The sequence below is a fragment of the Semicossyphus pulcher genome, unplaced genomic scaffold (assembly GCF_022749685.1).
Source record: "Semicossyphus pulcher isolate SPU_LCO1_2020_fin unplaced genomic scaffold, fSemPul1.0.p SCAF_2, whole genome shotgun sequence".
In the NCBI taxonomy this organism is placed as follows: domain Eukaryota; kingdom Metazoa; phylum Chordata; class Actinopteri; order Labriformes; family Labridae; genus Semicossyphus; species Semicossyphus pulcher.
Genome location: NW_027211693.1, coordinates 24,598,319 through 24,717,968, shown reverse-complemented (window position 1 = coordinate 24,717,968; position 119,650 = coordinate 24,598,319). Strand labels below are relative to the sequence as shown.

The 119,650-nt window shown below is 41.8% G+C and overlaps 3 protein-coding genes across 4 annotated transcripts; 1 reads left to right on the top strand and 2 right to left on the bottom strand.

Annotated features, from left to right (window-relative positions):
* Positions 1-35,428: 35,428 nt before the first annotated feature.
* On the top strand, positions 35,429-39,108 carry mchr2b (melanin concentrating hormone receptor 2b). Its single transcript, XM_069670563.1, has 2 exons — positions 35,429-35,832; positions 38,469-39,108. The coding sequence occupies exons 1-2, from the start codon at positions 35,429-35,431 to the stop codon at positions 39,106-39,108; spliced, it is 1,044 nt and encodes a 347-aa protein (XP_069526664.1).
* Positions 39,109-66,326: 27,218 nt separating this feature from the next.
* tspan17 (tetraspanin 17) lies at positions 66,327-85,799 on the bottom strand. The gene is made up of 8 exons (XM_069670030.1): positions 85,366-85,799; positions 76,599-76,649; positions 74,805-74,951; positions 73,915-74,085; positions 73,280-73,405; positions 72,862-72,909; positions 71,093-71,209; positions 66,327-70,875 (listed from the first exon to the last, which is right to left on the bottom strand). Exons 1-8 carry the CDS (start codon positions 85,450-85,452, stop codon positions 70,810-70,812), a joined length of 813 nt encoding a protein of 270 aa, XP_069526131.1. The 5' UTR covers positions 85,453-85,799; the 3' UTR covers positions 66,327-70,809.
* Positions 85,800-88,054: 2,255 nt separating this feature from the next.
* On the bottom strand, positions 88,055-104,740 carry LOC138598260 (synaptopodin). Of its 2 annotated transcripts, none has more exons than XM_069670007.1 (4): positions 104,676-104,740; positions 99,728-101,070; positions 93,410-95,463; positions 88,055-91,436 (listed from the first exon to the last, which is right to left on the bottom strand). In XM_069670007.1, exons 2-4 carry the CDS (start codon positions 99,894-99,896, stop codon positions 90,054-90,056), a joined length of 3,606 nt encoding a protein of 1,201 aa, XP_069526108.1. In that variant the 5' UTR covers positions 99,897-101,070; positions 104,676-104,740; the 3' UTR covers positions 88,055-90,053. The 2 variants fall into 2 exon arrangements, with proteins under 2 accessions (XP_069526108.1, XP_069526107.1); XM_069670006.1 differs by lacking the exon at positions 104,676-104,740 and adding an exon at positions 104,542-104,629.
* Between the last annotated feature and the right edge of the window lie 14,910 nt (positions 104,741-119,650).

The window sequence follows — 119,650 nt, the reverse complement described above, 5'->3', positions numbered from 1 at the left end:
GTCAGACGAGGCGATTAACTTCATGCTGCCAAATCAGCCTTTTTGCATTATTTTCCATGGCAAAGATTTACAGAGTGATATGTTTGAATGTTGAAGAAGCAGGATGAGATTTTTTGTTAAAAACACTTAATCTCTATTTACAGATTCGACATAGAAATAAAGCACCTGTAGGCAGGGACGTGGATTTTCGAGATGGCAAATGTTTTGCTTTCCGTTTGAACTAAGCTTGTAGTCCGAGTCATATTGACCAATCAAATATCAGCAGGCTGCAGCATATGCAGGAAAAAGGAGAACAAAAGCAGGTGGAACGTAATGCGTCATCATGACATCCCGGCTTCCATCAGTGGCTATCTGACAACGGTTTAGCTTCTTATTAATCTCTATAAACAGACATCTGCAGCCAGTCAGCTAACAATCTGTTCTAGATCTAAAATTCAACTTGAGATAAATTCCCTTGACGCGGTGTCAAGAAACCTGTTCAGCGCTAAGATTTCCTGATTTCCTCAAATGCATCAGAAATGATAGATTGACCTCCGAAAAGTAGTTTTCTTCTCCTCTTGAGGACAGACCTGACAAAGCTTCATTTTTCACTTTTTACTAATCTGCATCATGGTGTTGAAATTTCGGCAAAAGGAAGACCCGTTAATTAAAGTAAATCACAAAAAAAACTGTTTCTTTTTCTTGACTGGAAGTTGTTTATCACCGCTGTCTACACGCTGGCATGTTCACCATTGTCCCCAGAGGCTATATCGTCGTCAGACTAGAGCCAATGGGATCTGAGATTGCAACATGCTAAATGAAAGCATGATCATAAGACATAATGCAGGAAATGTAAAAGTAAATAGTTTAATCTCTATAATATGTGTGCCATTTTGGATAAACAAAGACTCTTCTTTAGTTTTTCTTCATTTAAAAATAAAAAAATCCTTTCTCCTCTTAGACTTTATTGGTCAGTCTTCAAACCCATTCAGTCCTCCGAAAATGTAGATGCTACATCGTGCTGCTCCTCGGGCCTTCATCAGAAACCATAAAAAATGAAGTCAGCTAATTTCTTATGTAACAGTTAGGTAGTTTTTTAATCAGATAAATAGTACGCCTGACTCGCGCAGTCTTGTGAGCAAATTGGAAACTGAGCCCAGCACGTGATCGACACGACTTCCAGGCAGGGGGAAAATGACCTTTCAATATTAATGGTGCTGAGAGCCGTGACATCACCGGGACCTGTTTGGGTCCACGTGATCTTTTGGGAAATGAATAGATGTGACTGTAGGAGAACACCAGCTCACCCATCGCTTCATATATGCCATATTTACTTTAATAAAAATGTATCAAACCAACTACCACGCTCTAAGCTTGACTCACTCTCTACTGAATGCAGCACAAGTGTAGTAATTCAATGAGCACATCCTCCCACTCTGCACACAGCTGATGATGGCTTGTTCAAACGCACTCTCCTTTTTTTCCCCCTCTTTTTTCTCTCTCGCTCAAGCAGAATTGATACCCCAAATTTTGTTTGTGTACTGGCCTGCGTAGAGAGAAGCTAACACACTATGATAAAATCAAAATTGCTCCAAAAAACAACAAATTTAATCATTTCTTCTTCAGGCAACAAAAGAGCTGAAAGACGGGAGAAGTGCTGTTGTTCTTTCTGTGTACTCGGCCATGCTCCCTTTTTTGATACGGTGCAAAGCATGGGTCATTGAAAGCATGAAATCCTTACACATCAGAGAAAATGTAGCGAGAGAAAACGATGCTCCTTCAGTCTGACATTGATTCTTTCCGATGTAAGGGCTCCTGGTGGGGAGGATGTCACCAGTATTCTCGTTTATTTGTGGTTTCCATCTTGAGCTCTTGTCAGTCACTCATACCTGATGTGCTGCTGTGATTTGAATGGATAATGAGGCGTAGGAGGGAGTGAAAAGTTTTTTTTTGTTGCAGCACCTGATTGCAGCAAAAGGCATCTTCTACCCTTCAGGGCTTTAAAATTCAAGAGGCATTTCTTGCAAAAATAGCTGTGTTTTGAATAATGAATACAACATTGAAGAAAAGCTGATCCACTGATATGCAAAAAGCTCGTACGGGATAAAAAATACACAAACTACAAGTGCTACTGAAGTGATAATCCATTTCCCATTACCCACATGGTAAACAGCAGGTTTTTCCCCTTTAAGAGTACTTACAAACCTAAAGGGAATTCAAGAAACTGTTGATCAAAGTGCGATGGATAATTACCCGTTAATCATCCACAGCGACATTCCTCTCTCTCCGTACCTGCAAGTGAAAACACGAGTGTGAAAACCGGTAATGCTTCCTTTGGAAGTGTGTGTGTGTTTTGTGCTGTGAAGCTGCTGGCTGATGGCTCTGAGGAGTGAGATACAACGTTGAAATACTGCAGGACCAGACAGCAATAAACGCCCAGTCGTTGCCAGGGTCCACCACAGTAAACAATCGCCGGGGATCTGTCAGCTGGATGTCCAATCAATCATGGGGATGTGTCCACTTTAATGCGCTGTCAAGAGAGGTTTATGGATTTCTATTTTGACACGTCAATGTTGCCAATAACAGGGAATCCCATGCGTCTATTATCAAAATTTCACAATATTTCATAAGAGGGGGTATATTCTGTTGCAGCACAAAATCGATGGGCTGATTTCTTGAGCCGGACATTTTTAATTGACTGATTTTGAACAGCAGATTGCTTATAAGGTTTGTTACTTAAGTAAAGTTAGTTTCTTTTTGCTCCTATCAGTGTGTACAACCAGCTGCAATCATCATTTTTTTGCATAAAAGATAAATAATCTCATTAAGCCTTTGGTTTATGCAGCAAAAAGGCAAAACATGCCCATAAAAGTCCTCAGAGCCTACAGTGATGTCTTAAATCTTTATGACGTCTTAAATCTTCTTAAGGATTTAAAGTAGTTTAAATCCTAAATGTCTTGTTTTGCACAACCACATTGCAAACCCTGCAGCCATTCAGTTTTATCATCTTCTTAGACGACTTAACAAATAAGCACCATCATTTTTCTACAAAAAAACGACTAAATTATTAATCAAATATCAAAGGTTAAGAGCGACTAATTGATCCATCTCAACTGTAGTCACAGCGATGGAGCAACAAAAGCTGAGTAAACATTTAATAAGACACTTTAAATCGGCTTCAGTCACCAACTTAACTTAAAGTGATGAGTCTGTAGAGAATATTCACCTGAAGCATACAGCTCTCGTCACCATTATAGAGCTTTGTGACCAGTTTCAGCTCATGGTTTAGCTCCATGGGTCATGGGTTGTTGTTTTTTTGGTTAAAGCAGGTTGCTTTTCAAAGCTCCTTACAATACCTGTTTAGGATTCAAAGGGCAGCTGGACATACTTAGCCAATAGCTGGTGAATGTAGCGGTGCATTCAGCAGCTAAAGAGGCAGATATTTCCCTCAGGAGATGGGAGGTACAGCTTTAAGAGTGTGGAAATTGGACTTTATAAGGTCAGAAACAGGACTTCAAATGAATGTAAATGTAAGCTCCATGCAAGATGAGTAAATAAGAGACTGACAGAGTCCTCTTTATCATCTTAAATGTGCTGACGTGTCAGTGCTTTGTTTACAGCTTGTATTTGGATTCACTCCAGATGAGGAGGAACCTGTAAGGCACATAAAGGCACATAACACCATACTTGATAATATACCAAAAAATTGTCTGATTGTGAAAATGATGGTCGCCGTCTGCATCTTTGATATTGTAGTCTGTTTTTAAATTTGAACACAATAGTCTGCTGTAGGTTAAGGTTGATAACACTAAGGTCCTGTGTCCACTTACAACCTTTTTTCCTCTGGCAGCACCCACGACCTCAGTTTTAGCAACGGCGCTTACTGTTGCTAGGTTACAACAGTTGTCTGGCAGCACTTCCGCTTCCCTTGGTAGTGACATTCAGTCTGTTTTAAATTGCTCTGTATGCTAAAGATTTGCTTTCATTCAGGGAAATTTCACAAAGACAATATCGTCCCTGAAAAAATGAAAGCATTCTCCTCCGCCATTGTTGTTGACATAGGCGCGTGTGTCCACATAACGTGTCTTTCTGAGTGCCCGCATCTTTTGTCAGTTGTTCCCAATGAGGACAGGGCTTACGCGGCCGCCAAGAGAAAAAGCTTCTTTTTTTCAGAGCGTTCCCCCTTTTTGTGTGTGGCCGCTCTGAGCGCTTCGAGTTGAAACTCTTCTGCTGTCGTCAACGCCGCTTTTTTCAGGTGACCAATCACCCTGGTTACCACCAAACATGGACGAGCAACTTGTTTTGGCCTTTTCTGTCTACCCGGAGCTATACGAAAAACAAACAGGATCCGGAAAAAGACCGAAAAGCCCATTTGTGGACGCAGATCGGACGGACACTAATGAAGTCCCGCCTCTTCTTGATTTTGATTTCTCTGTGAGGAAGAAGTGACATTGACGAGCGTGGCGGTGTTCCAAAAGTTGAACTAGAGCGTGGTAAATGCAGCGTCAAAAAACAGCTGACGCTTTGGACGCTGAGCGCTGAAAACACTGACCTGCATTGGTTTTGTATAGAAAGTAGGCGCTGTTAGCCCCTCGGCCTAATGTACTGTTCTAATCTGTACAGTAAGAGGGGCTGTTGCAAAATGACATTTCATTGAGGGATCTTTTATTGAGTCGTGCTCTAATTACACTCGGATGTGTACAAACGGCCTCAACTGAAAGACAGGGATTTATGTCCAGAAAAAAAGTGATCACACCCTGTCAGTTTACGTTTAGTGTGACAGACGTGACATCCACTCTGTCGCAGCACATCCTCAGCAGGATGAAGTACATGGCAGAGAAAACTAATCCCAGGGTTAAACTACAGTCGACTAAGGCTCTGACATGTCTTTGAAGAGTGACATAGACGAGACAAAGTAATAAAAGACATCACAGCAGTTTGAGATGGGAAAGAACTATTGTTGCTTCATTTTACATGCAAGGTTATCTAGAGGCAGGTGAAAATACAACCAGCCTGTGACAAATATGATGCAGCTTATCCAAAAATGTGTCTTCTCTTAAGTGTAATGAAACCATTAATCATGAAGCACAGAAAGATGAGAGGAAAAAGAGGAACGAGAAGAATGACCCAGCAGTGTTTTTTACAGCATCAGGGGGAGGAAATGGGTTCGGAGGTGCAGAATAAAAGGAAAAACACAAAGTGAGAAATGGACCTGGTTAAGAAGCGGCAGTGATCAAAGCACAGGAATATGTGAGCCAGCATGGGTGTTGCAGCATCAGGTCCCCCATTGCATGTGTGTCAAAGAGCTTCGGTCGGCTCTTTTCTCACATGTAAGACCACAGTGAGCACCTTCCACTCGTTTCTCGCTCATTGCTCAGCTTCATTTCACTGATTATGGTAAATTTTTTATACACTATTGGAGTGGGTGTGCCCACAAGACGGCTTCCTTATGAAACATTTATCCCGACAGATGTCTAGGTCTGCCTCCCCTGCCACGTAACGCACATCGAAGCCAACAGGGAATCGATTAGAAAGCTACCTATCTGTTGCAATAGAGTTGCATGTGTAGAATAAAACACTGACTCTCACCATAATCATTGCTGGCTTAATTTCATGTTATTAGTATTAAAATATGCAGCCCTGAAGTTGTAAATTGGCCTCCAATAAAGCATATATGACAGTTTTGATTTCATTTAGGAATTAAGATTTTTTTTAATTTCCCTAACCTGAATAAATCAAGCACAAGCTGCAACTGTTACGCCTCGCCTTTAATGTAAAATGCACCGAGGCCGAATGGTAAAGCGAAGTCGTCCCTGAGCCTGCATATGAAGTAAAAAAAACAGAGGCGTAACAGAGGCGAAAGAGTGTAAATGGCGGAGCTGGCAGGGCAGAACAGCGCCATATGTCTGTATGTGAAGCTTGCGCTGTTTGTTTACACTTTGCATCTCTTTTGCTTCCGTAACGCAACGTAAAACACACACTGGGGCGGCTTTATGCCAGCATTGCTTGGTTCAATGTAAAACAGCAAAGTCGGCTTAGCTGTGTGCATCATTACGGCGCTCTGGTGGAATCACAATGTAAAAAGGATGACTGTTAAGGTTGAGAATAAGCCAGGGTCATAAAAGACAGAGAAAGAACACCTCATTGTTTTTTAGGAGTAGTTAGTACCCAAAACTACGGAAGCCCGAAGTGGACATGCATCTTTACACTTTATTTAATTTCCGGTTGTTTTCTTGAGATCTGGACTTATTGATCATATGATAATCATAAATTGTATCCCCAGAGAAAACAGGCTTAACTTACCTCATTAGTGTGGGCAATGGCAGCATGACATGTCCTGGTCTGTAATATCACAGTGACCAGCCGGTTTTCTAGATCCCCAGAAAATGATCACGTTATCACACCAAACAAGCTTTGTTATCACGAGATTACGAGAAAAATAAGTTCAGGTCTAGAGAAAAAAAAATGAAATTAAAGTATTAATTAAAATAAGATTTTCATTTAAATAAATATCTGTTAAGTCACTATCTATCGCCAAATGAGGTAACACAATGGCGATTGAGCCTATGGCCCACTGATGAAAGCCTTTGCATTTGCAGTATTACAGACTGGGTATCTGTGGCGACTTTCGCTGAAAAAATCCCAAGCAGCGCCCAGTTAGTGACGTGTTTTCCATCACCCAGCAGTGGTTGGTCTGTCAGAGAGGGTAGGCGGAGCTAAGCGGCTGCTTTCCCAGTCTCTGCAAGTGTTGCGAGTAAACAGTAATCTACTATGGCTGAACAAACAAAGAAAAGATCGATGACTACAGATACAACTTCAACAATAAGTGAAAATCCAAAGAAAAAGAAACAAATCCGACGCTCAGACGAAGGCAAACAGTCTAAAAAGGAAAGCGACCGTCAGCGAGGAAAGTCAAGAGTTACAACTGGAGCGAACCGGAACCAACTGTGGAGGTCTGGAAATGTAATAAGTGTGCTCCCGTAAATACCGTTTATCGCAAGAAGGTGCACCAAAGAGAATGAAACTGAAATCTTAGAGATTGTATCTTTAAGTTCTTATCACTGGAAAAGGGAGTAAATAAAATGTGTGGATGCATGTCTGCTTAGGGCCTCCGTTCACAAACAGAGATTTAAGGAGAGTAAATACTGGACAAAAATGCATCAATTATGCAGAAAAAAGTCCTCAACTTAGGTTTTTCTGACTGCTTTATGTGTTCGTATCAATTGTTGTTTTTAAAGCATGTCAGCCTTTACATTTTTTAAAGCAACATATTAGTGAATGTGATGCTGTTTCTAGTTTTTGCCCCTACTGGCAAAATCCTCCATGAATGCAGCCTGAATGGATGTAATATGTCACTGTAGCATTGTTGTTCTGTCAGTTTAATTTGTTGGTTGCAGACATTCTGTAAGCAGCATGTGTGCAAAATACTGACATTGCTCACTTTTTGTTTCACAAATCTGACCGGCTTCAGTGACAATGCCAGTAGTATGTGTGCGTGCGTGCGTGTGAGTGTGTGTGTGAGTGGGTGGGATGGTGTGGGTGTTCTTTGAGCTGGTGGTTTGAGTCAACACATTTTTCATAATAAGTGCCCTTCACTCTTCAGCAGATGCCATTCTATACAGAAAGATGAGCTGTTTCCTAATCTCCTAATGAAAAAAGTGGAAGGACACTTTATACTCTTGACAGATTTCAGTGTTATTTAATTATTTCAGCGTTTTTGTCCTTCAATACCGTCTAAACTTTTGATCTTAACATAAAACATTGGAAGAGCTCCAAAAGATGCTGGTATGTCAGTTTTATCATTTTCACAAAGTCAGGAGATGTTGGCGATACAAAATCAACCTCAACTGTTGCACATTTCTGTAGTTATCGGCATATATATTAAAGGATTACTGCTTCCGAATATTTATTCATCTTGGATCACTAAAACAAAAGGCCTATCCACAAAAGCCATCCATATTTTGACGACAGCCCACGCTTTAAACGCGTGACGACAAGTCTCTTCAAAAAGGCTTAAGAGCACAGCGACATTTCCAAAGTGTTGTAGTTCTGAAAAGAGAGGAATGATTCATTGACTGCAAAGAGTACAAATAAGTATGAAATTAAAACACATTAAACCTCTGGTCTACGGGCTGTGTGATCTTAACAAGAAGCTTTAGAAACATCGTAAAGAGAGCAGTTTTAAAGTGATAATCTCGAAGATCTCAGTTTCGTTCTCTTTGGCGGCACCTGTGGCGATAAATGGTAATTGCGGGAGCACACTTCCCAGATATCCAGACAGTGTTGCATGTGTGACGTCCACGGTTGGCTCCGGTTGTAACTCTTGATTTTCCTCGCTGACGGTCGCTTTCCTTTATAGACTGTTTGTCTTCATCTGAGCGTCGAGTTTGTTTCTTTTTCTTTGGATTTTCACTTATTTTTGAAGTTGTATCTGTAGTCATCCATCTTTTCTTTGCTTGTTCAGCCATAGTAGATTACTGTTTACTCGCAACGCAGAGACCAGACAAGCAGCCGCTTAGCTCCGCTTACCCTCTCTGGCAGACCAACCACTGCTGGCTGATGGAAAACACGTCACTAACTGGGCGCCGCTTGGGATTTTTTTCAGCGAAAGTCGCCACAGACACCCAGTCTGTAATAATACTTTAAACTGCAAATGCAAAGGCTTTCATCAGTGGGCCACAGGCTCAATCACCATTGTGTTACCTCATTCGGCGATAGATACAGAAATCTTCAAGTTTAGCACTTTAAGCATTCCCCAAAGAAGACAAAAGACTGCACATGCCCAGGTACATAGGCTGTAAAGCCCTGACTATGAAGGCAGAACAGCCCCTGGATGCTGACGTAGTTCATTAATACCTGATGGATAGAGGTATTTCAGGAGATGCTGGTGGCGCGATGGTTATGAGTGCTTAACTTAAATGCAGCTTTTGTGGGATGGGAAGCCGCTCCGGTCTACACAATATTTCTTTTGTTGGTGACTGTGATGCGCTGCTCACTTATACAGTCATTTTAGCTGCTATGTGACTTTAAAATTGTCGCCAATTTGTCGTCTTTTCAATGGAAAAATGCTCACTTTGAGAGATAATTTGTAAAATTGGTTTGAATTTTGTTACACCTCTATGCGGATGACTCAACTTAATATGCACATGTATCAGAATAATGTCTCTGCAGCTCCTTATCTAAGAGATAAAAGAAGATGAAGACTATGACTGATCTGTGAAGGCTCTGCCCCCTGTCAGAACACTACATACATTGTCCCATCTGTGTCGCTTCTCTTCAAGATGCTTTGCCCCCTCCACAGTTCAAAGAGAGAAAGGTTATATTGAGGTGACACTGGCGACTAGTCCAGGGGTCTTATGTACAATGCCTGCTGGGAGATGACATTCAGATGCAGCCAGGATGTGACATATTTGGATTAACATCATCCTGCGCATCAGATCTCGTCTGTATAAAAGGCTAAGCCAGGTTATTGCCATCAGCCAATGCTAACAGGTTCGTCCTTGCATGGTCCCTCTGTAGAGACAGGCTAGACAAGCTCTTTAGACCTCCTTAAGCCAGGGTAAAAATGGTGTTTATTCTCACTCTAATGTGGTCGGCCTCAGCCCCACACTGCTACTGCAGATGTCTCAGTAGCTCATAGTTAGCATAAGGTCAGGTTCCTGCTGATTGGAATCGATTTTGCTTTTGCTCTTTTCCACTTCTGTGTGTTTGTGTTGATTAAAATTTATGCAAGTGTTTTAGTGTGAATGAAAGTAAAGCACCAGGCCGTCTACAAACTCATCATGTATTCATTATGTTGCAGTGCTATTAACTTGGCCAGTGTTGTTGGAAACAGCGCATTATTAAAAATACATGTTGTAATGATTGAGTAAACGGAGGTACTACGCGCTCGGGCTTGCAGTCAGCCTCGGAACATTACATTTAAAGTGTAATGTGTATAAATAGACTTGCTACTTGGACTTTTGAACTCGGGGCTGCATCTAAGAACTGTTATCTGACTATTAAATTAACACTTTTACAGGATTAAATCCTATAAATTTCACACTTTAAATTTTTGCTCATGCAAACCCGAGTGAAATTCAGTATAATTAAAAGACTGATAAGCATAAGTCGCTGCTGGTTCGCTCACTGATAGGCTTGCAGTATGTTCTTGCTCTGACCTTCCTACCTTCGCTGCAAAGTTGTCGCAGGCAGAGTGGTCAGGAATGTTGAGCAGCCGTGGACTAGAGTTCAATTACAGATACAATAGCCAGAGGTATGAGTGGGAGAAAGCAATAGGACTGTCTGTGCTTGTTAGTTATTAGTGTTAGGACAACAAGTGTTTCTGCTAAAGGACTGAAATAATCTGTTGGTTATAAAATGCCAAGGAGGGAGTCTGCATGAGCTGATAGGTACATTTGCTACCGTCAAAAAAAAGAAAAACGTTATGACAGGAGTATTTTTTAATAATGAAATCCATCATGTTATGCAAGTGTTACATAAATGTGAAAATATTGCCGGGTTTTCAGTCAGCAGTCAGTGATGGGTTGGGAAATCTGTCTGGAGCCTGGTGTGAAAGTGCTATATTAAACCTGCTGTACCAGTGTGTCCGGAGAAAGTGCTGCAGATCTGATGTGTTTGTGTTTGTGTGCGTAAAAGAGAGGACATGCATATCTTACAGCTCTTTCACCACATGCTCAGAGCAGTTATATTACTTTAAATCGATTAAATCTGAAGCGATGATGTGAATTTCCTTTTTTCCAATCTAAAAAATAATTCAAAACTTTTCACAGCTGAAAATAAATTCCTCCTCGGTGTTTACAAGGCACAGCCTTTGTGCAGCGATGCATCAGTGGCAGATCAAATACAACCTAAAAAAGGGAACTAAATCATGTAAAGTGACACGTGGCTGCTCTCAGTGCACTGCTGATGTGTACTTTTTCATGTTAGCCGCCTCCCAACACTGTCAAACCTGCAGCATGAAATGCATCGGAGCAAATCTGTCATCAAAAGGTATTTTGATGGCGAATCATCCATCATGCTGGTACGCAAGGCTATTGTGCTGCAATCATGAATGTGTTTACCGTGCTCCATTGACAGTGGTAGTGAGTTAATGTCAATTGTATATCATGTGCTGTACCTAGAGGTTGTAAATGCATAGGCAATGGGCTGTGCTCGTTCTGCCAGTACCACAGGACATCATGGCTGGACTCAGCCGTGCCATTTACAGTAATGTGCCTGGTTATTATGAATAAATGACTGGCCTTAGGTGTGTGAAACCATTTGGACACAAAGACAAAGAGCACAGGTAATACAGCACAGAAGCAATCAGCACAATAAGTGGAGCATTTTCTTCCATTTTCCTTCTCTTGTTGCCGAACAAACAAACCCCAGCGTTTGAAAGCAATGTTCTGGCTCAACAAAGTTTAGATTGGGATTTATTTCCTTTCCCATTATCTGCCTCTTGATAACAGCAAGGTAAATTATTTGGTGATTATGGCGGATGGGGGAAGCAGTGAGTCAATCAGTTTCTAAATGGAAACTGGGTGGAAATAAACACAAATTGAATATGGAGGATTTGTCTGCAGGGACGCAGCAGACAGACAGATGCCCGGCCAGATTCTCAGCACGCCAAACAACTTTTAAATGGCTCTTATTCTCCGCAACCTGCTTAATGCATGGCACAGCCAAATCAGCTGACAGTCTAACCAGCCAAGGTTAAAGCCATACTGAGACCCTGTGAACCAAAATAGCCGGGGAGAATTCTCATTAAAAAGCAAGAGAAAGCTAACCGCTTTGCATGGACCCTGGCTATAGTCGTGGTTGAAATTCCCCCACAAAGCTTTCATCACAATGCTCCACTGACTTTGATAAATTTCATTCCTCATAGCTTCCACCCAGTGATGCCCCAGCAACACACATACACACACACACACACACACACACACACACACACACACACACACACATAAGAGTGTAGCATGCACGATAAACACTAAACAGAGAGGAGAAATAAGGGAAGTGAGTGAATTCAGAGGCTTTAGGAAGGTAAAGAAGAAGGACTCCATTCTTTCTTCCTCTCTCTCTTTCCTGTGGCTTTCTACTGTCACCCCCAGGGACCAGTGTTCCCCTGTGCTCCATCCTCCTGTCTGTCCTATATTACAGCGATTTCATATCGGCTAAGTATCTGGGAGGACTGCACAGAGATGTGATAAGTTTTCACAATTAGCGTTTTCTTGGATGAAATCCTCTCTTTCATCTATTTTTCCCCGTAAACCCTCCTGAAAAGCTCGCATGCCATAACTCACACAGGCACCCATGCTTTACAGCCGAGCCCAGCAGCTTCCTACGAGGAGATTAAAGAAGCAAATTCTGAACGCATGGAGGAACAATCGCTACTCCGAACACTCGTCTTCACTGTCAAAGGAAAACACATGCACAATGAAACATCAAGGTGGAGGAAATTGTTCACATGCACACAGATTCTAACTATGCAAATATAGTGCTTTCTGCTGTAGTCATCCCTGATGTTGCAAACTGCTGCTTTTTCAGACAAAATGTAACACAAAACTCTCGACATGATTCTGCTCCATCCACTCCTCCGTTATGAATCTACTTCTCCCCCATCAGCTATCACTGTGGAGACTCGGGCCTGCTAAATTAAATCGAGCCAGTTGAGAATAAAGCTATTTTTACCAGCATCATGAGACTGAGAGTCAATCCACGCTGGAGCTGCCTATAAAAAGGAGAGGCAATCTTGGTTCTGAATGGGTCTGAACGCTCAATCAGCAATACACCGCACTCCAAAGGAAATAAGGAAACCACTTCAATCCTGACATTGATTTCTTTCTCTTCCCTCTCAAACATTGTCTGCATGATCACAGACGGTCACATAACTCCACATTATGCTCGTGGAAATGAGTGCCTGTGATGTTCTGCGCGGATGAAACGTGCGTCCCGGCGCATGCACGTGCATCTTTATGACAAATTGCGGATTCTGAAGTGTTTCTCAAGCCCCGATATGATTATCAAACCTCTAATGAGCACGCACAGTTAAGAAGATGCATCTGCACACCAATGTAATAATGCATCAAACCACAAGAGGGGGAGGCACCACCTATTTTATTCCCAATAGCTGAACATGAGAGCAGGTTTAGACGACAGGCCTGATGTGGAAAGCACAACGGAAAGGCATGCTATGTCATGCTTTTTTGAGAGGAAATTGGCAGCATGGATCAAGAGACACACCGACTGAATTACACGCAGGAATACCTGAGAACAGAGACACAAATCAACACAGGCCCGGACCAGCCTGTTTGATAACAGCTATAAACCCCAGAGGCTGCCAGTGATCTGCTCCACTGACTGCAATCTATTATATAAATATGCTGAGATTTTACATGCATGTCTAGTATCTGCCCAAATCTCTATTATACGGCAGTAATTTAGATTTGTATCATAAACTGAGAAAATGAAAAAGGGGATGCGGATGATGTGCAGTGTTAGCACTTGACCAGTAGGTGGAAATACATGCATATTAAGTGGCTGAGTCAGTGCCAGACAGCTTTTACTGCAGTGCTGGGAGCAGGAGGGAGAACCTGTAGAGTTTAAAGGCAAAAGGATGCTTTTGTTTACAACACATACTCATACTGAAACCAGGCACTGGCTTTAAAATCATACAATATATATGTACTTTTACAATATATATGATACTGTATATCCACTGTGCTACATAAAAACACCGTGGAGGGATGTTAGGGATTCATTTGGTAAGTAGTAGTCTTATTATCCTATAAATCATGGAGCATTTGATGGTCACGTGATCCTCCTCACCAGAAGACTAGTTTTTTTCTCTCACCATGATGTAAGCACCTGTAAAGTCCGTCCATCAGTTGTGACGTACAAAGCGAGCCTGCCCTTGGTAACAGCAATTACAAAACAATCTCACTTGCTTCGAATAGCCCTCTTAACATTATTTACTGCCCTGTTATGTTAGCTGTGAATATCTAGCTTAATTATATCTATCTATATTGTGCATGAGAATGTGTGTCTGTGCCTGCATGTTGAATTAACCGACATGGGGAGTACATTGCCTGTGCTCTATATCAAATTAAAGCAAAAGTATGTTTTTGGGATATAAATATAAATATCTACCCGATGCAGAAACTTCAAAGCACAGAGAACAACACAGGAATACTTGAATGTCAGCCCTGAACAGAAGACCTTCACTCAGAATGATAAAACACAACCCCAAATCCGATGGAGTTTTGATCCCCGGCACCCTGCTGTAATCATCAGATCCTGCAGACTTTATTCCAGAGAAGATCTCGTTTGTTCCTGTCTGTCGCTGCGCCTCAAATTACTCAAACTTGTCCGGAGTCACATTTGGAGTTTAATGAATGAATATCTAACAGAAGATTGTCATTTGTCAGATATAAACTCTTCCCCTCTGCTGTAAAAAATCTATTATTGATTCCCTCTGCTCCCTGGGCTTAACGCTAGATAGTGTCTCCACGGTGGAATCACTGTAGTCCACAGAGGATTACGTCGGCTGCAGGTCGATCTGCTTGTGACCATTTGCACCTAGGTAGTCTCGACTTCTGTGAAGACGTGGCGTCTTGTATCACATGTTGTTTGACATGTTCATTTCTCATCTTAAGAGCTCACAGGTAAGATTTAAACCTTCGTTCATAAGAGTCAAATCCTGTAGCAGCAAATCAGATAAACCGCACTTGACCAGCAGCTCCGTCTGCATCAGCATCTATTCAAATTATTCATTAAATTTTATGGCTAGCGGGGAAAATTTTTTCACAGTCCCTGGTTGATTGGAACGACTGTGTTGGAGCTTGTGTATTGCTCATAAATATAGCAATAAAGTATAGATCAACAAATGGGCAGGGTGGGTAGGAGGGTGGGTGGGAGGGCGGGTGTATGCCATAGAGTTATTTGCAGACCTGCAGGCGTGCGTGCTGCATACAGATAATGCTGAAAGCCCTCAGACACTGTGTGAATCCTCAGATGCTACAGAGAGGTGAGAGCGCTGGCTGTGGCGATGGCGAAGCACTAATTCATAAAGCCCACCAGGCTCAGCAAGATCAATACAGCATACAGGCTTCTTTTTTTTTAACATCTTGAAGGTGAAAGTGAGCTGTTCTGTTTATTTCTGGAAAGCTGAGTGATGTGCACTTACACTCTTTACACAACCATGAAAAGACCAAAAGATAAGCAGCATGAAAGGATTTTATATGTGTGGATAAAAACACTTTTATGGCTGTCAGGGAAACCCGCTCATGCCTTCGCTGCAGCTGGAATAAAAAGGGTAATTATAGCTTTAAAATCTCAAAATTGACAGCGCTAGAAATTTGTCAATTCGACAATGCTGCATTCGGCACTCTGCGTGCTGGAACGGCAAGAGGGCACGACGATACAAAGTGTGATTTTGTACTTTGATTGCAGTCGCAAGAATAATCTATTATGAAGATTTGGCAAACTTATTAAACAAGAATAGTTTGGGGAAATAAATAAAGGTAATCGGTCGCTGTTTGGAGCACGAGTGTGTAGTCAGCAGCCAGACGTTATTAACAGCCCAGACAGGAGACAATAAAGGGATGGAAGAGGATTGCTCAGAAGCTGTGATTAAAGAAGAATAGATCAGATGTCTCCATCAGGAGCCTGGCTGACACCGCTGTCATTACAGCGAGTCAGAAAAGAGATCCATAGTGTTATTACGGTGATTATCCTCCTTCAACACGGGTTTGGCTGTTTCACTTCATATCGCCTGTTTTTACTGGAAGGACTCCAACTGTAGAGGCAGTTACTGTTTATATTGTCACCCCACACACATGCACCAGTGCCTCTATATATAAATATATACACTTATTATAATCTAATTATGGATAACTATGTTTACTGTGGCATTAACTGTGCTTAATAGGATAAACAATTAAAGGGGTCCTCTGTTGTGCACGTAGCCAAATGCACTCTCAGCTTTTTCCCTCTTTCCATGTGTCGTATTTTTTCCCCCAGCAGCAGCGGGACAGCTATTGTTGCAGTCAAACTCTGTATGTGTACTCATCAGTTTAATGTGTAAACTGTCATTTGAAACTGTTCTCTAAAGAAAAATGAGCGCGAGTCACCAGAATATTGTCTAAAACAACATGAGTAACATCAATCCATCCGTACCGCTTATCCTGTTCAGGGTCTTGCAGGGACCTGGAGCCGATCCCAGCTGTCATTTGGCGAGAGGTGGACTGATCGTTGGCCAATCACAGGGCTGACGCATAGACACAGACAACTATTCATGCTTACATTACACCTACGGGCAATGTTAGAGTCACCGATGAACCTAACGAGCATGTCTTTGGACTGTGGGAGGAAGTTGGAGTATCCCGAGGGAACCCACGCAAGCACGGGGAGAACATGCAAACTACACACAGAAAGGCCCGCTACGTCTGAACCAGGAACCGTCTAGCTGTGAAGCGACACAGCACCACCGTGCTGCCCATTTAAAAATCAATGTTAATGATGTACCATTACAATGAAGCTTATTGCAGTCATTTTAGCCCAAACCAGCTTTTCAAACAGGGTCCAGGAACCCAAAAACACCTCAAGCGTAGAACATTAATTTGTAATGGATTTGAAGCACAGAGAAGTGAAACGTTTCTATGATGTAACCTTTCTCTGGGAGGGGAATCAATGCTAGAAACTCCTGGGTTTAGCATCTAAGATATGAATATCTGAGGTTCTCTAAAATATATTTGACCTAAGATCTTACAGAAATAACATGTATACATTTATAAAGGACTTCTCTGGTACAGTCCACCATGACCCGAACCTACCACATACAGACACGTGAAATATATCCTCCTCCTGTGACCACACTGGTTCAGTGATCAGTTCTGTCTTTGTTTCCTCTTCAATCATTCCTCAGTGCTTTGAGCCTTTAAGGTTATTATTTATATATGAGTCTTGAGTTTATTTGCTTTGATCATCAGTTAAGGTCTGTCATAGATCCAACAACACAAGGCTTTGCTGTGTGCGCAGTGACCTGAGAGGAACCAACCGCCTGCCTTACATTAAATGCATGTAATCTTCTCAGTTGACTGCATTTCATTTGTGAGGTTTGCAACACATTGGCTTTCTGCTTAAACCAGGTCAACAGTACAGTACAACATACCATATGTGCAGCAAGGCATAATACCAGGAATCCACACTATATAGATACACCGATCAGTCATAACATTATGACCACTGATGGATTGCGTGAATAACTACCTCGTTACAATGACACCTGTCAGTGGGTATGTCAGGTAGCAAGTAAACATTATCTCCTCGAAGCTGATGTGTTGGAAGCAGAAAAAATGGGCAAAGATGTGAGTGACTTTGACAAGGGCCAACTCGTGATGGCTAGACGACTGGGTCAGAGCATCTCCAAAACTGCAGCTCTTGTGGGGTGTTCCCGGTCTGCAGTGATCAGGACCTACCAAAACCGACAACAGGGTCATGGGCGGTCACGGCTCACTGATGCAGATGGGGACTGAAGGCTGGCCCTTGTGGTCAGATCCAACAGAAGAGCTACTGTAGCTCACACTGCTGAAAAAGTGAATGCTGGTTCTGATAGAAAGGTGTCAGAACACACAGAGCATCGCAGTTTGTTGCGTATGGGGCTGCAAAGCCACAGACCGGTCAGGATGCCCATGCAGACCCCTGTCCACCACAGAAAGCCACAATGGGCACAAGAGCATCCGATCTGGACCATGGAGCAATGGAGGAAGGCGGCCTGGTCTGATGAATCACTTTTTCTTTTACATTAAGTGGATGGGCAGGTGTGTGCATGTTGCTTACCTGGGGGAGACATGGCACCAGGATGCACTATGGGAAAAAGGCAAGCCAGCAGAGGCAGTGTGATAGTTTGGACAATGTTCTGCTGGGGAACCTTGGGTCCTGCCATTCATTTGGATGTTACTTTGACACGTACCACCCACCTAAACATTGTTGCAGACCAAGTTCACCCCTTCATGGAAACAGTATTCCCTAATGGCAGTGGCCTCTTTCAGCAGGATAATGCGCCCTGCCACACTGCAAACATGGTTCAGGATTGGTTGAGGAACATGAGTTGAAGGTGTTGACTTGGCCTGCAAATTCCCCAGATCTCATTCCAATCGAGCATCTGTGGGATGTGCTGGACAAACAAGTCCGATCCATGGAGGCCCCACCTCACAACTTACAGGACTTAAAGGATCTGCTGCTAACGTCTTGGTGCCAGATACCTCAGCACACCTTCAGAGGTTTATATCTATTATATCTAATGTAGCATATCTGCAAAATAGCATACAAAGGCCTTCCTTTCTGATGTGAACTATAAACATGGAGGGTATATGCTCTGGTTTGAGTGACACACACTTTCAAAGTGTGATTATGCATGCAGGTCCACTCCCCCTCCTTTATTAAATCTTGAGCACCAAACATAAGACCACACAATTTTTCTCTGCACATTAAACTAGTTGGTTATGACTCAGTAGGTTATCTTCATGGTTTTCCAGCTTATGCAGTGGGAAGCTGGAAAAAAAGGAATGTTGTGGATAATAAAGAGCAGCATTATGAAGATGAGTCAGTTCATGCTAATGTGTAAAGGCTTAACATGATTCTTGTTTCCGTCCTATTCTCCAACCACATCCTATAGCGCTTCATGAGCCTGAGGTGTTCTTGATTATAATCCCTTCAGTGTGTTCGGAGACTGCCAAAGGTCTTCTTCTAGTTTGGTGTCCAAATTGTGTTTTCCAAGGTTCATCCAGGGGTCATCCCAGTCTTACACAACTGGAACAAATGAACAGTGGTCCTCCTCTGACCTCCTCACATGCTGTATATCTCAGCTCCTCAGACTCCCAATAAAACTCTCAACAAAACACTCTGTTACATCATGTTTCTGCAGGCTCTTCATCAAGTTGCCTGTCAACGTCATGCTGCATCTTGTGAGAAAAAAACAGGAGTCGCTTGCCCCCGGTGACTAAGGCCTCGTTTACACCTGGTATTAACATGCGTCCTCACTGATCTGATCCAGGTGCACATCTTTGGGTACAACTCTGCATCCCAAGTCTCTTATCTGATATTTCCTCGCTCCTTGATCCTCGCTCGAACCAGAACTAGTTCCAGACCTGTGGGGCGGCTGTGGCTCAGTGGTAGAGTTGGCCTCTCTCAATCCGCCCGACTGCTACAGTTGCATGTCGAAGTGTCCTTGGGCAAGACACTGAACCCCTAATTGCTCCTGGTGGCATAGCCATCGGGTATGAATGGGCACAGTTCTGATTGGAGATCGGCACTTAGGCCCTTGCCATCAGTGTGTGAATGGGTGAATGTGACATGTAGCTTTGAGTGGTCAGAAGCGCGATACAAGTACAGTCCATTTAACATTTACCTGCCATATTGAGGACCGTCCCAAAGCTCTTATTACTGTTCGGAGGAGTGATGAGCGAGGAAACACGAGAGCAGCCTCCACAGAAGTCTTGTACTGGCTGACATGCCCCCTTATTGGATATCAGTTATTGATTGGACGCTGCATCTGATCGGATTGATGTGAAACTTCACAACAACACCGGAGACAGGAAGAAGCGGGCCTTAAAACAGACTCCAAAGGGCGCCTTGAAACCAACTTCAAACACCGTCAGTGTTAAAGCATCGGTATTTGACTCATATTTATAACGAAAATTTAGCAAAACCTCTCATAAAATAAACAAAACAGAGTGTAGAACTGCGGATTTGGTTTGTTTTGAGTCATCATCTAACCAAAAAATCTGTTAATTGCTGTTCTGAACATCAAAAGTAGCAAAAACAAATCCAGTCCTATTAAATTTAATTGAAAAAAGATCTGTAGTGATGATCAGTTATTTCCCCGGCTAACTTTTAGTATGAATAAATGAATACATTCAAAGAGAGCAGCAGAGTCTCGCTGTCAGCAAGTAACACTTTTTTACTGTCATTTATAATATAATAATAATAAATACTTTTCACAGCTCATGAAAAAATCATGACAGTGTTTGGGTTTATTAAATGATGAATCAGATTCTAAGTAATTGTAAATGCAAATAATGAATAAGTAATATCAACACATTGTGCCTGTAAGAAAGGTCTGAATGGTTCTAAGCAGCACACAGTATTAACGGAGTTCATCGTGCAGGTGTTCGTTAAACAGGTACAGAGAAAAGCTTACTCTGTTCCTTTTATTAGAATGGATACATTGCACATATGTGCAGACACAAACAGGTGTTCAAGCCGACTGGCAGCTGATCCAGCTGTGATCAGCTGCCGCCGCTTCACATGACGCTTCAGAGGAAAGAACATCTCATGTCTCTTAAATCCTATTTCCTCGTCTTGTCTCTCCTCGCCTGGTTTCTTCGCATCTCTTCACACATCCCGAGTGGGAGGGACGAGACACAAGTGAGGGATGCATGGATGCAATTTAAGAGACTTGGGATCCAGCCCAAGTGTTCCCAGGCGGACTGAGGACGCTTTGAGATCTGATCACCAAGGCCACATTCGGAGGTGTCTTGGACACATTCGTCCACATTCGTTTGGCAGTGCGTACGCAATTTGTCTTCTTTTGGTTGCTTGTTTTAATATCTTCTGTTCAATCCAAATTAGAAACAACAAATGGTCATTGTTGGACTGCTTGAATAACAAGCTATTGTTATTTGTTACACTCTGAAATAAGGGTTCCCTAAGGGGTTCATCCTGAAGGGGTGAGGGTCTCCTGAGAAACACGTTCTAATTTTAAAATGACAAAGGATTCCATTACCAGTACTAAAAGAGGAGAGTTCTTCTAGGGTTGTTGAAAGCATGGGTGAAGTGGGTGTTTTCACATGTTTTAAATGGTAGTCTTAAACTCATCTCACTTGTGTTTAGCTTGGTTGATACAGAGAAGCAAATTGTAGAGTGCATATACGTAATGTAGAAAATGTGCTCCTAAGAGGTCAGATCATGATCTTGAACCCTCAACCCTCTGGTAAGCACTGCTGTGCTTTTATTGAGGATGCAAAAATGCACAACTATATTGAACAGATTTGGGTCCATACCTGATTCAGACAGCATCAGTGGAGGACATTTGAGGTGATCTTTGATTGACAACAGACCTAACAAATCACATCACTAATGGTTCAAATGTTCAAATGGTCTGGGGCTGGTTGGTTGGTTCAAACTATAAACCAGCTTAAAAAGGGCAATTACCAACATAAATCAGCAGTTCAAAGAGAAACATTACAAACGTACAAAGTGTAAGCATTGCATTTGAAACATAAAACTGAAGGGCCTGTATTCACAAACATTCTGAGAATACTCTCAGAGAGATCCTAACTTTACTTAAAAACTTCTAGCAAGGAGTCCTAGCTTAGGAGTGATTTAGGAACACTCTCAGAGCAACTCTGAGCGAGGAAGGGACAGAAACTTTTATCTTAGTGAGGAGGCGTGGTTGGCCCCGTTGCTAGGTATGACACATTCTTTCAGAAGCTGTGATTGGTTGAAAAAAAAGTTCTCTTAGTGACGATGGGCAGAGAAGGACAGTGAAATCTATCAGCCTAAGCATAGAATTTACTCAGACATTGTGTAATTATGAACACCATTTTATGTACCGAACATCTCTGTTGAATAAATTGTGAGCCACACTTTAAAGTATAAAGCCTACAGAATGTTTGAAACACATGCTCATCTTCTCATGCAGTTATATTTACTTGATCACTTTTATTTACCATGCTGCTAATTTAAGTACTTGATCTTATTGATATTAACGAGGGAAAATGGCTCATCTTCACAATTTCTGGGAATACTGGCCAGCCAATATACAGCTTATAAGAATTATTTATAATGTAGTTGTAATGTATCTCAAGTAGTTGATGAACAAAAAAACATAATAAATTCAGCCCCGGTTTTACAGCTCAAACCAAGAGGCAGGCATGGGAAGATGTAGCGCAGCAGATAAATGCATCTTTCCCTCTGGTTGTGCGCACTAGTAAAGAGTGCGAAAAGTAGTTTTAGGCTCTGTGTTAAAGTCTAACGTGAGAGGGGAGACTGCAGCACCCAAACCGGAATCTGCAAGTACAGGTGAGATAGTTTACCTCTTACTTGTAACTGCTGTCAAAGTTAACTTAAATGCAGAATTAAAATATGCCCACGCAATATAGCGGATGTGCGTCGCATACCCAAGCCCGTTATTCCCATGCCTATTTCCTTTAATTGTGATCACTCTGATGATTGACGGTTGCGACAGACCCAAGTCATCACTGCTGCACTTTGCATTTTTCCAGTTGCCAAATATTTTAATGTTAATTCACTTTCATTTCTGGCAATATCGCGTTGTTGCATACCACAAACATGATCCCTGCACGGTCCACTCTGTAGGCTATTGTTCAATTAGCTCACTGTTATTCATTGAGAACTTTTCTCCTATCGCTCCGTCTTTCAGCCATTTTCTTCTCTGCTTAAGAAACTCTTAAAAGTCCTCCTCACTACTCCTAACAGATTCTCACTTTACGAGCTCTCTTAAGGGCTGGGATGCTTTCTGAATAACTTTTATCTTTACCAGGATCTAGTCTTGACTTTAAGGGGAAATTCTTAGAAAACGATTCTAAGAATTTTGTTACTAGGAGCAACTCTTTTTACTAGGAAGCTTTATGAATACGGGCCCAGATCTTTACGAGGCATAATGGGAATTGAGGGCAGTTGCTTCCTACTGAATGGTTGGGCTTTGGTGAGTGGTCTGGAAGCTGGCTGTCCTGTGGAGCTGAAGTGTTAAGTGTGATAGTCTGTACATGAAGAACTTGTGTTGAAGTTACAGAAGTAAGCTAACTAAGCTAACTTTGAGTCTAACCAAGGACTTCATGGTGGTTGAAGTATTTAATGCTATTTTTGCTGAAGCTTTCCTTTCCTTATTGTATAAATGAACAATAAATCCTGAACAGAAACAAGTACGTGTGGAGGCTCTTTGTACAAGAGTTGAAGGACGGGCTTATTCAACCTTTTCACATTTGTGCTGCTCTCAATGGACCGTGTGTTCCTTTGTTTTCTGCAGGAGGATTATAATTCATTTGGTGTAGTAAATGGACCTTGCCTTGACATGATGCTACTATCTCTTCTCTCTCCACGATGTCACTTTTAATGGAGATAACATGAATTCACCCACAGAGGACAGGATGTCCCTGGCTTTTGTCCTTACCCTGTTGCTGATTCCACTCGTCCTCACTTTGACCTGTTTCCTGAGATCTACACAGCCACTCCTGTTAGCTGATACTCAGGTAATCTCCTCAATTATCCATCACTGTTCCAAGAATTTAAAAGAAAGTTTTTACTCATAAATTGTTTGAATGTTTTCTCAATTTAAACATCATCAATTGTGACTTAGATGATTAAAACAACGGATGTCCAGAACAAAGATTAAACGGGATTCAACGATTTTGTGTCTCATCCACAGGCCACAAGATGGTTCTAGAAACCAGACATATTTACATAGAACCCATTGAGACTCAGACATGTTCTTTTATGACCAGCCAACATTTCTACTTTGGAAAAGTACTACTTAGAGAAGCTTAAGCTGGGGACATGGGTATGTACTGAGTAAAGGTTAATGTAGTTTAATGTTCTTTACTGAAAAACAGGACTGAGCAACTGATTTGGCACAGAGCTCAGAATTGAAATCGTAAACATCTCCATGTGGTGTTTCTCATGTGCTCCAAGACATATCAGGGACAGCACAAGCGGTCATCTTCATGGCTGGGCCTGTTAAACTGCAGTGTACCAAGGTTAAAGATAATTTGTTTCGAGGCCCCTTTCGTTATTTAACATTTGTATTGCTTGCTATTCGGTTGAGTTGAAACCGAAAACTTTTACATTTGTAAGTGAATTCCTCGGCTGCTTGAGAGTCCGCCATCTTGTTTGAATTGCCACACAATGAATCTCGGGATACGTTAGGCCACGAAGGATGCACCCGATGGATCCGGCATCTGTCGGCCGCATCTGAAGGACCTTGTTGTCTCTCTCTTGCTGTTTGTCTCTGGGCGTGGCCACCCTCAGGGCTTCCACCTCCTGACTGCTTCAGCCTGCTCACCTGTTCCTCATGAAGTCCTCAGCCTGCAGTGTATATATACCCTGGCTCTTCAGTCATTCACCACATCGTTCATTGTACCAATGCGGATCCACCTCTGTCACCAGTCTGCCATCTTCAGCTCTCAAGACAGCGGGTCATCCACTCATCCACTGCCCACCTCTCATCCCCCACTCAACCTCCATCTCAGAATTGCCAGTCTGGAACTTAAACTTCATACAAACCTTTTCAAGTGTGTTCTGCACTCAGATAAAGCAACGAGTAATGTCACACAAAGGCTGCATATATAATAGCGGACTAAAAAGAAACCACATTATACAAGCCTGGTGACAGAACATGAACATTTATGGAGACACAGTAGATAGGCTGAACCTCTCATAAACTACGGTAGATCTGATTCTGTGACACTAAGAAAACAAGTGTAAATAGTAAAGTTAAAGAAGGCTGAGTTCCATTTAGCTGCTTCAGTCTTCCAACAACAGCCCCTTTTGTTTGCAGTAATGGTAATCGAAGCATGTCAATAGTAACAGACTTTTTAGAATGCGGATCAAAACGCTCCTGCTCTGAGGGTGAGATTCAGGGCCGCTCCATAAATAGCTGCAGCCGGCACTGATAGGAAAACGTTCACCCTTGCGCTCCGAGGTTGCAGAACATGCATTTTCCTGTCGGTGCTTAAAACTGTGGTCAAGCAAAAACACAAACTCATCTGATAAAGACTCTTAAAGCAAATCAAGACAACTCGTAAATCATCTGATAAGATTCAAAACCGCACGGACGGGGGGGAGGTTTATTTGGTGATTTCATTACAGGCTTATTTGTTCCAATGTAAACTGTTGTATGCTGCAGCTGAACCACAGAGCCTCATCTCTGACTGAACAGAGTTTGCAGCTGTAAAGTTTCTTTATTTCCTGTAGAGTAAAATGCATCGCTTTCCCTTCAAGTGTCCTTGTGGCGATGAAAGCACCGCGCTGACGTCAACGGTGTTCTGTCAAGGCTTTTACAAGTGAGGGCACATGTTTTGTCATGAAGAACATGAGGTGTTGTCTTTGCAATATCTTCGCCCAGAACCACCAGCGTCACCAGTGTGTTTATTGTATCATAAACATGTCAAATACGGTCTGTCTGCGTATTTATTTTTTATAAAAGAGATGAGCACTGGGATAGATTTTTTTTGATTGGGTAAATATAATAAATTCCAGTTTTATATCTGATCTGATTATGTAGGCGTCATGGAGAGAACTTTTCTCTCATCTTCCCAAACCACATATCAAACAAACTTAGCATCAGCCAGCCGTCAAATCTGAGCACTTTGAGGTTGAGCAGAGCCAAGAACAAACCATGCTTTCCTCGATTAATGCGCCTATTGACGTTGAAGATTTACGAGGACGAAGAATTACAAATGAAAATACTTTGAGGAGCAGCCCACGCATGCAATCACACAAATACATGCAAACAAATACTCACGTATGGATATAATTAACATAAAATAATCTTAATGTTATGTTAATGCTTAAATCACTGTTTGCACTGTAAAAGTATGTGGGCAATTTAATTTTTTTGAAACTTTAAATTGAATACTTCAGCAGCAATCACCAATACGGACTTCTGTGTCGCCTGTAGGAGGTGATAATGTTGTGATGATGGTTTATTCTCAGAAAGTGACTCACTTGTGTAGAGAGGTATTTGTAACATTGGAGGAGATGTTGGGTTACTTTATAAAGGACTGTGTTCGCCACACTATTTGAATCTGTCTTGCTCGATCCCCCCCCCGGAGGAGCAGCAGAGGGAGATCATATGATTGTCCAAAGATCCTCCACAAGATCTGTGGCATCCAGCAGCCAGGAGAACAAAACAGGCATGTCAGGGCAAACGCTACGGCCGGGCTCGGCTCGGGGGAGGGCCCGTCAAAGCTTGTTTGGTTTCTGATTGAAATAAACAGAAAGTGATTGAAGTTGAGCTGCATTACTCTCCAATCCCATAATAGACAGGATTGGATAAAGAGGTTTTCTGACATGCTGCCAGTTCATACTGAATTAGAAGAACTGTGTCGCTGCGGGTGAGTCATAATCTGATCGACGACGCAATCAGGTAGAATTGTTGGACATTATAAAGACATCTTACGTGGGAAGGCACACACAGAGGTGATATTCTATATGTCATGGTTGAGGAAAACAACCTCAGTCGTATAGGACTGAGATTTGCACTATTACCGTTAAATCTGGTATAAGAGGCAGTCTGTTTTCCTCTGTTATCCCAGAAGGATTTTTATAGCTATAAAAACGTGTATAAGTTATTTTAACACTATTTCAATTTATTTTCATTTAAAACACATTAAACACACACAAATTACTGCCTACCATCTGTTCTCGCCATGTCGAGTTTGCAATCCTGCTAGCTAGCTGTATCTAGCTGTAGCTGGCAGCATACGGTAACGTTGATTGTTGTGAGGGTGGCTGCTGCAATGGCTATCATGACGGGGCATTGACAAGCGTTAGCAAGAATCAAGCTTAAAACAGCGAGGGAAACACAAAACAGCACTGCAGCATATTGTAAATAGGAGACGTTGTAGCGCCATAACGCAGAGGTGTGACGTCACCACTTAGCAACCGACAACTTTAGCTAGATTATAGGGCAAAATACTGTCACACAATACCATACCTCTCTCTGGATTTTATACTGGTATATAGGACGCAGCCCACTTTTAGGTGAAATTTTTTTTATGAAAAATGTGTCTTATACACTGAATTTTATGGTTTATTTTATTCTTCTTTACATGTTTTCTCATCTGGGAGGCATCCTTGTCCTCACAGCCAGGAGTGTAACTGATTAGACAGAGCATGTACATGTGAAGGGCCAAACAGGGTTTCTTTTAACCAAATGACAGAAATACACTCCAGACTGACATCCACGGCTGATGGACAAATTTATATGATGCTGTAAACTAATGTGAATCCCCTCTTAAACAGGAAAACGCTGCAGGAATAGACCGTGACATTGAACCCCGCTGAATCCACCTTTACCTTTCTTATCTTGTCCTCTAAGCGTTAACCCTCTGAACACTATTTCTCACTGTCTTTTGTAGCGGTAAATATAAACTGACTGGAGCATGCAATTAACATTTGCCAAGGCCTGCAGCATTTATCAAGATGTTTGTCTAATCCTAACTAAAAAATCATATGACATAAGGCATGTGATAGTATTAACTGTGAGGCAGCCCACTGTTTTGTTGCTTCATGTTTTCTCTCTGGATTCGAGCTCGGCTTCAACAACAGATGCTTTCATTCGGGCTTGGATCAACATGCAGCTAATGTAGATCTACGACCCTTTCAATGAGCATGTCTGCACAGTAAATTACAAAATGTCTGACATCTATTGGAAATCAGACAATAATCATTATATACTATTTTTTTTAAGGTCACATCCTTTAATGCATACAGACACTGAGGCAACGGTGGCATTTCATACCACATTTTCATAATTTAATTACGTCCATGAGGCAAACCAGCATCTATTCAATTAATGAAAAAGTCCGTTAAGCACCGTTATGACCTCGCTTTATGACTCATTTGCAAGGCGGCACTTGTCACTCTCTCTTTTTTGAGTTTCACGTCTGCAGAGTGTATTTATGGACGCAGAGCACAGGATGTTCCCAGGTCTCAGTTTCTTGATGTGGTGGAAAATGATTCGCTGTGGCAGCATCGGTGTCTGTCTTTAACAAGGGATGATGAGATTGTTAAATCACCCCAATAAGGGAAATTAAACACCACATATTTGTACTGTATTTATGTGTTTGTGTCTGTAATATTTTTGCATTCTTTTACTGTGGTTTTCTGTATGCACACAATCGTGCTTTTTTCTGTCTGTCTGCGGAAAGCATTTACTGCAGTGTAGTGCATTGAAAAAACAGCATGTGATTCTAACAGTGAATCAAATTTAAAGCTCTCACGCAGACCACTGATGTTATATAGGTTCAGGTTGTCTTGTTCACACGCATCTTTGATGCACACTGACAGAGCTTTCTCTTTACCATGAACACTACATGCTCCCTCCAGAGATATAACCAGTGCATCTATAATGCATGAAACACCTCCAGGCTACCTGCTCGCAGCACCGCTCATTCTCTCACAATGAAAGGAATGATGATCTCCCTACAAATCAGCGCAAACTCTTTAATGTCGAATAACTTCACAGGCAATTATACCCTTCACGATAACAAGCGCTCATCAGGACTGAGAGGAGAAAAATCAAGAAGAGCAGGATGTTCAGTGAGTAAGACAAGCGTTCTGACCTGTGGAGCAGAGTCAGTGCCGCCTCTGCAGAGATCATCTGTTCCTACTTTTTCTGACATTCATGCTTCATTGAATCAACACTGGGTGACTCTGGAAAGCAGCCTGTGGGGCCTGTGGGTATGTTTGATTTGACAATGTAAAGGAATAGTTTGACATTTTGGGAAATAAAGTCACTCACAAACTCACTTTGTTGCTGAGAAACAGATGAAGAGACTGCTAACACTCTTAAGGCCTGTAGGATATACAGCTCGAACCAGCGGCCAGCGATCTTAGCTTAGCTTAGCATAAAGACAGGAAACTGGGGTGAAACAGCCTGGTTCTGTCTAAAGGTAGCAAAATCCTCCTCTAGCATCTCTTCAGCTCAATAATAAACACCATATATCTTGTTTATTTACTTCATATATAATTCAAAGCATGTGAACAAGAGTTTGTTTGCAGTTTGAGTTTGCTACCAGCACCAGTCACTACCAGGATTTATTTCCTGCAACTGCCCCTGTAAAACTACTATTTTAAGTGTTACTAATTTAACCTTTATGCTAAGCTAAGCTTACTGGCTACTAGCTCCAGCTGAATATTTACAGTAAGAAACATGTAAGTGGTATTGATCTCCTCATTTATCACCCTACAAGAGATTTAATAAGCTTATTTCCCAAAATAGACAGTTTTACTGCTTTAATCGAAGTATGCAGCACTTAAATGCAACGGAAATGAGCCCCCAAAATCACATTAGAATCTGTCATGTGCAAATCAATTATAAATAATGTGGGTCGCACGGTGGTGCAGGGGTCAGCGCGGTTGCCTCACAGCTAGGAGGTTCCCGGTTCCGACGCATAAGGTGTATTTCTGTGTGGGATTGCATGTTCCCCCCATGCATGTGTGGGTTCCCTCCGGGTACTCTTGCTTTATCTCACAGTCCAAACACATGCTTGTTAGGTTCATTGGTGCCTCTAAAATTGCTCGTTGGTGTGAGCGTGAAAGGTTGTCTGTCTCTATAGCCCCTTTCCCACTGGTCAAAAAACCCGCTAACACCCGGCTTTTTTGCCTAATGGGAAAAGTTACAATCGGCATTCAGACCCGGGTCAAATGACTCTGCAGTAGACCTTGGTAATTATCGCCTCGGCTCTGATCGGCAATGATGGGAACATAAAACCTGTGTTGACATGCTAACCTCCGCCCCCTTTCCGTCGCGACGCTATGCTCTTTCGGTAACTTCTGCGACTCCACAGCTACAAATTACATCAGTCTCTGTCCAAGCAGGGCTCGAACATCATTCCAAATTGTTTTGCGTCGAGTTTGATAAACAGACTGAATGAGTAATGGATTCAATAATGGCCTAACCACCATCACATCTTCACTGTTTACTAACCCTGTTTCTGGAACGTTTGTGTCGTCAGACGGTGACTCAGCAGAAAAGAGACAGAAAGGAGTATACTGCACTGCCAAAGGGAAAAGAGACAATCAGCATCTATAATGAGGTCTTCCCGGGTCTGAAAAACCTGCGTCAACACGCTAATTATGGTGGGAAGGGGGTATATGTGTCAGCTCTGTGATTGACAGGCGATCAGTCCAGGGTGTACCCCGCCTCTCGCCCAGTGACAGCTGGGATTGGCTCCAGCACCCCCATGACCCTGAACAGGATAAGCAGTAAAGATAGGATCTGATTATCTATAATCTAAGCAAGATGAGATAAAGTACAGATCTCCTTCAACTCCAATATGTGATGTAGTTAAATCCTTAAAATGCATTAGCAACAGTGAGTGGACTTTTTTGGACTAATAAATCTAGTTGTGAGTGGCCAGGCTCTCTCAGACCTTGTTAGATTGTTGTTAGATTGTTGTTAGATTGTTAGATTCACACTAGCCTGGAATAAACTGTGCTGACTTTCTGAATGAAAGGACGAGTTCAACTTCCGAAGAGGCAGGTTTAACTTTCACATGGACGGCACATGGATTGCTGTCATTATATAAGGCAGGCACGCTGTTATTGACAGGAAAATCACACAGTAATTTCTCTGAAATCATATTCCAGCTCTATTTTCACATGCAGGTATAAAATGCAGCGGACATCGATTGTTACAAAAAATGAAACGCCAATTGTACCTCTCCACATGCTGATCAATTCAGACGGCTTTATGTTTGAAGCTTCTTTTGCTTCTGTTTTCACTCCTGTGATGTCGCCATATTGTGGGCTTTACAGGATTTGTTCCAGCTTTTATGAGTCACCTCAGGCCAGCATGGTGTTCCCATTATCTCATTAATGAATACTAACATATTGTAGGCGGTCACAATTAAGCAGCCTAGGACTTGGCTGTTAAGAAGTAACTAATCCACAAAGGCTGTTATTGAATGTGTCCTGCTTTACCAAGCTTTTTTCAGCAATGCGCCGCTTCACGTTCGCACAGGTGCACATCCTCACACCTTCACAGCTCCACACTAAGGACCTGACCGGAGCAAGCGTCGTCCTCCGCTGTCGGCCCCCCGAGCAGATGGGAGGTACGACCCTACTCACCCCGTCTTGCACCAGCACTCACAGAGGCAGTTGTTGCAGGAAAAGAAAAGGATGCACTGCTCAGGTTTGCGCATTTGAAGCAGCTGCAAGCCTGGTTATTGAAGCTTTATGACTGCAGCCCTCTACAGTTAATAATAATACCACCAGGACTGTCTAGTGAGGTCATGGGCTACACATAAATCAACAAACTTTTCCATTTACTGTATAGCTGATGCATTAGTGTCATCTAAGAAACGATGAACAGATCTGGAGCTCTGGATTTCTCTGAACAAGAAGAAAATAAAATGTAAAAAAGTGATCACGTTAGCGGGAGGATTGGGGGCAAACAGATCCTTGTAAGCTAATTATTAAAGTAAGTTAGAAAGACATTTTTATTGTGAAGAAAATGTTTGAGTTTATGAGCTGAATCTTGACTTTTGCATCCGACTAAAATTATTCCACATTTTCCAGGAAACTGGCCCCTCAGGATCTAAGCTTCTGATAAGTGTAAGTGTGACAGTCTGAATGGAACGTGCACCAGAGGAGGTTTAATCTGCTGTCAATAGAATTTAACATTTGACTCCTCTGGCAGCCGCTGGAGTCCCTTTAGGGTTTTGCATCATTATTCCATCACTTTCTTCTCTATACTTCAGTGAGAAATCTGCATGAACGCTTCCCGGACATGACTGGATGAACACAACACACGCTGGGCTGTCATTTGTCCTGACTTTCAAACTGACAAAACATGGTGGCTCTGGAGAAGTATTCTGCTGCCGCCTCCATCTATTCATCAAAGTCAGTTTTTCCACAGCATTTAAACCAGGCTCACAATAGCACCGGTTTAAAGCAGCAGTTGACAAATTGTTTGTAACAAATAAAAGCTGCACCTCACTGAACGGCCCCGAAGCCTTGTGCAGCCAAGGTGTCATTACTTGAAACTAAAGTGTCAACACAGCTCTGAATTTTCTGACACTCCATTAAGAAGTGAAATGCGTTATTGTGCTGTTTGTGAAGTGTGGACCACACAGGCAGGGGCGCATCCAGACTCTTTTGACTGGGGTGGTCCAACTGGGGCACCGACTTATGACTCTTTCTCTCTCCACTAACCTTTCTACTTTGACTACAAACATTAAAGTACTTAGAAGATGTTTCCTGTGTAGATATATATATTTTTTAACTTTAAAAATTAACACAACAGAGTGGCAACATGTTAACTTTCTAAGCTTAATTATTTAACAACTCAAAAACAAGACGTAGCTATGTCCAGAGTAACAAATTAAAGTACTAACACAAGGAAATGTACCACATTGAAATACAGCCTGTTGCAAACCAACCCAAAATAGTTGATTTTAACATAAGTCCCGCCTCTCACGAGGCAAATAGCCAATCATAGTTTGGGATTTTGGGATGGCACCTGGGGTGGCCAATCAGATTTCAGGGGAGATCCTAGGCCACCTGTCTGGATCCGCCCCTGCACACAAGAGGTTGTCTCAGATGGCTTACTTCCTCCTAGCAGTAACAGGTGCTATGACTTTGATCAAACATTGGCATGTGGATGTTTTCAGGCCCAGGCTTTCGCTTGAGTTACATCATCTTTTCATTGGTCCGCTGGCACTTCCACGCTGTTGGACGCAAAGCCAAACCTTTGACCAACCCTCTAAAAAATAATGACTGACTTCTTGCTCGGCTTGGGCCATTGGCACCAAGAGATTTTTTTTAACTCATGTGCCATGAACTTTGTACATCTAGTTGTAATGTACTGCAGCGGCTGCTTCATTTAAACACTTTAAGGGGCACAATCCTGACACCCCAATCAGGTTTTAGTTTTCTGCACTTTTGATGTGTGTGCCAATTTTCATGACATTTCAAGCATCCCTTGCTCCTGTACAACATCTTCCTCTTTTATGGCGAGATCTTGAAGTTCACCGCACCTCCAGGGATACACCCTACAGTGAAAACTCAGTCTTTAAAAGAAAAGCTTCATGACTCTCTTAACGCTTTCTGACCACATTTAAGGTGAGTCTGGTCAACCAGCTAGGGGAAATGCATCAAAGGTGGGGCTGTGACTATTACTGTTATTGGCATGTGGATTTGTTCAGGGCTGGGCTGATCATACATGTGAAATTTGGGTCAGATTGAACACTATACAAGAGAGATACAATAACTTCCTGTTTCATGACTCAGTGTTGAGAACTGGCGTACTGCCAGGGCCACGCCCTTTGAAAAAAGTATGACCCTTGTAAATGACAGAGTCCCTACCTGATTGAAAAAAGTAAATTGGCCAACTTCCTGTTTGGTTGTGGGTATCGCTGTAAGAGGCTTTTTTGTAGATGTTGACATGATACATGTGCCGACCAAATTTTATACATCTAGGTGAAACATAGTGCAGGGGCTCCTTTGTTAAAAATTTCCCACGGGCCACACCCATGTGCAAGACCCATATCAAATGAACATTATTACCACCTCTGACATGTGTGCAATGTCTTGGAGCACCTTTAACCCTTCACAAAGGAGACTTACTTTGGAGACAGAGAGTAATTCCTTCAGTTTCAATAATGCCCTTCCCCAATTTGGTGCTCTGGCCCTAATGATGCCACGTACTGCTAGGCTTTGACCCAAGCTCACTCTCACTCTCTGGTTGCGAGAACACGCCCACCCTGTCGAGCTAACACAGACAGCATCATGGTTACCTTTGCGCTAGCATGCTAACCGACGGTTAGCTTGTCCTACCCAGTTTGAGGCACCTAACTCTCCACCAGAAAGAAGGCCAACTCTGCATCACTCTTTTGCCATGTTTGCCGGTCTGAATGGGGCCCAGTTGCTAATTTGAACTCCCACTCTCACCTATATGCTATGAATAGCTCAGGGAACCACAACAGCGCCCCTCCTTAAAAGGGTCTCACATGTATAGAAGCCCATAAGTGATGAATCCTACTTATTATACCTTTAAACTAAAGGCTAACATGCTCACATGACACTTCGAACATGGTGATGTTTATCGGGTAAAAAATGTGAGACCAAGCGTAGCCTACATTAAGCTGAGTCAAATGTGAATATCTCTAATTTTGCAAGCATTTACAGTCATTATTCAAAGTATCACTTGTCCTTATCAGAAAACTCTGACCTGCAACAAGAAATGTTTGATTTACCCATCGGGGTTTTTCAGAGTTGTTTGCTGATGCAATTGTTGTTGAGAATCTTGGGACCCTTGATAAAGCCACAGAAATAAAAAGAATTAGCTCTGGGGCTCAAGGTTTTGCCGAAAAACACTTGAACAAAGCCGATGTCTTCTGTCATGTGGGACTGAATGCAAGTCATCAAGTGAAAGCATGGTCCCTTCATTGCTCTCTCGTCCTTGATTCCACTGTTTCTTACAATGATAAGTGGGCGAAAACGAGGCGTATGTTTTGGTCTTGCAGATGTTTGGCCATGCAATGTGTTTCTTTTCTGTCAGTCAAGGACAGAGCTGGTTTCGCAGAGCTCTTTGAAGCCAGCCTGCTGTGTGTCTTGAGATATTGGCACAAAGTCCCACTGTGTGTTCTATATGAAGGCTAGTGTGAAGATAATGATATTTTTGTCCACTTTGAAGAGAAAGGACGCAATGAACAAACGGTTCCTGAGGCCAGCAGGAGGAAAGCTCACATATCTTCCTGCTGACCCGTGGTCAGATCCCGGCTGAGTACTGTCTGCTGTGCTTTTTCAGACCACAGATCAGACGCTGTCCTGAAAAGATGATTCCCAAAGATGTCAGAAGAAAGCTCTGTGGAAAATCACAACTCTGATGCGCAGGTTCCACTGCAGCCTTTAGGGCACACGCACAATTAAAAAACGTAATTGCTTGTGAAAACTTGAGTCTGATTAATTTCTGAACGCTGAACTAATCAGAACACAAATGGGGGGTGTTGCAAAAAGGAACATTATGTTTTGTGTGTAACATAAATTGAACCGCGTGGCTTATTTGTGCAGGTTTATTCTGTTGTAAAAGTTCCACAGATTTCTATAGAGCCTTTAAACTTAAACTAGAAGCCTTCAATCTATCATGTTATCTTCAGTCTTTTTTTATATTTGCTTATTAAAATTAAATCCTGAACGCCTCCTCTGTTTATTTAATGAACATTGCACTTCACACAGAATAAACATTATAAAAGAGTCAATTTATGTGGCTTCCCTTATTTTTTGTTAGGACGAAAAACATTCCAAAATGTCTGCTATTTATGATCACTTTAAAGTGTTTTCTTTACATCTGCTTGTCCTCCTACATGTCAGATCGAATGGTCTTTAAAGGGAGGGAACTAGTGTCCCCCGAGGCGTTCACTGCATTTAGTAAAGCGCACAGCGGATGCGCACGGTAAATAGTCAGATCAGTTTGCTTCCAGAGATAAACATGTTGCAAGGAGCAACAATGCACATGTAGACATAGACTATATTGGATTCTACCTTTTCCTGTTTTAAATAATACAGTATTTTTCATCGGAATCCACGCGAGGAAGAAGGAGAGTTTACGCGCATTTGGAGAGCGTAAAGTTTGGAGACCTGACGCCGGCTGGAGAGCGCCCTTTACGCGCTTTACTTTCAACCACACCGAGGCGATTATTCAGAGGATCCGAAGATGAATGACACAGCCATATTTTGCAAAAACAACCTAACAGACAACTCCTCCGACCCGTCATGTCTGAGCTCGATCCCCTCACCTTACAGCCACATCGATATCACCACCTTCATGCACATTTTCCCCACGATTTACGGCATCCTTTGTTTAGTTGGAGTTATCGCCAACGCGCTGGTCATCTACGCGGTGAAAGCATGCAAGAAGAAGATGGTTTCAGACATCTACGTGTTGAACTTGGCGATAGCAGACATGCTGTTCCTGCTCGTGATGCCCTTCAACATTCACCAGCTGGTCAGAGACAGGCAGTGGGTCTTCGGAAACTTTATGTGTAAGGCGGTGGTGGTGGTGGATGTGAGCAACCAGTTCACCACGGTGGGGATTGTTACTGTGCTGTGCATTGATCGGTGAGTGTTAAATCATTATCACAGATTTCATGCCAATTCTGATCAATGTGTTGCTGAAGGTGTTTAAAGCAGCACAGTCTTACCACACTTTGAAAAAAAATACAAAATGTATAGTTTCTATAATAATGATTCTAGTAATTAATTTCCTACAGGTGTCTTCATTATAAAGCTAGAAATACACTCCATTGGTGAATTTCAGCCAAACAGTTCAAATACACTAATGAGTTGGATAACCATCTGCGTGCCACAGCCCATAAAGACACAATGTTCCCTGCATACATCATGTATATGTCATGTTTATGATCTGAACACACTGATGACATTTTAAAAGCCCTTTAAGCAAATTGTGAGACCGTTAAACATCTCCATCTGAAGATAATCACAGCTTTAATGTGGCTCATGCTCAGTATAATACACATAATGAGTTCTGTAGGGCCACTAGAGCAGCTAATTGTGTGCTGATGAGCAGAAACACCTGTACTGAATAAATGTCCTTCGCTGAATAGACGTACTTATCATTTTAATAATTTTACAATGTTTGAGGTAGCCTTGACCCTTGATTCTACTCTCCTCCTATCAGGTTAGTTTGATGTATTAATTAAAAGTTTAATGTAGCAAATACTGATTTAAAAAATCCGCTCTTTGGAAGAACTAAAAGCCAACAACATCCAAACAAGCAATGATGGGCTGTAATCCAAAAAGAGGCCAACTTAATGATAACCCATTACAAACAAGCCCACAGTAAAGCTGGGCTGTGTGCTATCTCCACAGGTTTCAAACGGTTCACAGGCCTGATTAAACTCTCCATTTGCCGCCCTAATTCAACGAAAAGTTGTGATTAGAGTCCTATTTAAAAGCTCCTAGATCCTCCCTCTGCCGCCTGTCAGCGGTAATCAATGTCACATCTCCTGTTTGGTTGTTTGTCAGGAGCAAAGTGTAATCACAGAGTAAAAGTTAGCTTCTAAAATCAATATAATAGAGTAATATCTGAAAAAAGCACATCAGCAACACTCAAGCCTCTATGCCAGCTATTAGTCACATTATACACATTATACTCTTTGTATACTTGTAGAGACAACAAAGACGGGGTTGTTTAATCAACACAGATAAAAGACATTTCTGCTTGCTCCACTTTACACCAGAGAGCTGTTATTTTATTTCATGGCAGTTTTGTGGACTATAACGAGACCCTGTGTCCAAATCCCCTAACACCAAACATATGTTATCAATTACTGTTACTGTTTTATAATCGAAAGGGCTACACTGAGTCATGAGAAATATTTAAACATCTTAAATAGACACTCTCAGTGTGGATGCGGCACAAAGAAACCTTTATTGACCTGACTGTCTGCTCTCATGTTTTTGCTCACCCTAGAGCGAGATCTAAGTGTACACACACATGCTGGGTACAATAAATGCAACTGATTCTTGTACGACTACAAAGCACAACATTTGTAGTGTACTGGAGCTTCTGTAGATAATATCTAACTTGGCTGATCTAGGGCAAAACATCAGCGTGAGTCGGGGTATTCATCTGCACTCATTGGATCAACAATCACACGAAACATACAGGTTTTTTAACTTTGACAGTGGACACCAAATGTCTGGTTGAAGATCACTGCAAATAAGCAGGCTGCCGTGAAAACACCCAAGAATGTCTGGATCTTAATAGTTTAACTGCCTGTCAATTGTAAGTGGACAGGACATGCAGAACCAAAGATTAACATTTAGACAGAAACTGGAAATATTCAATTTGCTCCTCTAAAAGGACACTTTGTGACTCATGTCAAAGTGGTCATTTTCTTCCTGGACGTGTCCTAAAGACAGAGGTCAGTTTGAACTGAACTAGCTGCTCTTCAAATCGAAACAAAATTACAGGCTGAATGTAAATGTGCTCAATTTCTCTGAAATTATACCGATATGTCACTGCATTTATTAAAACATCGAGCGTATGTGACAGGGTGCTTGGTATCCTTTTTGCCTGATTTGATTATCTGAGCTTGAGTCATGGATGGAAATGTTCTTTTAAAGCAAAGCTAATGTTCTTTACGTGCATGTCAGCAGAGACACATATCAGCCACTGCAGGAAGTTGTGATGTCAGGATTGCGCGAATTCAACCGTTCCTTGGACGCAAATTTGATCTCTTCTTGTGATTATTTATCCATGTTTCCACGCTGAAAACTGTTAGACGTCCACTTAGCCTCTTCTGGATGGCTTGTGTTGAGTCTATCAAATAATCAGAGGCTGTATCCCCTAACTTTCCACCAGCCAGAGGCTCTGTTACTAATGTGAGTCACTTCTGATCTCAAAGTCATTGTACAGTTAGAGACTAACCCACATGTCTCTTATCAATGCTTTTAAACTAGCCCAGCAAACTGTCCCTGCAAATGAGCATTTCATTGCAATTTACTAGAGTTTCATTCGTGTCAGTAGACACACATCTCGCTCAGCCAATAGATGGCTTTATTTGAGCGTTTGTTCCAGTTGCTCACAGATGTATCCTCTGTTACACACACACAAAAAAGGGTTCAAAAACTTTTTTAAAAAGCTGCAGCAAAATCAGATTTTTTGGCCGCGAATCATTTATGTTTTCGACCAACAATCCTGCTTTAATAAACTTGTTTCTACCGCTTAGGTACATCGCTATCGTCCACCCCACCTCAGAGCGGAGGACCATCCAGTGGACCGTCATCATCAACCTGCTGGTGTGGCTGGGCAGCTTCCTCCTCACCGTCCCCGTCATGATGTACGCCAAGGTGGTCAAAAGGCAGCACTTGGAGGTGTGCATGATGTTCCTGGACGGGCCGGAGGACATGTACTGGTACACTCTCTACCAGTCCATCCTGGGCTTCATCATCCCTCTCATCATCATCAGCACCTTCTACACGCTCACCCTATACCACGTCTTCAGCTCAATCCGCCGCGTCAAGCGGAAGCAGTCCGTTTGGGCCAAAAGAGCCACAAAGATGGTTCTGATGGTCATCGCTTTGTTCCTGATCTGCTGGTCGCCCTACCACGTCATCCAGGTGATCAACCTGACCAACAACACGCCCACCATCGCCTTCATCTACGCCTACAACATCAGCATCTGCCTCAGCTACTCCCACAGCTGCATCAACCCGCTGATGCTGCTCATCTTTGCGCAGAATTACCGCGAGCGGTTGTGCCACAAAAACGTGCTGCACAGCTCCCAGCAGTCGTCCAAGATCACCGTGGTCAAAGCGGACGGTTCCAGTACGACCAACGACCCCAACTACCGCTGTACTGCCGTCTAATCACAGAGAAGTCGATCCTGTTGTATATACACATGTACATAATCTGCTGATCTCCCAAAAAGGAAGTCGCTTGATGAATGGACTTTTCTCCAGCTTTTTCAAACAAATACGCTGGAAATCGACACCTTAAAAAAATGAGGATGAAGCTTGAGCAGCAAAATCAAACATGACTGAAAGCAAACAGGAAATGTCACAGGATTTCAAAATAAAAGCTGCACTCTGTGCTGGTGAAGCTTTTTACACGCATCAAACTCTCTGCAGCTTTCCTCTCAAAGCTGACACACACACAAACACACAAACACACACCGCATAATGACCTGCACATACTTGCAAATCTACACTCATTACGATGATGTTAATCACATATTATTCCATGTTGCTCATGGGAGCATTATTTTTACTGTTATTATTAATTTATGTCCCGAAAGCTTTTCCCTTCTTTTGTTATTGTTCCTATTTGGTTGTTATTATGGTTATTCTCATCAGCTGCGATGGGATGAAAATGATTGTAGTTATGATGTATTCATTTGTTTTTCAATGATTTTTTTTCTCCTCTTACAGCTTAGGCTAAGTCAATCACACATGCACATGCATATACTTCACTATTTCATCTGATCTTTCACGAACTTACATCATTTTCTTCTTTTTGCCCTTTTTTTATATTTTCATTCCAATTTCTCCTGTCTGCAATTATTTACAAAATTGTCTCCTGTTGCCGTTCTGATTATTATATCTCTTTATTGAATCATTTATTTTCCCCGCAGACTCGGTTATGATTAAAGAAGTTTCACATATAGGGAAACTTGGCAGCACGCACCGCTCACGATCATAAACGTGGTTTGATTTGTGAGCACGATAATGGCAAGGATCAAAACAAACAAACTCCGGCAATCAGTGATAAATACTTTTCTTATTTATTATGGCCAAAAAGGAACATGTTTTAGACTGAATTCATTATCAGTGTAATCAAAACAGCAGACACCAAAAATATATATACAGGTGATGTTTAAACAGGAAGGAGAATATGTAATTGCACGATAGGATCAGGCCATGAATAAATCCTGCCTGACCTATAGTGAGGGAGGCGTGTCCGCAATGATCAGAAGTAAAATAACAGTGCACAAGCTGAATATATAAAACTGAAAGCCCAAGAGGTGATAAATAAAGAGCTGAACCATCCAGATGAATAAATAAAGATGCACAGAAATTTAACAACATGCAGAAAAAGATTGTATAACTTCATGTGTATTTATATTGTGTACAACCTGTACTGAGGAAAGATAAAATGTCGATGCTTTAATCACCACTCATTTCTACTTATGAAGAGTATATGTGAAAAGAGGATATGTGTATAATGGGGAAAAATAGCACAACATGAAATAAACAAACCCCCTCCTGCGGGTCTAGGCGCGTCCCTAAGCAGATTAGCCGTATGAGATTGCATAACTTGCAGGCCCAAATCAGCTGACCTCTGCCTTAGCCGCAGTGCCATGGTTGGTGCCCAGAGGTGCCAATTACAGTGTTGCTAACATTTAGTCAGGGTAGAGTAGTTTTTATTTAATTGAGTTTTAGTTAGAAATAACACTCATCCTGATGTGTGCCCTGCATAGCAACCACAACTGGCTTGCATGTATCATAATTAGCGTTGTCCTTCGTGTTTTTCTAGGTGTTTAATGTCTCTACCTCTGGTCATGTTTATGTGATGTCCCTGTAGCAACATTTCGTTAACAGAATATACAGAGAAAAAGAAACAGACCTTCTGCTTAGAAGAAGGTGAGCTGATTGGTGTAACTGTGCAAAGACAAGCGGGAATACCGGCACTGGCTTTCAAAGACGAACAGTTGAGAGAGCAACTCATTAACCTTTATCTACCACAGGCTTTGTCCACTGCCATGCTGGTCAGTGACAACCCTGAGGTGCAGCTTGTGAGTTCTGTCTCTGGAAAACATGCAACTGTATTATTATGAGCCTCCTGAGGGCTTATAATGAAATGTTATTCACAGCCTGGAGCTGTTTGATGGAAAATGTTAGCTCCACACATTGTGAGGTCTTAAGTCAGATATCTTTCCACCAAGGAATCCATTAAAGGGGGGTATTATGCTAATTTCAAACTTCATAATTCACTCTGTGATACCTGTGGAGTACCTTTGCATAATTTACTGTTAAAAAAAACTCATACAGCCCTCGTACAGCCTCTGCCTGAAATGACTCTGTCAGCTCTGTCTCCTTAAGAAACCCCGCCTCTACAAGCCCGCTTTCTTCTGATTGGCCAGCTCTCTGAAGCCTGCCGAGGGGCAGAACTCAGTGTTTCAGGCATGTCTCCTACCCTGTGGCCGTGTTACAGAGTTGTCAGCAAAGAGTAAACTTCCCTTTTTCGATTTGAAACAAATGTCTGGTGCTCTTGTCCTTTGGAAAAGCAAACACTGATGTCTTTCCTTCACAGCCAAAGAAACACTTTCTCCAAGACATTTTTAACCAACTTGACGAGCAGAGCCGTCGAGCAGAGTGCTGGAGTGAAAAAAAATTCTGAGGCAGACTGAGCTGCTGGGTGGGCATGTCCTTGAACTGTGCCGGGTGCAAAAAGTTCTGCTGTGTCTCGGGCAGATGCCCAAGTGTAGAGTTTGTCCACTTTGTGACATCACAAAGTGTAGCTTCTGGAGAAGTCTGTCTGAAAGCAAGCGTTCACAGCAGCCTGCAGACTGAGACTTCTTTAACTGGGAATTACTCCAACATACTTTAACCTACAGATTTAAAACTTCACCCACGTTTAGTCTGGACATCCAACATTGTGACATTGTATATATGTCTTAACATGTGAAACAGCATAATACCCCCTCTTTAAGATGTAACAAATGGCTTTATTAATGGTTAATAAATGATGCTTTACTTCTGTATAGACCAGTTATTAAACATTATTGGGACAAAGCGGGGATTTCAGTTTGTAAAAATATTGTTGGCTGCTTTTGCTTTTCATTTTGTAATAATGCTGTTATAAATGAAGGAAATCCATTAACAAAGGTTGAGGGTTTCTCACTTTCTAATTATCCAACAAGTCTGCAGTCATTAATGATAATAAATTGTTATTGAAGGGTTTTAATATTAAAGTCTACATTTGTAAATATCACAATTTATTAAGTGCACTTTGGTTTAGATTGTGTGCAAAACTGGCAACCATGCAACCCCAAAAATGTGTTCTCATAAATGTCTCATAACTGATTTATAAAACATTTATTAACCATTAATAACCTAAGGTGTCCTCTTGTTCGTGATGTTATGTAAAGTGTCCTTCACATTGTGGCTGTTGTGGCTTCTTTATTTTCAGTGTAAGATTAATCTGTATTCAGACAAACTGCTGAAGAGCCGCTTCAGTGTTCAGGATTTGACCTGTACATTTTGTGAGTGTTTTTATAATGGACTCCGACAGTAAAGACAGCATGAAGGACAGGTAATGTTCTGGCATCGACATCAAGTCATTTGCCCAGTTTGACATTCGCATAATGAGAAGTGTGATTCAATGTACAGGAAAATTATGTATGCATTATGTTTTGTCATCAGAGATGTTTACACTGACGCTGGAGCACTAAATGTGATATAATGTGTCCTGTGGAAAAATCACTCACTGTATGTTCTAGCAGAGGAGCATCACACTGTCAGAGATGCTTCTTCTCTGTGCTGTGTGCACAGAATGTACGCAGTGAATTACTCTGGTGCACTCTGTAGAAATGGGTTTATATGTGTAAATATGTATGACCTCTAATGCACAATATAAACTGAACTTTTACAGGCCTTAAAGTGGCTCACACATTTGTACCTGATTTTGAGGCCTTGTATTCGAAATGTTGCCTGTGTCAAGATTTAGTTTTAATATATTGCCTCTCCATCTTCTCTCATTGTACAAAATTGAAGCCAAAATCCCCCCTGTGACGGGCGCTGACATCTTGTGCTGGTGACATCATTTGGAGCCAGAGCTGCGAGATCGGCAAGTGGAGCCGCTGTAGCCACTTCCGCTAACCAAAACACACACTTGTATACGGGTTTTCAAAACATAGCTTTTTCTCTGTGTTTTGCCCTTTCGTCCACACACAAATGCCGTTTTAGGTCACTGAAAACAGATCTTTTGTAAAACTGTAAAGACTTTTAGAAACTCCATTTCCACGGAGACGTGTAGACGGGGTAAACGGCGTTTGTGTGTGACATCAGGCTGTGCACCGTTATCTCCTTTGTGAGGCGTCACAAATGAGGCGACATTCCTCGCAAAATGAAGGACGTGACAAAAACAGTGATGCTTCTAACCTTGCTAACAGGATTTTTTACATGTTTACACACATTTGTACAGTTAATCATCCACTATATTGAGATCGTCCCCCTTCCTCGATGCCTCACTGGAGCCATGTAGTCTTCCAGCAATAGATTTTTTCAGACTTTTGATTGGCCACAATTTTCTTTTTCTTCTTTGCATGACCGGGTTATATCGCCGCCTGTTGGTGTGGCATTCTCATAACAGCGTTTTGTTTTTGCATTTTTGTTTGGACAGGGATTGTTTTTATAACCGTGCTTAAGTGAACAGGGCTTTTTGGAAATGAAGGAGGGAAAAACTCTGAAAAATGGCCTTAACTTACCGAACCAACCACTTTGGCTTCACTTTTAGGGAGCTGTCATGTCGTTCATCTTTTTATACAGTCTATGATATAGACTCATAAGAGACAAAAGACAAGTGAATGGTCAAGAAGCAACACACATATGCTGCTCTTATTTCTTTGGCCAAGCTCAAACAGGCCTTCAATTCCCATAATGTGTCTCAAAGAGAGCAGCAGCATTTTATGAGACTCTCCATGCCTGGTAACAAAATTATCATTGCATTTGGCTAGAAAAACCTCAACCCTAAAACCAAGATTAATCCTCAGGGAGAGCTCACGCAAAATTCTAACTCTAAAGAGAGATTCCTTTTATATTTTTCCATAAACTCGAATTTTCATGGTTAAACTTTGATTTTTGTTCATTTGCGCATTAGTGCTGGCACAACTGTAACTGTGACTAAGTTAAATCCCTCCCTGGAGATAATTGCCTCATAAATGCAAAAAAAATGTCAATTTGATCATCATAACTTTTTACTGGGAAATATGTAGGACTGAATAGTGCACAAACATGTTGACATTTAGACGGGCCTATGTCAAACAACAAAAATAGTTCTGATATCTGTAGTTGCCGGAACATGCGTACGAGGCGGACAATTTCTATGTACATAAGCAAAAGACAAGTAAAACAAAAAAAGTCTCCTAACTTGATAGTCAGGAGCTAATGTGTGTACCGCAAAACTTCTCCCATCTGAATGAAATACATTGTTTTTGGGAGTCCCATAAAAGCCTACATTTCCACACCTCCAGCTCAACCCCAAAGCAAGAAAACCCTGATTATATGAATCATCAGTGGTTTTCAGTGAATTGACAAAGCTCCTCCAGTGGACATTCACAACAGAAACACTGTGTACATTCTATGGATGGGTGTAATCAGATTATCACAGACTACGTTGGGGGCAGGAGGGTTGGTAACACGGTTTATTTTGCCTCGCAGTGGGTCAATGTGGTTCTGACTTCGACAGTGTTTGTCAGTGTTTTGGTGATGTGGCGTGCAACCCTTCATCCGGTGGTTACTGTACCCACCGATGAAAGCTTCGTGTGATTGTTGTGTGGGAAAAAATATATGCCATAACTTATAATTGACCTGTAAATGAGCTATAACTGAATGTAAATATCGTTTGTAAAGGTTCAGACTGATATTGTGTGCTACTTTTATACATTGTGTGAAATGTTGTCATTGGAGAAACTGCAGTCTGTACTTTGATATTCACAGATTTAAGATGTGCCACACAAACTGTTGTCCAGAGACTACTTTCATTTTAGGCATCAGTGCTCTTATTTCTTTCCTTTTTTAACAACCATAAGAAAATGCGGATGAGATTTGGGCTTTTAATCAGTGATTGGTGCAGTGGTTATATTTAAGATTTATTGATGATTGCCCACGCACAAATCCAACAAAAACACTTCTGCTTTTTACAGTGTTTTTCATAAGCTCTTAAGTTATTTACGGCTGCAGCAGGCTGCTCGAGGATGCCAAGTGAAACAGTGCAAGAAAATAAGACGTGCTGTCTTTTATGGTGTTGTTGAAGTCTGTTTACGCCAGCCTGGTGTTGTGGGTCAATGTGACCTTCTCACAGTAAAAGTCAGGGACATAAGCTATCATCCATTTAAGTGACCCTATGTGGGACCCCAAACTTGGCCTTGGTTCTTATTGGTACTCATGTTAGAGTCAGACTGCAGAGGATTTAATAAACTGTATTCAAATTCCTCTTAAGTAACACAGACGTTTTATGAATGATAGAAGTTTTATTTCCTGTCATGAAGCCAAACGCCTGTGAATTATGGACCCTCTGTGTAATTGTATTTAAAGGTTTTGGACACAGTTGGGCAAATTGATTACGGTAGCCCACATTGTAGCTTTGCAAAAGTTTTTGTTGCAGTTTTATGAGAATTGCCTTCAGTAGACCTTTTAGCGTTTATACTTTTAAGACTGCAGGAGGCTGTCTCGACCAATCTGTGGTGCCTTTTGAGGAAAACAAAACACCTGTGCTGGAAAGTAAATAATTTGACAAATAAGGTAGTTTTAAGATTATAGACAAGGTGTGACTTAGAGGGATATAACGCCCATGAGTGTCCGGTAAATGTGAAACTAGGCCCAGTAGTTGCTTAGCTTAGGTTAGCATAAAGACATAAGAGAAACAGATGACCCGGCTCTGTCCAACGTTTGAAAATAGTACACCTTCTAGCACCTCTGAAGCTTAATAATTTACGTTTAGTTTTCTGTTTGTTGAATTTCTCAATGAGCTTACCAGAGAAGAAGCAGGGAGTCTAGGAAGTTGCTAACCTATGCTAATGTTTTATGCTAGTAGGCTAGGTACAGCATGTACATGGAAACCAAAGGTAGTGTATCGATTTATTTTCGTTCTGTTTCATTAGACAAACAACATATAATGTGTTCATGTTAACAGACATATTTTTGTTATATTTTGGGGGCACTGTTCCTTCCTTTTATGGAGAGCTAAACTAACTGTCCACAGGCTAGCTGCACAAACATGATGTCAAACTTTGCCAAAACATAATTTCTGATGTAAATGGAAAATGTCATTAACTTAGCAGGACAAGGTCAGCTAAGATCACCTGTCTCAAAAGAGTGTGTTTGTGTGTTCACACACGGGTCTAATAAGATGGAAGGCAGGAAAGTCCATTCACTGTATTGTTACAGTCCTGAGACAAATTAGCTCTTTAATTTTGAATGTAAAAAATAAAGGTCTTCTCCTGTGCGTTGGACTTGTGTGTTCATTATGTAACAGTTCATTATGTAACAGTTCATTATTAATCGTTAACATGTCATCTCTTCTTCACATTCACGGGTACAAGCAGCACCTGTTCTGCACAAAAAACACATTCCTGCCCTGACTCAATAAACGGTCAGACAGCAGTCTCTTTATAATCCAGGGAGACACATAAATCACATGATTTTCTCTCCACCTTCTCTTTGCACTGACTTCCCTTTCCTATCTCACTGAAGCAGATCCCTCCGAGTTCGACTGGAGACAACATAAATCAAATTATGGATTCTTTACACTCATGTCTGGGCCCTGGAGAAAAGAAGCTAAACTTTTTTTTCCTGCACTACAAGCGCAGCTATCATCATGAGATTATAAAAAGATGCACATGTGACAAATTCTCCGCTCTGCTGATGAAATATTAAAAAAGATCATTGCATGTAAAGTAAGTGGGCTGGTTTTACAGCACGTCTCAGGTGCTCAGGTGGAGAGTTATGGCTGGTGAACCAACGCTGGCTATAAAAACTTCACTTGTTAACAATAAAATGCTGCGGCAGCACAGTGCTGTCACTATAACACTGATAGGAGACCTGAAAATATTGCCTTGTGAAAAGAGGGTGGCCTATACTGCTGCTCTTCCACCGTCCACACCCAAATTTAACTAAATATCACACAGTCTCCCACACAACACTGCTATTTGCATGATGTCAAACTGTGCTGCCAGTCACCACGCTGTGATAACCATGAAGTGATGAGTTTTCTTCTTCAACATATCCCTTAAGACTAAAACAGACTTTGTAGGTCAGTACGCAGCATGATTTGTCCGTTTATTACAAAAACATGGAAATTGTAGTAGTTTTGCATCAATACATCCACTCCTCTGCTGTTGAAGCCAATTATGTATATATGTATATAAAGGATGGATGGATGACGTGTCTCCATCTGCTCTCATTGTACAAAATTAAAGCCAAAATAGCCCCTGTGATAGGCGCTGCCATCATTTGATGGTGACGTCATTTGGAGCCAGAGCTGCGCAGTAGCAATCAGCGGCTGGAGCTGCCGTATCCACTTCTGCTGACCAAAACACACACTTATATTACTGAAAAAAAACATTAAAAGATCCCGCACGTCGGCGTGTTTAACAGCAGAATAGCTTCTTGTGTTGGTCTAAAGCAGACGTTCACAGGTATGGAAACTTCAATGACTGCAGTGATTGTTTTAGTTATGTCTCCTCTCTCTGTTCCTCCTCTACTCTGCTAATCCAAAATAGATTGGCTGTAGGAGCCGTATTTGTCAACAGAGCTGTCAATCAACATTTTTACAGCATCAAATAACTAATTATAGTGTCAGAACTTGTCAGAAAACACTTGGGCGTAAGTCAGCATGATAAGAACTAACTATAATGACAGAAACCATGTTTGAGAAAAATGTTTTGATTTTATAGTTTGACTCATGTCCCATCTGTTAACATGGAAGAGGCGAGCTCTATGACCTATACTGCAGCCAGTCAGCAGGGGGCGATAGAGATGTTTTGGCTTCACTTCTAGGGAGCTGTAGTGTAATCCATATTTTTATACAGTCTATGGTTGGAGTTCATTATAGCAGGAAATGTATATCAATCCGCCGATAAAAGTAGTTCCTCAAGTATCATTTGCCAAACACCAAAGAGCCCATCTGTTTTAGGACATTTTAAGGCCTTTTTAAAGTTTTTTGTCAATTTAAAAGACTAAAATTGTCAGCAGTCCTTACCATCACCAAAGACAGGGAAATACTAAGATTATAATAATATTTGTTTACCATTAAAAATAATATGGATATCCACCTGCCTTGTCCTTTAAGCAAACCCATGTGATGATCTTATGTCTAACTTGATATAGTGGTGGTCTTCTCTCCCTATGCCCTCTTGTAGATAGTCAGAAAGCCTAGAGGTGCATTGCTTGAAGACAGCTTTTCATCAAAATTTACTCCAAAAACATTTCAAGCATAATGGAAATGTTAATGTTCGGCTTTGACCTCCGAGGGGGCTCAGAGCCTACAGGTGGACGCTGTAGTTGAGGTAAGGCTTACAAAATGCTAACGACAGCCGCCAGTGTTATCATCGCTTTCAGGCAAGCTGGTGGCCACAGGTATGGCAGGAAAAGATTAAGCAGAACACTGTACATCCACATGATGAACCAACACATTTGTGTATGCTGCAGAGGTGAATGCCATCTACATGTAGCAGCTCATAGGCATCCCTTTATGTCTGGTGTGTGACTATAAACCAGACCTGTTGTATTTGTTGCCGCAGTTGGAAAGCAGAATTTCTTGGAGGTGACAGTGGGTGGCTGCTCCTGTGTGACTGACGCAGATCTTCAACAACAATTTCCACTCATGTGCGAATAAAACACGAGGGCTCTCAGAGGCTTCAGGAGCATGGACCTTATGCCCCTCAGCATCGCACACGGCGATAAATAATGAACCAACAGACTTATAATACACGAAAAAGCTTCGACCGAGGTGCTTCTAGGGATTGAAGTACTGAAAGAAAATCAAAGCTGGTATCATCAAGGCCAGAATGGTGGTTATGTTTATTCATACTCACACAAGGAAGCAGACTACCTTATGAAACAAAGCTTAGAAACTTGGGTAAAGCATTTATATGCACTGCACTTATCTGCTTACTCTGGAAATGCTTCCTAAATCTCACTCATCATCGTGTTACTTAAAAGATTTCACTCAATATTTAGAAGGAAAAAAAGGAAATGTTTTAACATCTCCTGCTTCATCCTCTTTCAGCTAGCAAACAACCAAACTGTTTATTCCAGTGCCATCATCCAGTAAGGAGGGGGTCTGATCAATAGGCAATTTTGACAAACATGTCTTTTCTCAGCAGGTTTAAAGTTCTTTCTGTCACCTCCAACGCTCTTCTTTTGCTTATTTTTGTGTTCAGTAGACAGCTTTACGTATTTGTTGCTGGACAGCTGCAGAACTTTAAAGTCTTGAACTTGTAAGATTATAATGCTTCCTAACCAAGGCCAACAGCGCTACCTGAGCTGCTGCACTGAAGTCCTCAGTGAAAACACTGCTTTACTGAAGCCATCTTGAAGACACAATATGTCAACAAAGAGAGCTTTACAATGCGGCTAAACAAAAGTATCAACGATGTCTTTATATCTACCCTGTTCTGACTATCTTCAGTCCTCTGTATCTTCCTGCCTCTGTCTTTTTCAGAGCTCACACTGACACGTCATCTGCATCTCAATCCTCACATTCCAGCTCTCTTTTAGAGCATCCCAAAGACGGTCTTGTGATGGTTGAATATTTTTTTCTTCCCAAACACAGGCGTAGAAGTTCAAGGAGGCTGAGATCTTGTGACTGCTGTTGGAATGCCAGGCGTGTAAACACTTGTTGCTATTCCTTGGACTTTAAATAGGCCCGGCAGAGAGCTCTGTAATATGTTTACTCTTCCTGCAATACAAATCCTCTGCAACACTAGTGTCAGTCAGTAGCGACACTAATGCATGCTTCTGATAGACAGAGCTGCACTTCTGTTCGGTGTGTGTGGAGATGATCCTTGGCAAGTCACCAACTCTAAATATGCTTAACATCCTTTTACCGTTGAAAATCCCCCTCACGTTGCTTGATCTACAGTCAAACACAGGCAAACACCGCTGCATTAACCTCGGGGTCAGACTGCTTCAGTGATTTCTTTGAACCATCAAGCTTTTCCTGTGACCTCCTCAAGGAAGTTATACTGTTAGCTAGCACTTCTTATAGTAGATACAATCAATCTGGCTTTATCTACAGGCCATTTATCCCGGCCCTCTAAAGTAGCTGTATAACACCTCTTTTTAAAATGCCTAATCTTAAATCAGACACCTAAGCCAACAAGACCTATATCTTACCTTCCCTTTCTCCCTTAGCTCCTAGAGAAATCAGTTGCCAATCTGCTTTTTAATTTTTAACTTAAGAATACTTTAAGTGAACATTTTAAGTCAGGATTTACAGTCCACGATAGCACCGAGATAGCGATGGTCAAAGTTACAAATGATCTCCTTATCCCGTCGGACAGAGGACTCCTCTTCTTAGTGCTGCATTTGACATCATGACATTAATAACCTAATACAGAGACATGGATCACTTAATCTGCAATAAATTAACTTCATCAAGCTGTCTTAAGTCAGATTAATCACATTGATCTCAGTTTGTACTTACTAGCAATGAATCCTCCATGAACACTAGAGTTAGTCACGGAGTTCCACAAGGTTCTGTACTCGGGCCAATACTATTCACTTTCTATATGCTTTCTTGAGGGAATATTTTTAAACCCTTCATTCATTTTCATTGTTATGTTGATTATATCCATTCATACAGCCAGGTGAATTCAAGTTACCTAAACTTCAAGAATCTATTAAGGAAATATACCTGGATGACCAGAAACGTTCTGCTACAAAAATCAGACAGAACAGACAAAAAAGTTATTGAGCTTGGCCATAAACCCCTTCGGAACACATTGTATATTATTTGATCAGGATTTAACTCCCAATTGCCTCCCTGTATAACACTGAGAAAATCAGGCACATCCTGCCTCAAAAGGTTGCATAAAAAATAGGCACCTTCTTTGTTATTTTTGGGTGGGATCATTTCCTTATTGTCAGGCTGCTCTAACAAGTCCATCAAGACAGCTGGTCCAAAATGATGCTGCACATGTACTGACATGAATTAGGCAAAAAAAAAAAAAAATATATATATATATATATATACATTTCTCTATATTTCTTCACTGCAAAATCTTGAATATAAATAAATCCTTCTTACCTTACCTTATCCTTCTGATTAAACCTTTCCTACAAAGCTCTGAATGGTCAGGCACCATCATATCTTATAGAGCTCATAGTGCCTTATTACCCCTCTACAACATTGCACTTGAATAATTCAGACGTATTTCTGGTACTTAGACTCTCCAGAAATAATATTGGAGACATAGCATGTTGTCCTTCTCTTAGGGAACCATCTCCCAGTTTGCATCCTGGAGCCAGACTATACATATATATAAAGCTTATAGTTATAGCTTTTTCAGGCTTGCATTGGATTGGCTCCTAGTTATGCTACTATGAGCATAAACTGCCGGGGGACTTGATGCACCGAGCTCTCTCTCCTCCTCTCCCTCTCCATCTGTATGCATTAAGGTCACATTCATGCATGTAACTAAGTTTTTTAAGTGGTTCTTGTGCTTGCTTTTCTGGCAGCATTTATGTGGATAGTTATTGTTGACCACCTGCTGCCCTGGACCTGCTCTCCCCCTCTTTCAGTCTCTCTTAAGTAAACATATCAAGGCAGACGTCCTTCCAACTAGAGTCTGGTTTTGCCTGTTTGATGGATTTAGATAATAATTGTGAAACGGACTACAACTCTTCTATATGTAAAGGGTCATGAGATAACTTTTGTTGCGATGTATGGCTATATAAATAAATAAAATGCTGATTGACATTTGCATTTAAAAAGGCAAACTTTCCTTTCTTGGTCCATCTGCTCTGTTTGGTTTTGTTGTCATTACTTTGTCACTTTAATCTTCCTTTTAATCCTGTCATGTCGCACTGAAAGGAGCGTGCCTCTTTGTCAGCTGGCAAATGTTTGAAAAGAAAATCCTTTTAATGTCATGTTCTTAACAATTTGGAATTTAACACTAATATGATATTTGGCAACAACTCGGCTCCAAAGCTAATTCTACTTCAAAATGTTACAAACAACCGTATAATAACAAGGATCAAGGTTGATAACAACTGATGTGCCTTCCTCTCATTCCTACTTTCAAGCATTGGACTCTTTAATTTGCATGTATAGAATCATCCTTTTCAAAAAACAGAGTTCAACAATATTAATCAATCACTTTATGCGTCCACAACGTGCAGTAAAACTGACCAGCTCAGAAGAATAGGATGTAATTCCCAGTTACATTAGAGCTGAATCTTTCAACCCTGATCTGATCAGTCTGTCAGACAAAGCAGTGATATTTCTCAGTGCACTTAGTGATGAAAAGTGATAAATACCTCTTTCACAGTGTGTGCTAAATAGAAAGCGCTTTCAGAGGAAATGTGTGACTCCTCCTACGTAGTTTACTGAAAACATATTGGGGAAAGAAATGAAAGTGACAAAGCTGCTGGTATGGTTAATTGTGTGCTCCAATGAGCCACACTGAAAGCAGTCTGTGCACTGAACTTGGTGCATAAACTTAAAAGCATATATCAGGCCCTCCATTCATTCGGACATGATGACTGGCCTTGTAGCGATAAACATTTTCCTCCGGGCTTTGCCAAATATGAATCTGCTGTTACGTACTAAAGCCTTCAGTCTTCACGCACTCTAAAACAAAAGAATAATATAGAGGTCTGTGTTGAAAGACATTTTTCTGTAATTCCCACAGGAATTAATGATCAATACGGTTGACTGATGTATCAAGAACACTTTTATGAAAAGTAGTGAAAGTCCCCACTCGCTGCTTGTCACAGAGCACACACGGAGGAGTCGGTCAAAGTCACAGCAAACTGCTCCGCTGTGTTGCCAGCAAAGGTCGGGTAAACAAGGTTACTACATACATCATGGCTGAAGAGTATAAACATACTATAAATGTAATATGGGGGTGTTTTGTTTGTCTATAGGAGACTGAACTGAATTTTATCAGCTTTTGGAATTTAATCTGTGACCCTGAATGCAGCACGACTTCCTGTGCTCGGTTGATTTACTGCAGCATTTGTAAAAATATCCATACATTGTGTGTGTGTGTGTGTGTGTGTGTGTGTGTGTGTGTGTCTGTGTGTAATCCTGCCATGGAAAAAGTAAGGATTGATAGCAGAGAAGTGGAAAATGTTGGACGAGTGGTGTGACAAGTTTAATACCTTTTTCTGCCATGCAAACTTTTTACTATTGGAATCCATTTAATCTGAAGATAATCCAAGCTGCTGTTCCTCCTAGCCCTGATCCAGATCTGATAGTATCTGTTACCATCCTGCAAGGTTTTTTCATAAAGAGGCCCAGGTGGCTCAACCCTTTCCATTAGAACTAATTAAACTTGAATCACAGATACAGGCAATGAGATGCGATTGAGAGCTCCACACCAAGATGGCAAGTGAACATTACAATAAGAAAACTTGGTCGACCCATGAATTTTGTAAGTGCCTCTCATATTGGTCTTTTTCTTTAGTTGCCCACCTTTGTGTTTTTGGTTCCTACCTCTTATCACTAAGGTGGAACTAATTAGCGCCGATTGTGTGTTCCGCATGTCACAATTAATCAACGCACTGTAAGTGTAGCACCAGAGAAGATGAGCCGTCAGGCTAAGTAAGACAATAAATTATATACACATACTGCTGCGGATCAATGCACAGGCTTGCCTGGGCTGAAGCCCTCTCACAGGGGCACCAAATTTTCCTCCGCAAACAGTTTATACACCTAGTAAATTAAAACTTTAAATGACATAAAAATGGGGGCCCCCTTTGTCTGTTTCCCCCCTTATTAAGTATTCCCATTTAATTTTATTTAACTGGGCAGGCCCCCCCTCCCCCTTCAAACTTTCAGAATGAAAATACGTCAAATGTATCCTGATCATTTGTTGGTTGTTGTTGGTGCAACCAAATTCAGTGGACGCACTGGTCACAGTTATGAAAGTGGAGCACAAAAAAGAAAATCACAAAAGCAAAAAGAAAAAATACTGAATAAGATGCCTAAACTCACTGGATATTTCAAGCCTGCTGATGCCAAATGCTAGCGTCACACCGGTTTCGGTCCCTGATGATGCTAATGCTGCCGCTAGAATGTGTGTGGAAAAAATGTAGCCCAGGGGCCTATGGCCACTTTAATCCACCCCTGTACACACACTATTAACAACAAGGAAGAGCGAACAAGAATTAGCCCCTCTCAAGTAAAAAGCAGCCTATAAGTTATGTTTAACTGCAAGTATATCAATATATGGTGACAGTCTGTGCTAAGTAGCCTAGCCACAGGTTACTTAGCACGGAGGATCATATTCATATGCAAATTGACACATGATAGTCACGTTATTGATGTGTTTTTTATGCTATCTCTCAAGAGCATAAATTATACAATTTGTATGTGAAGTGTGTTATTAAGTCTTATATGTATAAAGGATGCTCCCGCTTGGATTGTGCTGTGTTTGTTAGCATTATTCTGTACTGTTGGTGGCTTAAGATGCTATATTGTATGGCTAAAGGGGCTTATATTGTAAAGACTAGACAAACATATGATTTCATTTTCTTTATTGTATTATTTATTTTGTTATTATTATTAGATTATTTTCTCTCTCTCCACCCAGTTCTCTCGGGTTGGCCTGAAGCTGGAATTAAACCCTGTTTTTTAATCATGACTCTGTGCCTCGTGTCTATTACCTGAGGAAGGTACAAATTTATTCAACTTCTTTAAACGCCCCTATCCGGTTTTAAAAATTTCAAGTCATTCTGCGCCGAAAATCTGTCCTCTGAACATCTAAAAAACATGTTAGTCGACCTTAACTTAGCTTCAAATTTTGTAGGTTTTCCAAGGATTCTTTTTGTTTCTAAAAATCAAAACAAGGAAACTCCTTTCAAACTATTTCACCCCTAAGAAGTTGTCCTCAACTGTTCTCTGGTATAAAGCCGGTGTATGTGTCTTTTCTCCATCCTTGATTTAAGTTATCCACAAAAACAGCTAAAAGCCGTCTGATATATTACACAACTACCCCATAAACACACACTGGCACAACTACTGAAAATGATTTGCCTCGTATCCCGGAGGTGCTGGAAGAGTCCTCGTCAATTTGTCATCCCGCATCAAAGGCTCACAAGAATATCTCCACCTGCTTTAAACACATTAGCTAACATGCACTTATTGACGCCACTGAATCTAGTTACTCTCTCTGATTAAGTGATTCTCAGTCTCGATGAGCAGCGGTGGGCCTTCCAGTCATCGAGCAGCCCTGTGTGGGATGGAAATGTGGGGTGAAATAAGTGAGATTGAATATTGATTAGGTGCCTGTGTACAGCCCTGAGGCACCTCAATATAATCACTTCCACACTTGTTCTGTCTCCTTCTGAGCGTGGCTGATGGAGTGATGACAGCGGATGCAACAGCACTGTGCGAGGTGTGATTTGTCATAATTCAGTGGACACAAACACACACACACACGCAGTCGCTCTCAGATATGAGAGCGAGATCAGGTTACACTCAAGTGCTGATCCAGACGCATCATAACTTAATAGTTTTGATCGTGTGTTTTAAAGAAAGTGTGAGACGTAGATTAAACTGGAAGAAAGGAAAAGCTTGAGTGAAATTTAAATGAGTTAGACCAAGTTTCATCAACTAAATCCAGCGGGTTTTTTTCTGCAGTAGAATTTTAATTGAACTGTGTCAGCAGTGTTGAAAGAAGTGGTGCTCAGGCTGAAAAAGTGTGTGTCTGAGGGGCATATTGATCAGCCGCTCTTGGAGGAAAGGATCCTCCTCATCACACTTCCTTGCAACACCTCCCACCGGGCATCCATCTTAATGTGATATGACAACTTTCAGCCATATCAAAACTAAATCTGGACATCGATTTCGACGTTCAATTCCAGCGCTGAGAAACACTTTTCCGCTTTCATACGCACAGCGAGGCGCTGAGGTGTTTGTTTTGCTGAGAGGGACTCCTGCTGAGGCCTTACACAGCTGCGCGTTAGAGGCCAAGGCCTTTACCAGCAATAAATGTATGTTTCTCAAAGTTTCTGTTGTTTGTATGCTATTTTTCTATTAAACTGCAGCCAACACAGAAAGTCATGAATAGATTTGAATGCAGAAGCAACAGTGAAGAGGTCAAATACAGTTTGTCCTCAAAAGCATCTGAGGATATGTGATTAGCATTTTTCACATCTAATTTTAACAACGTTTACTTTAGACGGCATGTTAATCTGCATGAAGGAGCCTCGAGATGTCTCGGTGCTGTAAGGTTAGAGTATGTGTTTGGCTCAGAGCTCAGGAGGTCATAAAGCGCCAGAAGACGAGAGTTTTGGCAGCAAAAACCAAGAAACCAGTTTAGAAGGTGCACACACACAAATCTGCCCTGAAGTTTAAAGGATAAATACATCCAAAAGTAATGACACGACCAGGGCTGGTGGGCTCATATGGAGTACAGTTCATCATTTTGTATACAGATTGTTAACCGCACATCATTCAAACAGTCCTGATGGCAGGTGTGTGTTGGTTCGGCTGCTTTGAATGAATGCTGCAGTTAATGTCAGTAGATGCATTTCTCTCATGAATGTCTGAGCGACTGAGGGGATTTATGGTTGAACTTTATACAAATGTGAAGTCAACTTTTTGGACATTTATCAGATGCTTTGTTTCGAGTGTGGCTGGTGTATTTTTTGAGGTTATTGATTGGATTATAACAAGATTCAGCCAGCCAGAGTGCGTGATGTCAAAATGCAGAAACTGCCAAAACTTTAGAGTTGTTGAAAGGCGGGGTAAAATGTTCAGGACTATTTGAGAACAATGTATTGTATTGCATGAGTACGGTCGAGACCTGCTCTATTTCCACAGTGTCCTGAGATAGCTTCTGCTATGATTTGGCGCTATAAAAACAATTGATTGATTTTTGACAGTCCTCGTGTCTCTCATTTAATTCCTCGCTGAGAGGAGCGAAGAGAAAACAACGCCTGGATTCGAACCTGCGATCAGTGTGTCGAGGACATTGGGCTCCTGCTCTACCAACTGAGTTAAAGCAGCGCCCCAGTAAGAGATAGTAAAAATGTACACTGTAGATAGACCCTTTCTGTCATTGCAGTGCACAAGTACAATACAACGAAATTGGATTCACCGAAAAAGAGAGCCGTAAGCCGCTGCATCTCTGCGCACCGCCTTCTTGCCCAGTCCTGCCATGTACAAAAGTCTCTCCCAATTGTAATGTAAACTTTATACTACAACATATACTCAAACTAACTTCATGACGGATTTGTTCACGTATGCTGTTTGGGACAGCATGTAAGAAAAAAAAAATCAACCACAGGTCCATCTAGTAGCTGTTCTGAGCGTTCTATCGCATCACATGATCTTCATCAGCAGATGCAGTTTGCCCAGTAGGTATTGAAGATGTTAAAATTGTTAAAAGAACTTCTTATCCATTTTTGTTAAAAAAGCCATGACCCTTATGGTGACGTCGTTTACTCATGAGCAAATTAGGAAGAGGGGACTTCTGGTGACGTTTCTCCAGCGTCCTACAAAGTGGAGAGCAGGACTGTTGTATGAAAGAGCATCAGTGTCTTTGTGCAGCACTACATGTGCTTTTTCCATCCCCCTCTCTCGTTCCTCACAACTACAAAGGTCCCTTTCAACAAGGTAGCCACAGTGTTAGGGTGTCTGTCCAACACAAAGAAAGAGTGATTCAGCCTGTGTGGCTCTCAGCTCCAGAAGCTATCAGTCCACGACTTCAATAAAAGCAAGCTGAAAGAAATGTGACATATAATATATATGTTGGGAGATAAACACATCTGCAGCTCTATAGAAGATGAGGAAAAGTCGGTGGAACTGGGGAGTCTGTTTCTAATATGATTAAGCAGGACTTTTTTGGCAGCACAAGCTTGCCTTGATGATATGTAGAGAAATGATGTGACTGTGAGCATAAGGCTGCATATAGGGTTCCATATTTCATGCTAAATAAAGCTTAAACTCTTTGGTACATGAAGTGCGTAAGAAACTCTTATTACACCTCACTTTGAGCTGTTTGCAGAGAGCCATTAGCTGATTCCTTCATGGTGGTTTATAAGATGATTAATATTCTAGAAAGGCAGCCATTGGCTTGTTAATTAACACGACTCAAGGCCTTTAAAAAGGTTTACTTTATTCTTTGATTCCTCTGTGTTTCTGAGGAGGGATGAGACTTCTTGTGGGCTCAAAGGGAACATCTTCATTTCTGTGGGGAATGAGGGCAAACTTCCTCTCAGGGACGTTCAGTGAGCGAAGGAGCATGTGTTTGTAGTGAGGTAGAACGTCTAAACACTACCTCAAAGACACACATTGGGTTAATTGATTTGTAGGGTTGCTTTTTCTCTCTTGATATCTTCAGTGACTCAATAGTAATGTAAAAAGCAAGCAACTGTGGCTACTACTGTGGTTCAAACAATTAGGTCAAGGACCTGAGAACTGAAAGACTGGGATTGATAAAGAATGTGGAACAAAACTGGCTGACTTCTGACCTCCTTACAAAGTGAGTATCTTTTGTTACGTTTAAAGGAATAGTTTCTCTTCTCGGGAAATGGCTTTCCTTGTGATGAAAGCCAGTAAGACGAGAGGATCAACACTGTTCACATGTCTGTACAGCAGATATGAAGGCAGAGCCAGTATATGGCTAGCTTTGCTTAGCATTAAGGCTGGATACAGAGGGAAACAGCTAGCTTGGCTCTGCCCAAAGTTTAAACTATTATTAACAATGCTGGCATGCCATGCGTCCTGCCATGCTTGTGTCAAACTGAGGTGCTGCACAGTCTTTCTGCTGAATGCTAACTGCTATGCTAACATGAATAGAAGAAATGATGTTTAACATTTTCACCGTCATGGTTTAGTTTGCTAGCATGCTAACAGTTTATATTTAGCACCAAACAACAAACACAAAGCGTAAAACTATCTGAAACCAACAGTCAGGATATAAAACAATTGCAATCATTTAAAACGGATGCCTCTATGTGACCTACAAAAATAAAACAAACCAACAACAATATGGAATATTTCTACAGACAATACCACTGTACTCAGGTCCGACTATGAAGAAGCACACAATGGCAAACAGACTAAGGAGCCTTATTTACATGATCACACTAAAGGTTAAGCAGTGAGTAGTACTTCATTAGTCAAATGAAGCAGGAGGAGGTTTTTTTTTCTTTCGAGAATACGAGGTATGCATTTACAGTTTAGAAACAGCAAAGAGATAAAATGAACAGAATAGACTGAAGGTATGGACAGTGACAGAGCATGGCAAAAACACAAGTCAAATCTGGTCTGAAACAAATCGTGAATCTGCCCTCTTCTTCCTCGACAGATATGTAATGTGTCTGTTTTATTTATGAAATACATTGAGAGGCGCGGCTGTGTGCCGTCCATTAAGTTCACCTTGAGCATAACTGTAAAAAAACTGGCATTCATATTGCCTCTTTACCAAGCTGTACCTTGCTGTTAGCTGATGGCTAAACTGGATGTACAAACGGTTTACAGTTCACATATTACAATTATTAATCTTACATTGCCACAAACGGCAGCTAAATTGAGATCTTCCAACACGAGGTGTTTTGTTTTTTTCCACAGGGGCGACCAAAATCAGCGCAAATGGAAATCCCTCAAAGCTGCTTCAACAAAATATCAATATAAATATATATGTAAATATCTAAAATATACTTTTACACAAGTTCAAGAAAGTTTTGGTAATTTATCCTAAGCGGAACACCAGATGATGCATAAAAATGTGCATTGTGGTGTGTCTGAGTACTGATTGCAGTGACCCCTCTGATCCAGCAGTTATTGAGATATATTCGACTGGACCAAAGTGGTGGAAATCCCCCTACAAAACCTCTAAAGCTCACAGATCAACATGATATCTGTAATTTGTTTTAATCCATACAAAAACAAACTGTAAAACTGACACGTTTTGTGATTTTATTGGGAGTCACAAATCTGCTGGTTCCAGGAATTCATCAGACTCCAACCATGAAAGAGATCATCTAACATGCCAAACTTTTCTTTTAAGGATTAGACTAGAGGCTAACCCTTAACCACAATTAATGCATGTCCAACTTTTACAATTCCCTCAGCCTTAAATATAGCCTTAATGTGAACAGGAAGCAGTTTACATGAGAATAAATGTTAGGGTAGTAAAACCAATTTGGAAACAACCCCTTTAACTGCTTTAAAAGACAAAATGTGTCCTGTTCAGAAGCACACACACTCCCGGCTCTTCTTGTCGAGCCGGAAAGCACTATAAATATATATAGCGCAGATAAATATTCCAGCTAAAAATGGGTGACATGCAATTAGCTCTCATGTGATTCTGTCTTTAAAGCAGAGCCACTAGGGTGAATTATGGTTGGCTGGAGGAGCTCTCGACCCCGAGGCACGCTCCTGTGACAGAGGTGCCAGCAGATTAAAAGCCGTGCCGTGAGTTTTGTGCTTTGGCCGTAATCCTTCTTGCCATTAATTAAATTGGGCTCTGATTCGATCTCTGTTTTTCAGGTAATTACAGAAAGTCATTCAATTACATCATCAACCAATGAGGTCTGTTAGACCACGACAAATGGCGCACAGCTCAGACGTGACATCATTTCATGTCTGCATATTAGTCTTCTAAGTGGAGGCCATCGCCTGCTAATATGGTGTTGTTGATCACGTGGTGAACGCTCGAGGATAACAGATAAAAATCACATAATTTTCAGTGTTTAACCTAGATATGATAATACGTTAGATGTGGGAGACCACTTCAAAGATGAAGCGTTTTCATGTTTTTCCAGATACGCAAAGATTTATCTTTCCAGGGAGGTTTGAAATGTCAATAACTCCCTCGTACCCCTCCATCTCTGCTGCAAAAGAGCGCTTTTAAACACACCACATGAAAAGCAGACGAGCCGAGTACTGTCATGTGATGTCTGTTTCTCCAACTTAGCTGACGCAGATGTGACGTCATTCGCTGCTCAATGGGTGCCTTTGAAGGCGGTTTGCTACCAAGAACACATCAACAAAATCAATTGCTGCCCAGGCCAGCGGGCCTTATCTGGAGGCTGACATGGTCCATTCCCTCGTGAAGAACCACAGGAAAAGTTTTCCCACTGTCTCTCAATAAGTCAGTGTTCCCGGATGACTGATGCATGTTCAAATCAATCAGGAAAAATGTTATGCGTTTTTATTTCAGTGTCAACCACAGGAGATAATTTCTCAGCTTGCTGCGACCAAAGTTGTGTTATGATTTATTGTTTTAATTTATGTCATGCTTACAAACAGAAGGGGAGGGGCTTAGATGTTGCAGATAAGAGCTCCAGTTTAAATTACATTAATATTGCATGAAATAATCTTCATGCTAACTAAATCTGCTGCATCCTTAAAGAGATAGTCGCTTCATCCATCTGACTCTTCCCACTTAAATTCAGTGAATCCGGGTTGAGCTCAGAGCGACACACTGTTAGGAAAAAGAAGCTTCTCCTCTCCGAATGTCAAATGGAGGCCAGTCAGCTCCTTTAAGATGGCAAACGGTGACCTGCCCGTGCTCTTTAATTGGTTAATTACAAACTGTGTGGATCTGACTCAGCTGCTCAGTCAAGGATTAAAACAATTTGGTGAAATCCTGAACACCAATGTTCAGCCTCCTGGGCTCTGGACTGAGTCACTGCAGGCCTGCGAGGATGTAACCAGGGCCAATCCCCTGCTGTCACTGGCATGGTCATATCTGCAGAGCAATGAAGTGTGGAAATCTGACTAATAATTTCTGCAGAGTAAAAAACTCAGACTTTAAAAATGTCTAAAGGGAACGAGGCTTGAGCCCTCTTTGGCAAGTCAGAATCTGCAGGTAGGTAAAAACTCAATAAGTTTACCATCAGCAGTTAAAGAAAGCTTCATAGTTCTACTGGACAGGGTACAAAGTCAGCTTCCATTATGCCTACTGGTGTCCTTTAATGTTCATTATAATCAGATTTATATAACTGACTGTCAGTTGCCAGTATTTTATATTAAATCAGAAGCAAAAGGATATTGACATCTTAAAGGTTTAAGGGGACGGATTAGTTCATTCACAATACCCAACCATGTTGCACCACCATTTTTCTACATTAGCCCAGAAAGGACAAACTTAACACCAGCTCTTGAGAGAGCCTTTTGCATTTTTAGCCAGTTTTGCAGCCGTTGAAGGTTCTCCCAAACCGTTTGATGCAACTAAATCATAGGCTGTGTTCAAAATGCCGTACTACATACTGCATACTTTATATTACATGCTATATACTACGTTGGACGGTAGTATGTAGTATGGAGGAGCACTTTAAATTCATTTTGCAGTATACTACGCAAAGCAGAAGTGAACAATAACCGCCGCTTCAGCAGGCTGAAGATTCTCCTGGTTGTGAGCAAACGCAGTCGTCTCATACCTGCACGAGTAGACAAATTCATTTTACCATTTAGAGGGAAAAGCAGTTAAATACAATGCTTTGTGGTTCTTTGCGCCACCTTCAGGCAATGAATGTTACAGTTTGTCTTTTTCATAGCTGCTATTTTTGTGTTTGTCTGCAGTTACACAACCTGTTCGCTGGACAAAACACCAAACGTTATAGTATATTTCAGTATGAACCCAGATTAAGACTGAGGTTGTATTAAGTCATAACTGCCAGGAACGATAATTATGAGGTAACTATTCCAAGAATACAATTATTCTGTGTATTTCTTTACTGAATCCAACACAAGTTTCAACAGAAGATCCAGAAGTGCAGGTGAAAGTTGTGGCATTACTGCTTTACAATGGGATGGAATTGTCTTGGACTGATTTGAATTTCATTGCATTGTATAAAAGAGTTGGTACGTTCTTGTTTCGAACATAAGGATTAAGAATGATTCACTTCATGGCTCACAGTTTATCAAATTGATCACACCCACTAACACAAAACAAAGTGCGATTCGCAATCCTTCCACTAAATAGAGATACTGTAATCATGATCATTGCCTGAGGAGATCAGCCAGACACTGTCACGATGTTTAGAGGCTGTATGACAAGAATACTTAGACTATATATACACTGCTTCATGGTTACATTTCATTCACTATTTAAATACTCAGACAGACATCTTTGTCTAACAGTGTATCATATAAACATCATCTTACCAAGAGATAAGACTGTCTGACTCAAAGGTGCAGATCAGGCAGAGGGAAATATCAGAGCAGTTCTGATAAACAGCTTTGAAGGAGGCGACTGCTTTCTACTTAACATGAAAGAAACATAAAGATAAGAAACTGAAGCTATTCGGATTGTTAACTTATGTAGGCGTATGTGTCGTGCAGTTAATGAATAATGCGACGTGTTTGTTTGCTTTTCACTTACTTTCATTTGATGTTTGTTTAATTAAGTTTAGTACTTAGAATGTTTTATAAATTCATACAATAGTCTCATCTTATTTTTTATTTTACAAACTGGATCTTCTGTTAATTTATTGACTCTATTGCAGGAAGTTATAACAATTCATGTTTTATAAAGTGTATCTATTTGAGCAGCTGGGTTGAGGTTTCATGTGGTGTGGGTGGCATCAGATGGAAGTGCATAAGAGTAGCACTATTTCATGTAATATTGATACTTTTTTGTGTTGAATTGTCTTGAGAAAAGAAGGTATAAAAATTTAAAATAAGGAAAAAGGACAATTACCAACCAAAATTGCACACAGACACATGTATGACGTCACCACAACCTCACAGATCTACAACCCACCAGCACAAGGATTCAGGCTTTAATTCTCTTTAATTATGGCTTTTGCCACCTTTAAGGCAGCATTAAATGGTTAAAGTGTAACGTGTGGAACAGCATCAACTGTCTGTACATTTCATGTCAGGAGTTCAACTGCATTAGCACAGGCAGTGCTGTGCAACAGGACACGATAAGAAATCTGCACCAGCTCAGAGTAAAGAGAGTCTGGTGTATATGTGGATTGACGAGACAATCATGAGATTATATATGAACTTATTAAGGTGAAAGCTGATTATCGTGACCGACTGTACATGATGTTTCCTGGGCAGATAAAAACACAAGGCAAATCCTATTTATCGCACAGATAATGCTCCTAGTAGCAGCTGCTTTCAATCAGATCAAAAAGGGGGAATCTCTGCTGCTGCAGCTTACATTGCAGCCATAAGCTGCATGCTTTACGTAAACACGGTAGAACACTGAATGTATGAATTCACAAGGATCGCTAGGTTTAAAAACGATCATCGGCTGCTGTGTCCTCAGGACAGAAACATTAAAGCCATAAGGGCACTGACGCTTGTGTCCATTAGGCCGTTCATTTATTATCAAGGAAACTGCTCCACTTTGTGCAACCTGCTGGAGTCGAGTGTTTCATCCCTGTGATTCAATGTAACGAAGAAACAGACCCTTGATGGATTAATTTGTTGAACATGTATTCTCTTTGATCTTGACATCTTAAGGCAGAGCAGTAATGGCAGGTTACTGAATGGATATGCTTCTAGTTGTTCTCCATAAGCCACGAACAACAAGCATAAAGCACACACACGCTGCTGCTGCTGTCCTCCCTGCCTGCTTCGTTTATCATATCTTTTTAATTTCTCTCAGCAGTTTTGGCATTAAACTTGTGCTGCCTTACGGGACTAACAGACTAAGTCATAGTAGAAATGTGTCAGCGTCTCAGTTCACTGTCACTGTTTGTCTCCCTCTATTGGCTGCCTCATCTATCATCTGATCAATTAAACCACTTTGTAATCACAGAGAAAAACAACATTGTAGTGCAACTTGGACAATTAGTGCCACCTTCTTTAAGTTTGTGCCAGAACTGTGCATAGATGCTGATGTCTTTCCTGTGAGTTCAGTGGTGAAGATAGATCCTTAGTAAAAGTCAGAAAAACAGTGTAATAATATTTTCTACATTCGATAATCATGCATGCAAAAAGCAAAAGTACAGAACTAAATCTCAACTAAACCTAACCACCGTTGCTGTACATCATTACATGTTGTTCTTGAGTTATTATTGCAATGCTTTGACATGAATGCAGCATTTCATGCAATGGCTCAAGTTATTTGTTAATAATTTAGTAATGGTATGTCGCCTTAGCCTCTAACAAGTCCTTTGTCTTGAGTTGTTACAGACTAAGCCTACCAATAATATGTGGAATCCAAACGGCAACCTCTGGGGCTAAAACATGAAGCCACTGCTGAAAAAGCCTTTAGTGGCCTTTAGACTGACTCCAAAAGCCAAATGAACCCATTCGGGCCCGTGTTTAAATGCCCATTTTTAGAGCAGAAATAATAGATAATTTCTCTATCTCTAAGGGAGTGAATTTTTATGTAACGTTATAAATATATTTAGCCTTAATGATAGGGGCGGGGTCACTTGAGTGACAGGTTGATCCTGCTGTGTCAGTCACTGAATTTAACTCTGTGGGATTAAGGAGCCATCTGACCGTCCGAGGAGTCTGTGTTTCAGCTTTTCGGTGGGTCAAATTATCGCATTATTCTATTTACATAGCCTAAGCTATTTGCACTACGTAGCAGGTACACTGTGCTCGTTATGCCCGCTTGTTAGCTTTTACGTTTATTTGTCAGCCAGTGCATAGGAGTCAGGATTGTTGTTGGCTTTTCCCCGGAGAGATTATGGCCAATAGTAGTGATGAGAAGACCAGGTACTTCCAGTTTCCAGGTACGCATCGTTCACTTGCCGCTTTCTCACTGCAGATTTGGGCGAGGGTGCGTTGAGTTCACTACCTCTCTAGACTAATAAATAAACAAACTGCAGTCAATCACCTCCATGAATATTATCTTCTCTGTGGGAAACACAAAGTTAAACTAGCTCAATCACCAGCTAATGAATTAGCCTCGGGTATGTCTTTGATGATTTGGTGCCAACCCCTCGCTCCACTCCAGCATCACCCTCCCTTCCAAATATGGTCACTTGTGGTTTCCAAAAACCAACATGGCGGCCAAATCCCGAACACAAGGCTTCATTTACGCAGTCGAGAAACCAATGGGCGATGTCACGGTGGCTGCATCTATTATTTATACAATCAACAGAGGAATCTGATCCTGCAGAATAATCAGTAAGTACAGACGTCTAATGTAGTGAATATGGTGTGAAATGTCCATGACTGCATGCTACAAAAAGACAACAGCCCACTGTTATGATAAATCCTTTAATATATGAAAGAGGCATATTTTAACACAATATACAGTGTAACAGACCATGTCCCACAGTTTTCATATACAACATTTCTGTACAAGGCTACCCATCTGAGTAGACAGGTCCAAACTGAGAGAATGGATAGATAATATAGTTCTGACTGTAGTATAATGCTGCAACAAAAAATATCCTAAAATGTAAGTCAAGCTGAATTAAGAGATATTTATAGTGGTTTCATTACTTATGAGTATCCAGGTTTTTCTACTGTGAGCAAATCTGTAAAACCATCTCCAACACCTTCCAGTCAGATCATGCTTGCGTCTTAATCAAATGTCATGATCGGGTCTGAAAATGTCAGTCGCAAAACGGTGATATTGCTCCTAATATAGTCACAAATGAGTCAATTATGCTGCCTCTCTGTGCTCTGATGTGACCTGCGTCTGCACACCATGAGGTAAGACTTGTGAATGTCTGATGTGCTAAGAAATATCAACGAATACGCCTCGAGACATTAGCCGACATCAAAGCAGAAAAAAAAGGATCACAGGATAGATTAACAGAGTCACATTGAAAGTCATTTAGTATTATATGCATAAAGATATCGTTCAGTCAAATCGTTCAGAAATGCATATGTAGCAAAATATGTTTCATAGAAAGGAAGGGTTATCAAAATGTGGACAGAAGGGATGATTTCAATGTTATTTGGAAATCATCCACATTGTTTGCGGCTACAGAAGAGCGACATCGTTTAACTGCTTGTTTCTGGTGAATAAAACGCTCTGTGATTGCATATAAAATGTCCATGTCGGCCTGCACACACGCCTGGAAACAGAAAGAAATGGAATGCACATCTGCTTTCACGCTCACTTAAACACATTTAAAAAATGTAAAAACCAGAATAACATTTAAAAAGCATTACTAACTCTTTTATTTCACATTCCTAAACTTCATTTGTCTTGTGCATTGTGGTGCATGAGGGTAACTAGATTTTCTAACAGAGCGTGGAGCACTAGGTCCAAGCTGATAAAAGACTTATACATTCATGGTATGCATAAGGCTCCTCCTCGGGAATGATTTAACTGCCCACAGGGAAAGCAGAGAAATTAAGAGGGTGTTTCGTGATGCAAGGCCATTATGATAAAGGACAGAGCTAATTAGCATTGTTTCTCCCTCCCTCTGTCCCCTGCATTAAAGCAATACAAAGCCAGAATAACCCAAAGCTGTTAAAACAAACATACTCCAGTAAGTCACCTTTATAGAGTCTGCATATTAAATCCTGCCATGCTGCTTTCACAGATTAATATAGCCTTATTGTCCTTATTACCAAGGTGACTGTCTGATTATTGGCATATCCATCCAGACACGGCTGTGGCTGCAGAGAGAGAGAGGGAGAGAGAGAGCAGGGGGCTTTTTATTTAAGAGCTGCAGCTCTATACTGCAGCAGAACTGACACCCGTGGCCTCCATGTGCCTTCAGCCAGATCCTCAGCATCACTCAAAAGGAATCTGCCCTCCACTATACCACGTACAACGCAAAATCTTCTTGCATAAGCAGAGGGGGGTTCTTATGAAGGGAAGGGGTGTTTAAGACCCTGAGCAAACACTTCCAATTAAAGATGATTCAAGAAAAAATGAAACCACTTCAAAGATTTGTTGAACTAATTAATCACACATTAACTGTTTCAACAACCTTTTCAGAAGATTAAACCAGAGAGGTGTGGAGGCTGGAGAAAAACAGCACAGGTTTCATTCTGATCTTCTCGACTCGAGCGGGACAGATTGATTTACAGCAGTTAGTGAAATCAAAGAGGCCCACACACATTTAGAAAAACAGGATGAGGAAAAAAAAACCCCACAAAAATCATCTCACATCAGGCGAGCCGGGCAACTTTGGGTGAGGATTTACGAGAGCTGAGAGCCGTTTTATCCTGTAAATGTTTGATCTGAGGGGGGAGAAAAAAAAACATATGTTTTCTCAGATTGCTTGAGGCGCTTACTTTCTGATTACACCTCAAGTGCTGAAATGAAAGAGCTCCTCCTATGGAAACTCATCCATTTCAGCTGAGGGAAGTCATTAAGAGCAGATGTGTTGTGCTCCACTGGATCTATTCTATTCAAAGCCGCCTGTATTTGAATGAGTGTTGTTTGTCTTGCGCTTAGTTTTTTTTTCTCTCCAAACGATGCACGATTTTAAAAATACATCTGAATGACAGGCTCGGGAACAGGTGCAGTCGCATCAGGTAGTGTTTTGAAGATGGAGCGCGTGGGTGAAGGCAGCATGTGACATGTTTGCACAGCGGAGGATCATAAGGTGCCGTAACTGAATGTAGTCCTTCGTATGTATATATTCTAGAGACTGTGTGAAGGAGGAAAAGTTTTGGTTGCCTGCTAAGAGAATATAAATGCTACTCATCTTTCAACCCTGGCGCGGTGCAATTTAAAAGATGTTTTATTTGGCCGAGTGTGTATGCGTGCATATATATGATTCTGTGTGGTCGAGTAAATCCCACCCAAATCCTGCCTGTGCTGTATATCCTATGTTTTTATATTATCAAGTGAACCCCGGTCGTATGAGCAAATACATTCTGCGAGGATCATGTAGAAGATGAAAAGCTGATGAAAGGGTGATGTATAATTTGAGGAGGCTTTCTGTGTAACGGACATCAAAAGGGAACATAAACAAAGTGTAAACTTGAGAAAGAACAAATAATCGGAGAGTATCCGCTCAGCCTGGAAACAGAAACATGACAAGCTGTTCAGATGCCACAAAGCGAGACGTGTTGTTAGCTTGGTTACTGCACTATACATTAATTATCTAGTCAAAGCAGCATTCATGTTATATCAAGGCTGTTGCTAATATCAATAACGTTAACAGCATGTATTTACTACTCTATTTAAAAAGCAGTCCAAACAAAAGACACAACAATGAATTAAAGATAAAAGCGATACTGGTACATTTTTTAATTTGTGTTTGATCTCTCATTTCAACTGGCACTTCCAACATTAAAGGACAATAAATTCACATTTTGGCTGTCTAGAAATGCTGTTTGTTATTCTTGGCATTCCTAATAAAATCTGAATTGTAGCCAGACAAAACCTTGGCAGTTAGCTTGTGGCTAGCTGATATCATTTGGTCTCCATTAGGACTGCTAACAACATCAACAGTTAGAAGAGCAATCTCGCAGTTGACTGATGGCTCAGAGGTAAAAACAGGTGCCTGCTGAAGTCAAACAGTCAGAATAAAAATATGTGTCTTTGAAAGGACAGGAAATGAATAAAAGGACATTTTAACGGACAAAAAATTCAATATGCAACGGACAAAATATAAGACAAATGTGGTAACATAGTCAAGTAAAAAGGCCCCAAACCAGCAATCCCATGTGCCTGAGGGATGCTCAGAGATAAACTATCTCGACTATCATTACACCCTTTTTCCCTGTATAGCATAGACCTACCATCCCAAGCCCACCAGGCCACTCCATATACAATATCCTTCAGTAAATCAACAGATAATACAATCACTGCAGGGCAAACAGGACCACATTCAAGGAACTGTCTGCATTAAGTTAGTCTATCTAAATTCAACAGACATGGATGGAAAAAAATATATAGATATGCTTTTAACCGATGGCAGAAAGCATATATCTTCGGCCAGGCCCTGAGGTATTGTGGGGCGGGGTGCAGAAATTCCATGTAAAGAACGAGACAGAATGTCACTGGAAATTAATGGCACTTTTTACATTGCGAGTTAAATCTCCTGAAATGATTTGAAGTTGCAGACCAGCCTGTGTTCGGATGTGTCAGTGGTCATAAAAAGGTCAGGATGGAGAAAAATTACACGCAGAGAATTCCTTGATTTTGTTTGCCGGCTGGCCAGCCACCCACACAGCCCTACAGCAGGAAGTGGGGATAAGCATGCTCCAAACAAGCTGTTTGGAGGAGGAGATGTTCAACCCCTCGCTGAGTGGAAAGAGGCTCAGTGACAATGTAACGCTTGAACTAAAAAAGGAGACCTGTTGTCCCTTTTGCTTTGTTTTTTCGTTGTCTCTTATTTTCGTCCATGGCTTCCAATCTCCCGGCTGACAGGAGTCCGTGTGCAACTGCACCCCCGATAAATACACTTGTCGAACAACAAAATGAGAGGAAACAGATAAAAAAAAAAGAATCAAACTGAAGTAGGCAGGATCGTCCTCTGTATATTTGGGTTAAAATCCCAGCTGAGTGGTAAACAAAGTGTTGACTGTTTGGTTTGTGTGGGATATTGTTCTCCCCATTCAAGTGTCACTGATAATCAGGCAGGTAAACTCTTGGTGTCTGTGTGTATACAAGTGTTGTAGGGTGTATGTGCTGCTTAGCTCAGTGGCAAAGTGGACAGAGTTGAATGTTCTCGGCTCTCCGTCGTCTTCTGGACGGGACTGTTAGTGTGCTGTGTTCACCTGGCTCAGCCTGAGGGGCGGGGCTCCCTCCTTCACCTCCTCTCCTGTCACCAGTTGGCTTTGACAGCTTTGACATCGCTCACCAGGTTTTGAGCGAGGCAGATACCAAAAATCTGAAAAGGAAGTGGACATGTGCTTACAGAAAAATGCATCACAATACAGCATGTTGTTTGCTTGATGTTACCTGTTGTCACCACTAGATGGCAGTGACGATGCAAAATCAGAACCCAGACATTTTATGAATTGGAGATAAACACCTTATTTCAAATGCACTAGTGGTACTCATGTAATTGTTTGCAAGGAAAATAGTCTACAAGCAACTTTTCTTACCTGTAAAAGTGCAATACCAACAAAGATTCCAGCCACAATAATCAGGTTGTCCTGAAGCCATTTCTCAAACTGCCCCACGCAGCCCTTGGTGTAGATATATTTCTGCCGCTCCAGCTCCTTTTTTCAAAACAAAAACGCGAGAGGTTAATTGAAATCTGTTTTTTTAATCACATAATAATGCCCAGTTCAAAGAGCAGACATTGCCCTTTTGCATGATTTAAACAAACATCAAACTCTGCCCTATGACTAATGCTGGACAAAACAAACAAAACACAGATAACATTTTGCCCACTGACTCCTCCGCCGCTGCGGAGGGCATGACGAGTGAGTGATAGCTGAGTCACTGGGAGATTACAACGTGTCAGTGTCTGGGCATCATGGAGAATATCAAGGCAGTGTGTTCACTTTCTCAGAGGACCCTGTCAGGACTGAACAAACAGGCAGAAGCTGTTTCCTGTTACCAGACAGATGGCTGTTTGTGTTGTCAGATTCAGACGATGATGTATGTGGTCTTTTCAGAGATTGGAAAAAAAAGAGGAGAAGGTGTAATTTAGAGCTGCAATGACACTGAAATGGGGGGTGAGAATGGGTGTGAACAGCACTCTATACAATGCTTTCTTTGTTGCTCTTCAAGACAAGTCAAGCAGTCAAACCCTTTGTTCTCTTGCACAACCTGAAAGCTTGCTTTCAACCAATGGGACGTAGAGGGAGCCCCTTGGCAGCCAATAAAATAGCAGGAAACACTATGTTGTTCTGGCTGTGAACTTCCTCTGAAGCTATTTCAGCCCCCTGCCTTTGTTGTGCTGCTGTCCTCCCCATGTCTCCTGCTCTTCCTCTTTCCCAGCCGGCGCTCCACTAACAAGCTGCACAGGAACTCGTGCACATCACTGATAGTTTCAGCGAAAATGTCAACGGCCAGGGCGTCAGCAGAAGAGCATGCAGAGAAAATTAATTCATACCAACTCAGTGGCAGGTGGTTCACTGTATTGCAGTGCGCCTAGCAACAGCAATCTTTCTGACTGCAGTGCAGTGAGTTGTAACCACCACACCCACACACAGAGGAGAAGGGAACGGACTGGCATAACCCACTGAGTCGCCAATTACAGAGTGTAGTAAGGCTTCTCTCTGGGCTATAACTGGAGCCTAATTATCCCTGTTAGAAGAACAATCTGTTATTAAGGCAAGATGCATGCAGAGGAGCCTGTGAGCTATTTAACCCTTTACATTCTTTGAGTCTCTTGAGCTGGACAACTGGTTCTACGTACACATATTTGTTTCTCTTCTTTCTTTATCAAGATCATTAAGCAAAGACGCTATAAAAATCAACATTTCATCGGTTTCATTTTAAATCATTCATTAATCAATTTTAATGGGTGTTGGGATAAGCAATCAAGCTCAATAAAAACTGAGATTACCACCCCAACCTCAAACAACTGCCTTGAGTGTTTCAATCAAACTGGTTTGCAGCGTGTCAATCAACACCCTCAGGAGTAATCCCACTCAGCAGCTTTGTGTCATTTAAGCCAGAAAGGCTGACACTGGCTGCCAATCATGCTCCACTCCTGCCCCTGACTTTAATGTGCATTTGGAACCGGTTCTGCTATAATCGAATCAGACTTTCAAAAGATCGAGATTCATTTGAAACATATCATAACACACAATATTAATATGTCAGAGAGAAGGGTCCAATAGAGAGAATAAGTGGAGAGTAATACAGAGTATAAAAAGCAGCAAAGAGATCTGGTAGAAAAGTGTCTGGAGATACTAACCCCTTGAAGTCGAACATCATAACCACACTGCGTGTTGATGACATCCTCCTGTAAGAGCAACACACGCATGTGAAACCCTCTCCATTTCTGCTTCTAGTCTTAATATTAGACATGCTGAACAAGATTTAAGTGTGAAGGATGATAAACATAAAGACCTGACTGCTTTGCAGAGTTTAAACATGTTATTGATAAACCTTGAGTGTGGATACAAAACAAGGACTACAAGATGTTTAAAAATATTTCTGTTTCTACTTCTTTCTAAATCAATTCAATAAGTGTTTAAAATGCATCGTATGCTGACGTACTGCAAAGAAATCCAAGGTGATGTCTTGCTGCAGCTCTATACTAGATTATGAATTCAAATCATGATATATATTTATTCACAATGTATCATGTTTTATTATCCTAAATTACTCACTGCAGGGTCTTTGACACAGCAGGAGAAGGGCACTCCACAGCGCTCCCTGCTGGGGTTCAGCTCCGTGCAGTTGAAGTAGATGTTCAGGTTCCAGTCATCGGGCCCGTGAGCTCCGCAGCACGACCACTGAGACAGCAGCAACAACAGGCAGAGATTAAACAGCCGACTCCAGTGAAGAGACAGATTTATTTCGTCTGATCTGGTCTTGAATCAGCTTTTACAGCCTGACTCAGGTCAGCTTGGGTGGGCAGTCAGCTTACTGTGGCGGGTAGCAGCGACAGATAGTGAGACACAAATGGCGAGACAACAGTGGATGTAATCGTCTTTACAGTACATCATGGCAGAGCGCGGTGTTTACACACGGGAGCCAATTATCTAAACTGCTTCATTCATATAATTGGATAATCATTTGAGGGAAATACAATCACATTAATCAAGAGATTTACCACACAATGGCAGCGGCTGACTCATTTTCCTGTCTGCTTAGAAGAGAGCTGATTCAGGATCAGTGTTGAAATCATATAAAGTACAACATTTCAAAAGAAGGGAGTGGCTTCCTCCAGATTAGACATGGAAGCTGGATGTATTGTGACCTCCAGTGTTACGGGAACTTGAGTCAGTAGGTGTGGACTCACATATTCCTGGGCAAAGTCGATGAGATTCTGCAAGTCGATGTCATCTCTGTAGGCCTTGACATTGTTGTTGATGAAAAAGTTGAGCTGGTCTTTGATCCAGTCTTTGAAGACGAAGGCGAGGATCCCCGCAGTCAGCTCCAAGAAGAAGATCAAACCGAGGAACACAGAAAACTGGGGAGTACACAATGCATACAAACACAAAAACAATAAATTTGTCACTTCAGAGAATGTGGGTGTTCCAGAGAAAATACAGTTTGAACCTTTTTTTAAGAAATAAAGGGACAGCCATGATGTAATGTCTCTTTGTAAGGCCTCTGCTGATTTGCTGAGCGAGTGTGGCAACAAAAGCCGCAGTCTCAGGGGTACCGTTATTTCATCCCTTTACAGTAAATGCAGGAGGAGACGGGGCTAATGATAAATGCACAACAGCCACATTAGCTCCTCACTCTGACGCCTGACTTACTGCTGCTAATGGACATCGGCTGGAGTTAATAGCTACTCAGAATCACAGCCAGCAACTAGGCGAGTTTGTCTCCATCAGTTATCAATAGAGCTGAACACAAATAAACCTCCCAAAATGGTGCAGGGCTTTAGAGTAACTAAAAGCTAGCACAAAAGAGCTGATGGGGAAAATATGCCTTGATGAAGAGAAAATGTTTTGATGGTTTGTGAGGCACAGATCAGCGTTTCTGATCATGACATAATGAAACAAGGCCTGGTTCAGCGATAACACATATCTGGCCCGTGCAATTTCCCGTAGCATCAGGCTCGAGTGAGTCAATGTGACACCTGCTGCGCTGACAGACTCGGCTCTGGTGTCAACTGCAGATCTAAGGGGACGTGAAGTGGTCAAAACAGTGTCGGTGTGCGGAGTACTCGCTCTGGCTTACAAATTTAAGCAGGAAGGTGTTCTCTCTGAGCGCTCCGATACAGCCGGCGAAGCCCAGGATGAACATGACCCCTCCGACGACGATGAAGAGCCACACGGGGTCGAAGCCCCCCAGGTCTGTGATGGATGACAGGTTTGACAGCACGCCCTGAGGGAGAGGAAGACAGACAAAAGAGAGGGGTTAATAATTCTGACTGTAATAGTTCAAAAATCAATCATCACTGTCTCTAGTGCAAGCTCCAGGCGACATTTCTCACTTTACAAAAACTCACAGTTAACCTTGAGCATGTGATGTCAAAAAGTGAGACTCTGAGGCCAGCTGGGGCTGCTTGCTAGGACACGGAGTAAAGGACTTAAATGTGCTTAAATGGTCTTTCTGTTTAGTGTGTAGCTTTCTAAATAAAGCCACAAACCCCTGATGCTTTTTGACACACAACACATTTCCTTCTCACAGATCTCTGTCCAGCTCCAGCCTTTAAAACAAATACCATTTATCGGAAAAGGCACAGCACAGAGCCCTCTGCAAACATTTCCAAACAGACATCTGCCCTTCCTTTCTGCATATCCTGTCCTCACAGCCCCGAGGCCACAGTGCATCCAACATGTTTTCCTGCCAGTCTCTCTTCTGCATCATGCACTGAAGCTTTTCTTTACCATAAATTACAGCTTGACACCAGAAAGAGGGAAGATGAGTTTATATCAAAGGAAAGCACATTAGAAGCATGTGCAATGTGGGAGTCAAAAACATGTTCAAATGTAACGTGTTCTGGTTCATGCATGATCTGTCATCATATTTCTCACCATCCATCCGCTCTCAGACCTGACTTGCTGTTTGATTGTCACGTTCAGCGCACATGTCAAACACTTGCAGCCAAAGCCCAGGGATCCTGGATCTCACACATGCTTAAGTTAAGCTCCTACCGCGCTGAGCTGAAGGACAACTATAGGGCAGAGGCATTACTGGATTCTTGTGTTTTTTATGGTGCAGAATAAAGTGGCTTCATTTGAATTTAAGCATGCGACCCTGAAACAATAAACAAGTCTGGCTGAACGCAGCAAGCTAGAAAGTAATCATCTTAGTCACTGAGACCCAAACACACTATTATGCCTTTCCAGTACCCACTATTCATCATTGGCCTAATCCCTTTAAATTATTCACGCTGTTCCACTGAGGTACTCCGGTGCAGGCCTATTTGCACAGAGTTCAAGACCAAGACGTTACTAATCAGTACATGCTTCCACGCTGGAGCAGCATTTGTTAAACCGACTGCTACAACTTCTTGATAATTAATGAACAAATTGACTGTTTCAAACATGGCCACTGCACAGGAGGTGGATGGCAGCAACTGTAGCTAGTTCATTGTGGAAAGTAAACATTAACCAGTTTCCATGCAAATTTGAGCCATTCATTCAGGGCCGTGAGGCAAATGAGTTTGTAATTTTGGCCTCCCTATTTGTTGCTGTGCCCATTTTTAGCTTCCGTTTACTTCTGCAGCTGCTGGAAAAACATATCTGCTCAACAGTCGCACATCACAGCCTCAGCTGCATAAACATAATTTATTTCTTCAGACATGTTTACCAGGAGCATTATCAGGTAATGTGCCTTTAAGTGCTACAAAGCCTTACATGAATGTTGCCTTTAATTCCCTCACCACTTCCCTCAAAAGCCTTGTTTTCATCTACACTCTCTCCTGCAAACTGTACTTCCAGCTCATTCCTGCAGGAATATGGAGAAGAAGAAGAATTCAAGCTATGCTGTAGCAGTGTGTGTTTGCGTGCATGTGTTTATACTAACCTTCTCCGCCCATGCCCACAGGCCGATGCCCAAGAATGCTGCTCCGAGTAACTGTAAGACAAAGCATGCAGGGGAGACGTCATTGTCAGACTGAAATAATGTTGGTATGAAATATATGAAAGCATCAATTACAGTTAAGGACAGATACAACATTCTCATTGACACGTTTATAGAAGTTTAACAGTCGAAAACTTAATCAATCAGGAATGTGGGGTTAGGTCCGTCTCCATCACAACATATGCAAACAAACCAACAACTATCTTCAGATTCTTAATAATGTAAACGTTTGATTTATGCATCTTAATCCATGACATCATCTCCTTACACAGCCAAACCCACATTAAATACTTGAGGAGGGCACAGTCAAAACACAGACACAGAAACCTAAAAGGTGCTTTTCTATTCAAATCAATTAAAATTAAAATGGCCTTTAACAGCCTGTAAACAAAAGCTAATTCCCAGACTAGTCTTTCTAACGTGCTGTGGACAGAGTGACTGATTAGATCTGCAGGTTACTACAGGTAAGAGTCACTGCACTTGGCTGCTTAACAGGTTGGAGGATCTGATATCCTGAGAGTTAAGGAAAATCCCTCCAGTATTAACCTCCCGCCCCGTGGAGGATGGATGTCTGGCTGTTCAAAACAAGCCCAAAAAGAGCACTTTTAAAGGCTGTAGAAGACGACTTGAGATGGCACTAGACCGCCTGATGTAAAGAAATCTAATAAAACAACAGCAATCTTTCAGGCACACATTAACCAGACTGTGTAAGTGTTGTCTAATCAGCTGCTTAGCAGCCACAAACCGTCATTCCTGAGAGATTTGAGCTGGTAATGAACTTAACTCCAACACACCATAATGGCAGAGACTGAAATATAAAAGCTCCATTGAAATTGGGATAAATCATATTGTTGGGAAGCTGATTAAATCAGGGGAAGCAGGTAAACTGATGGCAATCCATCAGCCTGCATAACAAGCCCAACAATGTGACAGTATGCCAAACAACAACAGCTGCTGTGCGGGGTTGCTGCAGGGCCGGCCTGCTAGTTACGCAAGTGGTTGTAGTGGAATGTGTGGTGGCTTCGGCTGGAAAAGTGACACGCAAGAAGAGTCACGGTAAGCAGCCAGGCGGAGATCAGGTAGAAGAGATTAGACTGACAGAGTATTAAACCATTTATCCTCTGACTCTAAATAATCCACCTGGATAAAAAGAGAGAGCACGAGAAACTCTGAGGGAGAAAATAACTCTCACTAAACAGACTAGAAACGAGGAATACACGTCTCCATCTAGTGTAATGTTACAGAGTGATTCTCTGGATATCAGGGATACTTAGTAAACACTTGATAGCTTTCAATTATAGATCACATTTGATAAGTACTGTCATTTTTAAACCAAAGATAAGCAAGATATCTTGACAAACACTTCAGGCTGGATTACCGCTCTATGGAATTAAAACCCAATATACACATTTAATATATAAAATCTTCTTCTATGTATGCTAGTGACCCCTGTCTACAGTATGGCATGCAGAGCTATACACTAGTTTGACTTTATTTTTAAATTAAAAATAAATGATGTCTGGAGGTCACTGCATCTAGCATCCCCAATCCTCCCGGGACAACACAACACCTGCATGTGTTATATAACAGGGTGGGACTTTTTGGCTGCAATTTCTCACTCTCACTACTTTCAATTCATAGTCTGGAGAGCCGCGGACGCAGCCCACAAAGGAGTGTCCTTGAGAGAACCTGAAGGCCAAACTGAACCTGCGTCTTCTTTCCAAATAAGACGACGTGGCTGCACAGAGCCCAAAAATTAATGTTGCATTAAAGGGGGCCTTTAGAGTTGAAATTCCCCAGAGGTTATCGCCAGGAAGTTGCCCTCTAATGGGCAACAAAGTGGCTTGAATTTTGAAAACTCCGTGCCAAGTAATCACTCAACATGACTGTTATGTGGACTGCATAGTAATTTCAATTTCAAACATTACTCAGACATTAAAGGCTGGAATGAGGAGAATGTGCAGCATCTATAAGAGCGGATTTAATTCTCTATATGCAGCAGGCCCACTATGGATGTTACACTTATGTTGCTTTTTTGCAACCTTGAAAAATAAAAATAGAATACATACAGAAGTTTGTATTTTCTAAAGGTAGACATATCTGTAAATGTCTGCAAACATACACATGGCTAGGGCTGCACAAAAGATCGCATCGTTGGGGTATATTGTCCATGCTTTCACTCCATCTTGATGCGATCACATGAAGCCCAAGCTAGCGATCAGCTTCCCTCAGATTAGTTGGAGTCAATTTATTAGTGAAAAAAAACAAAAACTTTTTGGATTTATTTTGGATTCAGGAGGAACATGTTGCAAACACAGGTATTGTGTAAAACATCCAAAACAGCAGATTGACATCAGCCCTTTTTACATTGTGGTTCTGCCACATCGTTGTAACGAACCTCTGCCGTTATGCCTCCTATGCCATTTTACATTGAACCAAGCAACGCCGGTATAAAGCCGCTCCAGTGTGTGTTTTTGCACAGCGTTCTGACGGATGTAAAACATGTGCGAGGTGTAAACAAACTGCACGTGCTTCACGTACACACGACGCTGTACTGCCCTGCCGGTTCCGCCATTTACACAGATGCCAATTCACCTCTATTACTACCTCCGATGCCGAGTCAAAGGCGAAACAACTTCACCCCACCATTCCACCTCTGTGCGTTTTACGTAGAAGACGAGGAGTAACAGAGGCGTAATAATCCCGCCTTGAACTGGCAGTGTAAAAGGGGCTATACAAACTGAGTGGTAGCTAATATGCACTCTTAGATAATTGTTTATTTATCTCACTACATATTGTTATCTCAATATTGAAATATGGAATTCCAAATAGCAGAGTTTTCTCATATCGTGCGGGCCTACACAGGGCTGATGTTCTTCCTGTCTCATTCCCATTGCTCTGTCAGCAACAGGAAGCAGGAAGAGTTGGTGACACTTTGATGGAGAATATCCTGCATGCATGAAAGCTTGAAGTTCCTAAACTAAATCAATGACCATTTCTACACATAATTACCCAGTGATGATGAATTGGGATGTAAATAACCCGGACAACATGATATTTACTGGTATCACAAAGTAGGCCTGGCCACTACACAATTTAGATTGATTCAATTCGGGGGCCTGCGATAAAGATGCTGTCCTTTACCTTATCAAAACATAAAGGATAGAAAGGAAACGGTGACAAACCCTGCCCTGTGGACATGCCATGATAATTACAAAATAAAAGTGTGTATAAGATGGTGATTTGGATAGATATCGTTACCACTAATGACTATGATTAGATGGGTTTGACTGGGAGGATTACCAATATCTAGTGCTGCCTAAAGTGCTTCAAGAAGTATTCAGAGCCGCAATATTTAGGAGCACCCATATTCCACATAAATTATGCACACTTAAACTTAATATACTTAAGTTTAATTGCTCAAATCATTAATTACAAGATGCCCTGGTGGTTCCGTACGAACACTTTCCAACCCTCTCTTCCCATCTTTCCTGTCTCCCCTCTACTGTGAACTATCCAATAAAGCAGGACGGAGAAAAAAAGTTACCTCTTCACTCTGGTGCTTCTAAAATAAAAACACCGACCAGACACTGAACCAGAAAAGTACTTCTGTTATATTTTCTTGTTATTTCCGGTCAAAAGTACTTCAATGCGTGTCAAGTTGCATTTCCCAGTGCTACAGCTTGAGGCGACCTCGAAGGCAGCATTATAAGTGAGACAGCTTTGAGGCATCCATGCCTGATAGCCTGTCATTTTGATTTACTATTTTTTCCACCATTTCTGAATCTCTTTCTCTGTCAGGCAACACTTCCATCAACTTTGTTTTTGAAACAAACAACAACTGAGCACCTTTGCAGAGAGAACTGAAGGCTGAATAAAACTTTTTAGTTGATTTAAGCACAATACTTGGTTGAAAAGTGTCTGTTATTGTATAAGCCTAACACACTATTTAACATATAACCTTGTAGGCATTTTTTTTTCTGTACCTGATAACGTGCCTTTTAAAGCCCTTTTTGCAAACCAAACCTCCCTCCTGGGACAATAAGGTTTGGACTGCGGTGAATGTGACTGAGTGAACACTTTGAAACCTGCCTTTGTACAGCGCTTAAGTTATTTCCTTTTATCTAACTTTTCCCACAGTGTAATGTGGGCAGCAAATGTCGAATCCAGGTCAGTCACTGGCATTGAAACACACTAGTACCTGTGCTAAACTCCGCCATTGCCACCCTGAGACAAAAATGTTCCCCAGATAATCAGTGTGCTTTTTTCTGAGCAGTAGACAAAAAATTTAATCTAACAAAGCACATTAATCTTCTGGTGTCTCACAACAATTAAGCAATAAAACCAAGAAAAAAATAGCATTTCCCCAAGGGGATTAATAAAGCAAATGTGTTTCTTAAAAACTCAACATTGTGTCCTTGTTTGCTTCTGCTTAGTTTATACTTGATTGCTTCTGTTTGTCTGGAGACAAGATGCTTTAAAAGCCCCTCAGGATTGGCTTCTTTAAATCTCACCTGCTTTAGTATATAATTTGTTTTTCGTCTGTGTATTTTTATCCTTCTATCTAATCCCTGAGCTTTTATCGGTGTACTTCTGTTTTTATCACTGAGAGAAATAAACAAAGTCTGGAACTAGATGTCCTTGTTTATGCTTAAGTTATTCAAATCAGGCAGTTCAGGTTACTTCTCCGTCAAGTGCTGTAGTAAGATGTGTGCGTCCCAGAGCGGAGGGGTTCCTCTCCATGAGGACAGACGGATTATCAACACTTGAGGAGATGCCTCCCTAAGCCAGCTGATCCCATTAACCTCAACTAACTAGCAGACAAACCAAGCTCTACGGTGCCTGGTCACACACACGCACACACACAGGCTATAGACCTACTCAAGTGTGATGACTGCCCTTTCAATGACTCCCTGAAAAGCTGAATTTGTAATGAGGCCGGCCGTGTGAAAGCTTCATGATATGATATCAGCAGTACTGCTAACAACTCCTCTGATACCACAGCAAAGAAACACTTCTGTCATTTTGCACTGACACTTCCCGGCACTTGATACTGCAAAATCAATATATCTATTTGTCTGATTAACTGCAACAGCGTGTAACTAAAACAAGTTTCAGGGCCAAAATGCGTCAGACTGATTGGACTTTGAACACTGGAGGCTGAGGCTATAATCCAGAGAAGTTTAAATCCTGTTCAAAGCTATTTTCTTGTAGCCAGATATATATCTAGATATGGTGTAGACCCTTTCTGAGACGGACTTCAGTTGACACAGACTATCAGAACACAAATCAGAACAGATGAGAAAAGAAGAGTCCCTCTGTGAGTGGTCTCCCTGTTCACATTTGATTTTATCTGTGGAAAACGGCAAATAGTACTGAAAGCATTCACATTTGCCCTCTGGAAGCACACAGGAGAATAGCTGTTATTTTACACTGTATTAAGAAGGTATATACTGTACTACAAGTGCAACTGAGAATTATTTTTACCAACCATTAACCTGCTGATTGTTTTCCGGTTAATTGATAATGATTTTTTTTTTTTTTTAAATGGTACCTACATAGTGAAAATGACCATTATGACGAGCCACCTACATTAATTCACCTACAGGCAAAGCGTTTCCTCCAATGCAATCAGAAGGGCTTTTTACACTGCCAGTTCAAGGCGGGATAATTCCACCTCTGTTACGTTCTGTCCTTGGAGGCGTAATGGTGGGGTGAAGTCATTCCGCGCCTTGAGCCGGCATCGGAGGTAGTAACAGAGGCGTAACTGTAAACTGCAGAGCCGGCAGGGCGGAACAGTGCCTTGTTGACTTGAAGCACGCGCTGTTTGTTTACACCTCGCGCTTCCATAACGCTGGAACGCTATTTAAAAACACGCACTGGGGCGGTTTTATGCCGGCGCTGTGTGGTCCAGTGTAGAATGACAAAGGTGGCATGAGGACGGAGCTTCGCTACGGCGATGAGGCGGAACCGCAGTGTAAAAAAGGCTAGAGAGTCATACCACATACATTAGGTATGTTGACTACCTCTAAATGTGGCTTGGGTGACAGGTTGTGTAACGGCTGCATTCACACTTGGCTCTTCACAGCTGTCCACCTTTGATGTGATCACCCAATGAGCATTTGGGTGCCAAATGTGAGCCGACACTCGGAGCCGTAGCTGGCTAATAATACACTGCCTGCATCCAACCAAGTCAGCAACTTGGTTACAGCTTAACAAGCTCTTAATTACAGCATGCAGAGCTTCCAAACATTTCAGCAGTTCGGGCAGAAAATATGATTAATTAAGTGGCTGTGATGAATGTGTGCATTGTACAGACGTGAGAAGGTGCACTGTTGTTGTTGGATGAGACTGTTTGGGTGTCAACAGCGAGTTTGGGTGCTGGAAGAATTCACTCGGAGAAGAAGACACTATTATATTGCTGCATTTTGTTCACAATATTTAGGGTCCTACAAGCATTCTGTCTCAATTTAGGCAGCAAGCCTGACAAGATCACTGTAGGAAAGACAAATGGGCTGATTTGTGGAGAATAAACCTCATCTCTCTCCATTTGGGCAATGCACCGGCTTGTCTGTCAAAAGCTGTTTCGCAGCACACAGACAAGAGGCGAACATCTTCTTGTGATTATTAACGGAAACAGCCAGCGAGCTGGAACTTGTTCCACAGTTTCACAAAGAGCCCAGACTCAGGGCTGTTAGCTTGGCCTGAGTGTCAAAACAGTCTGAAAGAGCACAATATGAGTCAGACACAACACTATCGCCCTATGACTCAGAATTTCCTGGTTGATTCCTCAGTCCAATTGAATTATGGTGCACTTTTCATTCGAGAGGCCAATTGTAAAAAGTATTTGTGCAGCTTTCTTAAACAAAAATATCCGGCTTTTGGCATGTTGGCAATTCATATAGTTTGAGTTACACGAAGAAAGAAAACATGACAGAGATATGGTGTAATACTGAAAACATTTTGAAGAGGAGTGTTGAGGAATGAAGAGGTGGTGACGGAGGGAGGAGGAAAAGGAAGAGAGCCAGTTGCATGTGGATCCCATGTGTCGTCAGAGCAAACATATGAGGGGAGAAAAAACTACAGAATCACACCCATTCCTCCCCCCAGTCTTTGTTATCACCAGCCCTCTTTGCGTTTTTGGGTGTGCGAGCAAGAGAAACAATGCTTTCCCGCAGAGCCCGAGCACTATGGTGGTGGAGGGAGTGAAAAGGGTGCTTTGAAAAGAGAAGGGATTGGGTGGTATTCAGGCCCGTGTGGCCTTTTCCCTCCAACAGTGTGTGGGAAGACCCTCTGGGGCACACAGACACGCCATTCCTTCACCCACAGACATTATATTACGCCAGCCGCACAGAGGCAACGCAGGAGGGTGAGGAGGGAGGGGTGAAGCAGACTGAACAGAGGAACTTTTCAGACTGAGGAGGGATAAAGATTGATGGAGGGGGGGCGTTGTAAGGGAGATGTGGGCTCTATTGCCACTGGTCAAACAATACAGATGAGACTGCCATTTCTCAAACTCAGACGCACAATGGTACTAATCCTTACTGCGAAGTCAAATCAGCCTAGTTTTTTTAAACTATATCTTCTTCCACCAGCTTCTCTAACAATCAAACCATCACCACTGCTTCCCTTCACCTAAAAACAAAAGTGAGCCAAATAACTGATTCCAAGGTTACGGAAAACACAGGGTCGTTGACTGACGTGTCATTAACAAAGAGTCAAGAGGACTCATACATAACTGATACCAAGGTTATTTAATTAGAGCAGAATAAGTTAACGTTCTAGGGAAATGATGGGAAGGAGTCAAAGCAAGAACATTTGTGCCATTTCAGGCTGACAGGAATGCAGTTAATACCTTTTCAGGGTTTGGAAAATTAAAAAATCTGTTTCTAATACGTGTTAGAAAGAGTCCTTGGGGAAGCATTTACTGTTGTAGTGTTCTGACCAGACGAGAACATATATTTTAATATTTTTTGCTTTGTGTCACATTTCTTTGAATGTATATAATGCTCTGTTTATAACTGTGTAAAGCACTTTGAATTGCTTTATGTATGAATGGTGCTCTATAAATAAACTTGCCTTGCCAAGGCAGGATTTAAATTGGCTGCGATTTACATACCACTATTGAGCAATAGGTAATTCATGACGGTAAAACTTTTAGCTGACCAGCCTAAAAAGAAAGGGACTTTAAGCTACAGAAAAGTGAAAGCTTGTTGTTTTATTTTGTTTTATACGGTTTTGCCTACAGCCTACACCTTTTCGGTTGATGTATCCCCAAATGTATTTATTTAATGTTTAGATAACTTCTGTGGTTCTTTTTTAAAGGGGGGAGATATTGTTAATGCTGACCTAAATATATAGATAAAACAAGTCATGATAATTTTATTGTTAATTATAAATACTAAGAGCACATCTCTCTACTTTACTAACTCAAAATTGTGATTGACTTCCTCTAGGACAGCAAGTAAACAAGGGAACATGTTATGCATATTAACAAGGAAAACAACAACAACAACAACAAGAACAACCAAAACAACTCATGACAGGGAAAGACTGATTTAACACTTTACAAACTAGGGTTTAGTTTAGCCTTAAACCAATGGTGCTGGGCTAACTTTGCCCCCATATTACATGACTTTTAGTTAGCTCTATTGCCGTTATTTCACCATGATATCGACAGGCACACGGTACAAAAGCTGTATCTACTTACCCAGAATAAAATGTTGAATCCAAATAAGAAGTACTTGACGCAGCAGCTGACTTCTGCTCCTTTGAAGTGATGCTGTTTTCTGCTCATTCTTCACTCAGGGACGGTTGCTAACTGAACGGCTAGCTGGTAACGAATGTTACAACGGTTGGTACTTCGAAAGCTTAGCCAAAGCTGCAGTTCCTGAACCACTGAAGCCAATGTTAGCTGGCTCCATCAGTTTCACAACGCCGAGTAAACTCGCCGGACAATTTTAAGTACATCAAACATAGACGGCTAATTTTCCTCTCCTCGCTCTAACCATTAGCTTGCTAGGCCAGCTAGTTCCCAACTTCTCTGGTTAGCATTAGCTGCTAACAACAACAAATCCAGGGACACTTAAGGCACACACATTCATCTGCAGTGCAGTCGATATTCAAGTCGCCTGGCGTTTATTTAGGAACGCACAGCGGGAGATAGAGATAAAGCTGATGGTCTTTCAGCTACCTAAATGTCTCCTCGATTATCTCTGTTGCCGCATCGTCGCTTGAAATCTTCATCCTTGTTGTTTTGTGCTGTAAAACAAGCCCCTGCTGTCAAATGAGGAGAACCACTGCGCTGCCTTCAACCTTTTCACCTCAAGAGCGGCCTCTTGTGTTCAGTGAAGCTTTTCACTTTTCATGGAAACGAGGAACAGCTAAAAATATCCTTATTTTTCCCACCTCAAACAAAACATAGAGAGGGTAAGTGCACTATTTCAGGTTAATGGATACAGATTTATAAATTAAAAATTGAGGAAAGGACCAAAAGTACTATTTGAATTACATGGTTTAAGGACTGCATTGCTCATATTCCCATCTACAGCAAATCAGTTATATTTAACAATATATTAAAGTCTATTCTGCATCATAAAGTGTAATTTATAAGCAAGGTTGTGGATATAAGCTCCCGCACCTACTATACATCTCCTTACTATATGCCACCATATTTGCATTTTTCTTGCAAGCCTTACACTTTTTGACTTGAATCATACGTGTGATATCTAACACAGAGATATCACCTTTTTCTCCTCCGGAAAGCAGCTGTGCCAGAATCTTATGAGTTGTAATCCTTGGATAGAAAATGAGACTGTACAATGCTAACTACACTGATCAGTTATAGTGCAGTTATTGTAGGCACTGACTCTAAGAGAGTATCGGACTGTTTCACAACATGCATATTGACAGAAAACAAATATAGCACTTTTACAATTCCAGTGAGCAAGCATACATAGCAAGAAACAGCTATACCCAGTCATAATTTGTCATATTAATTACATTTCTGCTTTTCCTGCTATGACATGTTAAAACATCTGCTTTGAAAAATGTCTTTAGGAATGACTTTCATCTTTACTTTGAAACAGGGATACTAAAATTAAATTTTATCGTTTATTGACAGTTTTTTGATCGCCGTATATACTACTAAAGCTTCCTAGTTTTAATGTTTTGATCAATTATTAAAAGGAGCACAGAGACCATTAGAGAATACATGAAATGTTTATTTTTAAAAGCAGTGGCTTGTACACATTCAGTTCAAACATTGTCCCTCCATTTGAACTTCAGTCTGGAGTCCTACAGATGGCAGTCTATGAACCTGTGATAAATGTGGCTTTGGATTTCTTTTTACCCTCAGGGGTTGCTGTTGGGGACGTGCCATTCCCATAACTATTGCCACAAATATCTACTATATTGCACTCACAGTGAAGCAAAACACAAGACTGTAAAACCAGAGAAGTAAGTCTATGAATATGGTAGTCGATTCTGTGCATGTCATGTTATGTCACTATTGTTAGCACATTCAAAAGGTAAACACCATAAAAAAACATGGGCAGATATATTTTTGTAGGGGATTGCATGAAATAAAAATAACATAAAATAAGTAGATTTATTGTAATTAATCAATGTAATCTAATTATTATGTTATAACTTATAAAGACTTTTTGTCTATGTCATTTACAAAGTTACAGGGTTACAATTCCATTGAGGAGACGCTTTGGTCCAAAGCGACATACATGTGAAAGCTGGTACAGCACAAGTAAGGATGTAGACAGGGAAAAACTAAGTATGTGCAAAAAACAGCTTCAAGTCAGATTGGATACAGGTGCAGACAGTGCACAGAGGAAATGCACAGGGTGTTAAGATGCAGTTTTTCATCACCCTCAAGAACGTCATCAGTATTATCATTATCATTATCACGTATTTCCTTATCCACATCAAAATCATCCTCATCAATATCATCGTCATTTAAAGTTAGCAATTCATAGCATCTCATTCCAACTAGTAAACAGCATTTAATATACCCACTTAATTGACATACAATCTTAATAGAGGAGCTCTTGAGCTCTTGCCTATATTAAGGTGTTATGCTAGGACCAGATGAAATATCAGTCCTGACACTTGACCCTGTACAGGATTACTGTAGTCCTAGCTTTGTCATATAGTTTTACCATAAAATATAAAAAGGGTAGATTAATTATATAATAAAATATTATATATACATATATTGTATATATATACATTATTTATTCATCCAATGGCTTAATCACTTAATGTATATTTGGTTGTTTTAAAAAAGGGGAAATCATTTTCTCAAGTTACCTCAATTTGAGTTAAACAACTATTTTCAGTTCATGGTGTTAAATAATATCAAAATAAAACAAGCAACATACAATGCATGATGTAAATTGTTGTGTCATCACTTTTTATTTTGCATTCATTTTCAGACATCATACAGTTAGGAAATGAGACAAAAATGAGCCGTGAAAAATGAGATACAAAACATCTGCATGCGAAACTCAAAAAGGTGATGATTATTTTCTGCGTTTGAGGATGTCAGCAGTGTTTGGTTTGTCCGAGACGTAACCCAGCTGGAAACCAATCCATGACAGTGATATAGGCTTAAATCCTGCTGAACGAGCCAGGTCACCATGTAGCAGGTGTCCTTGTCACTCAAACCATACACAGAAGTAAATATTTAGAAATGTGCTGATGCTTTTGACCTACATGTCAGGGAGTGAAGGAATGAGCTGTTGTGTGTGCTGGTACAGGACTGGGAAAGATGGGAATGTAAAAAAGGTGTGAAAAAGGCTTTCACACATTAAGGCAGTTTTGTTTTGCAGACAGCAGCCAGGTTTACGGCTAATTGCCACTATTACGTCAGCATAGTAAAATGTGCAGGAATGTTCTTATTCTTACAGTAGGATGGTTATTTTCTGGTTTAAATGTGAATGGCACCTGTTTGCAAATCAAGTTTAACAAAATGCCAACTTAGCTATGGAAATGGAAAGAACAGAAGTGCAAATCAAGTATTAAAAAAACTTTAAAAGCTAAAGAGAATTTACATTAGAGTTATGCATGTATTTAAAATACAATCCATTCCTCCGCTCCTTTCTCACGAACACTTAGATTAATATTTCACAACATACAACTTTCCTCTGACCTTATTTCCTCATCAAAGTTTCACAACATTTTGTTGTTCCCGCTTCTACTTGCTCGACATACACTTGTACTTATCCAAACAGGCACTTTGTACGACAAGTACAGACACAAAATATGTTAATTTGTTCCTTATGAAAGGCATTACTTATTTTAAAAAAGAACAACTGTTTGTGGTCAACAAAAGCAACAAAACTTAGGCATACATACATCAATCTCCAATATGAATGTTACAATCAATATGCCATCAAATTTGCATGTTAACATGTGACATTTGTTCATTAAAATGTGTGTCATCAATGTTTAAACATTAGCAAAAAGCCTTTTAAATCTTGTTTTCCTAAAACAGTGTTTGATTGAACAGAAATGCCCCGTTGAACCTCTAGGTAACTCTCTTCATACTCAACTCTTCCTTTTTTCTGTCATTCCCTATCAACCTGTCTTTAAAGCTTACATTCATTTAAGCAAATGCAGTACATAAAGCAACATATATACAATGTGTTAAATTGATTATTGCACTGTGATAATTATGCATATGAATTATTTTCCATTCATTATAATGGATAACAAACTGTGATGAATACTTTGACCATGTATGATAATGAGAATAGCATGTGTCCCAACAACCACTATGTCATGAAAAGGATGATAGAAGCTGATTTTACCATGTATATTTAAAGTGAATGTTGCCTGTACAGTTCAATGAGCCGTATATTTACACATCACTAATTCCATGTGTTTCCTCTATGTTTTAAAATTTGAAGTCTATTCTCATTTCGGCTTGTGTCAGGCAAGCAAATATAGCAATAATTCATCAATGACTTTTGAAACCAATACCCTTTTGCTTTAAAACTAGTCCAGTGGAACAGTCGAATATGTGTTTGTTGTAAAAAAGTGTAAAAAGTCAACATTCATTGAAGTGAATTAAAATATCTTTGGTTATTTTTAATTATTCGCGCTCTTTGGTATGTAAGAAGCATACAAGCCACAGAAACTGCGCCATGTCAAAAGCTTGTTCTTGTCAGTCTCTATTATGAATGTAAGTACGGTAATATAAAATACTAATACTACCTAGATACAACATGTATCATTATCCAGGGTTGGTGTTTATAGTTACAGAAAGGTAACTTAAGTAAAATAAGTCTGATCAAATGCCACCAAAAATGCCTTTTTCTGCTCCAATGCCCCAAAAGTCAATGGAGACTGAAATAATGCTTTGACTACCAGGCAGTAACACCCTCACAGGTCAGTAGAGACAGTGCTTCTCTTCACCCTCAGGCTCCCGCCCCAGCCGCGGGGACAGGTGTTGTAGGAGTTCAGGCCGGGGGATCGGAGGCCTGAGTCTTCAGACTCAACAGAGGCATCAGAGTCAGTGAGGGACCGAGTGTTGTAGAGCCTCACAGGGGAGCAGATTCTCTGCGTTGGGGTGGCAGGAGGGCTCGTGAAGGTCGGGGACTGGGCTCCCAATGCCCGTGACTGGAAAGGGCTGATGGGCGGTTTGTGACAGTCATAACCATGGTGGGAACTTCCCAGAGGTGAGATGGGAAGGCTATGACCGCTCAGTGCTCCAGGGGAGGGACTGTTTTTACGTTTGGCCGCATTGATGATGTTCTTAGCCAGGAGACGGTGATTGGTTTTAGAGTCCAGGTTATTGACAATGGGGGACATGCAGCGACTGTCTTTGGGTTGAAGAACAGGGGACGTGACAGAGGATGTGTACAGAGGCTTAGTGGCGGGGAAGGATAAGCTGGTCTGGGAGAGTGCAGGGGACTGGGAACGTGAACCCCAAGGAGGAGAGACAGGAGATGTGGCTGAAGATGTTTGGGGAGGTCTGGATGCGGAAGTATTGTGGCCTACCATTGGAGACTGGCATCTTGATCCCCAAGGAGAAGCAGTTGTAGACGTTTGGGAAGGTCTGGCACTAGGAATGGTAGAAGCCTGGGTATTTTGGCTCACAATAGGGGACTGGCATCTTGATCCCCAAGGAGGAGAGCGTGGGGATGTGGCTGAAGATGTTTGGGAAGGTCTGGATGTGGAAGTATTCTGGCCTACCATTGGGGACTGGCATCTTGATCCCCAAGGAGAAGAGCGAGGGGATATGGCTGTAGAGGCTTGGGAGGGTCTTGATGTGGAGGTGACAGATGAAGATTGGGCATGCTGGCTTACCATTGGAGACTGGCATCTTGAACTCCAAGGAGGAGAAAGAGGAGAAGTAGTCGTAGAGGTTTGGGATGGTCTGAAACCAGGATTTGAGGATATGTTAGAGGACTGATTGTACTGGTTCACCATTGGGGACTGACATCTTGAACCCCAAGGATGTGAGCGTGGAGAGGTGGCTGTAGATGTTTGGGAGGGTCTTGATGTTGTAGAGGAGGTAACAGTGGAAAACTGGATGTTCTGACTGGTCATAGGGGATTGGCATCTTGTACCCCTAGGAGAGGACACAGGGGAAGTCACCGAGTGGCTGGAGATGGTGGTGGAGGGGCGATTGGTTTGGAGGCTGGTAGTCCAGGATGCAGTGGCTGGGCCATCTGGGCTGCTGAAACGTCTGGTAAGGCTTGGGGTGCTCTTTGGTGTGGGAGTCTCAGCTGGTGCTTCAACTTGGGAGGAGTCCTTTGGTGTCTGTTGGACCATGATAAATAGTTTTTAGACTCTTGTAAACAGACAGATATAAAGCACTCAAAACTTGCAAAATAAGAGATTCTAGTATAATGCTTTTAAAACTTCTGAATTTAAAAAATGATTATCTAATAATAAAGTGTTTGATTTGAGATTGACACTCGTGTAAACTCACAAAAAATAAATATTTAAATGAGAAATATGATCGACACTAACCATATTCATTTAGTTAGACTATAATTATACGAAGGGAGTTTGTTATGATGAACTGTATTTATGTGTTCAGTCTGAACCCCAGTGGCATTCAGGTCATCTCTGTGTATATCTTCAATAAGCCTGAACACGAACACACATAAGCCTGATCTTCAGTGTCTCTCTCGGGTTACTGTCATCTGGCCTCCTGAGATGGTTAACCTTTACGAGGATATGAAGTTACTCGACTGAAGCAGAGTAGCATTCCATCTTATGCACACACTAATTTAGTGCAAACTCTCCAGTGATAATAATATGAAGACTGTCTATGGTATTACAGATGAAACTGATAGAAAAGGTTAGGGTCTTTTGAGATTAATGTTACTGGTAACATTTCAAAAGTTTAGGACATCTGAAACAAGAAACAATGCCCAGGTTAAGGGTCATTCAATTTGTCTTGGTGCCCCTCAAAACCAACAAGACCAAGGGTCAGGTATTAACACAAACATACATAACTCAAATGCTTATGGAAGTGTAAAATACCTTGCAGTAGCAAGATGAACTAATTAATTCTGGACTTTGAATGTCACATACTCTGTTCCAAAATAGATCCATCTCCTGTTGCAAATTGTGTATGTACTTTACATAACAATTATTAGTGTGTTCAAGTGTTTGCAAGGATTGCAAGAAAGGCAGGGTGAAATAATAAACACCTAACAGTGGAATTAATCGTTGGAAGAAGCAAGTGAAGTCAGGAAAAGAGAAAAAGAAGAAAGAGGTCACAGTGGAGTGTTAGCATAAAGCTTTAATCAGAGAAAGAAAGATTCAACAGAAAAAGTAAATCATAACTGACAGGATATCAGTAGAAGACAGCAGTGAATCAAGGATTATGAAATGAGACGGGCTGCTTAAAACAAGACTGCTGACTAAAACAGCAGTGACTGATGATGTCCTATGAAAATATACCTCTAGAAAAACTGCTTAAAGTCATGAAACTAATATATATGTAGGTCCATGAGGCAAATTAGTATGCAGCCTGCAGATTTAAAACATCCAAGTATCCAAGTACACACCATATATTTTGGTAGAAAATGCTGGAAAGCAGAGTAAATTACCCTGAAGACATAAAGACATAAAAGCAGTTCTCTCTCTCTCTCTCTCTAGTCAGTGAGCAGCATTAAATTGCAAATCGTAGATCATAAAGCAGATGCCAGACCATCTGTTAAAGTGCTTTGTGAAGCAGCATCACCCTGGTGCCCACAGAAAGTGGAAAAAGTGTGAGGTTGTTACTGATCATATCTTAGAAATGTCCTGAAAATTAAAATTTTTTGGTGCTGATGTTCTTGGCAGTTTTGGGCATGGAAGCTATCTAATTACACCAAGGCACATCTTTATTTTAATTGAGGGTTATTAAGGCTGTTTTGGTGTTTTTCATATGGAAAAAACCTAATTATATATTCCCTGAACAGTTAAGACGTTTTCACTTGGGTCTTTTTTAAGATACAGACTTGGCCTGGCCCTGGCTGCTATCATTGCGTTACTCCTAGATCAATTGTTTTCCATCACAAGAGGATTATAAACATTTCACACGTAAAAATATGTCCACTCTAATGCAAGACATAGTATAAGAATAAGGCACGAGTTAAACAAAAAAGTGCAGTTATCTGTAAATTTTAGCTCTACTAGAACCAGTTTTAGTTTTGAAACCATGTGAATAATCTCTACAAAAGATCTCTCTGTCGTAAACAAACTTTCTAATAATAGTACAGAGAGGGTCTCCACACCTGCGGTGCAATCCCTGCCTTCTTGGCAGAAAAGTTTGGCCTTGGTGCCTGGACCCCCGACCGAGGAGAGGACACCCGCTCTGGAGAAAAGGCTGACATTGGAGAACTGATCCTCGGCTGCCCAGACGCTGGATGTGATGGATACTCTGCTCCTCCTGAGGGGCTGAAAGGCAGCGGTGGAGACATACACTGGGTGCTGAAGCGAGAGGGAGGATTATGAGGCAGGGACGTCTGTCTGGAGAAAGACTGTGAAGACATCAGGTTCTTGGACTGTGGTGCTCCTCTGGGCAGGGTACTAAGGGGGTCTTTAGTTGGTTTAAAGATGAAAAGGGAAGAATTGAGCTGGTAGGGCCTGTGCCTTGACAAGTCCATTTCTATCTTGGAGCAACCGTTTTCCAAAGGAGGCGGCTCTGGAACTGGCTCCGGTACTGGGGCCTTTTGCCTCGGTTTCTGCTTGACAGCTTGTTGGGCCTTCAGGTTTTGTGAGAGCTGGGTACTCATCTCAGAGTTTTTAGCAATGGCTTTGACTCTTCCGGGCATGTTCGATGGGTACACCCAAGATGGTGGCAGAGACATGGTAGGAGAAGGCGACCTAAGTTGTCCTGCGCTTTGGTTTTCAACAACATATTTCTCCATCCTGGACTGACGCTTGGCAAACAGCTCTGCCCCCTTTCCTGATACGTTGCTGAGATTCTGCTCTGGCCTGTGCTCCGCTCTTGGACGAGTCCTGGAGCTCTTGAGGCAGGAAGACCACTCTGGAGCTTTTGCCTCCTCTGCCCTGTCTTCCTCCTTGGCGAGGAAGTTGGAGGCCTCTGCACCGAGCGCAAGCAACTCTTCCTCGGACACTGGCTCAGGCACAGCTCTGAGTCCATGTTTCTTCCTTTCATCCGTCCCCTGAACTAATGACAGCAGCTCAGGGTTCGGAGGTACCACTGTCTTCTCTTTGAACGTGAACATCGACTTCCTATTTGCCCTTCTAGCTGCACCCTCCTCTAGTATTCCTGTTTTGATCGGTATCATCTGCTTCCTCTCTCCAGCAGGCTGAGGAACGAAGGTGGAAGGCTTTGGGGCGGTGGGTGGGCCATAATGGGGCATGGGTGGGTACTGAGATACAGAAGGGAACTGGGATGGTGGAGGTGAGGAAGGGGACATTACAGGCGACATAGGAGGTGGATTGGAGTAGTAGTTCTGCGGCGGTTGGTTTGTAAAGGCAGGCAGAGGAGGTGTTGGGTATGACGGAGGCGGAGGAGGTGAGAATGCCACGGGTTGAGGAGCAGTGAAAGCAGGGAGAGGAGGAGTGGCATAAGAAGGAGGAGGGGGAATATCCACGGCGGGGCTGACTGCCTCTGGAGACTGCACTGTCGGCGGTGAGAAAAAAGGCCTGGCGGTTCGATTGATGATTGTGCTTGTCTGCTTGGATGTAGGCACAGACACCCTGTCAGGTCCGGAGTTAACATGGCCACCATTTAAAAGCTTTCCAGGGGGAACGGGCCCTGTGTAGCCCCCATTTATCTCAGCAGGTTTCATCAGTACAGGATCGGTAGTATTACTTCCAGGGGGATTCTCATCCTTGACTTTGTCCTCAAGCTCTTCATTGATTTTAACTCTTGCCTCTTCCTCTTCCTCCTGCTCTTCCTTGACAGGGAGGAAATGTCTTTCTTGGATAACATGCTCCTCCATGTCCTCTTCCTTGTGGAAATCTTTACCTGGATGCTCCATTGTATCACCTACTGAATGTGCCCTCCCAGGTGGTGCCAAATTGGTAGCTCTATTTTTAAAGTTCAGGTCTCTATCCTTCTCCTCACTGCTCCTCTCTGCCCATGTTAGTTTGTTAGACGAGGAGTCGGTTTTCACATTCTCAGCTCTGTCCTCCTCTGAACCCTCTCCACAGCTTTCCAGAGTGAAGGCGTTCACCCTCTGCTTGCGCCGGTTGAAGAGCTGCACGCCTCTGGAGCTGGAGTTGGAAGGGATTGTGAGCTGAGCCGCAATAATCTGACTCCTGACGCGGGCCTCCTTCAGCTCCTTCTCTGATAAACTGGCACTCCGGGTCAGATCTGGAGTGAAAGAGACAAAGAGGAGAGTGGACAGACTGATCAATGTGAGAAAGGGATTTAGCTTTTTTATCCTAACAGAGATGTTTGATTATCGATAAAAGGGACTCTTTCTTTGGGAGGCTTAGCAATGCTCTAAAATCTACTGTTCAAATAGAGAAAACTCTCCCACCATCTAATTAAATCTCACCATACCACTTTCATGTACAAATAGAGAGAACAAGCATAGACACATTTTTAACAAGTCTGACTGAGATTTAATATTCTTTTAAAAACCCACATAATTGTGTCTGCACCATATGGTTTTGATTGGTCTTTGCAGTGCTTTTTATTCCAACCAATCCTACAAGAAATAAGAGCTTTGTTGGACACTTAACTCAGCAGACTGGAGCTGCAGACTTACAGACGTTGGCAGAGAAACTTTTTAAATAAATATTTTTATAAGACAGAAATACATAAAAGTTAATAAAAATGTCTAGGTCATTGTCTCAGAGGAAACCAGTGTCAATCACGTGTTTCACTGAAGTTGCACTTTCGCTGATTACATAGAAATTATGAGATAAGACATGTCTGTGTTGAAAATCGTCAGTTTGTTTTCTGAGCTTAAGAGCTCCATTCCAGGCAGCGGAGCTATTTCCTCTGCCATCTGCAGTCGTCCCTCCCTGAGCATTCCTGCACCGCCGAGAAAAACTCCCTGCCTCAGCTTCCAACATGCCTTTGGTTTCTCTCTGTAGTTAATTTGTGCAATACTGCAGCTAAAACCTTTAATAGACCATTTTTACAATCTACGGCTCCCAAAAACGACATCTTTCCACTGCTGTCTATAAACATACTCTACAATCAAGTGTTCCCATCTTAAATTTAGACGCTACATCATGCTTTAAAGTTCATGAGGGAAAAAAATAAAAGCTGCATCTTTACTTTTCTAACAGATTAAAACCTTAAGTCATGGACTCTGACGGACATTTTAAAAGATATATTGTGGTGACACATCTGGTATATTATTCGTCTCATACATGTTACTCTGACTGGAGGAAGATATTAAGCGTCCCTTCGGGAGGTTTCTCAGACAGCTGGCACAGCCTCTTCATTTCATAAGGTGATGGATCCAGACAGCTACATTATTTGATGTAATCATGTGCCAATCACAATAATCACGCATAAATCAATCACGTGTTCAGCTTTTCTATACAGCTCATTCTGCATGCAGTTTTTCCTGGCACGGAGTATAAAGCTAACATGATCGTTCCCTCAGTATAAAGGAATAATATGCATCTGCCATTGATTTTACAGACTCTAAGTCTGCCCTCGCAGTAATTGAGTTAACTCTTTGTAGGGTGTCCATGAGTTCCTTTTACATTAACCCATCTGAAGTTCAATAGCATATGTTTATAATATCCTGTTTAAAATATTGATTTCATAGAGGGCCTGTTGGGCATATTTGGATTATAAACATTTGCAAGACATTTACATTTACAACTTAATTATGCCCTTTGATGATGACTGTGATTAGATCTGCAGGGATATACATCAATGTTGGTAAATCAGAGATATAACAACCACGGCAGATATTTGTTACAACATATAACTAGGGTGAAAGTATTATAACACTATACTTTTAACAAGCAGCATAAATTAGCTTCTTTTAAAGGCTGCTGCAGAGAACTGAGCCAACCTCTCACACAGGTACTTACTGTATATTCAGAGCTTGTTATTCAGGTAGTCAATATGGATGCCATTGACATTTTTATAGCTGTTTAATTTTTAAAGTCAAACTACCAGAGGCAGAGCAGCGAGGCTTGAAATGAAGAGTCCTCACTGTAAACATCTCACCTCTTGTGGGAGCCGGACAGGTTATCAAGTGACACGCAGGTGCAAATCCCATCAGTGATTGATACCATGACTAAAATAGTTAGCACTTGTAAAAACAAGTGCTACTCTTTATGAAATGTGAACTTTTGTTACCTTAATATAATAATAATATATAAAACTGTTTGTAACTGGTTATCAAAGTTTATTGCGAACAGCCGCTTAGTCACGACTTTTCCAGATATTTTCAAGCTAATGAAGACGTTAATCAACAGGTAATGACCGGAAGTCAATCTGAGTCTAAGATAATTCGTGTTCTTTCAAGATATAATATGGAGCTGACAACACATAAAGGCTAAATGGACTTTGGTTACAACTTGTTTTCATTTTAGAGGGGAAAAAATACCTAACTTTATGTACGGAAGCCGTTTAATTCAGTTACTAAAATAACACACCCCTACCAAAAAGTCGTATCTCCTTACTAAGCAGGCAAGTTTATCCCGAGTTTTCATTTAAGGCTCAAACTATGCTAATGTTTCACGAGTTAACTGAAAAGTTAGCTTATTCAGCTAAATCCTCTTTATCTCCTAATCTCTTACCTTTTTCATGTCAAAACTCAGAGCTCCGCTGTTTTGTTGTACTTCCACAAGAGTTTTCAATCTAACTGCGTCTGATACTTTCACACCCCCTTTCTGCAGCGAGACACGGGATCGGATTTCTTTTCCTCCGCAGCTCAGCACACAGACAGGGAGGGAGAGAGGGAGGGAGGGGGTCTGTAGCTGGAGGCTGTGCTGTCTGTCATCCAGCCTCCAGCTCTGTTTCACTTTTCCAAAATCCGCACAACCTCCTCCTCTGCAGACTTTCCACTAATTATAAAAACGGAGAAATGCCTAGAAGAGAGGAGCTCAGGGCTTCTGTTGCAGAAACTATCGACTTTTTAACACTTGAACACACAGCTTCACTTAGTTCTGACAGTTCTGGAGAGGTGTCCAATCAATGGCGAGTATTGAGCTGCTTATCTCTGTCTAATGTCCTAGGATGGCAGGAAGTGTCTGACCCTTGTAGGAGTCTTTGAAGTGGAAAGAGAAACCAGAGATACTCCAGTTTATGTGTGTATGGATTAGACCGGTGAGACACCAGTGATCCACCATCTGACCCCTCCTGCCCCCCCCCCATGTCTGTCTGGATATCACCCTGTTAGTGAGTGTGTGTTTATTGTGCACTCTCCCCAACCAAGTGCCTGCCCTCTCTGAACCCTTGGGGCCTTGAGCTCCAACCTGCAAGGGCAGGATAGGAATTTCCTGTCCTCCAGCAGAGACAAAACTCAGCCCTAGGCAATGATGCAAGGGCCTAACTTCTGTCCAGTTCCATCCCTGCGTGGGCGAGAGCAGACGGCAGACTCCCCCCCCACAGCATGGAGGATTTAAGTCAGGGGGGCCGACGCTGCATTTGTGTATCAAAGGTCAGATTACCCTGTCGGATGTTATCTTTCTCCGGGCGATGGCTGTGGGGTGAGCGGGATGACAGCACCGGCCCCCGTGGGTGATGTGTGAAGCGGTATGGAAAGAGAAGGATTAACAGAGGTCCTGGGATCTAACCCGACTGAATGTGACCTAAACTCTCCGTAGATCCCATGGGAGAAATAAAAGACGAGCTCAGAGGTGGAAACCTAGCCCTGCTGCTCGTATTGTTACTTTCAAAACGCCTCTGCTTAGGTATAGCCGACTCTTAGTGCTTTTCTGTTGTTTTTGGTGATCTTTGCTGCATTTGAGGAAACCAATTAGTGAGTAATGAGACATGGGAACAGTGGAGGAGGTTCAGAGGCTACAGATCTGTATCAGGGATTATCTGATGGTCGTGACCTTTCTGTTTTGTTTCCTTGCTGCACTTTTTTACTCTTTTTCAAAGCAGCGTTTGACGGACTTGTCACAGCCAGGAGCTAATTATCTTTCCAGTTAGGTTTGTTGTGTCGGTGTTTTTCCATATTGCCATTTAACAACATAATGTTGTGTTGTTTTTATGAAGTGTGAACTCTTTTATACTTCTTTAGGGTTTGACAGCTGAGAAAGTAAAGAGAAAGGCCTGGAGAAGTTTCCAAAAAGCTCCTGCCCATTATTGTCAGTGGCTGTGTTGTGTATTAAGACTGCCCTTTAGCAAAGATGCATGATTGCATTTCCATTGCTGTAGCAGGCTGTATTTTTACTGCGTGGAAACAGATGTTTCATGGAGAACCTCACTGTGTCAAGTTGCACTGACAAGCCAGGGCGGCCTGTTTTCTCTATCTACTCTCAGTTATAGGTTTTCTAATAGGATGATAAACCATAAGGGAGTACCACAATCAAACCACTGGAAATGTATTTACAGCTACATTTCTGTGCAATGAGGTAACAGAGTAATAATACACTATATGGTGCTGCTCAGGCTTCCTAAATAAAGCACCAGACAAACAAACACTCACTTGTTTTCCGGCTCATCTGTTCTGTGTTGAATCCTGTCTTCTCCCATGATGCATTGCACTCCGTCCCAGAGGTGTACGTGTTTTGCGTTGCCTGGAGAGGTTTTCTCACTCCTCCTGGACTCCAGCTCACCCCTCTCCTGATCGGCACATGTCCCTTCTCCATCTCCATCGCTACACCCGGTTAAATGCTTCAGCTGCAGCAGAAACAAAAGCCCTCAGCGGGGGGATATGGGAGGGTTTCGTTCCAGTCGGCCCAATCTTCTCCCCTGATCAGATGATACTGTGGTCCAGTAGGAAAATAAGAGTTTGCGTCCTTACTGGCAGGTGGTGAATAAGTTTAAGAATACAAGAAAGCACACAAAAAGGGACACGGTGAGGAAAAGCTCAGCTTTCCAGGTTTCTGCTTCCGGTCATGGCTCCTACTCCAGCAGTAATCCACACAAACGTTGTCCTGTAGTCAGCCCAAATATGACAGAAGAAGCTTGCTGGTACTTGGTCTTTATCAAGTATTATTTTAAACTAAAAGGACCTCCCAGGAGGGTCAGCCCCGATGTGCCTTGGACGAGTTCCCATGGACAACTGCCACAGAAATTGCACAAGTTTGTTGTGCTCTGTTAAAAATCTGGCAAAGCGTGCTGAGAAACAGCCCAGTCGTCTCTCTCTGCATCCCTCTAATACTCCTTTTTCTCTTTCCCAGACGCTGCTCTTCCTCCTCTGCTATTTTGGTCACCAAAACATGCTTTTCGTCTGCATCTCAATCTCCAGCCTGCAGATTATTTTTCTTTCTGTGAAAAGGATCTGCCCTTTATCTTGGAGATCATAACTCTGCAGTGACGTGAAAGGGAACTGTGTATATATGCAGCTTCCTGCTGTTAGGTGCATGCGAGGAATAACATTTCACTCTGGAAAGGTCATTCCTGAGACTGTTTTGTATTCAGGGCTCTGATGTATTCAATTAAAGTCGCTTTATTCTGGTTCCTGGTTTATTTCTTATACATTAAAGCCAGATACATTCTCTGAAGGCAGAATAATCTGTTTCTCCTTTTGTTTATTCACAAAACCACAATTGAGAGGGAAAGTTCACTTTCTTCTGGTGGTAGTTTGGATGAATGCTGAAGTGTATCAGACTACTCGAAGCAAGAATTCATCTCGAGTACATTAAATCTGCGGTCAGGAGCTGCACCATTCAGACTTTCAGTTTGTTTGGTTACGTCCTTGTAGAGAAAAGTTTTGATGTCTGTGATCTGACTGTCGAGCCAGTCCTTGTTTGGTGGACCAAGCCTCGAAAGGTCACCGTTCCTCCGCTATGCCCTCTCCATGTCCATTTCTACGTCCAAAACCACCTGCAAGATCAGAGAAACGTGCTGATTAACATTCAGCTATGTCATTTAAATCAACCTTTTCTTCAGTTATGTTATTTAAATGTGACATTCGCAAAGAAAAAACTGGATGTTACATCAACTCACAACTCTGGCAAACCACAGATCTGGCAAACAGCTGGTACAAGAGTCCTACTCGATATTATATCATCGCCCTTTGTGTAATGGCACACGTATAAACAGAGTCCTTTGTACAGGATTAAAGGTATTATCTGTAATGGTTTCTGGAAGGCTGTCAAAAAGACATGACCTTTATGCCAACATAAAAAGTTTCTACAAATTAAAATGTGCGTCTCTGTTTTGAAAAGGTGGCTTGAAGAACATTTTTATAAACTCTACTTGGCTCATTTTGTGCTTTTAATGGACATTGGTTTACATCCAAAACGCATAAAAGTCAACCTTCGTCCATTTAAGAGACAAAGAAAGTCAAATTCTCTGTCTTTAAGGGAAAATTAGACTTCCTATTTGAACTGTAGTCAGGCTATAAGGTTGCAATAAGTCTGACATTGATAAAGTCACTGTGTTGCCCCCTAAGAGGTAAATAGGATCAGATTCTTTCAGCTTTCAGGACGGAAATATGTATTAAACTTACAATAAAAATATCTCTGTGTCAGGGTTATTGATAAGATACAGAACATTGAGAAAGTGATAGTGATTAATGAGTGACAGCTAATACATTCCTCCCTCTTATGCAATAAAGATTTTCATTAGATGAGCGGTGTCACGTTTCTCCTTCACAGCCAATAAAACCCACCGGCAAAGTTTGTAACAGTAAACCCCCTGTTTGCACGTCCTTGTCCTTGATGGGACTTGTCTCTCCTTGAGGCTGATCACGATTGCATTTGTTTTTGCTGGAGAGTCACCGCTGTAACACTCAGGAGAGGGAGGGCCTGATGTGTGCACAGAACTACACACATTATTTATGAAATGCATCTTCCTAGCTCACATTCATGTTTTCCCTTGCAGAATGTGTTTTGTGCAGACGCTCTCGGACATGACAGCTGACTCATGACAATCTGTGGGAGGGTCCGTTTCGGTCATTGGCCCCTGAGCACAATCCTCCCCAAACAAAACACGGCCCCACCTCCCCGCAGAAAAGCGACAAAAAAAACCCCTCCACAATTTTCGCTTACTGGTGCGATTGTGTCAAGTGATCAGAGATGAAGGCGGGTATTGTTTAGACGCTCTGACAACAGCTCTTTGATTCCCCCAGATGTGTTTGGATCAATCTGGAGCACATTTGGAGGCCGGCTTTGTCTTCTTAGATTAGCACCTCGTTGCTACGTTTTCCAAGATCATGTTTATTCTAACCAAAGAGAACAGGAGTGAACACATGTTGAGGCCTTACACCGCAGTACCACATTGATTAAAATATGGTTTTATTACTTTCTTTCATCCAGTCTGCAAATATTTATTAACTTTTTAGTCAAAGAACAGCTGTAAGATGCTGAAAAGTGACACGAGCCGGAGTTCACATATGGACTCTTGAGTTTCTCATCTGCCTCAATCTGTTTTACTTTCTTTTCATTGGTCCCAGCTTGTAAATATCCAGCTTGGGTGTTGTATTTCTTCCAAACTGCCTAGTGATATCTCCCCCACTCCAACGTATCCTCTCTATTTTTCATACCTAAGCTCTGATGTCATCCCTCCTCCTCTCCCTACCCTCCAATTACCTTCAAGTTCAAAAGGTATTTTATGGTGCCCACCTGTCCAGCTCGGCTCCCACCCCCGCACAGTTCTCTGGTGCCACCCATTGACCTCCATGATTGCAGCCAAGGATATCATTTACAGTCTGGCCCGTAGGCCACTTTAGTGTGTAATCACAGAGTTCCTGTACATCGTCAACATATGATGGATTCAGACGCGGACAGCAAATCTATCCCACAGCTCTCTCTCTCTCTCTGCAGCGTAGTGATGATGCAGAAAAGGAATGGCTCTGGCAGCCGTGCAAACTGTAATCACTCATTTGTCCCTCACGGCTGTTTTCTTGTACATTTATTAGACATCTGCATCAATAGCAGACTTGTAGAAAGGGTGTCAGCCACCTAATAACTCATATTCTGCGTGCACTTCCACCTCAGGTAGGCATCTGTACATCATCAGCTGCTCTGGGCGCACATGTGAGGAGGTATCTGAGATGTGAGGATGTCAGGTGAGCGTGCATTCCACCTACTGTAACAGTTAAAAGTGTATCAGTAGGTATCAGTTACCAGGCTTATAATGGGGCATCTGGTCACGACATTGACTGGCAAGCTTTCATGACTGAATACCTCAGGGGCAGAGCTGTTCAGTATCTGCTATCTCCTGCCTTTTGCCTGGATTCTTAACAGTTTCCCAAGCAAAAACCATTCATCTGTGAACGCTAAAGGCTTCAGCAGGGCCATTTGCTCTCTCTCTCTCTGTTGCTCAAACAAAGAGCCATTCAAGGGCCCTTGCAGCACTACCAAATGATTTCGGGCAGAGCTCAAAAATTGGCATTCCTGCCTCATAATTCCTCGGGAGGCTGTGATAGTCAACATGCCCCGGCTTGTGCTGCCTGATGAGTGACATCGAAAATGTTGCAAGGCACAGACTTCAATGAAAGTCACGAATGTCTGCTGCTTCTCTCTCTCGTCTTTTCACTTTTTTGGAATGGTGCAAGTGTGCTCATAAATCATGCAGAGGAAGAGGAGAAGCTTGTAATGATGTGTCTGCTCCATGTGCAGCTCGTCCCACTCTCGTAGGCACAGGTGGAGAACATCAAGAGGGAAAGATAAATACTTGAGGTAGGCGTGTGATCGGATGCCAAGAGGGAGGAGCTTTCTAAAACAATCAGTCATGATCTGAAAACTGTTAGACGGCAAACGGTGGGGGGAACAGGCACTTTTAATACAGTGAAATGTTTGCAAATAATATCAATTCAGCAGGAAGTATGTGTGCACATTTAGCTTTGTTTGACCCTTCAAATTAAGATATTTGACGAAACACTTTAAAGCTGTTCTGCCACAGCGGGTATCAACATTGAACATATAATATATATGGCACCATATGGCAGAACAAAACCTACAGTTGCCCCCCTGTAAAGCAGTTTATGGGCCTCACCTGTTGTGTTAACAGGAAGCAATTACTTATACGTAAGTCAATACAGCTCCAGCCAGGTCTCTAATTGGATACACCCTCTAATGTTACACAGAGCAGTTCAAGTCTATAACCTGGCTGCACAGCAGGCTCCACGCAGTCAGGACAATAGGCTCGGATATCAGTGACCACAATGCTAATGCAGCCGGCCAGCCCCCTTTCTGCATGCCTGCAAGCCCGCACCGAGGGAAAACCAGCGGCCACAGATGTTTGTCATCTACTCAGACAAAGACTTTCAAAGTTTCCCTCCTCTTCTGCATTCCCCTTGCTCTCTCTCTCTCTCCCTCTCTCTCTCTCCAAACAAAGATAGAGTCTTACCCTGTAGAGATAAATATAATGGGCTGCAGGTGACAAAGTCTGCAGCGCTCACAGTTTCACCGCGACAGATAAAATTCCAGCATTCGAGCATATCCTTCCTGTTTGCTGTGTGTTGGTTAAGTCATGCTGCTCACCTGTACTCCGGTGGGTCTGTCTGTGTGAGGCTGCGAGTGTGTGCACTGCCCCTTTTCAGTTCCTACATACCTCCCCCTTTTACCTCTCTCCCCTCTCGCTCTCTCTCCCTTCCTCTCTCTCTCTCTGAATTGAAGCAGACGAAGGATAGGGGTGGGAGGGGAGGAGGGGGGGTCAGTTGGAACACAGTAGGCTCTTTGTCTGCGATCTTTTCATATGGTTTCCTTCAAGCTTGCATACTGAACACATTATGCTATAATATATTTTCATATTCAACACAGGGATGTGGAGGGGACCAGAGGGCCCCTCTCTGTTTCTATCCCCCCTCTCTTTTCCTTTCTTGACCCATTTTCCCGCCCTGTACACCGGACGGAGAAGTCCAAATAAAGAGCGAAAACTATGCGGGGGAAAAATGTAGACTAAGTTCCTGCTAAACCCGCAGAATTTGTTGATGCAGTCCCTGGCTGTTTTGGAATAATAAAAGTTAAAGACAGAAAATTGTTTCCTCTCAAGACCTAGGACAAGAAACCTCCAATATAAAGACCATCTCATGAAGAGCTCATATTTGTTGTACAGTGCACCATGTTTGGCCTCTCTGCAGGCCTTATAACTCTAAGAATATGATCCCGCAATATCTTTAAACACTGATTTACTCAATAGATCCCATAAGTGCCATAAAACATCAGTAACATCTGGCTCACTGGATAGTGTCTGAACCTTAGAAAGTATTTGATGTTTAGATTTATAGATCTGCAGAGAAACATTTGAATGTATTTCCCTTATCTTTAAAATCCTCCATACTGAACCCCCGCAGGCCCTCAGTGAGACGAGGACCAGCCGTAGGTACCGGATCGTTGGATCGGCAGTGGAGACTGCATGGCTGAGTTATAGGGTTGAAAAAATGTATCTTGAACTGCTGCCAGGCTTTAGGAGTAACATCTTAATCTCCCTTCAGCCATAGGATAAGCCAACTTTACTTAATGGTGCAGCTATTATGCTTGTGGTTCACCGCTCTATCAAACAGCAGGTCACGCAAAGTTTACCGAAATGCAAACCTCAAATTTTCAAATCAGTTTGGATCATGAGATCTTTAGGAAGAACGTGAGATACTTCCAACTGTGGTCGTGTTTTTCTTGGTGATTTTCGGTGAACTTCTCTTTTCGCCACCCTCCCTCACCTGATTGATGGTCCTGCCAAACAGCTCAGACAATCCATCATCTCGAGGCTACGCTAAGTAACGTCTCAGCACTGCCTCGTCTCCTCCTTCAACACCCGTCTCCTCCTGCTCCCAGCTCTCCCTCTCTGCATTCCTCTATCATTTTCTCCTCTGTCCTCACTCATCAGTGTGCTCGGATTGATTTTCCTTCTCCTTATCTCTCTATTTCCTTTCTTTATAGTCCCACTTCAGGCTACTTATTCCCATATTCCACTTAAATCTCCCTCTCTTCATCACCACTCCTGTGCCTTCTCCTTTGACGCAGCCTCTCCTGACATGTTTATATGTGTAGTACCCCATGCAGCTGGGAGAGCCGCCATTAGCCGCCGTGTCTATCCTTCTCCCTGCGTCTCCAGCGGCCCGGCCTGGCTGTGCTCCTCTGGCGTGACTCTCTGAAGGGCAGCTGTGTGTGTGGGAGACCAGGGAGCGGAGGGGAAATGTTAGCGCACATTCCTTCATAAGAGGGGCTTTTTGCTGCGAAGAGAGCTTCGTGGAATTTCCAAAGTGATCTGGTTTGCATTCCCTCTCAAGTCGGATCTATCTACAGAAGTTATTAAAGAGCGTCTGCTGTGGCCGAGGCCTGAATTGATTAGAATCACACACAGGCCGTCTCTGCTTTCTCGCTCACCATACCAACCGTCAGCTCATCCCTGTGGATGTAATGGGATACAGGCGGCTGTGGGGCTGTTCAAAGGCGCAGCTTTAGTGTAAACACAGAGAGGCAGAGGGGGAATATTCACCATGCTTGTGGATGTTTTGATGGGTAGATGTTCCTCAATGATTATGAGGTAACGCTCACATCTCATGGTGCGCATGAGAGGACTCCTCCATACTGACTGTTGATTACCAGTCTTCTACGGCCTGTATGTGGGACTAATTCAGTTAGGGCGCACTTAGGTTCCAGCTCTGCCTCTGTTTATTTTCACTCAGCAGACATCTGTATTTCTCATAAACTACCTCAGAGGCTGTTGTGGTTTGAAGCAGGGATGTATAAAGCTGGTAGAATCAGGGTGTGTCCACTTGTGGTTTGATGATGTATACTGTAAGGCCACTTTTAAAAGAAACCTCCAAAAACTCCTTTACAGAATCAGTCCTTAGAGGTGCCTAATAAACACTGCACTGATTCCACATTTAAAGTAGAAGCAGGCTTTTGAAGCCAGCTCGGCGCCTGCTTATGTATTAAAACTCCCAAAAATCCAGCTTATGCACTAAACATACTGCACGGCACAAATCCCACTAGGACTACTTTTGTGGTCTAAAGTGCTTCCACAGAACGGGCGGGGCATCTGAGCAGCTAGAGTGCTTTTGTGTTGTTTGTGCGTCTCCATATGTGTGTGTTATTTATGAACTGTATGCATATGGTTGGAGCCCCGGTGTTAAACTCACAGACTGACACTGAGCCCAAACCACAATCAGCTGGCCCACTCCGGGTAACGTCTGGGTAATGTTGAAACACACAGAGCCAGCAGTGCTTCTTACACAAACCCGAATCAGCTATATGGCAGCTTCGCCTCCTTCCTAATATGTTCCTGGCAACAGCTCTGCATAGACGTGAGGGAATCATGAATAATTGCAAATGAATCTCAGGGGTTTGCCCTGCACACAATCACTGTTTCCTTCACTGCCAGCTCGTCTGGTTCTCATTTTGAATGTTTTAATGTAATAAATTTCTGGCGTTATTCAGCTCAAAATCGCACTCATCAGTGTTCACATGGCTCCCAGAGCCAAAACAAACAAACACCGGATGTTGCAGAGAACAAAAAAGCTTAATCAGGGAGATTTAGTCTAAGTTTATTAGTCGGAAAACAAACAGGCCTTTTGATTCCTTGCATGTATGAACTTTACACCACCTAACAAACCATGTAAGTATCAGTAACTCAGTATCTGCTGAGTGAAACATCACATATCTGTAGTCTGGGTGTGACACTTCCACATCTTTCACATGAAGTCCAGGTTGTAATCTGAACAGGACATTACTTAATTCAATGGAATGCAATAAAACACTTTAACTTCTTATTATTCGCCCTATCGCTATGTTAAGTTTTAAAGAATTACAGGAAGTGGGTGGAAGCTTAAAAAAAGCCTCCCAACACACATTCTGTAGTTTGTCACTTTGCTGCAGCCTTTCTTTATGCTTCCTCATTCAAGCCAATCACATTTAAGCACAAATATTATTAAAAATGCCACTTTAAAAGCAGCCTTATATATATTAAATAAAAGTACTGTATGCACAAGCAGATGGATCAATTGATGTGACATTCCCGTGTGATTCTGTTCAACCCATTTCCATCTAAATGCCTCTGTGCTGAGCAGCCGGGCCGCTCTGCTGAGGGGATAGGAACAAGGAAGGAATTATTCTCCCAACAAGAAGCTCGCTCTTTGTTTGGATCAACGCTCTGCTGAATGTAATCAAAATTTACCGGGAGACAACAACAAAATGCCAAACACTGATCTGGTTCACTGCCACGCAAGCCGCTGAGGACTTAATCCGTGTCACACAATGCGAGGTCCTGGCAAAATATTTATACGTCTCCCCTCCTGCAAATGACATTAGTGTGTGAGCCCAAAATATCCGAGGCAGTCATTGTGAGTGTGTGTAATGTGGTGAAATGCCAGGAAATCTGAGGCACAGTGTGTGTGAGCGAGAAGGAGAGTCAAAGAAATGGGAAAGAAAAACGAAAGAACAAAGAGAATGTGAGAGAAATTAACACATTTATCATGATGCTATTTCCAGCTCCAGCTCTTTGAAGTTCAAACGTAGCCTAGTTACAACAAAAGTGTTTCTTTTCAGAAATTAGCACACAACTAAATTCTAATGGGTTGCAACACACAGGATTGTTACACATTAATACATACATTAATGTGTGGTTATTGAGTATTTACACTAAGAAACTGCATTAACTCCTACGTAGCTAACTGAGCGTCTGACTAGGCTAGCGGCTGATAAGGCTGATGTCTGATAAGGCTAACGCTAGCTAACTTATTTATCAAGCTAATAGATTGTATAAAAGACAAAAATAGGTGTTGTGCAATATGGTCAACATAACTAACCTGACAAATTAAATAATAAAATAGACTAGGCACAATTCAAGGGCTAAATCTACCACAGAAAATAGCTGTTCGGTTAGCATAATTGGACATTTAGCACTCATACTAAACTTCATGGATAATTCCAAAACACATATGTTTCAGTTTATGCATTTACCTAAGGTAATACATTACAAAATATTGGCAGGTTCTTTTATCTTTTGGTCAACTAAAACTTGTATTTAAGGAAGTAATGCTACAGATTGTGGTGCTACAATGACTTCCTGTTTCCACAGACGTTTGCTTTTGATTGGACAGCACTACGGACGTATGCTAGCAACCCATTTTGGCATTCTCTACAATATTAGCTAGCTAAGACATTTCTTCAGATTTACTGCTGCAAACAGCTTTATGACATCACTATTTGAAACTTGCCAGTAGTTACACAAAATTATTTATTTAATCATAATAGTGAAACGTTCATGTGACTCCTTTCATCTGAGATTATGGGCTGGTGTTGAGTTTGAAGGCGTTCCTGATGCTGTTGTCACAAATAATTTCAATCATTCAAGACATAGTGACTTGTAATAATATTCATACATAAGAAGTCTCTCAAGGTGTATTTATGTAGTTACTGTACCCTGTACCCCCCTCTACTGTCTCTGGAAGCAATTAAAGCCATACCTTCATACGTACTGCCATCTGGGCTCTGCCTGGACTTTTCACTCTTTTACTCCTGAATTAAGAGACTAGGTTGAATCATTTTTCCATATTATGGGCTCATATTTATTTTTAAGACACTAGAGGCTTTGTGCCTTTTTTTCCTTCTTCTACATTTCTCAGTGAAAATAAGTCCCTGGAGAAGGTTTCGACCTCTCACCTGGGAATAACTCACTGTTACAAGATTTGCTGAGTTAACGTACAAATAACGCAGCTGCAAAAACATTCATGTTAAATGATGTTGTCAGACGGTTTACAGTGAGCCATAGCCTGTTGAATGATTTCATTCATAATGCAAAATCAGTTCTCAGGGCTTATTCAGAGAGAAATGCATTCAAAGAGCAAAAGCTGAAACTCAGTGTGATTTAAATTTCCAGGTTATGGCTCAAGTGTGCCAAACCGGTGAGTCAGACTGCGAGATGTTTTCCTGCTGCTCACATTTAAGCAGAGTCTCCACAGTATGCTCTGCTCATCACTGTCACTCTGCAGGTTTAATCGTCTTTCATTGGTCTGCAGTGGATCCCATTACACCAACCCCAGTGAAAAAATTGGCAAGAAAAATGCCTTTTCCATTTAGGTGAAAGTGCTAAAAGAGGGAGGGCTGATGGACAGGTCAGGGTGAAGCCGCCTCACCAGAGGATGGAGAGGGTTATTTATCCTCTTTGGCCAGGCTCAGGGAAACCACAGGAGAAGTCAGTTTCTGTAGAGGATCCCTCTGAGCTGTCCACCAGTCGCCTGACAGATGAGACAACCACTCCTGCGTCCTGCAAAAATATAAATCTGATAATGCTCTCCTATCAAACTGTCACCAGCCTCTCACTTCCTTTATGAACAAAGATGATTAAAACACATCTTCATTTTGCAGTCGCCTCGAGGAAATGAGTTGATTGCATAAAAACTTACAACATACATCTAGGCATAGTAATGAACAGACTTGTAAATGTCATGGAACTTAACCACAAGCAGTGGAAGCTTGGTTACTCATTTTATAGTCCTAAGTTTCACCACAATGACTTATTCAATAGTGGTTTGTGCCAGTAAAGGAGATTCAAAAATCCCCAAGTCAAACCCCAGAGAGTCATAGGAAAGAATCTCTCTTTAAAAGTTACAGGCAACTCGATCACAGTTAAATGTAAAGGAAAGTTTTGACACATTCCTGAGAGTTCACATGCAAAGTAAATCTGTGGGAATATAAAATTTGAAACGAGAATGAGATTCCCAGGTTGAACAGGACTCCAACAAAATGAAAGAATACTGGAGCTTATTGTGGAGGTGGTGGGCAACCGCACTGTCAAAATTCTGGCTAACTCTTCAGGGTTTGGAGTGTGTGTGTGTATGTGTGAAGGTATGTGTCTTTGTCTAGGTGGGCACTCCCTCTTTCCTTTTTACAATATTTCCATAGAAGACACACATACATATGTAGAACCAAATAATGTTCAAGACATGTGGATAGATCATATATATATATATATATGATATGATATATATATATATATGATATGATATATATATATATATAACTTGTTGATTTTATTATATAAATGAGAGTGTCGTCTGCATAATGAGATATTTTGCTTTTTTCCGTAATGTGTACCAATGGGAGCATATGGTTGGTGAACAGATGAGACCAGCCATTCTGTCAAATAGGATTCAAACCAGTATAGCACCATGCCAGAATGTCCAACCAAGTTTTCCAGTCTGTCTACAAATATAATGTGGGCAACCATGTCGAATATAGCCCAATTTATACTGAGACGGATACTTTTCCACAGGCTGTGTTCAAGTGGATGTCATTCAAGACCTTAGGAAGAGAGGTTTCAGTGCCCTTGTGTGATTGAAATCCTGACTGGATAAAAACATCAAAAAAATGGTTCAGGGCTAAGAAAATATTTATTTTATGGGCCTGTAAATGTTCATCACTGAGGTGGTGTAATAGCTGCAGTTTTCAGGGCCTGATGGAAACAGTCTGAGAGAGAAAAAGTTTGGACTATGCAGAAAATCGAGGATAGAAACCCTTTTGGTAGAAAATGTAGTATTTCTTCCATTTTCTTCAAAAGTTTGATGTATTATGATGTTGTGTGATGCTAATTAAATTGATTTAAGAGGATGCAGAGACTACAGATAGCCTATACCTGATATGGAGGTGCTGACAGCTTGTCTCATATTCCGAATGTTGTTGTTTAAGAATGAGGTAAATTCTCTGCATAACTTAGAGGATAAAAGTTCAAGGGCTTCTGACACAGGAGGGTTTATCAGCCTGTCAACAGTAGCAAATAAGACACATGCATTATCATTGCTTTTGGTATTAATGTCACAAAGGAAGGACTCTTAATATAAGGCATAATTATCTGTTTTTGCCACATGCATTCAGCTTTTTGATGCTTATTTCAAATGTTTAATAGCATTACATTTTGCGTGACTTTGAGCTTTTTTCTTACTAGAGACTACCTTAACCTACATGGGCCATAGCAACAATAATAGTCTTAATCTAAGACAGATATAACAAGGTCATTGATTGTGACCCAAGCAATGAATAATTCATTGGTGTTTTCAGTCTAGTGCTTACCCCTGTTTGTTTATCTGCACTTAAAAAGTCAGTTTAAAGAGAAACACAGGAATGATCAGAAATAGTGACTTCATTTACCACAACCTTAAAACTGTAAAAAACCCCAGATGACAGACAGCACTTCAGCAGAGTCATTAAAAGGTTTGCCCCGCCAACATCCATCATTCCTAAAGCACTCCAGTCTTGCTCATGAAAGTGGACTCTGTCAGGGGTTCACTCAATAAGGAAGCTGTCTTTTTTAATCTTATACCAAATGAAGGGAAAAGCTTGAATCCTTGACCCCTAGTGAAAGGATTGGGGGTTTTGTGACCCAAACAGTGGTAGTGGAATTTGGTGATCTGTTCTTCTGTGGATCATTTTGGTGGTAGGCTTTGGGTTTATGTGTCCCATTAGACAGAGACCGCAGCTCTTTGCTGTCTCGGGGCAGATTACTTTTGTGCTGATTTGAACAGCTGCGATTTAAGATGTTGTGGTGTCCATTAACGCCACGTCCACTTCCTTAATCTCTGATCTCAGTTTGTAAGAGATATCCCAAAGAGGGGAGGGGGTGGGGACCGATGAGGCAAACTTTCAGTGACCTTGCTGGTCTTATCAGTGTGGTCAGCCCAGGGAGGAAGAAGTGTTATCTCTTTATGTAGTCTCTGTTATTAGCTTGTTTGTGTTGCAGAATATGCTTTTCGGGATGGAGGATGATCACTTGGTAATAGTAGAGGCGGGTGAGAGAGAGGGAGGTGAGTGGAGAGAGTGAAGGGAGGAGGAAACATTGATCTAAGAGTTGGCTGATAACACACTGATGTCATATTAGCAGCAGGTAGAATTAGGAGCAACTGTGTGATGAATTGGAGTGTACTGGCTGCACTGGGTTTGACTTGCCCCAATTGTTGGACAGGCTTTGGGGTCCCGAGCAGAGGGGGGGTATATTGAAATGAAGGTGATTATCCCAGTTTGTATCGTTGGCTCATGGTGTATTATTTCATCCCAGAATCTCTATTGGGTTAATCTGATTTATTAGCTGACTAATCAGCCTTATGTGCCTCAGTGTTTTGGGAGGCGTTATTACACTGGCTCCTGCTGAGAGGACTCGGCTTCTGTGGCGTTCAGTGTCCTCTCTGAACTCCTGTCAGTGCCAGTCACAGCTCAGCAGTCATGTAAGCCATGATGGCGGAGTAATTGTTCCTTAAAGACACAGTTCATTTATTTCACTCTGTACAAGTGTAATTCCAGAAGTGGTTTACTAATTTAAGTTGTGTTTATGATTGTTGTACATTTCAGTCAGTACCAGGGGCGGATCCAGACTGGGGTGGCCCAGCTGGGGTGCTATATTATGCAGGGGTGGCATGAAGTATGCGTCCACACTTCTTGTAAGCTTCATTCTTTAAGGACTCAAAGAGAAGATGTATGTCCACAGTAACAATTTGAAGTACTAACAAAAGGAAATGTGCCATTAGCTACCTGATGCAACACAGCCCAAAAAGTTGATTTTAACAAAAGTGCTGCAAAGACTGAATTAGTAATCTGTCTAATGAACAAATGAACTCACCTGAATCTGTTTTCATATCCAGTTCTATCCAGAAGGGGAGGCTGCTGAGTTTGAGGACAGGAGAGCTTTTGTAGACTTCCTGAAACGTCTGCTGCACCTAGACAGGGATCAGAGAATCTCTCCCAGTCAAGCTCTGCAGCACCCGTTCATCACGATGTCCCACCTGACTGAGCACGCTGACAGCAGAGACTAGTAAGTGACTGTATGTCTGTTTAAACTGGTAACACAAGAGGCGGGTGAACTGTCTGCTTTATTATTTGAATAATTCACTAATTGATTGTCATACTTCACCCAGTGTTTCCAACTCCCGAACGTGAGCATCTGCCCCAACTGAACTGGAGTCAGCCGCTGGATCCTCTGGCAGAGGTCTACCCTCTGGTTCCAGTGATGAAGCCGCTGGGTCCTTCGATGGAGCTAAAGACTGTGTCTCCTCTGATGATGGTCCAACAAGCACAGGGTCATCTGATGGAGTTCCAGCCATTTACTCCTTTAAACAAAGTTAAGCCTTCTGGCGTTCCTGTGGAGGACTAATCTCTCTTTCTAATGAAGAAACAAAAGACGGCTGGTCTTCTGAAGGACTCTCTTTCCAGTGATGAACATCCAGGTCCTTGGTCTTCTGATGGAGCTAAACTAACAGTCTCCAGTGCTCTGTTCTCAGCCTCCTGTATACAGGATAAACCCAGAGTCCATTCATCCATCTATTATCTATATAGCTTATCCTGCTCAGGGTTGTTGTGGGGCTGGAGTGGATCCCAGCTGTCATTGGGCGAGAAGCGGGGTACACCCTGGACTGATCCCCAGTGTGTTCCGACACATAGAGACAAACAACAATTCACACTCACATTCATACCTACGGGCAATTTTAGAGTCACCAATGAACCCAACAAGCATTTCATTGGACTGCGGGAGGATGCGGGAGTACCCAGACAGAACCCATGCATGCACGAGGAGAACATGCAGACTCCACACAAAAAGGCCTCCTATGCTCGAACCAGGATAGAACCAGGAACCTTCTAGCGACAGCGCTAGCCAAGCTAATAATTCCCTATAACAGGAAAACACTGAATGCATATAACAATGACAAAGTTGACTCCAGAAGTACATCTAGAAACTGTGTTATAAAACATTTACAATGAAAGATTTGGGTGAAAAATTGATCAAATACCTTTCCCATTTCTTTAAATGAAGTTCCGGAACAACTGGGTCTTCTTAGCTCCCACACCTGTGCCTCCCTAATGCAATTACCTGTGTCTACGTATATAAGCCTGCCAAACCCCTTCTCTCCTGTTTGTCTCAGAACCCTCCCCACAGCCCTATTCCTCTCCTCTCTCCTGTCTCAACACAGGAACCACAGGGGGATGCTGAACCAGAAAGCGCATCGAGACGTGCCCCCACCCTGAGTCCCAATCCCTGGGTTCCTGACGGCTCCAGCTACCTCAACCCCATCGTACCTTACCTTGACCCCTTCTCATCCCACCCAACCAAATAAAGTATGTTATACTGTACAACGGTGTGGCCTTGTCAGTGAAAATGGGTTTGACAGACTTGAGGGTCTGTTTAGGCCGTACTGTAGCCTGGCCGCTCATGCTTGTTGCCCTGTTTGATCTATTTAAGTCCTTGAATCTCAGCAATTACTTTAATCTGCAGCGTGTTATCATAACTTATAGAACACATGGCGGCAGCTATTAAAAGAAAACAGAGGCAGCTATAAACTGTATTTTCTTTTAATTTAGGAAAGATGTTGGCCTTTTGTCTAAAATACCTCAAAAACTTCAAGTGGAAAGATTATAAGAACAGCAGAGTGTCTGTGTTTCACTTTCAAGACTGTGTTTTCTGGTGAGTAATGGCAGCTCCAGCCTCACAGAGCCTCCTGCATGATGACAGATTTGAAGTCTTCTCATGTACAGTAAGCTGAAGCTCCTCCTCCTTTCATCTCCATCAACTGTTACTGTCAATGACACATAACTCGTCAAACTGCTCACTTGGGAAACTGAAAACCAGACAGGAGTGAAAACATTATTTAATACTCAGTCTGTGAGAGCACAGTGTGGGGGATCATTAACTCTTTGAACTTTGCGCACCACCTTATTAGGCCGTTGCCAGGTGATTCAGATGACTGGAGCGTCACTCCTCACTCTGCATGCGTGGGTGTGTGCATACATGCATGTACACGCACACACACACCTTTACCAGAACAGTTAAATGAGCCTCAGGTGTATTCAGTCTGCTGAACTTTACTGACAGCGGACGTGGCCTCGACCGGATGTCTGGAGAAGACGCTTCAGCTGTGACATCATCGTCTCATCCCATAAATACCACATCCTCCATCATGTCCGCTCCGGCACCTGACCTCCGACGGACACTTAACAAGGCAGGGCAATGTGGAATCAATACCTAAATTATGCACCCAGCGTGTGGAGGATGTGTCCTTTTCAGTTTAAAGTGAACTCATTTGTTATTGTAAAGAGGAGGCTGCACCTTAGGCCATGTGAGTTGTTTATGTATAACTGCCTGTGAATGCTGCTCGGGTTTAATCCCATCTGCTCAGCATATGTGTTTTTGAGAGGAAAAAAACTCAACCAATTAAGACAACATGTTTTTTCACCTGATACAATTTGTAATGGAAAACCTATTTACGCCTCAAGAATACCTCTCATGCACTACTGTTACCACCAACCACCCGCCTTGATGATAACTCTGCGGCCCCTTCGTGCTCGGAAATGCAGCGCGCTAAATAAAAACAGACTTCACAGGCTCTTTTTTAGGCATCCCACACAAGCCTGAATTTAAGCTTTTTGCCCATCTGGCACGACTGAGGAGAATAAAAATCATGCACACTGCTGGATAACTATTACCTCTCTTGTTTGGATGCCACAGCCTGCAGCTCTCTTGATTATTGCTCTTCCAGTCAAATGCAGGCATTCCAGACAGCAGCAATGACTGCGTTGTAAATAGACAAAACATGCTTCGACAGGCTTGCTGCATGGTCAACTATTTTTGTGTTGGTTTCTTTTTCTTGTACTTACTCTTGTCTTGCTTTTTCCAACTCAGCTCGCTTTATTAGTACTCTTAAGACCACAGATATTCTCAGTGAACCGAGCCAGTTTGGTTCAGAAAGTGGACGGCAATGAAATGTCCTTTTATAATCGAGCCAAGGCCAAAGCCATTAGACATTAGTGCTGCTTTCCCATGACTGCTTTGTGCATGATCAGGGGTTATTTTATGCGAGTTAAAGTCACAGCTCTGCGGTTTGTCTGTCTGTGAGAGTCAGACTGATGCAAACAAAGCTTCAGAAACAGTAAAAGTCACCACAGAAGAGAGGGACCCCACTGAAATGTGTGACAAATTTGATCTCAAGTGAATGTTTGACATTCTGCATAGTTTGTGCACAACTGCTGGGCAGTTTGTAATGAGCTTTTTATGTCTACGCATGTGGTGGAATTTGATTGTGCACACTCACGAGCGTGCATGCAAACAATGCGTGCCTGTCTGTGTGCGAGAGTGTTTAGTCTACAGGCAGAGGAAAGGAGCTTGTGGTCTGACAAAGACGGATAGCCCAGTTTGTTCCCCTCCTGTGAACGTGTATCAGCACATGACATCATCACTTCCATATTTTCATGCTGTTGGCTGGCTGGTGGTCAAAGTCTCCTGGGCATGCTCAGGCACAGGAATATATAATGAGAAGGACGCATGATTGGAAATTAGAGGGAGTGAGAAAAAGACAGAGTGGGGTCGGCTGCAGAGGGTGATTAGATAGACGGTATGCCATTGTTGCAGGATAGAGAGTGCTACTGTGGTATTAACAGAGTGTTAACTTCATGTGCAACATCAGCGCAAAAATACGCTGAGCAACAGTAACAGCATCTACTGTGGAGGGAAAATCTTTAGTGACAACATAACACACTTCAAGGTGACAAAACATCATAAACAGAAGCCTTGAGTGCAAATGCTGTCAGTTACTATCAGTCAACAGTTGGTCAGTCGGCCAATAATGTTTAACACAGTTTTGCTTTGCAAAGATCACAAAGAATTTTGTCATGCCGTAAACTATGTTGATAAAATTTCTTTGACATAATAAGAAGCAGAAGGATTTACTCAGTCACTTAAATCTGGAATTTAGACATTTTTGACTGCTTGGGGGCGGCACAAACAAATCATAAACACTGACTCATTATTGTCCCTAAAGCACAGACTGTATAAATAATGGACGTAGTCATGAAGACGTCACCCATTGGTTTCTCGACTGCGGCTCCAACAACACAAACAGGTGAAGTTAAGTTCAGTGACCGTGCGTCTGTGTTGACGTCTAGCAGACAGCCAGCAGGATCCCCCTGTCACTCAAGTACCCGGCCCCTCTTAAGCTGCTCAATGCTCCAACATGCTCTGCAGCTAGTGGAAAAACAGTTAGCTGAAACATGCCAACATACTCTATAGATTCAGATGGTAATTCCTTGTAGCTTTGTCACTACATTTGCATTGTGAGTGCTTAAGTTGCAACCACTAGAAAGATCTACAGCCTGTCCCGGGTTTACAAGCTATTTTATCTTTACTCCCATAATGTAAAGCACCTCGTAAATGGCATTAAACACCACCTTATGACTGTTTTCTCAGCAGAGGTAAAATCAACTCGTGGCCTACAGAAAACTTATTGTTGGCTATGAAGTCAAGAAGTGTAATTTGTCTCTGTCGTTTGAGTCTTATCACGGTTCCTGTAGTCCCGTTTCTTCTTTCTCAGGCTCGCTGACATTTCCCGCCATATTCCTTTGATTAGGAGCACATCTGACTCCCATTAAAACTTCCACATACAGATCCAGGGGCTGCTCTGAGCTGGATGGAAAATGTTCTGTTTTTTCTTCTTTCCTTTTTTTTTCATCCAACCAGAGGCCAACCCAAGCCTACAGCAAAGAGAGCAGTATGTGCGAAATAAAGCAACTGTTTTCTCTTTAACACTTCCCAATTTTAGTGACTCTCTCCAGGCTTTTATCGCTCTAACTTGAACTTAGCGTCAAATAAGCAACTAAATGCTTCTTTTATGATTTAACCAACACCATATACGGGTATGGTTTTGTAAGATTGTTGGATAAGTGCAGTCTGCCTTTGGCCACACAGTAAAGTCGGCCGCCAAATGCCATTCAAAGCCTGGGAATGATGTTGAAACAGATGACAGCTCCATCGCACTCAGATTTCACATTTTAATTTTCCAACAGTTAAATGGGAAAGGAAAAAGAAAAGGAAATTAAATAATGTGTTTGACAGTCATGGACATGCTGACTGTGGCACAACCATGAGGCCATAAAAGCAGGCGTGGACAAAGAAGATCTGCCTGGCAAGGTCAACAGGAAGTGACATGACTAATCCACGGATCCCAGGGAGGAAATGACACAGCGTGGAAAGCCTCAGAGGCCTTGAATCTCACACAACATCAGGCGATGTGGAGTCCAGCCCTGAAGAAGAGGAAGCTATTTCACAAACTGGGCACATATTCTGATTCCTGTCAAAGTGTCCCTCTGGCCAGCTTGTCACTGTGACAGCTGTACAGTTTGTAATATGAGTGAAGGACTGGAAGATATAAAGATGACACATCGTGTCAGCTCAGTTGACAGCGTTCCTGCTTTGTGTGTTTACTATGAACCAATACTGTTAGAGTGCCTCCTGAAACGGCAATATCAGGCTGTCCAGGGCTTTGATATCACCCTGAAAGATCTCAACAGTGGAGACAAATGGACTGACATGACATTTTGTGCAGACTTCATGGTTCCCAAGTGATGTGTTCTACTGACTCTGGTGATACCATGACATTTCCTCTAGCTCCACCATGACGTCTACATTTCTGTTTGTCCAGTCAAATATTTCTACAGCTGTTTGATGGATTGTCGTTTGTATTTGGCAAAATTATTTATGTTCCCCT

What these genes read in the sequence shown, in the direction of transcription:
- mchr2b (XM_069670563.1), top strand. Translation starts at nt 35,429, where the DNA reads ATGAATGACACAGCCATATTTTGCAAAAACAACCTAACAGACAACTCC. An exon ending in ACTGTGCTGTGCATTGATCG is followed by an intron (nt 35,833 to 38,468) that starts GTGAGTGTTAAA and finishes TCTACCGCTTAG; the next exon opens with GTACATCGCTATCGTCCACC.
- tspan17 (XM_069670030.1), bottom strand. Translation starts at nt 85,452, where the DNA reads ATGAGCAGAAAACAGCATCACTTCAAAGGAGCAGAAGTCAGCTGCTGC. An exon ending in TCGACTTTGCCCAGGAATAT is followed by an intron (nt 73,406 to 73,914) that starts GTGAGTCCACAC and finishes CTGCTGTCTCAG; the next exon opens with TGGTCGTGCTGCGGAGCTCA. An exon ending in TTGGTATTGCACTTTTACAG is followed by an intron (nt 70,876 to 71,092) that starts GTAAGAAAAGTT and finishes CTTCCTTTTCAG; the next exon opens with ATTTTTGGTATCTGCCTCGC.
- LOC138598260 (XM_069670007.1), bottom strand. Translation starts at nt 99,896, where the DNA reads ATGGAGATGGAGAAGGGACATGTGCCGATCAGGAGAGGGGTGAGCTGG. An exon ending in ACAGATGAGCCGGAAAACAA is followed by an intron (nt 95,464 to 99,727) that starts GTGAGTGTTTGT and finishes CTTTCACTCCAG; the next exon opens with ATCTGACCCGGAGTGCCAGT. An exon ending in AGGCAGGGATTGCACCGCAG is followed by an intron (nt 91,437 to 93,409) that starts GTGTGGAGACCC and finishes ATGGTCCAACAG; the next exon opens with ACACCAAAGGACTCCTCCCA.